At 42.5% G+C, this 144179-nt stretch overlaps 3 protein-coding genes and 1 long non-coding RNA gene across 11 annotated transcripts in view; 3 read left to right on the forward strand and 1 right to left on the reverse strand.

Annotated features, from left to right (window-relative positions):
- Positions 1–17816: 17816 nt before the first annotated feature.
- LOC127391537 (uncharacterized) lies at positions 17817–39558 on the reverse strand. Of its 6 annotated transcripts, none has more exons than XR_007891056.1 (4): positions 39023–39558; positions 31657–31758; positions 24680–26385; positions 17817–22657 (listed from the first exon to the last, which is right to left on the reverse strand). It is a non-coding gene; the product is annotated as an uncharacterized LOC127391537 (long non-coding RNA). The 6 variants fall into 6 exon arrangements; XR_007891073.1 differs by having other exon boundaries at positions 24680–26216; positions 26311–31758; XR_007891053.1 differs by having other exon boundaries at positions 24680–24912; positions 25408–31758.
- A 7041-nt stretch (positions 39559–46599) lies between these two features.
- NDUFA9 (NADH:ubiquinone oxidoreductase subunit A9) lies at positions 46600–69663 on the forward strand. 2 transcript variants are annotated; one of them, XM_051634398.1, is made up of 12 exons: positions 46600–46717; positions 49711–49881; positions 50670–50767; positions 50944–51035; positions 53977–54118; positions 54800–54902; positions 55584–55651; positions 55777–55853; positions 60583–60678; positions 63596–63662; positions 65576–65757; positions 66661–69663. In XM_051634398.1, the coding sequence occupies exons 1-11, from the start codon at positions 46660–46662 to the stop codon at positions 65744–65746; spliced, it is 1143 nt and encodes a 380-aa protein (XP_051490358.1). In that variant the 5' UTR covers positions 46600–46659; the 3' UTR covers positions 65747–65757; positions 66661–69663. The 2 variants fall into 2 exon arrangements, with proteins under 2 accessions (XP_051490358.1, XP_051490347.1); XM_051634387.1 differs by lacking the exon at positions 66661–69663 and having other exon boundaries at positions 65576–65853.
- Positions 65723–95426, forward strand: GALNT8 (polypeptide N-acetylgalactosaminyltransferase 8). Its single transcript, XM_051634351.1, has 11 exons — positions 65723–65757; positions 78335–78623; positions 80461–80627; positions 81680–81863; positions 83844–84041; positions 86777–86891; positions 89419–89604; positions 90597–90734; positions 91542–91637; positions 92206–92373; positions 94123–95426. The coding sequence occupies exons 2-11, from the start codon at positions 78385–78387 to the stop codon at positions 94291–94293; spliced, it is 1662 nt and encodes a 553-aa protein (XP_051490311.1). The 5' UTR covers positions 65723–65757; positions 78335–78384; the 3' UTR covers positions 94294–95426.
- A 47030-nt stretch (positions 95427–142456) lies between these two features.
- Positions 142457–144179, forward strand: part of KCNA6 (potassium voltage-gated channel subfamily A member 6) — a 24605-nt gene continuing 22882 nt past the window's right edge. For both annotated transcript variants that reach the window (XM_051634372.1, XM_051634365.1), the window contains exon 1: positions 142457–144179. This exon is cut by the window's right edge and continues 4364 nt beyond it. In XM_051634372.1, coding sequence (XP_051490332.1) covers positions 142457–144010 — 1554 coding nt within the window. In that variant the 3' untranslated portion in view covers positions 144011–144179.

Here is a 144179-nt window from a genome sequence, read left to right on the forward strand (position 1 = left end):
AGGTAGATAAATATTATACTTATTATACAGATGAGTAAACCTAGATAAAAATGTAGCAAGGGGCAAGGTCACAGGAGACAGTGCACAAGCTCTTATTAATCCAAAAATCCTTTACCCTCAACTCTCTGATACATTAACTTTGTGTCATGCTGATGCACTGTTGTTCTCCCAGGCCAGTGGCCAGAGTGGCTTCTTACCAGAGCAGCCATCCTAATATCCAGGCAGTCACATTTGTCCTGGATGTCTCCTGTCTCTACTCAGCTGAGTTAAACTTCAGTAGACTTTTGAGCTGCCTTGATTCTAAAAGACAAGTAGTTTTGCTGCTGACTACCATGTGGCTGAACGCAGCTTTGTTTCTGTGTAGTTACCCTTACTATTGTAAATAGTCTCAAAGAGCCGAGGGGGCTCACAGGGACATGCTCTAGAGGGTGTTTGAACAGCAAACAGGAATCTAGAGGGAATCCTGCAAACCCACAGGATTGTTGCCAACTGTACGTGTGGGCTGAGGTTTAATGTGAGCTACTCCCTGGGCAGCCTTGGCCAGAGGGAAAATGAAGGAAACAATTCCATTGACTGCCCCCCCTTTCCTGCCCCTCCATGCCCTCCCCTTCCCCTCTATCCAATCTTAGTTTCCTTTCCAAAAAGACCATTTGCAATTGAAATGGATAGTTTCAAAGGCCTTCATGATTATGTAGGTTGTGGAGCACTGAGGTGTGATCCTGGAGTCTCCCAAGTGTTCTTCCATGGGAAGAACCAAGGATGTTTCCCATCATTAAGAGCCTTCTAGGGACAGAGACAAATCATTGCAGTGGATTCAGGAATCTGATTCTCCTCAGAGTAAATTGCATAGGTACCTTTCAGAGAGTGAGAGAGGGGCATTAGGAAGATGTGATAATAGACATCTGTTCGAGAGGAAAGGATAAGAAACCACCAAAAGGCCATTGAAATCAGTGGGCAGATTTAATTGTTGACTTCAGGGAATATAAAGCTCAGATAAATAATGATGAGGATAGAAGCGAACAAGTATTTTTAGAGGGTAAATGACCCTTTAGAAACTATTTTGAGTGGTGAAGAGCAAGACTAGGTGTGGGCCAACAAATTAGTCAGTCAAATGTTAGATAAAGTATCAGGGAATGCTTCCTAGGAACCAGGTCTGAGCCTGGAGCAGATCACAAGCGAGAAATGAACACCACACCACTTGGGTGAGTTAGAAGTGCATGTTACTTTCCTGCCCTTTTCCCAAAGGAGTGGAGCGTTGGTCAATCTAAAGAAGTCTTTCCATCTCTAATTTCCTCTTACTTTGTTTGAGTAGGCTATCTGATCTAGCTACACAACATTCAAGTGCACAAACGCAGGAAGAAGTGATAAAATCAAGAACAGCTTTAATGAGGCCAGAAAAGGAAGAAAAATAGAGTTAGCTCAGGGGACCTCCTGTTGGTGCTGTTCAAGCAAAGAAATGGAAACACTGCAGAGACAGAAGAAGCTGGGTGGAGTCAGAAGGCTGATTTTGAACTAGTAGAGCATTCAGGATTTTCAGTCTTGAGAAATAAGTAGGTAGCCTTCTGATTAGATAATGCAAGGAAGTGCAGAGAGGAATTAAGACTGCAATCATTCAGGGAAGTGGTCCTGTGATGTAGACATGGACCTGTGCCTGCTGTAGATTGATGTATCTGTTGTAGAGGGCAACAACATACTTTGAAGGACACCACCACATGCACAGTTTGGGAATTTGGCCACAATTGTATGGCTGGAGGTGATGAATTAGAAGAGCAGCTAATGCATCTAAATGATGGAGACTGTCAGAGAAATGGAGTGAAGGTGGAGACCGAGAAATTACCTAAGCCTATGCATAAGGAAGAAAATAAAAAGAAATCGCAGTGGGTAACAGATGTACAAAAGCTGCCAAGACAGAAGGAGGAATCCTTAGATGGCTGCATTCAGTTTCTAGCAGAAGATAATACAATCAGGCCCAACAGAAACACCCCCATGCCTAATGGGAAAGCAGTGCAAACAATTATATTTTCCCCACAGCTTCTAGATTATTGGGGAGATAGTTCATATTCTCAGAAGCAGAGAACCGATTAATGGAGAAACTTCTTGGGATCCACTCTTCCCAACAATGTTACCATCAGTCTATCAGTGACCATGGGCCACCTGAATTCAACCAGCCATTACAGTGAGCAATGGGTGTCAAGTATCAGGAGATGCCACCATCTGGCAATTAAAAAATGGGAGGTTGGATTTGAATTTATAAGTACAACCATTAAGCAGAAGCAAGTGATGAGCTGAACTCATTTCTGCTTCTCTGAAGCTGGTCTGTGATGAGAATCAAGGTCCTATGGGCTGATTCAGGGACTGGTGCTCCCTCCTCTTCCATTCCAGTGCAGAAACCCAGAAAGGTCCAGGTTGTTCATATGGGCTGGGGAAAAACAGCGTGTCTGATACTGATGGATAAGGTTCTGCACATGAGGTATGGGATCAGGGCTCAGAAGGGCTCTCAATTCCTTTTTGTGAGTCACTGACTCATTTAAAAAGGAGGACTTGTCACTCAGTGCAGAGTAATTTCTGCGGCAGGCTTCATTAGCTGTGGAGACAAACAATGAGACTGAGTTTCCCTTGTGTTACCAAAATGAGAAACTTTCTTGGCTCAGGACTTGTTTTCCCACCACATCAGTGTGCAGACCTTCAAACAGGGGTGGCCTATGATGCACTCTCAGGAACAGGCAAAGCAGGCGGTTACAGAGGTTTAGAAGCAGGGATGTGCAAGGTGTGTGTGCAAAATAGCTGTAACCTTGCTGCCTGCTTTGCTGCTATGAAGAAGTCGGGATGGTCTCTGCTGCTGCTGCTACTGAGGGAAAAGGCAATGCAGCAGCTGCTGTTGGGGCACTAGTTTGGGCTTTCAGTAACTTGGATCTTCCTTTCTGCTTTCCCTCTCCCTCCACTGTCAGACGCAGCCTGGCTGTGGGCCAGTGACAGCCCTTCATCCTTACAGCAGTGAGATCAAGCTTGGTCTCTGCAGTTTAAAGGTTCTGGCGTCTCCTCCCCTGTTGCCATGTGCTCAGGGGGCATCCTGGCCGGCTTCTTTCAGCCCTGCCTACATTATTTGGGGGTACCACTGTGATGTGGTGAAGAAATTTCATTGTGTTTGAAAGTTCTTGCATTTTCTTTATTATATTACTGGTAGCATTTATGTTATAGATCCTATCTGTATATATTGCTAGATATTATTCTGACATGAATGTCTCTCTCAAGTCCAGATGCATTTCTCAGCCAGCTTTTTTGAGTGATGATAAAGAAGCCCAATCCTTTTGCTGCACAGAGAAATGCTGCATGTCAATTTTGGTTGTGCCCACAAGGCATTGCTGGACTCCAGCCTCATGCTTTGACCTACCCATAAACCAGGATAAAGCACCAGGTTAGGAGTCAGTGCCAACATCTGGACTTGGCTTCGGGCTCCATAACTCACTTCTGGAGGTCAATTCATTTCTTTGCTCTTTTTTCTCTCTGGCTAAAACAGGAGTAGTTTGGGTTTTTGTGGGGGTTTGAGGTTGAGGGTTTTTTTGGTGTTTTGTTGGGTTTTTTTGCAATGGGCTAGAGAGGTCATGGTTCTTCCCATATTTTTCTCAGCTATTTCTATTAATTTAATTTATTGTTACAGCTTAGAGCTCTCAAGCAAGATACTGTTATTTCCAGCCAGAAGAAACAAAAATAAGAAAAAAAGAAAATAAAGATGTCTAACTTTTACCTTTATAGAGTATCAGGGCAAGCATCTATTTCAAAAACAAGGGCAGTGTTTAATTAAGGGAAAACACATGGACATCAGAGTGCTGCCTAATCACTGTCAAAATAGGTGTTAAACAGGGTTTTTCCTCACCAATATTTTCCTTCTGGCTAGAAAATAAGTAAAGGATAATATCCGTGTAATAAACCCCCGTTATCACAATTGCACACTGTGCAAAAGATTTCCAGCTGGAAAATTAATTTAATTTTTCCTCTGTTCAACAACCAAATTATCCTTGCTCAGATTTTTTTCTGCCCCAGTCAAAAGTATTTCGAGCTCTTCTTCTATAAACCCGAGAAAGGTCTTGCCCAATGCTGTTCACTGCTGTCCTACATAACAGGCCAGGTGTAACAATTTTATTAGTGTTTTGGTTCTGAAACTGGCTTAATAAAAAAAGCAGCCCAAGTTCTTGGTGGTATTACCAATGCTTGGGGAAAAAGGAAAGCCTTTGGCTCACTTCATGGTTAGCGACAATCATCAATGCCCAGACAAGCAGGGCTTCAAAAAATGTGTCAAGAACCCACTTTATATTTTAAACAGACCATGAAAGATGTTCAAACTTTTCATCTGGATAAAAGAAAAAAAAAGGAGAGGGGAGACAAGGGAGAGAGAGGTTTGCTTCCAGCAGGCAGGGAGAGATCAGTTCATGCTTTCCTTTGGTAGGTTACAAGGGCAATTGTAAAGCCATCTCATGTGAACAGATGGAGCCAAAGGATCTCAGCTTTCACCAGGAGCGGGTTAAAGATCTGATGCCTGGGATGGTGGGCTACACGGGGCCCAGCAGCGGGAGCATTCTGTCCCGTGACAATCAGACGTCTCCCGGGCCTGCTGGGCTGGCAGCAACCCTTGGGGAGCAGCTCCGCAGGTTCTCAGCAGAGCAGCACCAGCTGAGCCTCAGGCTTGCATCGGCACTTCACATTTCAGAGCGTGTCTAATCCAATCAGCAGCAAATTGGAAGCTATATGTGTACCTCCCATATAGCATATTCTTGTTGGCTTGAAAGAGATCTCCTCCTCAGCCTTCCCCCTTGTCTCTCTATCAGCCGGGGCAAGCAGTGGCACTCCCCCCTTGGGCACACCGAGCTAATCCTGTTTACTCAGCCCATCAATTTAACAGCTTTAGATATTCACATCGGTTAGATGGATGCAGCTGAAACACTAGCAGCATCGCAGGGCAGGCAAGAGAGGGGTGAGAGCAGTGTGGTGAGCCGTGGGAGGCAGCATTCCCATGCTGGCAAAAGCAGAAAAGAAGTAATTCAAAATGCTGAGGGCTGAGGCACATCTCATGCACACAGACATGTACATGCACACACAAAGCAGACTATACATGTTGCAACTCATTACATACACATGCACACACTAGCAGAGTGTAGCTTTTGTACACCACAGTCCCTGTTTCTGCTTGTTAGCCTTTTCTCTCCAGCTGTAAATGCAGGTCCTGGCACACTCTTGCCTTTACATTACATGGGCCCACCACATGCTTTGTGTGGCAAGGCCAGTGATGTCTGATCTTGCTCACTGTGTAGCTGGTATAGGTTGAAGTGGCTTGGTTAGCACAGGCATATGGTCTCACACACTCCCATTTCCTTCTCTTGCTTAAACTGGAAGGTGTGAGTGGAAGGACTGAAGCAAGAACAAACACAGAGGGTGCCAACCACCCCCTAAAGAGTGTTGGTGATGTCTGCCTTCTGCTCAAGCAGAGACACACATACCACTGCAGAAGAGCTCAGTCTGACCTGAGATGGCTTTACACTTTACTCCATTCTCAGTTCTTTACAAATTTCTAAACTGAAATTCCTCCCTTTCTTTGGTTTATCTGTCCTGAGTTCCTTTAGCATCCTATAGCTATATCTCCTTTTACAAGGAGTCAAGAGGACAACCAGGAAGATATTAAGTGCTTCCAGCCTCTTGCCACTTCTCCAAATGATCCTGGACTTCAGAAAGAACCAGCATCCACTTCTGGAAACCAAGCAGAGATTGCGGGGTGGAGAGGACAGAGGGAATGGAGGTGGGCACTGGGCACTTGTGCCATCACTGATCACTTTACTCTGAGCACAGAACTGCCCTTGGCTTGTGGTTTACCTCACCTGCATGAGTGACACCTGAATTCCTCTCCTTACCCACTGGAGTTTAGATAGAATTGGGGTGGCTGTTTCCTTCCAAGGTATTGCAGTCTTTGATGTGCAAAGGACATTTATCTGTCTGACATTTCAATCTTGCATATTTTTTACATCTAATCTGATCTTTCCTGTCTGGTTCTCAAGCTCTTAGAATTTTTTTTATTTTTTTTTATTTTTTTCACTTGCTGCTTGTGCTAGCAGAGGTCATATATTCTAACAAAACTCTCATGAGGTTTCTAGTGTAAGCAGGCAGCAAACTTGGGGATTGTCTTTAATGGTCCATAATTGGGGTCTGCCTCTAAAACAGGCAAACATATTTCCATTGTTTTGAACTGAGACTTAAGGCTGAAAAGAGGATATGCAGTGGATGCCTCCTTCACTCACTCCCATTTTCAAGGCTTAAGGTACCTCTCTAAAGAGATCACAGTGGATAACACTGCTTTTTACCAGGCGGAGAGCACTTTGGACAAAAACCATGCAGTGACTTTACATTTCAAGGGGGGTATTCAAGGCTTGCACCAATAGCATTACAGAGCAAGTCAGATGAAGCAGAGGTCCTTTATTAATCCGATTAATGATCGGAGGTTCTGGCAAAGAGAGCACTCCAAGTGTGCACTTTCCAGCTGCCGGCATGCTGCAAGCCTGACACGCCTCCAGGAATCCAGAAAAAAATTCTTGAAGCATGAGAATAGTTTTTCCCCTAACAACTCTGATTCCCCTTCTCCTCCAGGGGCCAGGGCAGGCAAGCATTCAAGAGGCTCCAAAATCATTGGCATTCCTCCTGTTGTCTTTGCAGGGCTTTGGATCAGGCCCTGAGTGTTCAAAGAGAGCAAACTTGTAAAACTGCTTGGAGAATGAAAGAGCTGAAAGTTCCCACGTGCTGTTTAGGGCTACATCTTGGTTTTCCTGTTGTGCTAATCAGCAATATCAGTCATCAGTATGTATTGATGGAGACACAGACACTATCTTTTTGCAGCAGACCTATATTTAGCCCAATATCCTAGGGCTTAGTTGTTTGGGGTTTTTTTTAATCTTATCCTCCTGTTTCGTTTCCTGGCATTAATTGTTCATACTGTCCTCTGCTTTGGTACAGTAGGATTTTTCTCTTGTCCTAAAAGTCTGGGGATGTTTTTGATAGAGAAAATTTAGCTGGTCCATCTTCAATTAATTGTATTAGCCATGGTGATATTCAACTGTCAGGGAGTAATTCACTTGGAAAAGAAAGAGAAGAACTGTACATCAGAAGCCAAGGTCTAAGGTGAGGAGGCAGAAGATGTAAATCCAGGTGAGACTGAGCCATACAGAGAGATGGATGGGAAAGGAGAGACAGAACTCTTTGGAGAGTGGAAGCAGGATTCAGGACTCAGGGTGTTTAAAATGAAGGCAAAGCTGCAGGGTTTGCAGCCAAGGTAAAACAGCTTTTAGCTAGGAAGCCATTAATAGTAGTGGTACTCTCTCAGCTCTGCTTGCTTCTTCCCACTGCCTGTCTCATAGCTCTGCAAGATCACAGACTGCAACGGGGTCAGCTGAAAGAGGGAACTAACCTGGATGAAAACAAAACATTTACCACTCCCAGTTTATCTGGCACAGGGGAGGGGATGTCATTAGCCAGAGAGACAGGGACACCCACATTTCATACATTCCGTCCCCAAAAGCATCAGGCTACAACAGCTAGTGGATTAGTGAGAAGGGGCTGGACCCACCCTCGTGCTTGTGCTTAAAGACATTGTGTAAAGAAGAAAAAAAAATATTTGAAGTTTGAGCAGGCCTAGGCAAAACCAAGCACTCATTTAAGTACCACAAGCTACTGCTCTTCACAGGCTGTGGGCTGCACAAGTCATTGCAGGGCTCGCCAGGAGCCAAGGTGGACAGCCCAGTCAGAAGGAGCTGCAAAAAGAAGTCCACAGCTCCTAGCCTCCTAACTTCTGCTCTGGGCATCAACAGCCTGCATTCCCCCCTGCAGCTTCCCACCAGGGAGCAGCACCACCACAAGCACACGTATTTCTAACTGGGTACAATACGGTTGGTCAACAAGAGGGAAAAAAAAATAAAATAGAGGACAATAGTAGACCAGCTTTAGATGGTAGCAGTGATAGAGAGAGCTATATCCCAAGACACAATATTACCAAGACAGACAGATTAGATGCAACCTCCCCTTCAGATTAGATTCAACCCCCCCCCCTCCAAAAAGGGAGTTCAAAATAGAAGTTATGTGGCTTTACTGACTGGATACTGCAGCAGGTGAGCCAAATTCTCACCTGGTGTGAAATGGTAAAGCCCTTCTTCTGACTGGACTAAGAACTCATCCCAGATGATGGCAACATCCAGCCCTTCCATGTGTCTTCTGCACACTGCTGCTTCTCTCTGAGTCCGTGACCACCCCCTGAGGGTGCAGAGGTCAGGAAGCCACGCACCTTTGAGGCCATACTTCATAGGAGGCTCAACCCCAAGACATCCTCCCTCAGCTGCAATCAGTGACCCTTGCCGTGGTCACCTGCCCTTTGTTTAGCGGAGTTCCCTCTCCCTAGGAGAGGCACTGTGACACTGTTGAATTACCCTCCCTTATTCTCGAGGTGATGTGTTTTTTTATCTCAAGAGCTTTGATGTGGAGAGGTAAGGGCCAAATAACCCACACCCACTCATCAGCCTGGTTCAGCACCTTGCTGGGGCTTCAAGTGGAGTTCATGACCTCTTCACTCCCACTTCCTCCCACCCCCCATGGGGCTCTGCCGTGAGTTTAGCTGGATCTAGATCACACACACCCCACTGGAAGCAGAAATGGGAGTGACCCCGGCTGGCCGCGGGAGAGACAATCTGCGAGCCCCCGGCAGCTGCGGTGGTTCTGGCTGCCGCTGTGCGCCAGCACCAGCAAGCGAATTCCAAGAAGATGAAGTCATCAGCAGCTCTGCGAAGACAGGAAAGTGCTTACAAATGCTCTCTGCCTCAAAGAGAGAGAGAGAAGAAACCACAGTCTGGCTGTGACCTCACCTTGTGCTTTCTGAGAATCTGCTGTTTAGAAACATTTCCCTCTGGTACCCATGGCTAGGTAGAAGTGTAAACAAACACACCGATGGATGCAAAGGGACTGGTTTGCTTCTGGCTGACTCAAACACAGCCTACTTTCAGCATGCATAAAATAGCCCTAGTGCAAAAGGGAACAGAGACAGAGGTTTCTTCCTCAGAACTGTCTACATGGCTCATTCTGGAAGGGAAAAATTTGCTAGGGCACATGGGGTGATTGTCCACTTCCAGTCAAGGCAGGACTCTTTTGCCCCAGTGTGTGCTCTAGGGGTTTTTACATCTTGAAGTCCTTGATGATTCAAATGCAGGGTCTTCTTCATACGCTGACACTACTCAGCAGGCAAATACATCTCATAATCTGAAAGTTTTCCCCAGACTTTTGTCTAAATTTTCTCCATTGTGTAAATGTGCTGCATTTGCATCTATTTGCCTGAAAAGGAGTGAGCAAGAATTTCTTAATTATCACTATTCGTTACACTAAATGGCAGAATTAACAAAATTGAAAGTTTTCTGAAATATCAATTAGCAATTCAGGGGTTCATATGCTCTGTTATGCAGTTGGCAATTAATGGTTTGGGTGGGGTGGTGGTGCAAAGAGAAAATATTATTGATGCCTCTCTAGACAATTTGTACCGGTCCTTCATGAGCTGTTTTACCAGCTGAAGTTTATGTGTTCCCATCACATCTCCCTGCTTCCCTAGTGAGCCCCTTGTTTTGGGAACTGTAGGAGTGGGCACATCCCTGAACTTTTCTCCCACCACTCCACTGCTGCAAAGCTGCATGGGTCCTTTTCTGCCCCAGTCTGAAAAGGCCACAACAAAATGCAGAATCTGGCCTCCATTATAGATATCTGAGATTTTGTATTTTCGTTATCAAAAGGTTTTACTGAAGCCTGGATTTTGCCACAGTGGGTGTCCTTTCAAAATCTGCCAAGTTCGCCTTAGAAAAAACAGATAACATTACCTTGGTATTTGTGGTATTCCTTGTGCTGCTCTTCCCACTTCAGTGGAAGACTGCTGAAGATGTTTAGGGAAAGGCTAAGATAAATGTACTTCAATATCAAAATAAATAATAGAGGCTAGTGTGCATCTTGTATTACTCATGTTCATACTGGATTCCAGTTAGAATATAAAGAGAGCTGCCCCAAAGCTTTTAGGCTGTTGCTCACAAGTCCAGAAGGATAAAGGGAGCTCTGTTGTGAATAATGTCTGGTCTTGTCCATGGGGCACATGTGGTTTTGAGCACAGCACTCTAAAATTACAGCAGACATAACCTGAAGCCTGTGCTGGTAAGAACTCTTCCACTTCCCACTGTTTCTTGTTGCTCACACTGGTCTCCAATTGTCCTGAGACCATTGCACCTTCTCCGAGATGCGCATAACAGGATTGCTATTGTTCTTGGAGTGGGCCTAGAAATGGGCAGAGGGGCTACATATGGCCACAAAATGTGGCTCCTGTCTGGGGCTGCTCTGCACCATTGGAGGAGGTGGATCTGGAGGAGTTTCTCCCACCTGAGAGACTCACTCCAGAAGATAGACACGAACGTCCTTGATCAAGTCCACACATAACATCTTGGGCTGTCTCCCCATTCAGGCAACACTTCTGTAGGTGCACTTCATCCAGGAACTCACAGAGAAATGAGGACTCCCTGGAATTTGAGGTAGAAGAGTGTCCATAGTCATACGTATAATACGTATTCATAATACGTATTCATATGCATATGCAGATAAAGAAGTTTCACCATGTAAAGTCTCTTTCAAGATGAAAGCCAGGTGCCAACACTCAGCAGATAATAAATAATAATAACACTTCAAGAATTTTTCCACGGAAGAATCAGCCACAAAAATTACCATTACTATTCACCAGCCTCTTGTCTGGCAGGGCAAAAGCCAGGAGCTTAACATGCTGCATAAGAGGAAAAGAGACTCCAGGGCAGTCCTTTAGTGACCTGTAGGGATCATGGTTTTCCTGCTTTGAACCATGTGCAAAGCAGAGAATGAAGTTCAGAGCTAACCAACCAACTGATTATTCAGGCCTAATGTCTGAAAAGACCAGATACTGAATCCTTGATATTTAGTCTCTCACATCAGGTTGCTTTTGCTCCCACATATTTGCTGCATTGAAAGATGACGAGTATAATGTACCATCCTCACATAAACCACATGGGGAGTTACAGTCTAGGAGAACAAGATTAAGGCAAATTATTGCTGATTTAAGCCAAAGTTTGGTCAAATGGGTCACCATTTCATAGCTAAGTGAACAGACAAAACATAAAATTCTCTTGGTAATTTAGAACATATAAACTGCTCTATGGTCTAATATCCTAACTCACACATGACACATTTAATGCCTCAAATATTTTGCTCCTATTAAAAGAGCTTCTAAGAAGCACCTGACGTGAGACACTCATCATACAATCTGCACCAAACAAAGAAGAAAAAGCTGCAGAATTCTGGTGCAAAACAGGTTTGCATTTGTTCTTTTTCTAAGAAGACACTATCTAAGAAACATCTCAACATGTAAGAAACTAAGCTGATAGCTTACTGCTCATGCAGTGCCTGAAAGACTTCACCACAGGCATTATCTTTGCAACATGCTGTTTTTCTCTGCTGACAAATCTAAGTATCTGAGTTTTAGTTTCAGCATGGCTGCTGTTGCCACTGCCATGTTACCTGTGGTCCTGCAGAGAAAGCAGGAGACAGAAGTGTTTTCAGTGGTGCCTCAGCTCTACAGGACAAAATACCAGCCAGTTTCTCCTCTCACTTGCACAGGAATAACTCCGTTGACTTCAATGGAGTAACACTGTCAACTCCAAATAAGGTCTGTTGACCTTGCTGTTTGTCTTCAGAGCACAACATTGCTGCTATTGTTGTTAACTTTACAGCATCAAGCAATGATGAACTGTATTCATGTTTTCCTTTGTTACGGTAGATCTTTAAAATCTACTGCAGGCAAATATTGACCAAGGAAACCCTGTTATATCCTAAGGAATCCCACGTAGATGTAGCTGGCATTGAAATGGCTTTTTAAATCCTTTTATTCTTTCCCTGTGATTGCCAGCAAGATCCCACAATCTCCCATGATACCGCTGAACATGGAGCTTGTTGTCCTCCCGACCCACATGGAAATGCTCCTCAGAGCAGCGCTCCTTTGGGAATATCAGGTCATAACTTCTTACAAAGGCAGCTGGCCTTGATTTTTCATCCTAAGCCCACTGACACAGCATGCAGAAACCATTCCTGAGCTTCCAGGATTCAAGTGTAGTTGTGCTGAGGCTGAACACAGGTAGTCCTGAAGACAAGGCCCTAGAGATGCATGCTGCAGTTCTAGGTATTCTGAGTGCAAACCTCAGGTCAGGCTGATAAGTGGGATTCTGACATAGCAGATCTTGCAGGGTTTTACCTCTAAATAAACCCAGGGGAAACAGATACAAAACTAGGTTTACTGAAGTGGCGAAGCCATGTGTCTGAAAGTGAGGGAGTGACAGTTCTAAATTGTCCAAGCAGTGGAAAGGGGGGTAAAGGGAGTGCAGGGGATCTCATATTTTTCTATACGAGGCAAAGTCTTTCCCCTTTCTAGACTGGCAGATTAATCTCCCAGTTTTTATTTACTGTTGGACCACAGTGTTGCAGATAATCACAGTGTAAATTATGTTCTTTCAGTATATCTTTGTCTGTGTTTTATGTAGGATGTAGAGTCTCCTGGTGAAATCAAACTCTCTCAAGCTGGGCACTGAAGAAGATACATGTTAAGAGATAGTGCCTGTTCCCAGGCTTTTAGACTAAATAAAACCAGACCAAAGGTAGGGGGAAAGTGGTAGCCTGGGTGTGGGACTTGATGGAGTTCCCACAGCAAGTCCATGGCCGATGTGGAATTGAACCCAAACACCTCATGCCCTGCTCGTACGGATCAGCGTGGGGCTGCTTTCCAAACCCCCTCGCACTGATAAGGAGTTTCTGATTTTTCTGCCTGTTACTATAACACACAACATGGCTTGTAAGATACAGGAAAATTATTACTTCATTAATAATATGCTCTAATCTATATTTGCTGTTTATCTGGTCTCTGTTGCATATTCAGGATTACCAGCACAGATCCCTGATAACCTAAGGAGAACTGCACGTGCTCATTTTGCCTCACTTCTGAAATCCTGAATTTGTTTATCCTTAACCATGATTCTTTCCCCAGCCTTGATCCTGCCCCAGCCATGACCTTGTCCTAGGCAGTCAGAATAAAAGTTTAAAAACAAATAAGCAGCCAGTTTCCTTTTTTTTTTTTTTTTTTTTTTTTAAAATACAGCTTTATAGTCTTAAAACATGGAAGGCAGATCTTCCAATTACCACAAACTGCTGTGATTGCCTATCTACCTGCTTTGCGAGTTTTTATCCTAAAGTCTACACGGTCATTTTAATTTAAGAGGAAAGAGGGGGATATCTTCCATTTAAAGAGTAAACATGGTAAAAGCACAGGTAGGCTAATATTTATGCATAGCCTTCAGATGCAGAGTGACCAGAGTTGAGAGAATGAAAAAACATTAACAAGTTTGTTGTTGTAATCCTTTATTGTAATGCTGTATTGCAAGTTCACAGCTGATGGTACAATGCCTACAATAATTAGTACATGGTTAGGATTATACTAGGTGTTACATTGGAATTTCAGGGTGAGGAGGACAATAAACAAAGGGGTAAATGAGCTACACATTGTCTGTTCCGTAAGTTGCCAACAGCCACACAGTCTTAACTGAGGGACTGAAGACAGAAACTTTCAAAATGAACCACATTACCTTGAAGCTGAAGTAGCACTTTCTCGTGTGACTTTGGCTTTTAGATGCCTACATCCCACCTTTAAGAGGACTGAGCCTGCTCAAGAATGAAGACAAAAGCAGTTTTGCTCTTGGCTTCAAAGGGAGAGAACCTGGCCCTAAATGCAATCAGTTAAAAAATGCTTGGGGAGCAGAGGCTGAGAAGAAGCAGAGGCTGAGAAGGACTCAGAAGCAGGGCAGCCTACAAAGCTGAAGCAGTGCACAGGGTACACTGTGGTACTGAGAACCATGAGCTCTTTGGATGAAAGCAACAGTGCAGGCAAAGGTCCCTGCCTAGGCTTTCCCTATAGTGCTGGGGCTGTGTTCACTTTACTTTGGCTGTGCAACATGGTCCTGGTGTAAACCGTGCCTCTCTGGAGGTAAAAAACAACCTAACAACTGGTCTCCACAAAGTCTGGATGGAGACTTTGTGGGGAATAACTTGGAGAGCCTCAGCAGAGCAAAACGGGGGCTCTGCAGTGAGGCTGGAACCAGCTTAATCAGCAGATTGCAGCGCACAAGGGGGAAGATGCCAGCCGGCTGCATCCATGGCCACTGATGTCTGCAACAGAAGGGCTGGTACAAGATGTCGCAGCAAGCTGTGCTGGTGACAGGGGACTAGGGCTGACAGCTAGCATATCACTGTCTCATGCAGCTCCTTCCAGGTTGCTGTTTTACTTTCCCTGTCAGGTAGTTTTGTTTCATCCCTTTTATTTCTATTTGCAGTTGGAAGCACATTGGAACATGGTTGAGGTATGTGGGAGTTGATTTGTTGTTATTCTCAAGGTTGTGAATGGGGAGAGGGATAAAGAAGTGCAAAAGTGCCATTTCCTGCCATTTTCATAGAATCATAGAATGATTTGGGTTGGAAGGGACCTTAAAAATCATCTAGTCCCACCTCCCTACCATGGGTAGGGACACCTCCCACTAGACCAGGTTGCTCAAAGCCCCATCCAACCTGTCCTTAAACACTTCCACGGATGGGGCAGCCACAACTTCCCTGCGCAACTTGTTCCAGTGTCTCATCGCCCTCACAGGAAAGAATGTCTTCCTAATATCTAATATAAAATCTTCCCTCTTTCAGCTTGAAATCATTCCCCTTATCCTGTGCCAGTCACATGCTTCATTATTCTGCTGGCTGCTTGAGGACTAGGAACAAATCATCTTCACAGCTGCTATGATTTATCACCTGCACTGTAGAGTTTGATTTCACTTTTGAAGTACCAGTATTGCCCTGGCTGGAAAAAAGGAAGCTGGACAAGCATCCTTATGCTTGTAGTGGTATTGGAAAATTTATCAAGTACATGTGGGCAGCACAATTGCCAGATCTAGGGTCACATTGGCAGGGACTATTATGTTGTTTTTGCTTTCCTAGCTTTGCTGTGTGGGTTGTGGTTGTCTTCCTAGATTATCTGCTGCAGTCTTCAGAAGTGCTAATGACCCAGGCTTTGGGCCCACAAGTGGAAAAGTAGATCCAACCCTGCAGGTCTCAGGCCTGCCTCATTCAGTCATGCACCACTTCGAGACTGGTGTTGTGGTTTGGGCCCAACATGACGACAAAGTAGCAGCCCCATGGCTGCAGACTCAACTCCCCCCACACACACACTCTGGGATGAGAAGGACAAAGCTCATGGGTTGAGACAAAGGACAAGGAGGGTTCTTCACCGATCGAGGTCCTGGGCAAAACAGACTCACCTTGGGGAAAAAATAATAATGTAATTTCACACTCATCACACACACCCAGGACACAGACAACACACAGAGCAGGGCTTGCATATGTTACCCCAGCCCTCCCTTCTTCCCAGGCCCAAATCCCTTTGTTCCCGGTTTCTCTCCCTCCTTCCCCCCAGCGGCACAGGGGGACAGGGGATGGGGTTTAGAGTCACTTCACAGGCTGGTGGTTCCTGCTGCTCCTTCCTCCTCAGGAAGAAGGATTCCTCACAGTCCTGCCCTGCTTCCCCATGGGGTCCCTCCCATGGCAGAGAGTCCTCCACCAACCTCTCCTTCATGAGTCCTTCCCACGAGGTCCGGAGCTGCTCCAGCCTGGGCTTCCCACAGAGTCAGGGGCTGCTTCGGGAACAGCCACCTCCCCTGGTGATGGAGCATTTTGCGACACGTGCTGTGGGAGGACTGGATGTGAATATCCCCCAGAATTTGTCAGGATACTTGTTGCTGCGATGGCCTGGATTGTTGATGTGCGTGATCTTGCCTGAGAGCCTCAGAGCTGTCATTTGATTTCCCGTGTTGCTGCGGTGGGGCTGAGTTGGTACTGTTGACTTTTTTTAGCAGGATCTTGTAGAAATTATGAGGAGGTTTAAATTTAACAATTACTGATCCTCTTCCACTTACAAGGGATGACTGGAATCGCATTAGGAGCATTGTTAGCAGGAATAAGAGAGCATTACTTTGGAGAGACGGCAGTCTCATAAGCCGGCATTCTTCTCTGTTAATCAAAACACTCCAGGCATAACTGCACTGTTAATTCATTTCAAATTCATTTCATGTTGCTGCATCTGAATTTCCTAACTAACCAGTGATTAAAACAACATGCTTGTTAGAAGTCTCTTGGGGTGTGGCTTATGTGATGTTGGTATTAACAGGATGAAAACAATCAGAAAGTCAGGGGCATTTTTCTGAGACATTGAAAACCCTTAATTATACAATACTCCTAGTTATACAATAATTTATTTGCAAGCAAACACAGGCCTATTATCATTATTATTGTGCTGATTGTTGATATCCCACTGACATGAACAATTTAGAGAATTCCAAGTATTATGCAGCTCTCCTGCCAGCTCAGAATAGGCTGACACAGCTACAGCTACCTATTTAAGAAGATTAGCCTGATTTTATTTGCATGAGAATTTAAAGTGACAAAACCACTTACCACACCCAGGAAATTATCATTAAAAATGAATTACTGCACATTCTTTTATTAGCTCTGTGGTTAACTTCTGAATGCTACAGTAACTGCCACATCCAAAGAAAGATGCCCTGGAATATTTCCCCCTAGGTTTTTGAGGTTCTTGGACGTGCAGAAAAAAGTCTCATTAACCATTTTGGCAATAAGGGATGTTCTTGTGTACAACATACACAAGTATCCTTAAGAGGGCATTCCCTAGCTAGATGACAAGTGAACCTTTGCATGCCTTGTGCTACTCATACACAATTCTAGCAGCATGTCGGGTTTAGCCTGTATGTAATGCCGGCCAATACTCTAAATCAGTCATAAAACAGTGGGCTTCATTCTCTAAGTTCTGCCCGTCCCACAGCAAAAAAGGGCCCTTCAGGCAAGGTAAAGCCAAGGTAAAGGGGTTCTCCTCTGCCGAAGAGAGGCGTTGCAGAGGAGAGCCCCTCTCAGCAGCTCATGTTTCAGCAGGTAAGTGAAAGCAGAGAAGGAGCAAAAGCAGATGGAAAAGAGAACATAGAAAACCTTTCTCTCTAAGAAGTCTCAGCCATAGGCTGCTCTCCTCGCTGTTTTTGTTCTGGTTTGTTTTTTGGGTTGTTTGTTTGAGTTTTTTGTTTGTTTTGGTTTTGTTTGTTTTGTTTGTTTGTTTTGTACTACATACAGTAGCAGCCAGAGGCCCCTGCTGAGGCGAGTGCTCTGCTGTGATGGGCATGAGATTCAGCCGGACAACCTGGTTCTGCTTTTCAGCTGAGAGGTCGCCAAACACACCCAAGGGACCAAAGATCAGGCTGACCAGGTAGCTCAACCTCCCCCTCCCCCCAGATGCTCCCCCAAGCGATGCCAACGCTGAGCACTCACCCCAGCCTGCAGGCTGTTACATCTACATGGAACTCCGCGGTTTCGGCAGGAATAGGAAGCAGAGGTGCCGGGCTCCTGGCATCCCCACCAAGGCGAGAACCAAGCGGCCGGGGCTGCAGGGGCAGCTCCATCCCGCGGGGGCTGCTCCCACCCGCGTCGGCGACGAGCCGTGGCCGCCCTCTGCCGAGCTACCGGGGAAGCTGCTGGAGCCAGGTGGGTCCCGTTAGTCAGGGTTAAAAAATATATATGTATTTCAAAACGTCACGAACGGAATCATTGCTTTCTTATTTATTTTTTTCTGCCCCGCCCCCCCCCCCCCAATTAATTTGAGCCATTTTGTATCCGTTGACACGACGAGAAAAGGTGTCATTTTGAAACCTCTACAATTTTAAAAGCTTCTTCAGTAATAATTTGGAAAATATTTTTTGAAATAAGAAAATATGCGTGAAAGAGATTTCCTGTCGCCAGTCAAAGGGGTGACAGCAGCATCATTCCAGCCCAGCTCCTAGCAATGATAGAGAAGGGAATGAAGTGTACAATGTCCACTAAGAGACAGTAACAGTGGTGAGAACATCTTTTCTTTTCTTTTCTTTTCTTTTCTTTTCTTTTCTTTTCTTTTCTTTTCTTTTCTTTTCTTTTCTTTTCTTTTCTTTTCTTTTCTTTTCTTTTCTTTTCTTTTCCTTTCTTTTCTTTTCTCTTTTCTTTTTTCTTTTCTTTCCTTCTTTTCTTTTCTTTTCTTTTCTTTTCTTTTCTTTTCTTTTCTTTTCTTTCCTTTCCTTTCCTTTCCTTTCCTTTCCTTTCCTTTTCCTTTTCCTTTTCCTTTTCCTTTTCCTTTTCCTTTTCCTTTTCCTTTTCCTTTTCCTTTTCCTTTTCCTTTCTTTTCTTCCCAATGGACTGTGTGGCACTTCCATAGCTGTGTCAGACTGACAAGGCTGAAAGTGCCTAGAAAGGAAACTGCTGCACCTGATGCAGCCCCTGATCACAGTGACAGCACTATCTGGCCATACTTCTTAAACACATATTTTTGGTGAATTTTACCTTGGAAGTTCCCAGCCTTCCCCAGCCAGAGACTGCATACCAAGATCTGCACATGAATGAGAGGTGACAGCTAACCACACCTCAGAGAGCCACAGGTGTCCTGGGAAAACATCGGACACAAGGGCAGGTAGTGGATGCCTGAAGGTCCCTGTTCTGTGACCAGCTGAGGAAGGCCTGGGCCTGTGCCTCCCTCCCAAGGTGACCTAGGGATGGTTGCTCTCACCTCTCCTGCCTTGGTTTCTCCCAGAGCTAGGGATTCAGATTGCTCAGCCTTCCCTGCATAATCACTGCCTTGTTGCTGGCCACACAGTGAAGCCACACACTTGCAGAGCTTGTGAGCCAAACATTGCTTATGCTCTGTGATTGCCGACAGTGCCAGTGACTGGCAGGAGAGTTGCTGTGAAACCCACACAGTTTGGTTCCCAGGGTGCTAGCATGTTTATCATCAAACCACCAACGCATTCAGCATCTCTTCTTGCCACTCTCACGGCAGTTAAGGGACCTAAAAGCAATCAGATGTCCTGAAATGATTTCCAGGGGAGCAAAGCACCAGCGTCTGTCCGAATTCTTCAGAAACACATCTGAATGGCCACAGAGGGCAGAATCGGATCATTGGACAGGGACAGCTTCCATCCCAAGCCAGGACAGACATCTAGGAATTTAGGGCTTCATACTTGTCTTGCCAGAACATTTGGCAATTAATTTAGGGAAGTCACTTAACATGAAACAGTGTTCTCACAATAGCTGATGGGAATCTTGCCATGGAATTCAGTCCTTTAATAAACAAAAACGAAAAATGTCCCGTTTGACATCAGAGAGGAAGTGCTTTGGGGCTGAGACTATGCCTTGCTTTAGTGGTTGATGGCCCTTTATCCCACCAGTTACACATAGAACAAGAGCTATATAAATGAATGAGGTAACTGAAGTCTCTCATTAATGGAAAAGAAAAAAAAAAAACACACTTGCAAGGATAACTGAGATGCACCTTCAGCTCAGGGTTTTCATAGACCATAAGGCAGAAGAGACAAAAAAGTGCAGACCCCTGCAAACCAGGGGACCAGATTGGTGGCAGATAGGGCAGACTGATTTAATGTTGCAAGGAGGTCAAAACAGAAACTTTAGCATCAAAGAAAGAAGGATTGCTGCAAAACCCCAGTGCTCACAAGTAGCACTTACAAGAGGTATCATATAAACTTAACCCTGCTGTCATTATTCCTACTGTCATTATTCCTACTGGAAAGAAAGGAGGTGAAGGCCATGACCTGTGAAGCAGAGGTCAGATGTTACAGACCATCAGACAAAGGAAGTGACAATAAGGAAAGGTTCTTCTCTGAAGCATTACCAGATGGTAGCTTATCTCAGTCAAGAGAGAAGGCATGGCCACCAATCTACACAGCCTCCCTGAACCTGACACTCAGAAGTTATCAAGGGAAAAGACTGTTCTTCCAACTGTCACAAGACAGACTATGCAGTGCAACCCATGCAGTTAATCACAGCGCTGTGATTAACTTGCAGTCATCGCTTCTTTAGGAATAGTGGATTCACTAGGACTGCAAGTTAAGTTCTCTTACTGTCTACCTTTTTGAAACATTAATGGTGCTATTTGAGTCCCTCAGTTTGTCAGAGCACTCCAAAGTTTTAAAAGATAATCCAGTCCACAGAAAACAATGGCAATTAAACACCTTAATTAATGAAATTCAACGTGTGCTTAAGTGCTTAGTCAAGTCTTTAATTGCTGCCATGGTCAGATCTTCTCAGCATTATGAATGTGAGCAGTAACACATATATATTTTTTTTCCACAACCAGGAGAAGTGGTGAAGACATGATACCTTACATGCTTGCTACTCCTTGCCTTAAGACGTGGAACGGTTACAATCTGATTTAAGGTCCTCATTTCTACTGGTCCTCTTGGAAACAGGGTGCATAACAACACACACTTAAAATGATTCACTGTGCAATTTCTGTGTGTTTGTATCTGCCAGTAATACAATTTTGTATGCCTGTCACATGGGACATCCAGTTCTGAACCATGGAAGTGAGAGCTGCATCACAGACCACAGAAGGAGCAGGGATGGAGTCTAAAGCCATGAAGCAACAAAACCACCCTGAGCCCATTGCAGTATATCCCCAAGTGATCCTGCCATGTGCTGGGAGATGACTTCCCAGCCCGTTTTCTGAGTACCTCAGCTGCCCTGTAGTGAAGTAAGGTTATGAATACAACAGAAAAGTAGGTTTTACCTATTACAGAAGCTGTAAACACACTCCAAACTTGTGCTGCTTTTGCTGTTGTTAGCTCCTGAGAAGTTCTGGTTCATCTTCTGAGTGCTGTGAATGATGACATTTCAGAGTGTTTTTCTTGTGCTGAATGTGCATAGCTTACACAGGAAGCAGTGCACATTGCTTGCAAAGAGCTTTGCTCTGCATGTTCATGGAGTTTACTAGTCTTGAAATTCCCTTCAAAATTTGAATCTGTTGAACCTGAGGCATCTTTCTGGTTTCTCTTAGGCATCTTACTGTTGTTGTGTGAGATGGACTCTGTAGCGCAGACAATCCTTTCAGAGAATGGACTGTTTTCCCCCCAAACCAGCAGCTATTTATTAAGAAATGGCCACAAAGTGACATTATTTTAGAACTGCAGCAGTAGAGCAGAGCTCTCCAGCACTGGATAGCTTGCAGACATGGACAAGGCAAGGAGCACAAGGCAGTGAATCTGCACTCTGCCCCCAGTCACATCAGCATACACACAAAATAACCACGACAGTGCCCAAAATGCCAGTGCATGCTAAATGGAAGGGATTATGAGGCAAGGGAGACCGGTGATGAAGAAGTGAGATAATGCAAGGGAAGGTGCAGGAGTTGGGAAGGGGGAAAGGAGAGCTCACTGCAAACAACAGTTTGCAGGGGCCCCCCTGAGCAGGGGCAGGAGAGGAGAGGAGCCACCTACTCAGGTGGAGTTGTAAAGTTTGATCACACTGTGCAAACTGGTGGCGAGAGGCAGCTGAGCTGCCCTGGCTAGGAACTGAAGATAAGCATATGCTCTCCTTGAGGACATGGGGGACATGGTAGCAGCTCTTGTTGCACAGAAGCTGCTGCTCCAGAGGACTGGCCCTGCTCCAACCCTCAGGCAGATACCCTTCCCCAGGCTGAGGGAACTCCAGAGAGCTGCCAGACAGAGGTGGCTGGCAGCCACCGTGAAGTGCCTCGTGTCACGGCCAACCTCCTGCAGAAGTGTCTACTCGCCAGGCCCAAGTCCCTGGGAAGTGCTAACAGGATTAGCAGCCATAGATTGGAGAGGCAGGAGCTGTTCCAGGAGAGACCAAAGTCTCATTCCTGGGACCTACAAGCTCTGGGATCAGCTCCTGGCTCTGCCAGAGGCTTTCTGGGTGCCTTTGGTGCCACTACCCCTGACCACAAAATAGAAATAACAAATACCCTGTCCCTCTTGTTTATCTGCTCAACTGATTTGTGAGCAGCTCACAGTTCAGGCTGGGTTTTGCTCCCTGTCTCTCTGCTCCCCATGCAGGGGATCCTGGGGGCACCACTGTAGGACACAACAGCGGGAACAACAATGACTGCACGGTCCTAGCACAGGAGGGGGGAGAATTGTTTTCAGCCTTTGCAGCCCACAACTGTTGGTACAAATGACAGATACAGTTGGGCCTCAGGGTTTTTTTACATTTATATGTCTGGGTAAGGATGTCAGTGGCTGTTCTCAGCCACTCTGTCAAACTGAAGCTAAAGATTTGGGCAGGTGGGGGAGAGAGAGAGAGAAACGCATTGAATTGAGATAGAAAGAAACATGCATAATTCCTAGAAATGCTTTGTGTCAGCTTCAAAGATTTTACTGGGAATGCAGCTTATTCTCTGACCAACATGTTTCCTTTGCAAAAGCCAGCAACTGTTGTCTTTTTTTGTTTTGGTTTGGTTTTTTTGGTTGTTTTTTTTTTTTTAAGTCTTCAGCAGCAGTCAGTACCTGTTTTCTTCATCTGAAATGCCTGTAAGTTCAATCAGCTGAAATGGCTTAAATGCAGTAAGGGATGAGACAAGTTCACATGTTCCTCTAATAGGACCTTGAGACAAAATGTGGCCTCACTGATGTAGCTGGAGGTTTTGCTTCAGAACTCTGCTGATCTGTGAAGGATGAAGAAGGAAAGTAGGAAAAGCTTAACCTTTCTGGTAGAAAACACCATAGGAAGCAGAGAAACAAAGACAATATTCCTCTAAAGCCTCATCTGTGACTAAATCTGAAAAAAGTTCTTTCTTTTCCCATTGCCTTTACAAGAGTATAAAAAGGGCATTTATGAAATTTTGCTGGTGTTGGACTTGAGAAAAAGCGAGCAAACAAACAACAATCCTGCAATAGTCAAGCAACATTACTTATTAGAGCTTTAAATGCTAAACAGCATCTAGTATAAAGGTATCAACTTTAAAAACGTATTTTCTGACCATGGTTAAGTCAAAGATTTAATCTCGGTGATTTTTTTTTGCTGAAGCCTTTATGTGTTCATGGCATAATGCTTATGGTGACAACCCTATTTTCAGCAGCAGTATCTCTGCTTCAAAGCTGGATCTGTATTCTGCTTTTACTAAATTTGGCACCCTCCTGAAAAAAAAGCTGTGGATTTAAAAAAAAAAAAAAAGAAAGAAAAAAGGAAAAAGGAAAAAAGAAGTTGTTTTTAAAACAGCCAAAGACATATTTCTGAAATTATTTATTTTTTTAAAAAGGTGAATATACATTTTTTTTGTATTTATGCTGGTATTATACACACCAGTGTCATCACTTTGTGGCCTCTACTGAACTAGCCAGGCTGCAAAGCCTAAAGCCTTTATCCAGTTTCACTTTGATGAATACTCAGTGCCTGTTCTCTTGAATTATGTTTAATTTTTTCATTAAGGGAAGTGCTGGCACCATCTGGTGGGATTTTTGTCATTGCAACCACCTATAAACATGCAAAATATTCCCAGTTTGACCTGTATGGCTACTATTTATTTTTTTTTCCCAGACTCACCTTGGGTTTAGATTTAAATTCCCCAGGACTCCCTGCAGCTCTGGGCCCTGTCTGGGTTGGGGAGGACTCCTGGCTAGGGCTGGGCTGGGTGCTGATGCAGTGGCTTGGTATGCTGGCCCACCTCTCTGCAGCCTTCCTGCCACATGCAGGAGGGCTCCAACCACTCCCGCTGTTTTCCCCCTTGGTGATGGGACAAGGAGTAATGGTTTTAAACTAAAAGAGGGTAGATTCAGAGTAGATACAAGGAAGAAATTTTTTACAATGAGGGTGCCCAGGTTGCCCAGAGAGGTGGTAGATGCCTCAACCCTTGAAACACTCAAGGTCAGGCTGGAGAGGGCTTTGAGCAATCTGGTCTGGTTGAAGATGTCCCTGCTTATTGAAGGGTGGTTGGACTAGATGACTTTTAAAGGTCCCCTTCAACCCAAACTATTCTATAATTCTATTGATTAGCTTTACAGTAGCCACACAAGGAGCAAATATGACTTGATTCCTATGTCCAGGTCCTGTATAAACAGATTTTATCTGCTCAGGAGGCCACTGAATTTGAGTGGAGAATACAGAAAAAGGCTGGGACAATAAGCAGAAACTTTATACTGGAAATGATCACACTGCAAGTCTCTCTGATGCTCTGTACTGACCTGAACACTAGCGATAGCCAGTCCCTGCAGAGTACTGCCATTTTAAAGCACTTTCAGGAACTTCTAAAAGAAGGGCATAGTGATTATGTGGTTAAACAAGGTATATGAGGTCCTGCTTTTGGAGTTGAACCTCATCTGTGGTGTAAGTATGTACCCACACTTGGAAAACTTAAAATGTAAAACTGGGCAATTCACATTCAAGCTTTGCTTAAATTCTTAAATTCTTGAATGCTTAGCATGCTTGCTAATTTTTGTCATTTCAAATGTTGCTTTGGCAAATTTTAAAGCATAAAAAAACTTGGTAACAGTTGAAAAAAATTCAGCATTAATAGTGTGAAACAGATGCCAGACCTACCTGTATGCAGATTTATGTGCTATGAATAGATCTGTCAGAAAGAATGGTGATGGCATCTGCCAGTAATCAGGAAAATGGTCTTACATTCAATTTGTAGAGCTATTTCTTCAGTGCATTCTGAGACATTGCTCAGTGCTTCTTCCAGCCTCACCTTCAATGTACTTTAGAGCACATTGTACTGAGGAATCTGACAGCCCTGGGCAGATGGAGCGGTGATGTCATCAGGCTTTTCCATTCCTGCTTCCTTTGAACATTTGCCTTATTCTTACACTCCAGCTCTTTTTTGACATGTGTTAGACTAGAAACATTTTTCTTTTTTTGTGTGCAGAGAAGGAATCACTTCTTTTTGATTTCAGACAAGATCTGGCAAGTGAGCTCTTGTTGCTAGTCAAAGAAAAAGCATTAAAAAAATTAACACAGAATCTGTGTTTAGCAAAGTGATTTGCATAAGCTGTACACTTGGTTCTTAGAGCTGGAACGGTTCTAACCTATGACAAATTCCTCTGTCTGGGCTGTCTTCCAAAATCATTTTCATCTACCCTGGCAGAAGAACTGAAGTCTGCATTCTGCACTAATTAACAGCCTTCAGGAGAAGGGCCCCAGTTGAAATGCTGACACACTTTGTACACGCTTTATTTGTGAACAGGGACACTGAGCCCATTTGATGGCGCCTCTTGCTCTGTCATGCGGTGCAAAATTTTAAGTGGGGAAACAAAATGGGTACAGTTATGCCTTGTTATGATTCTGAGTTACTAAAACACTGCAGTTTTCCCGTTTAGAAAGCATGATACTGGGATTTTTTAAATCTTTGAATAACATTAATAAGCAGTAAGAAGACTGAAACCATGGCAGTTCCTTAGTGAATATGAACTGACTCACCATTTCTGTGAAGTGTTATTGCTTGACACAGCTGAGTCTCTGTCTCAGTCAATGTCTTCACTTTGGAAACAGTAGAATATACACCCACCATCCCTCTTGCATAAAATTGGAAATTGCTGTAAAGGGAAGGCAGGGAGAACAGCTGTCCCAATAACTCTGTGGAGTTCTTCTAGCATGTCTGCCCAGTGCTGTGAGGAAGGTTTTCATGCTAGATCCATGAAAGGATTCTTAGCTTTTATGTACCCAAACTGTTCAATGGAGTTCAAAGTCCTTGATCAAGCAAGGCACCCAGAAAATAACCTATGTGGAGAGTCAGTCATACCAAAACATGGCATCTCAAAAAACTAAGGGATGAACCTATGTAGTCACCAAGAAATGGGTGATAGAAAAACATTAATCTTGTATAGGAGAGCGTCCATCCCTCTTTGGCCTTCCCACCAATAAGCTGTCTTCTGGAGCTTTGTGTCTGAGCCAAGAAAACTCTTGCTTTTAAGGTACAGCCTTCTGCAAGAGGAATAGCCTATGCCAGGTTCAGTCCCTGGTCTCCGTGCTAAGTATGATTAACACCTTTGAGCTGAAAATCCACGCACAGAGCTACCTGTGGAAGGGAGGCTGTTATAGTCACTTCTTCTGAAGTTGTTGACCCGAATATTCACAATCTGCTTTGGAGATATGAGTACACACACTTTTGGGCTGAAGAGAGATCTGACCCTGGATGTTCACTATTTCATCCAAGTGCCCGTCATGAAGCAAGGAAATAAACTCCTTTTCTGGCTTCTGTGTGGGGAGCCTCACCTAGGAAGTGTTCTCTGAAAACAGAGATTAGACTGAACTCTGCAGCTGAACTACACAGAGAGCTCCTGTGCAAACTAATAAAGCTTAACTGGCGTTCAATGCACTCACCATGGTCATGGAAAGGAGTGAAGTACATCTATCCAGCAGCAGATGTTCAAATGCTTAGTGACCTGTGGGAAAATACTTGGTAGAGGGAAAGGCATTTAGGCAGCTGCATGGTGTTGAAGGAATTTAAGGAATCCCTGACCATGTCTTAGGCTTTTCTCCTTTCTCCTTTGCAATGAGTTCAGAAAAGAAAAATATTATAACACATATATTCTTGCAGCATTTCTCTCCAGTCTTCATCCTGCTTGCCTGCTGCAGCCCTCAGTAAAATATTTTATTGTGAAGCAGGAATGAACTGATTCTGTAGCCACTGGGACAGATTCAGGATTTTTAGTAGCAAATAAACCAGCAAACATAATCAACATTCTTTGTGAATCCTCATCGTTGCCTTAGTAGGATAAATTTCAAGTGTATTTTCTATGAACCTTAAAAGCAAAGTTTCCACAAGCACAAACGCTCCAATATTTTCCCTTCTTCTTGGGTACGGAGGACAATTCTGTCTTGTTTTTGTCCCTAAAAGTATCGACTGTGTTAAATACTAGGCACGTGCTTTCAAAAAGAAAAGCACCATGAATGCTTACATGTCCCTGTATTATCAGCCATGTGCTCCACCACTGGGAGACAAGCAGTCCACTGAAATGTGGCTGATCTGGAAGTCCCACATAAGAAGCAGATGCAAGCGGAATGCCATAGAGAAACAAGAAACACATGGTGATTTTAAAGGCTTACAGCTATGGAATATCCTTCTGAAAGCCTAATGAATTTCTCCAACACATAGCAATCAAAATACAAAATGCACCCTGCATCAGAATATAAAATCATCGAACTGGAGATAATCTGTGAAGAGACGCACAAAATAAATCTACTGACAGCAGCACCTATAATAATACAACCCTAGCTTTTGGCTTGTCAACATGTGTCCAAGCTCAGGGTTTTCTATGGAGAGGAAACTGTCCACTGAGATTCTTCCTTAATCTTCTGCCTTCTGTTAGCCACTCAATTAAGCTTGTGTGCTGGGTTTGGGTTTTTCCTTTGTTTTGCTTTCTTAGATGCTAATATGGCCCAGACTGACTTTGGAAAAGTTACTGATTATAAATTCACCTTTGTCTCCATGGGGCTGGAAAAGGACCATTTAAATAAGTATTTGTTCAGGTGACTGAAAACACAAGCATTTTTACCTGGTGACTGTTGAAGTAATAACACCCTATGTTTATATGCAATAAGGAGGATATTTAGGAAAAAGAAGAAGGGAGTGGAGAAAAGTCTCTCAGGATTAGTCTTGTAAAGGTGCTTTTCTTCATGGCCCTCCCTGGTTATTTCACATATGAGCTTCTGAAAGTATCCTTACAGAGTTTCCACAGAAGCTGAGGTGGCAAAGGAAAGGTGAAAGAAATTAAGAAGATAATTTCATCCCTCATTCTCCAAGGGAAACAGCTCCAAAGCAATTTTTTCCAGAAATGTGTTAAATTCCCAAGTTTTCCCAGTTGCTGTAGTAAGTGGACAAATGGCTGGTGCTATAGCTGCTCTGTGAGGTGAGGAGCAGGGTGAAGCAGGCCAGGCTCACTGACTTTCTATCCACAAGACCAGTTGCAACCAAGGCTCAGAGTGTCTACTCTGTGGTTAAGCAAACAGAACCCAAGGTATGTAAACAGTATAGGTTGTATTGTTTCTCCTTGTCCCTGTCTCATATGTCTTACATAAAGGAGCTATGACACACCTTAAGAAACAGAAAGCATTCAGACTCCTCCTCCTCCTCCAGGGAGTCCTAAAAGTTTAGGAGCATGCTTGAAAAGCAGTGGACAAGTTTGCCTTTGAGAACAGGCTCAGCCTTGCCAATACAGTGCATCAGGTGTATCAAGGCTTTGAAGCAAAAGCAGACACAGCATAGCACTTTTATACACAAATCCCTGGAGATGCCTTGGCTTTGGGGATGGAGTTCTTGGAAAAAGTGTGGGGAAACAACATCCACACCACAATCAGGAAAAAACTCTGCCTACCATTCCCAAGGTCAATCCAGCACAGGCAGATGATCAAGACTGCCAGGAACAAAATATGTAGAAAGAGAGGGAGAAAAGTAACAGATACAACAGACAGGGTCTAGGCTGAGACTCAGAAGACCAAGCTGAGAGACTTTAGTGCTAATTTCTGCTCTGCCACTGACCTGCTGTAGGACCTTGGGAAAGTAATTTTACTTCTCTTGTCTTGCCCACTCAGAGTGAGAAATCTTCAGGATGGGGACTGTCTCTTGCTATGCATTTAAATTGTACAACGGGAACTCAGTCTCAGTTCAGACCCATTGGTGCTCCTGCAACTGAAATAATAACTTGTAAATAAGTAGATTGTAACAACCAACCAAATAAATCAGTGGAAGAGCAGATGAGAGTCAAAAGGGAAATGGGTTGAAGAAAGTGAGTGGAAAAGGTAGGGAGAAAGAAGGGCCTGAATGGAATAAAGTAAGAAAAGGGAGTAAACAGTGGTAGAAGAGAAATTGAACACAGGCAGAGACTGGCCATTCTGAGATCAGCTGATGCATGCACTTTCCCACTGTCCTTTCCACCATCTTTACCAAAAGAGAGATTGGGAAGTGGCCAAAACAGAGAACAGGGTAAGCAGGCTAAGCAAAGCTTGACCTCCGTGAGAGAACTAGTGCTAAGACCATCCTGCCCTTCGCTGGCTCACTGCCAACCCTGGTTCCCTGTTCATGAACTCCTAAAAAGCATTTAGTAATCTGAACCTGTAAGACACTTGGTTTAAGGCAGTGGAATCTCTCTGTAAAGACCCAGCACAACTGTAACCCCAGCACACTGTCATGCGAGCATTTACTAGTCCTCCAGGGGTCAGCTTTGACCTGCGCTAACGTAATGTTGCTAAAAACTTCTGGCATGTCTGGAGCCTGACTGTCTTCAGCAACACACCAATGTGAAATATTTATGGATTAAGACAAAATTAAAATGTAATTTTCAGGCATTTTTTAGGGGTAGTCTTTCGCTTCACTTGTGGCTAAGTGATAGACTCTAAAAGGTAGCAAGTAACAGCTAAGTGGCTCAGAATATTGTGATAGAAGGTGAAGAATATGAGAAAAAGCCCAAGCTAATGCTTTTTAAAGTCAATAGAAAGATTTTTCTGTCTCTCTGAGTGCTGAATTGGTCTGTGAGAGACTGGATGATCCAATTGCAGCCCATAGTTACCAACCAATGGCTATTCAGTGAGCCACATGAAGTGAAAAGATGGTTGCAGTAACATGCTCAGTGACCAGTGGCTGCAGACACAAAAATATTTTTAATTCTTCATAGTGGTCTGGGGTCAAAAGACCAGGAAGGAAAGGGCATGAAGGCAATAATAATGAATTTATTAGCCTATGTGTGCCCCCACTGAGGGGTCTGGAGGAACAGTCAGATTAATGTAAACCCCACTGTTTTCTGAAAGGTATTTGGTCCTGAGGGCTGCAGGCTGCAGTCCCTGTGCCTGCCAGGCTGACTGCCTTCGCTGGCAGTGAACTGCTACTTGAAAATAGAAATGCAACAATTGATCTACAACAACTACACTGCCAAATGCAAGTGAGATTTCTTAGAATCTGCTCTCATCTTTTGTGTAAAATGTTTCCTAATATGTCTTTGTGTGGCTATTAGCTATTGTAGTTGCTGTGACTTTTTTTTTTTTTTTAATGGCAAGTCAAAGGGGTTCCTTGAGATCTCTTCTGTTATGGATCACTCAAGCTAAACTTAGAAAACAAACCAAATGTAATTATAAGACAGCTAAGGAAAGGGTACTATTCCTTTCTTTCACCCTCTCTGAAAATTAACCAAAAGCATATCTGTAAGGGGGCATGGATTTAAGGTCAATCTGGAATGAAAACTGGTTAAATGAAGGACCAACATGCGTATTATTCAGCCATTGCAAGTCTTTCAGGGGCAAGTTAGACTAAACACTGTGACGCTTTTTCTGTTGGTAAGATTGTTTAGTAGAACAGGACAGCATACATTGTCTAGAGAAATAATGGAATTTTGGAGACTTTTAAGCAGACACCAGGCAATGTTTGCTAGGAACAATTTAGTGCTGATGGTATGATGGAGCAGGAAAATAGACTAGGAGACCTCTTCAGGTTTCCTTTAAATTTATCTTCTTTGATTCTGTGCCTAGAAACAGAAAGGAGTGTTAGCCAAGAACATGCTAAACTTGGAAAGGTGTGCAGTAATGTTTTAAATCCGTTTATACACAAACTAAAGTTTAAGAAAATATACATACGAGATGAACAACTGCAAATGAAAGATGACAGAGAAATAACACACAGACATTTGAAATGTGGCCTGAAAATAAATCAGGATTCAGCTTGGAAAATGCATACTAACATACCTGAGGAAATATAATCTGAAATAATATCCTCAATGGGAAACCAAAAGCTGGAATTAATTTGTGTTACAAAGGAGTCTTCTGGCTGCTGATTGAGAACAGTGAATTAGACTGATGTGTTTAAAGCACCACTGCAATGGATGGAGCTCAGCCGGGATTTTCAAATTTAAGTTTGCTGCTGCTACAACTGAAGGCAGACAAATAAATCCCCTAGCACTCATGATAACAGTCTACCAGCTAATTTATACCTCCACTGAAAATTTGGCTGCAAGTGTTTAGAAATTCATGCCATTTTACAATGCAAAATTAAACTGACCACATGCCCTGGGAAATAACTTTGATGTTGAGTCCCAGAAGTTTAATTTGGAAACCAACAGCCAGCTCTAGAGATATAGCCTGATGGTGATCTAGCTGAACACAGTTTTCCAACAGTGTGAGTAAGGTAATAGGCACCCTCCTGCTTCTCCCAACATATGTGTAGTAAGGCAGTCTGAGCAACCAGAGCCTTGATTTACTGACATCAGTAGATAAATAAATTCCTCTCGCTGGCTTGTATTGCGGTATAATTGTACCAATAATGGATATTCAATATTTATGAGATTAGCTGGAAATAAAAAACTAGGCAACTAGATGGGGAAGTATTCAGGTGATGAGAAAGCAGCAAGAAGAAGTAGTAAAAAAGAAAAATCACAAATGCAGATATTGACAATCTCTTAGTTTTCCAATTGTTGCAAATTGTTAGACATAGTCTCTTCTATCTGCCTTGGCTACCGCTGTAGCTATGTTCCCTACCTGTCTGTTCACAGGAGAATCTAAAGCTATTGAGGAGAATTCCTTCTCCACCTGATAAGAGCAAACAATTCAAACTTTAGACCCTTGATGCAAGGGTCTTTATGCAAGGAACTTTAAAATATGTGCAGACAGAGTTGGCAGAAATACTACATCCCAACTGGTGTACAGCATCGTTTTCCTAGTTGCAGAGAAAAACAACATACTCACTTCAGAGACTTTTATTTCCTCAGAGTCCAGGAGCAAGAACTTTATTTTAACTTAACTTTAACACAGAGTTTTCCATTCTGTCAGTGGCACACTCAGCATCTCCTGAAACAAGCACAAGTTCAAGTACAGCATGACTTCATGAAAGACCTTACATCAGCTAATGGCATCAATGGGGAAGTCTGTACTTGCTCTGAGATCTCTGGATTCCCATAAAGAACTTATTTGTACTTACATGCAGGAGTTAGATGTCTGGTTACCAGATAAAAAGATTAGCTTGGTTCCCTTTGCCTCCAATAGTCACTTTGTGATTGTTGTGGTCTTTTATAACTACTCCAATTGGATGTTCCCACAGGCTCTTGATAGCTTTTACTTGTCCATTTGGAAGGAAATTGAAGGTATATTTCCAATGAAGTAACCTACAATCTGAGGAGTCTCTCTCCACATGACAGCCACAGAGTAAACCAATCCTTCCACTTCCCCCTGCTTTTGATACTATTTCTACATTTAAAGCAAGCTTTACTTAGACCTCCCTGTTTTAACTACATCGTGCACTGAAAAGAGATGATTGCTGTGCTATGCATTGCTATGCAATGAGGTAGATCTGTGTGGTCCTCCAGCTGTGCAGGGTGCTTCTCTCCATGAAAATTTTCCTCTTCACAGTGAAAGGAATTGTGCTATCTGATACATTTTTCTTTCTACCACTGCATCTTATGAACACAAGGAAAGGGTGGGCTTCACCAGATTAAGGACAGAGAAGCTGTGTTGGACAAGATAATTTCCCAAATTTATTGTGCAAGATCCTCTCTGAGGCCTTCACTGGTGAAAATGCAACTTGACTAGTGGCACAAACCATGACAGTTTCCTGCTGAAAAATACTGGATTGGCAAAATCTGCCCTGGTAGGGAGCTGAACCATTTGGGAAGACACAGCCCAGCTCATCCAAGACTCAGGCTGTCTCCTCACTATGGTCCTAGTACTGTCGCAGAAGCCCTTTAGGGTGCAAAGGGTCAATTTGTTAAATGAAATCAAAGGAGTGATTCCAGATTTAACACTAGTGCAAACATGATCAAACTTGGGCAAAAATGCAGTCAATAGGCTGCAAGGAAGAGAAACATGTGAGTTCTCAATTCATTGACATTCTTCATAAACTTAATGTGTATCTACTGACTACGTAAAGTGTTCTTACGAATGCAAATGAGTGGCCAGGATCAGCTATGAAGTACACAGTAATAAATCCTGATGCAAGGACAGTGGCTACTTACTGGATTTTACTTTATTTGTCTCTATTTTAGTTATGTCTTCTAGTACATTTCTAAATAAATTCACTTCTTGCTTCAATATTTACAGATCTCTTGCACAAGCAGACATCATTATATGTCAATTCACATGACATCTTATAACCCACATAAATATATTTAATTGTTTTTAAAAAAATCACATCTTGTAGTACTAGAAAACTGTCAATTTTCTGTCTTCTCAGTTTGCTCCGTTATTTCGATATTTTTCTGTTAAAGTATTTTTTTGGGCTAGATTTACTGCTCAAAGAGCAATCTTTTGGGGGTGTACAATGGAGGACTATGGTACTCTTGTACTTTGTTAAGTCAGGTCTAAACATATTTCCCTGTAGCCTCTCTGACTCTGTATAACAGTATATTGAAAACATATCTCACTTGATCTTTACTGTCTCTCCTTGGTCTCTTCCAGGCTCCTGTTTTCCACTGTGTATTTGTATTTCAGGTTTTTTTACAGCTGCTTTGCATTTCTTTACATTAAGTCTTTCCTGGTATTATAAACTATATTATAAATATTATGTTCTTCTGTCTCTTCTGATACTGTATGCAATTCCTCCCTCTGTTACAAATGATTTTTTTTCTGGGTCATGTTCTATGCCCTGGGTAGTAATTTTTGTCTTTTTCTTGTTGGCATTATCTGAAAATTCCAATAAGATACTATTTTTTCTATTTTCCACATCATATAAATAACTTGTAACCTTCAGTTCCTAAATTTATGTCACAACATGCTCTCCCTATATCTCTGTGATTTTTCTCATGTCACTACACAGATTTCTAAAAAACAGACTACACATTAAAGAACAAAAAAACCTCCAGAAACTCTGGAAATGTCCAGAAAAGATTTTACTAATAAAATCTTTCTTCCCCATAAGGCATTTGGGGAACCAACGAAGAAACTAAGTACAATCCGGTTCTAATTTCTGCCTTGGTCAACTTCGTCACTAACTACTCAATGCCATCCAAGCAGCAGAGCATAGGCATGTCTGCCCAAGAGGCAATCACCCCTGCAAAAGGGCTCAGTGCTGTTACAGATATTTTCCAAAGGATTTTGATTCACCACTACCACCCTGATTCCTGCTACAGTACCTTTATTGGATCTGGCCATGGAGTCAGTAGAATTTACTGATCCTGTGCCATCCTCCTTGCCCCCTGGCTCTGCCAGAAGTGACTTGGGGCTGCTGTATTTAACAATCCTAAGACACAACTTTAGCACTGTATCCATCAGACTGTCAATAAATTATATGCTACTGCTGCTGTCTCCTCTGCTCAGATCAAGTTGATGGGTAAGCATTTTAGTCAGTCCAGATACGGTTTCTTCACAGGATTGCTTTTTAGTGTCTGACTTCTGTGAATCTGGTTCTTCAGCTTCTTTTGATGGATCCTGACGTCTCTCTGAAAATGTGGGACCATGGGACTTCTGTAATAACAACCCCAAGGCAGTGGGAACTGCTTTGCTAACGTTACTACCTTGTGTTGCCTTCTTGTTGGCATTCTTCTGCTAGATTAGATTATAGCCTCTGGGCAACAATGCAATCACAATCAATCCCACGATTTTGGTAACATTTTGGCTACATCCCAAATTTATGAATGCCAGGGCATGTTCTTCAGTGATCTTGTTTAGCCTTCCCTTCCTGGTTGGGATATTTGAGCACTGGCTGCATTGCTTTTGGTTTTCATGCCAGAGGATAAACTCTTGCTTAATAATGTGGATACCCACTGCTTCTGCACAGGTCACTGCTTTTTCTTTTGGCAATGTTTCTTTCAGTTCTTGTTGCTTCAAACCTCAATTCTGAGCCTTTGCATGTGTTCCTGGACCTGTCTTCACAGAGGCATATGCTAGACATTATCGCCTCCAGGTTTTTTCGCTATCAAGGTAGAAAACAAATTATTCAATATTGCTTGTGCAATTTCTGCAGCTTTATGGCTTCCAAGGGTAAATAGAGTTGGCTTCACTGAAGAAGCAAAATCTGAATTAGTCAAGAGATGCCTATTATGTCATGTAAGTTTTTCATATAGGAATCCATAAATTCTTAAACCAAGGCATTAGAGTGTTTCAGTAACATGTGTTCAGCACAATACAAGCTATATTTGAGTCATTTGCTGGACTTCCCATGATCTTCACAACTGACACCACTATGACTGAAACTGCATTATTTGCTTAAATTATTTGCAAATTCATCTTGGCCAAAATGTTTTTGTGATAGCATTTTTCCTTCTCTTGTTGTCATACTATTCCCTACTAGAAAAGCTAATTTTTATTGGTTTACTTCTTTATGAAAAATGTCTTCTTGGAAGGTGGACTCTCTTAATATTTAGTTTCTTTCATGCTGACGTAACATTTGCTGATGGAGTCTTTTTATCTTTAGTTGTATCCAGTCCAACAGATTTATGAGTAAGCTTTCCAAGAACAGCTGAGCATGGGTCAGGGCTATCTGACTTTTCATTAATCTCTTTATGTGCCATTGCAAAGACAAGGCTAGAGAGTCTGTCAGCATAAATGACTCTCACTTGCCTTCTAATAGTGGTCTCATCCTCTGCCCCTTTTGATTTCTTTGGACATGCTGTGGTTTTCATCATCAAGTGAATATCTGGTGGCCCAGCACTGGATCTGACAACGAGACTAGTATGTTCCCCAAATGCACTGAGTCGTCCTGGTGATACACTGTACTGTTTGAAGCTCTGCACCTCAGCAAACGGTTATCTTGAATTTCCATCGCTCTTACGCTTTCCATGCCAATGCTGAGTTTTTTTGAAACCAGCTCAAGATTTGGATCTGAATCAGTCTCAGGAATAAAACTAAATGGAAGTGCATAATGATTTTTTATCAACACCTTTGTCGTTTCGCACAAAGGTGTCTTTGTTTCCATGTCAAGAAGCTGTGCGTGGGTACCAGGTGAAATTCTGAATAGTCTTGGCAACTACAGAAGAATCAATATGTATACTGATCTCAGCAGTATATTCTCAATGGCAGCAAATATCTCCATACTAATGGAGTGAATACTAACATGAATAAAGGTTAAGTGGTTTTGCAGTTATGCCACTAAAGCATGGGTTTTTGTGGGGTTTTTTCATGTTTTTTTCTTTTTTTTCCTGTTGAGGGCTACCATTGTTATTCCATAAGTGATGGTTACTGTTATTTGAGATGCTCTATTGCAGCCTCATTACTGAGGACACTTCTAATTTTAGGTTAAAATAGACTCTTCTGGGTTTTTGTGCCTTACAATCAGTGTACAGTCAGCCAGCTACTCCAACTGTGTATCTTCCCACAGAATGGAGGAGACACACATTTATAAAAGAAAGAGTGATGGGAGAATCCCAGAACAGCGAGGGGGATTCATGGACAGGTAACTCAGAATGTTTTGCACTTTCTGAACCTGTATGGGGACTTGAAACAACTAGTCCTTTTGCCTAGCATTGCTCCCAAGTCATGATCTGCAGAAAGATTATATGGAAAGTTCTATAGATGTCAGTATTAACAGCGCAACAAATACTGGGAAAAAATGTGGGGATGCAGGTTGTCAGTACGACATGTGACCAGTCCTTATTCCATTTTAGTAGGCAGCACTAATTTAAGTGGCAGAATTTTCTGGGCTCTTCCCCCCAAATTGCCTAAAAATGGCTTGGGCATAAAAAGTTTGCACCTGGAGAGTATCTTTTATATTTAGTATTGATGCATAGGTTTGTGGTAGGCTTCAGAATTGTAGGCATAGCTAATGATATGCTCACCAAGACAGGCATGAACTTAATTATGTATTCCTAGGTCAGTTAGGAAACAACAGAATGGCAGGGACTTGATTTAGCCTGCCAGAATTCAGGAAAAGCCATTTTACCCATGGCACTCCCATCTAGACAGTATTTTCACAGGCAGAGTTGAAATGAGACAGCTTACTTACAGCTGTGCCCTATTGTCCAAAAGCTTCAAATTTTTCTAACTGGCATTCAGTGGCCAGCTGTGTCTTCTCAGCTAGATACCTTCCATGCTGTGGCTGTGCCAGAAATTATCACCTTCCTCCTTATGTTTCTGTCATAGAATATGGATTTGTATGTCTGCCTGGCTGTTTGAACATTGCTGATTTTTTATTTACCCTGCATGCACCAGTGGACATAGGAAAAAGAATTGCAGTCCTTCACTATGTTCCAATTTATTTTCTCACCTCTCCTCTTTCATGACTCCTTTGAACAGAACGGTCTCTTTCTTCCTGTCTTCCAGACTAGCTCCTTCCAAACTTCACCCTTTTTTCTGTCATTTGTGTAAGGTATATATATTGCAAGCTGAAATACCAGAGGTTATAAGTGATTCAGTAGAAAAACCCCATTTGTCCATAAATTCTTTCTTCCTCTTTTCATCTCACCTGTTCCTTTTGAATTTGATTTTACTTGGAAATGGGACTTTCCACTATTTAGTTCTCTCTAAAGCCATTGAAAACAATTCACAATACAGAGTTTTGCAATTTTTTCCGATCAATCTTTGTATCAGTGTTTGGAACTCAAACAAAATCCAAGCCTTTTGTTAAACTCAGCGTTATGTGTTTGCATGAATTTGAAGACAGAGAAAATGAGTATTGTGACAAACCAAAACAAAAAAGAATGTTCAGTCAAAATTTTGAATATGTGGTTGCTACACAGAGAATGCAGACTAAACTATACATGCTTCTAGAACTACTCCCCTGTGACATCCAAGCCCTCACATATAGGAAATGAACCTTTACAGTTCCCCTGGTAAGAAACCAGAGCTCCTTTGCTGAGTGGTCTGAAAGAGCTAGGCTAGACTTACCCGGGTCACCAACCTACCCAACTCAAAATTACTTGGTTTGGATTTCCACAGTAAATCTTAATTCAAATACTCCTGGCTTGTGCCAAGGATAATGTTATTAAGCATTGAGGAACATGGTCTGGAAAAGTATGCAATGGTTTACTTTGGCTGCTAAGAAAACATGTATACATCAGATGAGGAATCTTAAATCCCAGTTCTCTGCATGTGCTTACCCAATCTAGAGTAAAAGAAACTAATTTTGCTTTCCCTTATTTAGACAACAAATTCCTTACTGCAAAGCAGCAGTAACTACTGTACATAAGCAACAATAACATTCTTACATTTAAGGGATGGCAGTCCTAGAAATAAGCAGTGAGAAGAATCCAAAGTTGTGTTGCACATGTACAAACATTTGGCATTTGGTAGCAGAGAGTGTTCCTTTTATTAGCAAATTTAACAAGGAAAAGACATAACTTTCCTAAAAATATTTAACCAGACACAATCCTCTTTCTTGATTTCTTGGGTGCTTTTTCTATATGCAGATGCATATATAAAATAAATAAAATAAACATTCTGTTCTGTATTATGTCCAAGAATATAACGATCCCCTTCATAGCACCCTCTAGCTTTGCAGCCAGCCAATATTATCAGGTATCAATGAGTAAAAAAAAATAATGCAAGAAAGGCATGGATAGCAAAAGAAAATAAGTGTTTGCAGAATGCAGTGAATTATGGAAATATGAGGTTTTCAGTATTTCAGCAAAGTCAGAATTTAATTTGGTAGCTTTATACTTTATTTGCATTTATGGACAGACCCTTACACTGAAACTGCAACTTTTTCAAAGAAAACAAAGGTCTTTCAAGAATCTTTGAATGAAAACAAAAGTATCAAAACCAAAATATGCTTTTGTAGGTTGAACTTGCAATTTTCTAAATTCATGCAAGTATGTATATTACACAGATTTCTAAAGGAGTAGAAAGTCATAATTTAAAGTTTTAACTCCAGAAAATGCCTCCTGACCCTTCTGGAGATGAGCTGTATTTAAATTTGTGCCTGCAAAAGTCTGAAAGACTGTGATTTTCCTCCAAGAAAAACTCCTGTAGGCAGACATACATAATTAGTGTCTGAAATGGACAGAAATTGTTATCTCAGTGAATGGCAACACTACCACCCTGTTTTTGCCAGTTTTTATATTTCCTAGGGGTATCACAATGCATTTGAGACCAACATAAATCAAATATTATTTGGAAAATCTTATTAGATGCTGAAATAGTAACTGAGGAGTGTGAAAAAGGGGGAGGCAGCAAAACAAGAACTTACCAAATTGTCTCTTGTTCTCACGTAGTAAAAAGTGACAGCTTGGATGTAGATAGTCTGTTGGCTTTCAATGGTATCTCCTGTCCATGGTCATGAATTTGCTGAAGCAATGTACTCCAGAAGTCTAGTGTTGTGCACATCTACCTTTTGCCCTAATACCCTGTCTTCATCTTCTTTCAGTGATATTTTTTTCAATTTTCTACGTAAACTACTCTGTGACAATTGCAATTATGACAAAGTATAAACCAAAATATAATTAACCAGGCAGACAATGTTTAACTAGTGTTACTCAATAGCATTGAGAAAGAGTTGAGAAACATCTTATGCAGATGATTGATTTTACAATGTGGAAGATTTTCTGTTGAGCCTGAAGGGTACTTTGGCAAAGGTTCACGTCAGAAAGAAAAGCTACAGCATTCACATAACACATGCTGTCTTATTCTCCCTTACTTATGAAGTCTGATTTAAAAAAAAAAAAAAAATTCAAAAATTCCATTGAAATTCTAGTCTGCAGCAATACTGCTGCAGAATTTGGATTAATTTTATTGCAAAAGCTTGTTTATTGATACAGTGAAATAGAGGAAGGTTGCCAACTGCACAGTTGTTCTCTTTTCCATGGATGTTTTCCATTTACCTAATATGACAAAACCCACCCAGTATTACTAACATAGCCATGAGGAGAATTTTAATTATCTATTAAGTATTCTTTGCATTTGACATACATTTTCATTGCTTTTTCAATCATAAAATCTTCTCATCCAATTTGAGTGTTCTGTATCTTGGATTACAAAATCCTGATCAGGAAGTATCAGGAACAGATATATTACTTTTTTATTAATTTTACTTTGGAAATGACTGATTTTCAAGTTGACGGTGTCCCTTTAAACTGGAAAAATCCTCCAGCTCCATTCATTCCACCATTTATGGTGGCATGAAGCATAGCTTGCTGGAGAGCAAAGGGGATTAAGAAAAACAGTTCTGACAGTCCAGTTCAGCAAGAGGATACATGGGAATGGGAATACTCAGAGCTCAACCCAACCAAAAGGTGAATCACTTACCAGGTAGGGCAATTATGAGGAAAAGTTGATGGAAATTAAGATGTATGGATTACAGACAACATAAATAGAGGCATTCTGATAATTGTTCAAAGCAGTGTTTTACACAGATCCTGAGTGTAACTGATCACTGAACACCAACAGCTGAAAAAGTCTTTGAAGAGACAGGCAAGGGCAGTGTGCTCATGAAGCTCATGGGAGAACGCATGGAGTGACTGACCACAGCTGTCCCACAGAAAGCTGAACTTCCCTTGCCACAAAGGGGATTGGAGGGTGGCCTTTGTTCTAGATAAATGGCTACATCAGCTGCATGAATCGACTGCTTTAGAACTGCTCATCCCTGACTTAGTCAAGAGTGCAAGTATCTTCCTGCCTCAGCCAGAGCAGGATAAGGAATGAATGCATGAGAAACCTCTTTGAAATAGTTCTAGACTATTTAGTTCTCAGACTTCTCCTCACAATAGTCTTCCCTGTGGCTCACATGAGATAGCTTCAAACCATGTATTACTTCCAAGCAGCAGAGGATGCCCACTATCATGAAGGTGAGCTTATTATAGAGACCCATGATCAGAAACATGTTTGTATTGTGAGTCAGCTGTCTACTGAAATTGCTATAGTCTGCTAAGCATAATTTGCATTTGTATTGTGACTTACACACATTGCTGTGCCACTCTGCTTAATCAAAATGCCATGTAACATCAAACAATTTCAGGTAAGTAAATCTGGTACTAAAAATCAACATCCCCTCAAGTGTGGAATACCTAAAAGAGTACAAGAGTTGGCCTCTGACACTGGATCAGATGTGCTGAGTGTGAATCAGGTCAGTGCAAGCATCAGCTACCCCTCACCTTACATCCAAGATCTCCTGGAAGGACAAAGGATGTAAGGTGCTCACTGTTTTCCCTGGGATCACCACTGGAGCAAAAAATTCACAGAAATTCACCCTGGTGACATAACAATGCTGTGGGCACACTCTGTTCCATCTGCACCTTGCTCTGGGTTCTGCTCTCACCTTCCTCTTCCTCTGACACTTGTGTCCCAGAGGTCCCATACGTAGGTGTAACATCAGTTTCAACCGAGGGTGAATTTTATCCACTGTAGCTTTTATTTTTTCTAAGAACAAGCTTTTATTGTCAGCACTAAAATATTTTGTTTATGTAGGTCTTAATGTGAAGTGGTCATATTTGTTTTTCTCAGCTATTTATTGTATATTATGAGAAAGACAATTTGTGAGGAAGCTGGGATAACCTGGAATAGTACTCTTACAAGGAGAAAGAAAACAGTAACACTCTTGCACTACTATTAAACAATTAAAAAACAAAACAGGTATTATAAAAGTTATTATTCTATATAAACAGAGAAAGCTGAAGGATTAGGATATTAACCCAAGATACGCTACTTAGAGGAAGCAAAGTTAACCAGCAACAATAATATACTTTATTCTAATACACCTTTCATTTCTAAGTGTTTCACAAAATAGGCATCATTATTCCATTCTATGGAATGGGGAAGCTGAGATATGAAAATGTGACATGACTTGGGGCAGACCAGCAGCAAAACTGGGAACGCACCCTTGGTGTCCTGAGTGCCAGCCCTGTGCTGGACCCACTGGCAATGCTGTGACCCCTTTTGCCATCTACAGCACAGAGGCTAGCTTTGCCTAAGTCAAATTCATAAGTAGCATCACAGAAAACGACCTGTTATGCAGAGATCTCTGCAGCATGTCTGTTTTCTTGCACTCAGAAATGGCTTTCATTCTGACTCATGGGGTGTGTTAACTGCAGCACAAGAAGTTGATATTTTGGGGAAATTACATCCTAAAAATCAAACACTTGTCAGGGAGTTAGCAAATGCAACAGATGCAAGACAGCACAAAGCAGGTGCAACACAGCATACACAGAACAGCTGCAATTCCTGCAGCCCTCCTGACTGTAGGCCTAAGGCACCCAAACACCTTGCCAGAGAAACCCAGCAGCAAAGGAAGGAGGAGTTTTCAGATGAAAGAGAATACTTGCCCATTGTCTTTACACACCTCTTGAAAAAAGCCAGATTAAGCACAAAGGAGACTATCGTGAGGGGAAGTCTCAGAAGCAAACAATCCAGAGAGGTCTCCTAGACCAACGAGATGTCCAGATAAATTAAAAGGATGGTGAAATCAGAAAGCAAAGGGGGTCTCCAGGCCTTAACTCATGTTCTTATTTATCCCCTATATGCACTGAATAATCTGAAGAATCAATTGGACTGTCCTACCTCAGTAGCACTGGTGTGTTTGTTGGACCCAGGGAGCTTTCAAAGGATGGTTTTACAACTAAGCTGTTCAGTTGTTCTCACCAGACAGGCTCTTTGGTCTCCTGCTTATCTTGCTCCAGCCAGAAAGCAGAGTGACATCAGCATTTCCATAACAACATTAACGTCACAAGGAGACCAAGGGTGCAGGGTTCTGTGGAAACTGAGGCATGCCATTCATACCTGCCAGTGCTTAAAAGTCAGTGTTTGCAACTAGCCTGCTGTTCCTCGACGTGGGAGAGCTGAGGAGATGCCAGAAACACTCAGCATGGGACTCTTAATAAATCCTCATACATTTTAGGTGATCAATAGCCCTGAGGCTGCTTTTAGATGTTTGGTGCTTACTTCTCTGGGATTGAAATACAGTGAAATAGTCCTTAATCAGCAATATGATGTTCTGAATGTTTTTTTAAATCAAATTCAGCTCCCTGGAAATTGCACGTTTAACGTTGTTAACTTGTAATTAGAGCTGTAACAAGTTGGATGTGCCCATTACCTTACTGCTTTCTTAAATGATTACATCACTGTAAGACATAAGCATCTCTAGCCAACTAGTCCATCTTATCCTTTTAACAGCACTGCTGAAAGTATTCAGGGAAGTATTTAAAAAATGGAAAGTGAAAACCAAAGAGCTCTGGTTCATCTCTCCTAAAATCAGGGAGGACGCAACACTCCAGGTGTGGCCTCACCAGTGCTGAGTACAAGGGGACACTCAGCTCTCTACTTCTGCTGGTCACACCATTTCTAATACAAGCCAGGATGCCACTGGCTTTCTTGGCCACCTGGGCACACTGCTGGCTCATATTCAGCCGCTTGTCAATGAGAACCCCCAGACCCTTTTCTGCCAGACACTTTCCAGCCACACTTCCCCAAGCCTGGAGCGTTGCCTGGGGTTGTTGTGGCCCAAATGCAGGACCCAGAACTTGGCCTTGTTGAAGCCCAGACCATTAACATTAGCCCAACAATCCAATCTATCCAAGTCTCTCTGTAGACCCTCCCTATCCTCATGCAGATCAACACTCCTGCCTAGCTTCGTGTCATCTGTGAACTTACTGATAATACACTCTATGTCCTTAGCAAGATCATCAATAAAGATGTTAAACAGAAATGGTCCCATCACTGAGCCCTGAGGAACACCACTTGTGACTGGCCCCGGCTGGACTTGACTCCATTGACCACCACTCTTTGGGCCCAACTGTCCAGCCAGTGCTTGATCCAACAGATCATGTGCTCATCCAGGCCATGAGCAGCCAAGTTTTTTATGAGAGTTCTATGGGGAACCGTGTCAAATGCTTTTTGGAGGTCCAGATAGACAATGTCCACAGCCTTTCCCTCATCCAATAGCTGGGTCATCATGTCATGAAGGAGATCAGGTTTGTCAGGCAGGACCTGCCTTTCATAAACCCATGCTGACTGGGCCTGATCCCCTGGTTATCCCGTATATGTCTTCTAATGACACTCAAGATGATCTGCTCCATGACCTTCCCTTGTATCGAGGTCAGACTGACAGGTCTATAGCTTCCCTGATCCTCCTTTCTGCCTTTCTTATAGATGGGTGTTACATTTGCTGTCCTCCAGTCCATTGGGACCTCCCCAGTTAGCCAGGACTTCAGGTAAATAATGGGAAGTGGCCTGGCGATCACGTCTGCCAACTCTTTCAGCACCCTTGGATGTAGCCCATCCGGTCCCACAGACTTGTGTGTGCATAAATGGTGTAGCAGGTCTCTGACCACTTCCTCTTTAATTGTGACGACCTCATGCTGCATTTCCTCCCTGTCTCCTAGCTCATGTGGCTGGGTATCCATGGAACAGCTAGTTCCACTGCTAAAGACTGAGGCAAAGTAGGTGTTGAGCACCTCAGCCTTTTCCTCATCCTTTGTTACTAAGATTCCCTTTGCATCCAATAAAGGATGGAGATTTTCCCTAATCTTCCTTTTGCTGTTAATGTACTTACAGAAACATTTTTTATTATCCCTAACAGCTTTAGCCAGTTTGAGCTCTAGCTGTGCTTTGGCTCTCCTAATTTTCACCCTGCATAGGTTCACTTCATCTTTATAGACTTCATGAGTGACCTGTTCCTCTTCCAAAGGACACAGGCTCTCCTTTTGTTCCTAAGGTCCAGCCAAAGGTCCCTATTTAGCCAGGCTGATCTCCTACCCCACTTACTGGTTTTTCAGCACACGGGGACAGCCTGCTCCTGTGCCTCTAAAACTTCCTTCTTGAAGGACGTCCAGCCTTCCTGGACTCCTTTATCCTTCAAGGCAGCCTCCCAAGGGACTTTGTCAATCAGGCTTCTGAGCAGGTCAAACTTCACCCTCGGAAGTCTAAGGTGGCAGTTTTACTAAACCCTCTCCTTGTTTCTCCAAGGATCAAAAACTCAATCATCTCATGATCACTGTGCTCTAGATGGCTTCCAACTTTTACTTCTCCCACAAGATCTTCCCTGTTCACCAGAAGCAGGAGGGCACCCTCCCTGGTTGGCTCACTTATCAGCTGTGTGAGGAAGTTATCTTCCACACATCTCAAGAACCTCTTGGAATGTTCCCTCTCTGCTGTGTTGTACTCCCAGCAGATGTCTGGGAGGTTAAAGTCCCCCACAAGAACAGAGGCAAGTGACTGGGAGATTTCTCCCAACTGCTGATAGAAAGCTTCATCCACCTCACTGCTTTGGTTGGGAGGTCTATAGCAGACTCCCACAGCCATATCAGCTTTATTGGCCCTTAACCTAATCCAAACACTCTCAACCTCATCAGGCCTATACTTGATTTCCAAGCTCTCGTAGAATTCTCTAACATTTAGGGCCACTCCACCCCCTCTCCTTCCCTTTCTATCCCTCCTGAAGAGCTTGTAGCCATCGATTGTGGCACTCCAGACGTGTGATGCATCCCACCATGTTTCTGTGATAGCCACAATGTCATTGCTTTCCTGGTGTGTCATGGCTTCAGGCTCCCCTGTCTGTTGCTCATACTGTGTGCATTGGTATAGATGCACTTCAGACGAGCTAATGATTCCAAAACCTTTTTTCCACTGTAGGCTCCATTTCCTACCAGACTCTTCTCAGGTGCTTCCATGATTTCTAAACATCTGTCCTTTTCCTCAAATGAAATGACAGAGTGAGAATCCTCCCTAGTCCACCATCCTTCAAGCCCTGGCATGTTTCTCTTGGGCTTGTCCCTAACAGGCCCAGTTACCTCCCCATCCCTCTTCATATCTAGCTTAAAGCCCTGTCAGTGAGCCCTGCTAACTCCTGCCCCAAAAGCCTTTTGCCCCTCTGGGACCGGTGCATCCCACCTGCCACCAGCAGGCCAGGTGTCTCGTATAGAGGCCAGTGATTGAAAAGTCCAAAGCCCTGCCTTTGGCATCAGTCACGTAGCCATGCATAGATCTGCAGACTCCTCCTGTTTATCTCTTCATCCTTTCTTGCAACAGATGTGGAGGCAAACACTACTTGTGCTCCAGACCCCCCTAACCAGCCATCCCAGGGCCCTGAAGTTTCTCTTCATTGTCCTTGGACTCCTTGTAACAATTTCATCACCGCCAAGCTGAAACACCAGCAGTGGGTAGTAGTCAGAGGGCTGCACCAGACTCACTCCGCTCCTCCCTGTCCCGCGGGTCCCCTCCTTCTGTCTGCTGACAGGAGTGGAAGGGATCCGCCGCTTCCTCCAGAGCCTCTTCCTTCTGCCCGCGCCTCCAGCGGGGCACCTCAGTAGCGACCAAAGTGACTGTCACTTAGTTGCTGGAACTGGCTCGTTTCCCGCTAGCCAAGCACTCGGAAGCAGGCACAAGGACAAGTTAAAGTGCAGTTCTCCTGGAGAGATTCGTAAACATTTAAGCTGGGGGGTTCAGATCCACCTGGAAACGCGGGGGGGGGGGGGGGGGGGGAGGGAGCTCATCCTCCCTCTGGAATCGCCCCCGGTCGCCTCTACCCGTCCCTCTCACCAGAGGGACGCCCGGAGACGTGACCCCACGACCCCCTCACACACCGCCGGGCCCAGGCTGCGAAACACACCCTCCCAGGGAGCTCCCGGCCCGGCCCCTCCGCGCCCGGGGGGCTGCCTGAGGCCCCCGCCTACCAGCTCGGCCGCGGCGGGGAGGGGACGAGGTGGGAACGGGGGGAGGAGAGCTCGCCGGAGCCTCCAGCATCCAGCATCCAGCCTCTGGGGCGGCTTGGGCGGGTCCCGGCCAGCGGGGCGGAGGAACCGCAGGTCCCGGGGCTCTTCCCGGGGCTCTTCCCGCCCCGTCCCAGAGGTTTGGCCCCGCCCGGGCGCCGTCCGCGCTGGGGTAGGTGGGTAGGGCAAGATGGCGGCCGTGTCTCGCTGGCGCCGGGCTCCCCGCGGCCTCCTGCCGCCAAGGGCAGGTGAGTGTCACCCCCCCGCCCCGCAGCCCCCCCCGGGCTCCGCTTCTAGCCGCGGGGAGCCCTTGAGCTTCTCCGTCCCAGCCTGCGGCAGCTGCCCGCCCGCCTGCCGGCGACCTCGGAGGCAGGGCTGGCTGAGGCAGCGCGCAGGGCCGCGTTTGGAAAGCGGCTGGCAAAAAAAAAGAACTGTTTGCGGCAGAAGTGGTTGGGATTCTGCCGTCCTTCTCTGCAGGGAGCGGGGGCTTGGAGCCCAGAGGGCTGCGTGGTGTTGGCTCGGGCTACCCGGGCCTGTCGAAATCTCAGCCAATGAAAGCTGCGCAGTAGGCTAAAAGTTTGCGTTGTTTTTGCCTTTTTCTTAGGTGACCTTGACATCTTGGCTAGTCTGTAAGCGTGCTCAAGTACCAAAACTATATTCAAAGCTTATAGCTTGGCCTTTGCTGCCAAAACATAACTGTTTTTTAGTTAAATTGATTCAGTGTGTGCTCCTGTGCTGAGTGAAGTGGGAGATGACAAATGGGTTGTGTTGGTTAATCAAGGTGAGGAGAGAATTGTACATACTTTTAATTGGATCAATGTGCTGCTTCAACAAAAAGATGGTTCTAGTTTATTGTGTGTATTTGAGGTTTGCTTCTCTACCGGTGTTCATAAACTGCTTCAAGTAAAGATTGTTAAAGTGAACTTCTGGTGACAAATAGATTCTGGTTAGTGAAGAAAATTAAATCATGCTGTTCTGGGAAGAAGAAATCCCTGTGCAAGTTTGTTCTAGGCAGGAGCACAGAGCTTTAAGCAGTCTGGAGATATTAACATGGACTATGAAAACTGTGTGGCTCAATATGTGATGTGGTCCTGAGTTACTAAATGTTTCATTTTTATAGGGCTCCGCACGATGTAGAGGGTCCTTTATTGGTTGTGAATCAATGTGAGGATCCCTAGCCTGCTTTCTTTGAGTCTTATGAAACCTCAACTGTTTTTTTAAAAAATGTAGTGGTGATTGGGCATGTAGCTGTGGATTGTGACAGATCTTATACAGTGATGGAGCAAAAAAAGATGTACACTACTAAAAACCTTACAATGTAAGGCAGGTGACACCAGGTGTATACACAAAGGTGGGAGAATACAAAAGAATAGTTGGGTGCTGTTTCTTAGTATGACAATTATAGCATCATGAAGAGTCTGTCGCCAATATGTTTTGCAGAAATAACAGCAAAAAAGCCACAAAATAGGTGAATGATGTGTGTAAATTATTTACTGTTAACTTTATTGTTATTCTTACATGGGTCGATCAGTGTTATATTTTTTCAAAAGGCGGTCACAGTGGATTGAAATCTTGTTTTTAGGTTTTACTCCTATCTAAAAGTAACAGAGATAGTGTTTTTTTCTGTAAATATTGATATTATGTTTTGGTTTCTTTTTTTTAACAAACCTTTAGAAAGGGAAGTGTATGATAGCAAAGCACCGAGGAGCATGGGTCATCATGCTTTCTCTTACACCATCTCAGCATGCTATGTAGCTTTTTTATATACCTGAAGGAATCCTGCTGGTTATAAAGAGTCCAGTCATTTTTCTGTGAGTCTGCTTTTCCGAAAAAATGTTACATAAAAGCCCCTGGTTATTAAAACACTACAAGAATGAAGGTAAGAAGATCTGCCCAGGGAGGTGGTGGAGGCACCGTCCCTGGAGGTGTTCAAAAAACAGGTAGATGCGGTGTTTCAGGAAATGGTTTAGTGGTTAGGGATTTTAGGGCAGACAGTTGGACTTCATGATCTTGAAGGTCTTTTCCAACTTTGATGATTCTATGATTTTGTGATCATCAGACTTGGTCCCTTGGTGATATCCTTTATGCTTGCAGTTGTACTGCCATTCCCAGGTAATCCCTGCAAAAATACAGGTTGGATGGAGAACGGATTGAAAATAGTCCAGAGAAGAAGGACTTAGGGGTGATAGTGGACGAGAAGCTCCACATGAGCAGACACTGTGCCTTTGAAACCCAGAAAGCCAGCCGTGTCCTGGGCTGCATCACAAGAAGCATGGCCAGCAGGTCAAGGGAGGTGATTCTGCCTCTTTACTCAGCTCTCGTGAGACACCACCTGTGGAGTGGGGTCCTGCATCCAGTTCTGGAACCCCCCAACATAAGAAGGACATGGAGCTCTTGGAGAAAGTCCAGAGGAGGGCCACAAAATGATCAGAGGGCTGGAGCACCTCTCCTATGAAGACAGGCTGAAAGAGTTGGGGTTTTTCAGCCTGGAGAAGAAAAGCTTCTGGGGAGACCTCATAGAAGCCTTCCAGTATCTGCAGGGGCCTACAGGAAAGCTGGGGAGGGACTTTTTACAAGGGGATGTAGCCAGAGGACAAGGGGTAATGGATTAGAACTGGAAGAGTGGAGATTTAGGTTAGACAGGAAGAAAGTTAGGAAGAAATCTTTAATGGGAAGGTGGTGAGACACTAGAATAGGCTGCCCAGGGAAGTTGTGGATGTCCCCATCCCTGGAAGTGTTCAAGACCAGGCTGGATGGAGCTTTGAGCAATCTGGTCTAGAGGGAGGTGCCCCTGCCCATGCAGGGGGGTTGGATCTAGATAATCTTTAAGGTCCCTTCCGACCCAAACCTTTTTGTGATTCTTTGATTCTGTGATGTGGGGGTACTTGGGTGGGAACTTCCTGTAACAAGTACTCTTTTATTTGCTTAACCTTGGTGCATCACCTTATATGGTCAAGTACTAAAGCTAGTCTGCTAAGCTTTAATTGCTGTTTAGGAACTAATACCATTAGTTTGCTCCTTTTTTGTGTTAGTTTGGTGTTTGACTTCTGTCAAAAGCTCCTTCAATCCTCTGCCCTATCCAAATGTCACTGAAATAGTCTGTCAGGAGTCTCCACACGGGAAATTTTGCTGGGAGAGATTGGAAAAAATGGATCTACAATAAGAAAAATAACAAGGCCTATGATTTGACGCTGCTGTCTCTTAGCTTGTATCACATGCTGTCTCCTGCTTTGTGTTGTAGGTCCTGGCATTTCTGTGCTAGCTGCAGCACCATCTGCGTTGCAGCAGCACCGCCAAGTTCATCATGCCGTGATCCCTCATGGAAGGAGTGGACGGTCCTCTGTTAGTGGCATTGTGGCTACTGTCTTTGGGGCTACAGGTTTCCTAGGACGATACGTTGTCAACCGTTTAGGTAATGTTCCCCAGGAGTACTAATTAAAAAAAATAAAGGTTATTTGGAAATTGATTTTTTTTTTTTCTGCAGGTTGCAGGATAATCTAGAAATCTCTGGCATTTTGGGTTGTAAAAGTATTTTGTGAGATGCTTTAGTAGTGTTTAGTCTGCTAAAGTGCCAGGATGTGACAGTTAGTGAAAACTGTTTTAATCTAGGAAATTCAGAAGCTTCCAAACATGGTTAAATTATAATAATATAAGTCATTCTCCTTCAAGTACTTTTTTTCCAGTGCATATCTTAGGAGAGGTACAGCATGTATTTGTTTCTTCTGGTTTTGGCATTATTAGGACATTTTACTAAAATGTTTGAAGGAAATTTTAATTCTTTAAAAATTGCCCTTTTGACTTAGAGTTTTAGAAAATAGCTTGTATTTTTTATTTCTTCTCCTTTCCGTATGACTTTAAAAAAATGCAGATACCCTTAGATGTGATTGATTTATAGGTATTGTATTATGTTTATAGCATACAGTGAAATTTTTTTTGGATGTTGTTTGTTAACAAGCTTTCATACTTTGTCTTACAAGCCCAAACATTCACGTGTGTCTCTGTGTAAGAATTCCAATTACGTATGTTTAAAAACTTACTTCTGTGCTACTTTTAGCTTTGCAGACAACTATTCAAGATACCTGTGTGTTGTTGTTGGGCTTTAACGCCAGGGAAGAAAGGAAGTTCAGGTGGTTCAGAAGTTCATCTACTTAAAGTTATGTAGTAGCTTGAGAAAAAGCACCCTTCTCTTTGCACTCTCAGGTCGCATTGGATCTCAAGTAATCATACCCTACCGCTGTGATCAGTATGACCTCATGTATCTGCGGCCGATGGGTGACCTGGGGCAGCTTCTCTTCTTGGTGAGTCTTTTGCTTTGGCTTTAGATCAAATACAGTACCATTGCTATACAAGGAAGTCTGTTAATCATTCTCAAAGTCAGAACTTCAGCTATTGTTTAGCCTCTAAATGGAAATTGTGTAAAAGAGCCTGTTTACACATTATCTCATCTTTTTCCCATTTGATGCTCTGTTTACAGGAGTGGGACTGTAAGGACAAAGACTCTATCCGAAGAGCCGTGGAGCACAGCAATGTGGTCATTAATCTGGTTGGAAAGGAATGGGAAACAAAGTAATTTTCCTTTCTTTTCTTTGGTATATAGATAGATTTGTGCCAGGTGTTGGACATTGTAGCCACATTTTACACCATGTGTACAGTACACAGTGAAGATGACATACTTTTTGGTTCTCATGAAAAAGCAGAACTGAAATTTTGCATATAAAATTTCTTCTGTTTCTTTAAACATTTAACTAGACGCCTGGATATGATCTCTTGAGAAAATGCATTATTTCAATTTCTGTAATATTTCTATCATAGTTTTCTAGTGTACAGCTTTTTTTCTCTCAGAGGGTTCAATGTGCTACTTTCATATGCCTTACAGATGTTTCATGGGTGTCTTCCTAAAGCTGACAGAGGCTCACCAGTTTCTATGAGCTCGTATTTACATTACTACAGAAGTGGGCCTTCATCCTACTGGAATAAGCTATCATCAGGCTTTTCCTGTTCTCTGGTAAATCTTAATAAACAGGAATAGCTAATGGAGAGTCCCTAAGCTTATGATTTAATAACATCATTCTGTAATAGAATTTTGGCACAGGCACTATTAGCTACATACACATTTTCTGCAATAATTTAAAAAAAGTTCCATTTTGAAATTATTTTTTTTTAAAAATCCCATATTTATTTTGGGTTAAAAATGCCTGTTATAGCCTCTTTTTTTTTTTTTTTTTTGCATGTGTGCAGTTATGTCCATTTTATCTAAAACCTTGTGCAGAACTGCCATACAAAAATTCATCAGTTGTGCCATTTGCCTTTATACAGTACATAATTTTGCTATCATAGTAGGCAGAAACAAATGTAGATACCAGTTTAATTTATGTTTACTAGCCTAATGCCTTTGTTGCTCTTTTTTTTTTTTGTGAACAGCCATTTGATGTTCAAATTACAGAATTTAGTCACATTACTAATTCAATTCTATTAATACAGTCTCCAATTTTACAGTTATTTTTCCTAGAATAGATGCTTGCCAACAGACATACTATTTCAACTGTTTCTTGTCTAGTCACGTATCATGCATAACTTCTGGGGGACATTTGGATTTTGCATTCAAATTCAAATCCTTCCTTTTTCTGATAGTCATTTAGCTTCTTATTTGAGTCTTGGTGTCTATAACATAGTTTATTTGAGGGAAAAGCCCACCAAACCTAAAATAACTTTGGTCTTGTGCATCTGACAAGGTTTTGGTTCTTTATATTTCTTCTTCAGACTTTGGGATATAGGTAGAAATGTACAAACTGACCTGTCAGGGTTGTTTTGTGCTGTTAGTAAATTACTAATGTAAGAATTCAAGTGGTTATTGATGTCAAAACTGAAAAAAAATCATTCTAATGTGGGAATGAGGGAAGAAAAGAAGGTCTGTACAGTTGGCCCAAGGAGAAAATAATCTCTCTTTTTTTTAAATGTATTTCTTGTGTACTTCACCTTTAAACTTTCTGGAGTTGTCTAGAAAGTATGATTCATATAAGGGAGGGTTTCTTTGTTGTCACACTTTTTTAAAGTAAAAATAACACCAAGTGTAATTCTAGTTTGAAACAAAACCCCAAACCTTGTTTCTTGGTCAGTTTTAACAGATTAAAAAGCAGAGGAGTTAAAGCGTTAACTTTTTAATGTAACTATAGTGTTTTAAGAGTCTTAAACACTTTTAGACTATCCCAAACTTAGCACTGTATGACACAAATGTTTTTGTGTATATTATACATGTTGGTATCAGTGGTGGTGCTGGAACCCTGAGATAAAATTCTATGGTCTGTAAAGCACCAGGTCCAACTAACAATTGTAACAATCTCAAAGTCTATGAAAAACTTAAGCAGGGGAAAAGTAAAAAGTAAGATGAGAAGTAAAGATCAGTCAAAAAAAAAAAAAAGGTCTGCCACTAATTGCTTTCCTCCTTGCCTAGTTTTAGCATACAGTGTCATCTGTGTATGCTGTGTTGTTTCAAAACTCCATAGTTACAGGAGGGATGTTGTTCATTCTTGTGTGTTTCTAACATCTATTTTTGTGAGTAGAGCAGGAGTGATGGTTCCCAGGATCAGATTAGTTGTTGAAGGGTCAAAAATAACTTTTTTATTTTTAAGGTTTTCTTCAGACTCCAGTGGGATCCAAAGAGCTGTGGGAGTAGATAAGGACAGAGAGGCATTTGAACAAGATGTTTTTTACCCAAAGCAAATGGAAAAGATGGAGAAGGGTGCTTACAAGGACAGTATAAAGACATGGAGAAGCCAGTTCTTTTTCTTGCAGTCTTGGGGATAGTTGGGATTTTGGTATTGTTGCCAGCCTATAGTGTCAGTTCTGCTTGGAGACAGAGCTTCTGTATTATTCTTGATCAGATACCAAAATGGCTTACAGTTGAACCCCCTAATTTAGGCCCCTTGAGTGCCATGAAGTGAGCGGAGTTGTTCTTTTTGTATGCTTCTCCTAAAGTCCCTTTCAGCTGCTATGAAATGGTTCTAACTGCTCTGTCTACGTAAAATTTTCTGTTTCCTTAAGCACCTGTTTTTTAATCTGTTTTTGTCCACCTCCCCAATGCCTAGCATCTGCCCTAATGTAGGCTGTTCAGAATTATTGATCTCCTTTGTATTATAGTTAACTGAAATAAAATCAAGTAAAATTTTGGACAAGTGTTGTAAAAAGACAGCTTTGCTCAGTTTTCAAGATGCAGCACTTAAAAAAAAAAAAAAAAAAAGAATAAATCTGTGTTTTCTGTTTGTCATAGGCAAGTGGGCAAGAGGATTTTTCATACTGATACGGTGATATAGTGAGAAACCAGTACTAAAGATGTAGTTGCATTTCACTTGCCTCTTGTTCTTATTATATGAAGAGTCTCTCACAAAAGGAAATTTTGTTTCTAACAAACAGCATGTAATCAAGTAATAAGTAATGGTTGCTATTTGGTTGGTAGGCAGCCAGTGTTAATTGCTCTTAAAGTAAAATTTGTTTTTTTGCCTTGTTTTAGAAACTTCAAATTTGAAGATGAATTTGTAAATATTCCTAAAACTATTGCACAGATCACTAGGGAAGCTGGTGTGGAAACACTCATTCACATCTCTCACCTGAATGCTAGCATGAAGAGTCCTTCCAAATACCTCAGGAATAAAGTAAGTCTGAAATCCTTTTGAGTATATTTTCTGAGAGCCTGAGTTTTAATTTTTTGTAGGTTTTTTTTGGTTGTTATGTTTTCTTCTGGGTCTGTTTGAAGGAAATCAGTGCATGAATTTACTATGGAATGTTTTCTGCAGCTGAAGAACTTTTGAGTTACTGTGGTTATTTGAGCTAGAAATAGTCCTTAGTACTTCATGTGCTTTGAAGGGGAATTGATCTTTTATTCCTTAAAGGTTTCCTTCTTCCTTGAATATCTTTCTGTCTAAAATCACTGTAATTAAGAAGGAGGAACTGGTTTAATGGTTTGGGGTCTAGTAACAGGCCTAACATCTAAGCCTAGATTGACCTAGCAAAGAAGAAGGTGATGCCAAAATGAGTTCTGCAAAGACACATGAGTATCGCTGTTAGAGGTGCTTGGAGTGGGATTGTTACCTGCTCATATACCAAAAAGTAAAATCTTTGTTATCCTATTATTTTTTTCCTTATTAGAAGGTATAATTTTGTATTACTGATTTTCTCTTTTTAATATAGCTATTGTCCTAGTTTCAGCTATTTTTGTTTCTTTGAGCTCACTATACTGTCTTTTCTGTAGTATACATTTTTTTTTTTAAAAAGGGTTAAAATTTGGTAGCTCTCAATGTGTAACAATTATTTTGTTCATTTTGGTTGAATGATAGGCTGTTGGAGAGAAAGCAGTGAGGGAAGAATTCCCAGATGCTATAATTTTGAAGCCCTCTGAGATGTTTGGGAGAGAGGACCGATTTCTCAATCATTATGCGAGTATGTACTCATGAAATAATAAAACCACGTATGATATGTATACCTCTCTGTAGAGAACAGAGAGAAAATGTGATTTACTCTTGAAAAGCAGAGAGCTGTGCTTTAATCAGAAATTTATTACCTTTTGTCAGCTCAAGATATGTAATGGGAAATGAGAAGTTTTCATCACATGACTGAATTATTTCTGAATCTAGTTAGACTTTGTTGTTTGTTTCTGAGAGGGGGATGTGTACTATTGGTTTTTCATTTAGATTGTTCTGAGGTAAGATTTGGTCTTCTTAGCCTTCAAAGTAGTTTACCCTGGAAGTAGTTTTTCAAGTTGGTAATGCTCAAATGTAAAAGTAGACCTGAATTGTTCTGGGCTCATAAACAGTAGTAATGACTGATGTATCACCAACAAAAATGTTTCTGTCTTGCAAAGTTGAGATATCTCTGAACCACTCTAAGTAAACTGTAAGTACAGTCTTCCTATCCTTGTTCGTAAGAAAAACAAATGTTCATTGAAAACAGTGTTGCTGGAGTTGAATGGTAATTCTTCCCAATTTTTTTTTTTTTTATGTAAAGTTAAGTCAGTTTTTAGACAAGATCTACATTCAATGTCGTGCAAAATGTATTGGTTACTTGCTTACTGAAAGGATTAGTAGATTGTATTCTCAAGTTACATATATGTCTTTCTGTCAGACATGCGCTGGTTTGGTGGTGTGCCTCTTATTTCTCTGGGAAAAAAAACAGTGAAGCAACCAGTATATGTAAGTTTTCACTAAACCAATACAATCCCAAATCCTCTGTGTTTTGAGCAAATCACTTCTGAAAGAGGAGTGTGTGCATATATTCCTGTTTTCTTTTGGTCATTGTCTGCATTTGTTTCTCACAGGTGGTTGATGTAGCAAAGGCAATTATTAATGCAATTAAGGATCCTGATGCTAAAGGAAAAACATATGCCTTGGCTGGGTAGGTTACTTTTCTGATTCTAATTAACTGCAGTGCTTCTTTTTGGTGTCATTTTTTGGCATGCTGCGCAGTACATTTAATTTCCCATCCATGCACACAGTTTGAGCTGCAATAAATTCCACCTCCTTTTTGGGAGGAAAAATGACTCAAGCTGTTCTTGTAAATACTCTGAAAATCATAGTTTGGGCCTCATTGCATTTAATGTTATGTATGTGCATACAAAGAAATAAGTGTTCTTGGAAAATACACTAGACAACCTAGATTTGGAAAAAAATCTGCTGAAGCTGTGTGGAAGCCACCTAGAATTAGAATGGATAGAGACAGTGGATCCATTGGAATATTTTGTGTATAAAAGCTCCAAGGCAGAATAGGTCATTAGCATTAAGCAGAAAGAACGTGGCACATGTCAAGGTAGTGGGTCCATGGTTTGATACTGGTCTTCATCCAGTATAGGTGGTAAAAGGAGCATTAGATTAACTTATAAAGAAAAGAGTTACTGATTAGTCAAGATACAAATTAGGCTGAACAGCTCTCTGTCTTGCAAGCATATCTCAGTTTTCTGCCCCTTGTACACTGGATTTTGTAAAAGGCTTATCTTTTTCCATGTTAGTTTTGTGATGCTTTGCAGTGACAGCTCTTTATTTCCATAGTGCAGAGATTGTTGCTGGTTCATCTTTTACTCATGTGGAGACACTTTCTTCTGTGCTGTAACTGAGCTGTTGAGGAAGATGTTATCCTGGAGCTAGGCTGGGTGTCCTGTTTGCTGATGTTCTGGAAAAGGCAGCAAGCAGGTCTTCAGCTTTTTTTGAATCATGCTGAGGAACTTGTGCTCAAAACCTAGCAAATAAGAGAAAGAAGCTAACAATGTTCTGAAAGGACTACTAGCAGCAACAAATTTTATTCAGCAAGTTATTTTCAAATCACCAGGATATCATCCCACTAAAGAACAAGCAGAAACAGATACCAGACAGCCATTCAAACCCACTTTTTTATCAAAGAGAATAGATACTTGGGTTTCAGATGGACATAACTAATGCAAAATCACAAAATGTAAAGCTGCTTGCCACAAAAGGAGTGATGTCTGTCTTTAGGTTCATCACTATCTCAGCAGAAAGAGCTGCTCCAACTACAGGGGAAACTGAGAATTGCACACTAAGTAGAAGTGTGTACAGCCAAATCGAAGGGCCATGGGCAAAACTTTGAATGTATTACAATTTCAAAGTCCCATTTTTTGTGATTTACGGAAGGCGAGGAGTTCAGTGCCTAGGTTTCAGAGGCAGGAATTTAAGCAAGGATGCCAGGCTCTGACTGCAAGGAATAGAGTTTCAGGCACATAACAACTGAAAAGACCTTTGAATAAATGACAATCTAAACCAAAGGTTCAAATTAGTGTTGGAAAACCAAAGGAGCTCTGTAGCATCAGTTTTGACTAAAGCTGTATGCTCTTTTTTTTAAGAAGGAGTTACTGGTTTGAGTTTAAAAGACTGATTTTGTAAAAGAGTGTTCTGTGGGGTTTTTTGTTGTTGTTCTTTTGTCCTTCCTACTGTATGGTAGAATAGAGTTTTAACTGTGACAGCTAGTGGTATCACTGCTGTTTATGTATTATTGAAGATTTAGTGTATTATTTTCATCTATTTTTTTATCTCTTTCCCCAGTAGCATTGGTTTTGCTTTGTCAACTTGTTAAATCTTGTCTTGAATGCTAATGCTCTCTGCAGCATGCAGTCTGCTTGTATTGTGGTTAATGTAATGACACTTCAATGTGATTCTGTTCTTGGTGAAGTTGTATTGTTAGTGTTTGATAATTTGAAAAGGAACAAATTGTTTATTTTCAGGTTTTTATGTTTGGTTATCTTGCACATCCTTACATGTTTCTTACATATCAGAATAAAACTGAAATTAGTTTATACTACCTTTGGATAAGCATGAGGATTTTAAAGTGTAAGGGCAAAAAATTTGGTAAAAAACCTGCTAATAATTAATGAAAACAAAATGTTTTTCTCAGCTGAGTTGCTGTATTTTCTCTTGTAAGTTCTATTAACAGGAGAAAACTTATTATCTTGTATTTGATGGTAGTCCTTTAGTGTAACTTCATAACTGCAGATCTCTCTGATTCTATAATCCACCCACCTGGATGAAGTTGATAAGGGGTTTTGAGTGTTGAATTCTTTGAAATTCTCCCAAATATGCTGACAGATGTAAGAATATTTTGCCCTAATTGTGCAATTTTTAGGACGCCCCTATGTGGGAAGCAGTCAGTCTCAAGATGAGGGTCATGACACTGAAGGTCTCTGCCTTACCTGAAAAGTATAGCAAATTGTTACGAGATGCATGTTTTTGGTGTGTTCATTTATGCTTCGGTCATGATCGGCAGGATGTAATTTTGAAGGGTGACACACCAATGCTCATCAGTGTGTTCTTTTGTGTTGTCATGAAGAATTTTCAGAATATTTTGGAATACCAGTGAGTTGCCTTAAAAGCCAAGGGATGTAACTGTTTCAATCTGAGCCATTTATGGAGTATTAAAATGCTAAGGCAAAGACTGATCAAGAAAGTAATGGGAACTCCCAATGATATGTTTCTCTTAAACTACTGCAGGTGTATAGGAGACTGTCTGCTTCCTTCACTCCATCTTGAAAGGGGGAATGCATTCTTTTGGGGAAATTTATCTAAGAAGAAACTAAGAATCATAGAATGGTCTGGGCTGGGAGAGACCTTAAAGATCATCTAGTTCCAACCCCCCCCATGGGCAGGGATGTCTCCCACTAGATCAGGTTGCTCAGGGCCCTATCCAGCCTGGTCTTGAACATTTCCAGGGATGGGGCTTCCACAGCTGCCTGGGCAATGTGTTCCAGTGTCTCACCACCCTCACACTAAAGAATTTCCCCCTAATGTCCAACTTAAATCTACCCTTCTCTAGCTTGGAGCCATTGCCCCTTGTTCTATCATTACATGCCCTAATTAAAAGGTCTTCCCCAGCCTTCTTATAGGCCCCTTTCAGGTATTGAAAGGTCACTATAAGGTCCCCCCAGAGTCTTCTCTTCTTCAGGCTCAACAACCCCGACTGCCTCAGTCTGTCTTCATAAAGAGAGGTGCTCTCTGATTATTTTTGTGGCTCCACTCTGGACACACTCCAGCAGGCCCATGACCTTATTGTGTTGGGGGCTTGAGAGCTGTATGCAGTACTCCAGGTGAGGTCTCTTACCAGGGCAGAGTAGAGGGGTAGAATCGCCTCTCTTGATCTGCTGGCCACGCTTCTCTTGATGCAGCCCAGGATGCAGTTGGCTCTCTGAGCTGCAGTTGCACACTGGTGGCACATGTCCAGCTTTTCATCCACTACTATCCCCAGGTCTTTTTCCACAGGGCTTCCCTCTAGCATATTTTCCACCAGCCTGTATTGGTATCTCTGGCTGCCCCAGCCCAATTGGAGGGCCCTGCACCTGGCCGTGTTGAACCTCATGAGGTTCACCTGGGCTCACTTCTCCAGCTTGTCCAGGTCCCTCTGGATGGCATCCTGCCCCTTCTGGCATATCGACTGTACCATCCAGCTTGATGTCATAGGCAAACTTACTTAGGATGCTCTCAGTGCCTCTGTCAGTATCATTAATGAAGGTATTAAACAGCACTGGTCCCAGTACGGACCCTTTAGGGGTGCCACTTGTCGCCGTTTTCCATCTGGAGCCATTGACCACTAGTTTCTGGATGTGACCATCCAGCCTGTTTCTTATCCATGGAACAGTCCACCCATCAAACCAGTATCTTCCCAACTTAGAAGGATGTTGTGGGGGACTGTGTCAAAGGCCTTGCAGAAGTCCAGATAGGTGACATCCGTAGGTCTTTCCTTGTTCACTGTGCAGTTGCTCCGTTGGAGAAAGCCACTAGGTTGGTCAGGCAGGATTTGCCCCTAGTAAAGCCATGCTGGCTGTCCTGAATCATGTCCCTGTCCTCAATGTGTCTTAGCATGTCTTCTAGGAAGATCTGTTCCATGATCTTCCCATGCACAGAGATGAAGCTGACAGGTTGATAGTTCCTAAAGTCTGCCTTTCTACCCTTTTAGAAAATGGGTGTAATGTTTCCTTTCTTCCAGTCATCAGAGAATTCACCTGACTGCCACGAGTTTTCAAGTTATCATGGAGAGTGACTTGGCAACTATATCAGCCAATCCCTTCTCCTCCACACTGTTTTTGATCCATTCTTCACCCGGCCTGTATTTGTGCTTGGGATTGCCCTGACCCAGGTGCAGGACCTTACACTTGGCCTGGTTGAACTTCATGCAGTTTGCATGAGACCATGTCTCAAGCCTGTCAGGATCCCTCTGAGTTGTATCCCTTCCTTCCAGTGTGTTGACCTCACCACACATGTTCTTAGTTGAGCAACGGAAGGTGAATCAGTTTCCTTGCAGCTATTTGCTACCAAAGATGTGATGTCTTGTTAACAAACCTTTCTTAAGCTTTAAAATTTTCTTTCTGGCTTCTTTCTATGACAAACTACCAAGTGGACTTGTCCAAATTCAGTCCTGTCCCAGCGCTGAAAATCTTGCATTTAGGATTTGAGTCAGTAGTTACATATGGAGGAGGGACGTTAAAGGTATGCTCTAAAAGTGCACAGAATACACTTTATTCAGTTTGACAGTGGTGGGTTGGGTTGGAGGGCTTTAAAATGTTTGTCTCTAGCTGCAAATATTTAAGTATACCCAACTTACTTTTAATGTTTGTTGCTTTTTCTTTCAGACCTAAACGATACCTCCTTTATGATATGGTAGAATACATCTATGCAGTTTGCTTTCGAGCCTTTGTTCCCTATCCGCTTCCTCGCCCTCTCTACCAGTAAGTGGCACCCTTCCTTCCCTAAGAACTTGGCACCTACCAGGCAACACAGAAGCATAAATAGCGGTTGCACTGGTTATTTGTTATTGCCAGTTGTTGCTTAACATGGTAGGAATGTAGAAACTGGCTTTCCCTAAGTACTTGTTAGCTAGCTTGAGCCTTCTGCTTAGGCACAGGCCTACTAGTGTATGAAAAGTGTATTTGTAATAAACTTAACATAATAACAAACATAATTGACAACGTTGACCACAGAAGAAGTCAGGAGTGAGGAAGACTTCACCTTGATTGAAGAAGATTGGGTTAAAGGTCAATTAAGGAAACAGCACATCTACAAATCCATGGGCTGTGATGGGATGCACCCATGTGTGCGGAGGGAGCTGGCAGAAGTCATTGCTAAACTGCTCTCCATCATCTCCGAAAAGTCCTGTAAAAGGGGAGAGGTGCCTGAGGACTGGAGGAAAGCTAATGTTACTCCAGTCTTCAAGAAAGACAAGAAATAGGACCAGGTAACTACAGACCCTTCAGCCTCAGCTCCATCCCTGAAAAGATGATGGAGCAGCTCATTCTGGAGGTCATCTCTAAGCACATGGAAGAAAAGAAGGTTATCAGGAGTAGCCAGCATGGATTCACCATGGGGAAGTCATGTCTGACTAATCTGATAGCGTTCTATGATGGTGTGGCAGAATGGATAGATGCAGGGAGAACAGTGGATGTTGTCTTCCTTGACTTCAGCAAAGCTTTTGACACTGTCTCCCATAAGATCCTTGTGGATAAGCTCAGGAAGTGTGAGTTAGAAGAGCGGACAGTGAGATGGATCAAGAACTGGCCAAACAACAGAGCCCAGAGGGTTGTGATCAGCGGTGCAGAGCCCAGTTGGAGACCTGCGACTAGTGGTGTTCCCCAGTGGTCAGTACTGGGCCTAGTCTTATTCAACATCTTCATCAGTGACCTAGATGAGAGGATGGAGTGTATCCTCATCAAGTTTGCTGAGGACACAAAGCTGGGAACATTGGCTGATACACCTGACGGCTGTGCAGCCATTCAGAGAGATCTAGACAGACTGGAGAGCTGGTCAAAGATGAACCTATTGAGGTTCAACAAGAATAAGCGTAGAGTCCTGCACCTGGGGAGAAAAAACACTACATACTGATACAGATTAGGGGTTGACCTCCTAGAAAGCAGCCCCATGGGGAAGGACCTTGGGGTCCTGGTGGGCAACAAGTTATCCATGGGGCAGCAATGTGCCCTTGTGGCCAAGAGAACCAATCTTGTGATGTATTATGAACGGTGGGGCCAGCGGGTCAAGGGAGGTTCTCCTCCCCCTCTACTCTGTCCCAGTAAGACCACATCTGGAGTATTTGTGTCCATTTCTGGGCCACTCAGTTCAAGAGGGATAGGGATATACTGGAAAGAGTCTAGCGGAGAGCTATGAGCATGATTAAGAGACTGGAACATCTGTCATACGAGGAAAGTCTAAGAGTCCTGGGGCTGTTTAGTCTTGAGAAGAGAATACTGAGAGGGGACCTTATTAGTGTCTATAAATATCTGAAGGATGTATGTGAAGAATGGGCCAGTCTCTTTGCAGTGGTGCCCTGTGATAGGACAAGGGGAAACGGCACCAAGTTGGAACACAGGAAGTTCCACCTCAACATGAGGAAAATCTTTACTGTGAGGGTGATGGAGCACTGGTACAGGCTGCCCAGAGAGGTTGTGGAGTCTTCTTCTCTGGAGACTTTCAAGACCCGTCTGGATGTGTTCCTTTGTGACCTGCCCTAGGCGTTCCTGCTGCAGCAGGGGGTTGGACTCGATGATCTTCAGAGATTCTATGATAACAATGAAGATCTAGACTAATTGAATGACTTTGCTGAGTCAAGAAGTAGCAAAAGATTCTAAGCAGAGAGAATCAGTGGCAAACTAAAAAAAAACTTCTAAATACTACCACAGAGAAAATTTCTGTGTATGACTGTAGGCCTTGAAAGATTTTTCTACAGCAGGTTAAAGTATTGGTATTGAATAATGCTAGAACAGCATCTTAAACTGCTGCACCTGTTTACAAACTGGCTGTCCAGGCATCAGGTTAAGACAGCTCAACTGACACAGCAGCTTGTTAAAAAGTAATTGTGTGAGTGCTGATTAGTTTTATTCATGTTTGCTGTATCCATGTTATGCTTTTTTCTTTATGGGCTAAACTAAGTGGTATTTTGTATTTTTTATAAGAGTGCATCTGAAAGATGGGTAAGCATAGTTCTGTTTATGTGCAGTAACCTTGTCTGCCAGGTGAGTCCTTCAGTAAGAAATTGTACCATGAGTAGTGTTGGTCCTGAGACACTGAGCAAGAGCTGTAGTGTTATTTTCTTCTCTGTCAAATTTTCTTTCCAAGGAAATTTCATTTCTGGAAACTGCAGATACACTAATTGTTACCCTTTTTATAGATGCAGGTTGCTCCAGATTCCAACATCTTGTTTGTGTGGCTGTTAAATCATTTAGTTGTCAGCAAGCATGTTTTCTTGTGGAGGCATTGAATCAAACTTTGTGACTAATTGGATTACTGCCTCCACTACTAGGGAGCAGAGTTTGGAGGAAAGGCATGGGCAAGACTGAACCCTCTGGTGTGTGGGAAATTGGATGGGGAGGCTTATGTTCCCCAGCCAGTGACCACTCACTTTTACTTCTAGATGTCTGCTCTTCCTTTCCCTTCTGAAGTAAAAGAATAGACAATCAAATAATTCGGTGGCAAACAGTTAAAGTTATCAGAAACATAGCTAAGAACTTGCTGGCTGGGATGTTCACTGCTTTAATGAATTCATAGCTAGCAAGAATAACTACAAGCTCTTGCTCACTGTCTACTAAGTGTGAAATATTTTTCCAGTTCTGATTTTCTTCTGTGCATCTTTTGCAATACTTTTTCTGATTACAGTTTAGTTGCAAGATTCTTTGAGATGAATCCATTTGAACCATGGTTAACACGAGACAAAGTGGACCGGGTAAGTGTAGGACAACTCTCAAATTCTTCTTGGAAAATGTTTTATTGTGTATTTGTAACTTCTACTGGGAAATCCACATTCAAGGAGTGCTAAAATATGTTTACCTCTTGATCTTACAAAGACTTAGTAAGAGAGAGGGGCTAAGAAATTGTTTTTAAAAGGCATCATTGTGGTGTAGTCTTTCCACTAGCTCTGGTGGAGGAAGAATAGTTAACTTTTCTCTAAATATGGTTGATTGAAACAATTAGTGAGAGGCTTATATAGCAAGAAGTATCATGATGGGGGTAGGGAAAGGGCCCAGCCTTCTTTGGTATTAAAAAGAGGTCAATGCTGCAGGCCTCACTGTGCCTGTGCCCTTCTCCTCCACAATGCCTGCTACTGAAAATAGCAAAGCCAAAGAAGAGACTGGATGTACAATGTGCAGCTAAGGTATGTCAGGGGTGCTCTCCATTTTTAGGCAGTTAGTAAGTTTGTGTACCTCTATATGCATTAAAATCACTTACACCATCCAGATAATGGTGGTTTTTTACAATTCAGGTTCTGAATACAGACCAAATTCTTGCTTAACTTTAGAGTACATTTCTGGTGAATGTGTTGCAACTTCATGTTTGTTCCTAACTTCTTCGGGTGTCTGAGTGGAGGTGGAGAAATAACTTACAAAAAAACCCAACTGCAAGTGAGGAAGAAGTAGGATTTAGCAAGTATTAGTGTCAAAACTGTTGACATATGTGTAGGTTAGCAAAGATAGTCAGAATACATTCTGGCAGTCTCAAAGCTTGCTGCTTGCCTGAAGTATCAGGTACTCTCCCAACTATATGGTAGAGTTGGAATTTAATACTTTTTGTTATGATACTGTATCAATAGCTTATTACGACCTGATTGTCCCAAAATTAATTTGAGATAGGATGCTACCATGAGTTGGGGAGAACTGGCTCCTATACTTAAAGCTGCTTACTGGATAGCTGTATGGTTGCATTTCTATGGTTACATTTCTCCATCTGTGAAATACCAGTTTCCTATTCTGATTGGAAATAATTGTGTAAAACTGTGGACATCATGTGTAATAAAGGAGGGAAGCTTATTCATGGTCTAATATAAAATTTTCTTACCCCTTCCCGCCAAACCACTGACTCATCCCCATTAGTGGAGTGAGTTCACATTGTAGTTCTATTGGCTGTATTGACCCAGGATGTAAATATAACACTCCTGAAAACCTGACTTCTAGCTGCCTTTGTAGTTTATAGAATGAAATTTTACAAAATAAACCTGCATCAAATCACTAAAACTACTGCAATTCAGCTATAGTGTGGGTAGTGTGAGAGGGGAGTTTCTTCATGTCACTTCTGTGTCTCATTGTTCCTTTTTCCCAGGTTTTCATTCTCAAGTAATCTACACAAAATTAGATGTGGTTGACTTAAAAGAGAAATCCCCATTTCCTAAGATGCAGAACTTACGTATCTCCCATTGAAGTGCCATAGTTCTGTAGGGCCACATTGAATTTCCTCCCAAGGAAAAATACTGTGCCAAAATCAGTCAAGGAACTGGGACTTACACACAGCTGGTTGAGTGCACATTGGTGTTTGAATAGGTTTTCAGATGTAGTACAAGGTGCAACCATATATAGTACTGCAAGGTTTTTTCTTGGGGGAAACAGTCTTAGCAACATCAGCCTTGAAATTGTAGTATAATCTCCCAAGAGCTGCCATTTGTAGAAAATTTATTTGGGACACACTATGTTTCTAGTACTCTGGATTTATGCTTTTTATCTGCAATTTGAAAAAAACTGTAAAATAAGGCGACCTCAGGAATAAGTACATAATAATTCTTTATAGTATGTGAATGATCACGTTTGGTGTAATACTGTTCATTCTATCAAGTGAATTACCTTTCTTTTCCCCCCCTTATTTTTAAAGTTTCACACAACAGACATGACATTTCCTGACCTTCCTGGTTTGGAAGACCTGGGTATTCAGCCAGCATCTCTAGAACAAAAAGCAATTGAAGTTCTACGTCGTCACCGTGGATACCGCTGGTTGGATGCAGAGCTGGAGGAAGCAAAACCAGCTAAGACATATCCCATGTAACAGCTGATAAGGTGGTTACTTAATGCTTCTTAAACTGCCTTTGTATGACCCTGTTTGTTTGGAAAACTGTATATACTGAGTAAAATATACTAATAATGTAAGCTATATTTCACCAGTGTTGTCTTTTTATTTATGGAAGACTGTAATTGAAATGCAGTTTTTCTCTTTAAAAGATAATAAAAGTAAGTTACATATTGTTGCTTAGCTTATGAGCATTTAAATATTTTGAAGGCTGGGGGGCTAGTGGAATGTGTCTTGACACTAGTCAGTTTCTCCCTTGGTTCTTAAAGCATCCCTGTCTTTATTTAGTAAGTGCTGAAGTGATTTGAAGAATGTTGGGGTTCAGGACTAAGTTGCGTAGAACATGTCCTTTCCAGCAGGCATTGCTGGTACTGCCACCTATTCAGATTATGAAGTATCAGCAAAACCCCGTTTTTAAGTTATTGAGTCTTCTGAGCTTTGTTTTCTGCCCTCAGTGCAACTGTTACAGAAAACATCAACTAAAATGGCATGAACTGTATCTAAGGTCAGGGAGCATCGATCAGACATGTAAACAAGGTACTACAAGTCATCTGATCCCTTGTGATGTAATTTCTTCCATTTTTAAATGAGAAAAGTAGTTATTTTTAGATGCGCAAAGCTTTTATGTGCTTTTATGGGACTCGGTGTTTTGGGAAGAGAGACGAGCTTTACTTCAGGATTAAGTATTTTCAATTGTATTAAGATCAAAGAAAGTTCCCTGCCTCAATTTGATCAATAACTGGAGACATTCCTTGAATTAAGGAGTGAGCTGCTAGTTCTGGGAGTCAGATCACATTAACTAGGATGAGTTGAAATTGGTGGGGAAACTAGTTTTAAACTGGGGCTGAGGGGGGAAAAATGAGTGACAGAACATTCTGTGTTTTCATCTCCAGGCTTCCTACTACTTGACTTTGTTGGATGTGAACTTGGACAAGTTGAACACATGGGTATCAAAAGTCTAATGGAGGAGAAATCCAAAGTGGAAAATGGGATGGAATAGGTGATAAAACAGGAGAGTAGAAAAGAGAGAATAGAAGGATTGAAAAAAACAAAGAGATTAAGGTTAGGGAAGGCACAGAAGTTTCTTTGATTAAATCAAAACAGATTGCTAGAGCCAAAGATGCAAGATGCTGCTGCAAGTTTCACTTTCCGTATACTTTGCCTTCCATAGCACTTCTGCTTCTCACCTTATAGAAACCACAGTGTGGTTTCTCATTATTTATCCTTCCAAAGCAATTTCTTTAGTCTTTAGTGGTCTTGAATGTAAAAAAAAAAAAAAAAAAAAAAAAAGTCACTTATTTTGTAATGTAGTGCAGAGTACAAAATTACTATAATTCAGTTTCATCAGTGATTTTTATCCCTACTCATTTATCAGTGAGAAGATCTCACAATTAACTGGTGATAGAACAAGAGGGAATGGCCTCAAGCTGTGCCAGGGAAGGTTTAAACTAGACATTAGGGAGAACTTTTTCACTGAAAGAGTTGTTAGATGTTAGAACATGCTGCCCATCAGATTGAGGTGATTGAGTCACCATCCCTGGATGTGTTTAAAAATCATACAGATGTGGTGCTTGGGAAGTAGGGTTAATGGTTGGACTCGATGATCTTAAAGGTTTTTTCCAACCTAAGTGATTCTATGATCTTTCTTTTTATCCTAACCCTAGTTTCTCAGCTTGCAATGTTTTTTCAGCTAATTTGCAAAGTACTGAAGGTCCTTTAAACGTGTGACTGATGTTCCGTGCCTTTGTGCAGGACGTCACTTAAAGCGGTATGGTTTTCCACCCTCCCCACAAGAGGTCACTGGTGGAGCAGAAGGTGGCAAGTCTTTTAAGAGCATGGGGCCCCTTTATGTTTTGCAGCCGGTTCTATCCCCAGGCTTTGCCATTTCTTCTCTCTATTCCTTGCCTGCATGCAGCCAGAGGGTTGTCCAGAATGGAGTTTTCAAGTCAGGCCCAAAACTGTACCTCAGAAAGTTTAGGTACAGTGATATAATAATACACGGTGCTGGTACCATCTCGCTGAAAGGGAGCCTGCTTTGGTCCTTTCCCAGTACATAATCAAATAATCTACTTTATGGCCTACCTTCAGCCTGTTCTAGAGGGTCTGTCTTGAGAGAAGGTAGACCCTTGGCAGCATCTGTTCATGAACCAGATTAAGTATCTGCATGGCTGTGCGAGTGTGTGGGCACACTTAGAAGACAGATGGTTAAAGACCAATAAGGGCTGAAGAGTTGGTGAAGGCAATCATGCCTGCAGTTGTATGTGTATATAGCTCTGTGTGTGTGTGTGTTCATAACTTGTATGTGTATACATGTCCCACCCAACCTTGGACAGTCTGATGGAAAATATATGCATTTTTATGGGACTGAGAAGAAAACATTAAAACATCACTTGTCACTTTTGTCACTCAGCTACCCTTAAAGGAAAAAGTGACACTTCTGGTCAGTGTAGTTAACTTGGTTCATGTGCTGCCTTGGAGCACTAGTTTATCTTGCTTGATGTGAAAAGAAGTTAAAAGGAGTAGGAGAATATTGTGAGATTGTTCTAATGGTAATGTCTTCCTCATATAAATTGGAGCACCTCTGTATTTTGAGTTTGTGTGTGAAGTATTGATAGCTTTTACATTTTCAGTATGAAAGGCAGTAGGTATGGAGAAAGGAGGAGACAGCAAAAGCAGAAAATTTAACCCACTTTGATTTTTGAGATTCCCTTGCAAGTAGGACTGGAAGATACTTGCATTTTAGGAACAGCTTGTATCGGTGGAAATAGTATGTGCATCTAAGGGTGGAGAGAAAGATTTGGACCTTGTATTTCTTCAAAAACTGTATTTTGAGCAGTTAGGACTCTGATTTGGGCTTACTGCTAATTCTGTGCATGTTTATGCTGAACGTATGGTTAACACTTAAATTGCACTGTTCATAGTATATTGTTTCAAGTTGGAACAGGACTTGCATAGAACTAACTAAGACTTCTTGTTGGTCTGCTGCTTTATTCTTACCTCTTCAGTTTTCTCCCTTGACTTGTAAAGCCTTAAAACTTTCTTGTGTTGCTTAGAGGGCAGATGGTTAATGACCAGCAAAATTGTTCTGTAGTTACCTCTCTGCTGTTTTTTGTTCTTTTGTTTCCCCTGCACTAATTGATACTTGGATACACATTATATGAAATTAGGATATCAGAGGACTGCTATATTTAAAGTAATTTGAAGTAGTGAGTGATTCATGATAGTGTTACTGCAGCCTCTGTGAGCTGTGGAGGCAGAAGGTGAAGAACACTGATGAAACGGCAAAGGAAAACCTGGTGGCAGAGCTGAGAATAGAGTGACAGTGTGCTGCTGTGGCTTCTTTCTATCCTCTTGATGGCTAGTTGTAGCCTGAGACTCACCCTAAGCACCATCCTATCTTGAAAAAGCTTGCAAAGGTGTTAACATGAAAATTTTTGTAAGAAACAAATAAATTTTGGTTTGTATATAAAGCAGCAACACTAAGTCATATCTGAACCACTTCCAAGATTTTGGAGAGTGGTTTCATGTTAATGGGCAAAGCTTGTTTGATTGTGTTTGGTTTTTTTGGGGGGATGGTAAAAACTAGAAAATGGAAATTGCATTTTTCATTGCCATTGAGGAATCTCATCCATATCCCAGGGGTTTTGTTCTCGGGATTCTGATTTGGAGCAGGGCACAGAGTACCCAGTTTGCAAAACATGTATGGCAGTGTGTGTGCCTTGGTTTACCATCTGTATTTCCACGGTCTTGGTTAGAATTAAAGCAGCCAGTAGTCAGAGCTACTGCTTAGCAAATACTTTTGTAGTTCTTCCACTTTTTCTGTAACTTTCTTCATCAACATTTATCCTCTCAGCTGATACAATGGATTAAAAAGTCATTAAATGCTTTCAAAGTTTTTTGCTTTGTGTATATATATATGATAGGATTTTTTTAATATTTCAACTTTTCTGGTGCAGTAGGAGGAAGTATAAACCAATAAAGAAGGAAGGAGTTGACTTATGCAGAACAGTTACAAAACCGGGAAAATTATTTTTTTGGAATAAGATTTATTATGGCTGTGTTTCTACTCTGTTGTTCATCTTCCTATGCCATTACTTTTCCCTCTACATGGAGGCGAAAAAATAGCCCCATGAGAAATCACAGAATGGCTTGGGTTGGAAGGGACCTTTAAAGATCATCTAGTCCAATTGATCTGCCATTGGCAGAGACACCTTCCACTAGACCAGATTGCTCAAATCACCGAGGCCTTGAATGCTTCCAGTGATGGGGTACCCAGAACTTCCCTGAGCAGCCTGTTCCAGTGTCTCATCACCTTTCTTCATAGGAGAGTTGTTACAGATCTCTGATTATTTTTGTGGCCCTCCTCTGGACTTGATCCAATAGGTGCATGTAATTTTTGTGTTGGGGCCACCAAAATGGGAACCAGTACTCCAGCTGGGCTTTCACGACAGTAACAGGTCACATTTTTTAATGCAGCCCAGGACACAAAATAGGGAGGTTAATAAAATCATGAACACCAAAATGTTTCTATTCCAGTTGGAAAGTTTTCTTTCATAAAAACAGTTAAGTAAAATTTTGAATCAGCTCTGGTGAAACCTTTGTGGTTGGGAATAAGCTGGAAAATTCTTCAGCTATGGAGATCAACTCTACTAATTTTGAGCAATTTTCAGTTTGTGTTACTTTAAAATCTAGATGGATCAATACATGTGATTGTGAAAAGTAAAATGAAAACCTCAATGAATGTGGAGCATTTGGGGAATACATATGTCAGTATCCTCGACTTTAGTTACAAAATAAGTGGATCCAGGCAGTGTTTCTGTATCTTCAGAACATCCATATGTATTCTTGCCAACAGGAAAAAGTGGTTCAGTTTGATGTGGGTTAAATACTAATGTGGATTTAAATGCAGCTGCAGAACCTTCTGGGCTACAAACTAAATGCAGTGATGGCAACAGTGTGCACATCTATACTGTGGTGATTTAAAGAGAAGGAAGCCTTGGCAGAGTTTTGTCTTAATGCAGTTTTTTCCTATGATTTGCAAGAGGTAGTGTATTAAAGACACTTGTATGTGTTTCTGTATTGGAAAGTTTGGCAAAGGCCCATGAGGATAACGGCAAGTGAATGGACATTGAAGATGTTAAAAATATGAACAGGAAAGAATAAAAATATATCAGTCAGGAAAATATACAGGCCATTGTATTTTTGGGAGGAAAACCATCAGACATCAAGTGAGAGGGAGCTTGGAAAGAAATACAGCTCTGAAGGTTGTAGCACATGGTGCACAGAGGCCAGCTTCACAGAATAAAAGTTGGAAGCACGTTTTGGGATAGTGATGAGAGGCACAAGTCTGGTTATGGTAGTGACTGTTGATGTCAATTCCTGATCTTTCCTCTAGAGTTACCATTCCTGAAACCTAGAAGTTCAAATAATTTCAAACCCAATATGAATGTGAAGAGTGATTCACAACATCCCTTCTTGACTAAAGAAGTATTTTTCCTTGGTGTGGACCATCTCTTTATACTCCAGTTACAATACACTGTACTTCCTTTTACTGGCAGGCAACTGGAGTCCCTAGGAGCAGCTCAGTTTCTAGGCAGTGCTCAGTTTCTACCACATAAGGTAAAAATCTGGAGTTTGGAAAAATAGGACTTTTGCTTAGTGTTTCCTTGTTAGCTGTGGAGTGGGCTTAGTGCACTTACCAGCAAGCCCAGAAATTATGAATCTTAGAAACTATTTCCCCTACCTCCTTTCTTCTGGGTATCACAGACGTATCTGCTGTAACACAAGACCAGTGAAGGATCATTCTTTGATCCTGAAAGTGAGTGGAGTGGTGCAGATCCTGTAGATACGCTGATCTCCTCTCTCTGGTTCACCCCAGAATACCCAAACCATGTACAAAATGTTCCTGTTACCAAAGTCGTATTTTGTTGGTACTTGTAACCAAACATAAAGTATTTAAAAAACTAATATTTTAAAATACTCAGTTTTAAATGCTACTGTACTACACTTGTACTGTTAAGCTGTGCCTATGTATTTACAGTGCATACTTGTAGTTTAGCCATGATGAACAGTGCAAGGTGCTCTTTGCTCCCCTCTTCTTTATTTATTTTTAATGGCTTTAAAATGAGCTGTGCAAAAATATCATCATAATATCTTGGCTGTGGTCTGAGCAGTGTTTACAGCCAATGGACTGAAAGTGCTGAGTGTGATGGCATGCAAATCCTGAACTGCCCTACCTTTTTTTCCTGGCATTTCATACTGTAAGTAATTTGATGGCAGTTGTTCATTTGCTGTTACACTGTTTACTGGATTTCAGAATACAATCTGCTATGTTCTTGACAGCTTATTTTTTTCTTTCCCAAGATGAATCTCATTCTGTCAATTTTCTATCCCTGTTTCTATCCAGAGGTTCTTTATTTTTCTTTTCGCCAGTTTTTCCTAAAATTTCAACAGAAGCATAATCTTTATGTCTTGGAAAAATGCTTTTGTCTTCACTTTGTTAGTGTTTATGAAAAAAGTAAATTTTTTTTTTTTCCCTCAAAACAACTAACCTGATGTGTTGCTGGGTTTCATCTTTTTAGTTTTGCTTCCCTGTTCTCCCCTCTGTCCCCCCGAGGAAACCCCCTCAAAAAAGGTTCTGAAAGTCTGAAAGAAGCAGGAGTATCTTAGCACAGGTGAGCACAGTTTTTTTTATATGTCAAGAGAAAAAGAGATTACTCTTTTCCATTTGAAGGTCAGCTTTTTGACATGTATGAAACAAGTAACCTATTGACACATTTAAGTTGCGTATTCTTGGAGCTGTCAAAAAGCTTACCAAAACAAACTATTCCTTTGCATATTTTTTTTTTTTATTATATCTTTGTATCTTTAATGAAATATAAGGCATCTTATTTTCTGGCTTGGCCTACATAATTGATAAGGAGGTGCAGTGTTTTGCATACTGAGTTATCTCTACGTTATCATGAAAGAATAGTTGAGGGATTGTTCTTAGGCCTTGGAAGTTAATGAAAGGACAAAGCTGTTTGTGGCATGCTATTAGACAAGGTTTTGGTAGCAAGGGGCTTCTGCGAGAAGCTGCTAGAAGCTTCCCTCATGTCCAACAGAGCCAATGGCAGCTGGGTCCAAGACAGACCTGCTGCTGGCCAAGGCTGGGCCCATCAGCAAGGGTGGTAGCACCTCTGCAGCAACGTACTTAGAAAGGAGGAAAAAGCCTGCTGATCAAGAGCAGCTGGAGAGAGGAGTAAGAATATGTGAGAGCAGCAACTTTGTAGGCAGCTAGGTCAGTAAAGAGGGAGGGGGACTGGGTGCTCCAGGTGCTAGAGCAGAGATTCCCCTGCAGCCCATGGAGGCCCAAGGTGGAGCAGATATCCACCTGCAGCCTGTGGAGGACCTCATGCCAAAGAAGCAGGTGAACATGCCTAAAGGAGCCTGTGACCCTGTGGAAAGCCCCAGACCAGAGCAGGCTCGTGGCAGGACCTGTGACCCGTGGAGAGAGGAGTCCATGCTGGAGCAGGTTTGCTGACTGGACTTCTGACCCCCCCACACTGCAGCAGTCTGTTCCTGAAGGACTGCACCCTGTGGGAGGGACCCGTGCTGGAGCAGTTCTTGAAGAATTGCAGGCCAAGGGAAGGACTCATGTTGGCGAAGTTTGTGGGGGACTGTCTCCTGTGGGAGGGATCTCCAGTGGAGCAGGAGTTGTCCTCCTGAGCAGGAAGGAGCGGCAGAGACAGCACATGATGAACTGACCATAACTCCCATTCCCACCCACCCGTGCCACTCATGGGGAGAAGGTCGAGGAAATCCTGGAGTGAGCCTGAGCCCAGGAAGAAGGGAGGGCTGGGGGAAGCTGTTGTAAGGTTTCTGTGTGATTTCTCATCACCCTACTCGGATTTGCTTGGTAATGAAGTGAATGGGTTTCCCCGAGTCGAGTCTGTTTTGCCTGTGACGGCACCAGGTGTGTGATCTCCCCCCGCAGCCTCTCCCTGTGCTTTCTCTCTCGGGCCCCTGAGCAGGGCGCTTTGGCAGGCACTGGGTGTCCAGCTGGGGTCAATGCACCACACACACCTAGCCCCTCTTTCCCTCGTGCTGACCAGAACACACCGAGTGTCAGTTATTCCCCTAGGGAAATGTCTCTGGTAAGTCTTACTCTCCAAGTTGTGGCAGGTATTCTATGGGAAAGTTCTAGATGATGCAGGCAGGAATGTAAACAACTACAGCTTTGGCAGTGATTGGGACATGAATGACCCTGTGCCTTGACAAAGCTTTGTTTACAGGTGTGGTTGAATCCCATGATTTTTCTCTACAATGAGCTTACTGGTCTTGGCCAGCATCAAGTTTTGACAAGGGATTTAGCTATCAATTTGTGATAAACTGTTGCCAAAACTTGACTTCATTCACTATGGTCTCTCCAGTTGCTGGCATTTAGACCTCCAAGCACACAAATGCACACAGGATAGAGAGGTTTTGGTAGTGGTGAGCTGCAGGAGTGACCTGTGTGGGAGAAGGCTGTGAAGGACAGTACACCAGTCACAATTGCTTCCAGCCAGCTCAAAATCTGATGGAAAATCCATTTTAGTGTATTTTTGTATTTTTGTTTCATTAGATTCACAGTTCCCTAGTTGCTAATGACCATATGTCCTGGTTTCTCTGGGGTCAAAACACCGGCCAGCCATGGATGGCAGACCATTGGTAGCCCAGAGTCAGCTGGCAGCTTCAGTCAGGGAAGCCAGCCCAAGCTGACCAACAGATGTATTGCACACCACCTACCTCATGGTCTTTATACAAGAGGCAGAGTGCTAAGGGTGGGGAGGTTGGTTTCCTGGGGCTTTCTCCCTTCTGGCCTTTTACTCCTGAGGTCTAGACTGAGCATAAGCTTACCTACCATATGTTGGTGTTCGTATTAGTTTTGATATTTAATTAAATCTGCTTATATTTCAACCCACAGGTCTTCCCAATTCTCCTTGGCTGGGGAGGGACCACTGGGTGAGAGAGCAAACTGCTTCAGTTTAGCCCTAGATGCAGGTTGAAAAAAGACACCAGGAAATGAGGAACTAGCTTGCAGTTTATTCTAATTGTCATTGTGTGTACATGTGCTTTGGTGCATGGCAGACTTTCTGACATCTACTCAACTTCCTACAGTGCCATCCCAGGTGCTCACTCAGTTCACATGATTCATTACACAAGCCAATGAGAGCTGCCTGCCTTCTCTAACACTGGTAACTGGTACAGATACATATAAGCATGCAAATAGAAACACGGATAAGCTGCACCCTATCATCATCAGTTCTATGACTCATTGAAGTCTATTAGTTACTTCATCTGAGCAGTCTTAGCTTAGTCAGTTTGAAGCAGTGCTTCTGGAAAGGAAGACTTAGTGCAGACCCAAAACCACAGGCAAACTCCAGCTAGCAGCAGAACACTGACTTTCTTGAAGCTTACAATGGCACGCTGGAAGAAGCCGGGTACAGTTGCACTTTTAATCATGAATACAGGTTTTGTGTGTTATATTGTGCACTTACTGCAAAATCAAAGACAGGGAAGACTTGATTCCTTGGAAGTTAATTCTCGATCTCTGAACCAAGAAAATAACATCCTTCAGAGATTGGACCATTTGGACTGGAACATTAATAACCTTTGTAAGTAAAATGCCATACTGCATAGCTTTTTGAGGACTGGGTATCTAGATTTCCTGAAGGACAGAATAATAGGTAACAGTGATAATGGTTGCCTTTATTGTAATCTTAAAAAAGATTTTATAGCTTCTGTACTTGCATACAAAACAATAAAGTCTTTCATAGTCACTATGGGGTTTTTTTAATGCATATTAGACAGCTCCTGACCCTGAACTCTTTTAGAAGTATTAAGCAATTTTCAGGTGATTATAGCAGCATACTACTATCTGGCAGCTATTATTCCTGTCATTATTTTCTTTGCCATAAAAAGCTGGTTTTGAGAGAAACATTTCCTCAGTCTCTGCTGTATAGGTGAGCAACAAGGGGAAATGTGACTTACTCTGTTTCTTTCCTCTGTGTATCTTGAGTATAGACACAATGGAGTTGCTGTGGGGAAAAAATATTGATGAACTCTGCATCATTTGCTTGATTGGACTGTGTTCTCAAGCAACATTAGCTGAAATCTGCTGGCAGCTCTCTTTCTTCTTTTCTTTTGACTATGTTTTTGGGTATCTGTTGTAGATTGGGTTGTTGGGAAATGGGAACAATAAAGCCATCTGAATAAGGGCTGAAGAATCCACCTCTTATTTCTTTTAGAACCCTTGAATTCCCACTTTTTTGATGTCTTTTGAATTTCATCACTTTGTAGCAGTGGCAGAAGGGCCCTGCTGCCTGGTATTGCTTTGACTGTGGTGGTGTCCACACCTCCTCACATTAGAGCTAGATATGTGCTAGGGGGAACAAAAAGATAAACTTAGAATGCCTTGACTATCCAAGCCTGAAACCAGCTGTTTGAAATCCAATTTGGGGCAATCCTGCCCTTGGTGAGGAATTTTCTATGTACAGTTTGGTCAGGTTTTATATCCCTTATGCCGTAACATCACTGTTCTTGCTGAGGGAGTCTTCATTAGTGCCTATTCTCATGGACATCAATAGTTGTGCATAGTTTTTGTTGATTATTTTTAGAGCTATTTGAAAGAAAACTGAAGTCTTCATGTCAACACTTTGTCATGGAATCACATAAAAGTTGATGTTGGAGCTCTGGACCTGTGGAGGTGGTCTATTCTAATTTCCCTGCTCAAAGCATCATCAGCTACAGCAGGTGGCCCAGGACATTGCCCAGTCAGGATTTTAATATCTCCAAGGATGGAGACTTAACAGCCTCTCTGGTCTATGTGTTACAGTTTTTTGTTATTCCAGCAGTTAAAAAACAAATTAAGAAAAAAATTAAATTCTTATGTTTCAATGGAATTCCCCGTATTTCAATTTGTGCCCACTGGTCTTTGTTACTCCCTCTCATAAGGTATTTACATGCATCAGTAAATCCTTCGCTGTGCCCAGGTCTTCTCAGGCTTTCTCAGCCTCCTTGTAGAACAGATAACTCTAGTCTCGTAATCACCTTAGTGGCTCCTTGTAGGATTTGCTCTCTCATGCTGAGGAGGCTAGAAATGGACAGAGTACTCCAGGTAGGGGAGGGATCACCTCCCTCGACCTGCTGTTCCTAAAGCAGCCCAGGATACTTTTGACCTTTGCCACAAGGGCACACTATTGGCTTGTGTTCAACTTAGTGTCCACCAGGACCCTCAGGTCCTTTTCTGCAAAGGTGCTTTTCAGCTGGTGCTGGTCTCTGGAATTGTTCCTCCACAGGGGCAGGACTTTCCACCTGCCTATGATGACCTTTATGAGATTCCTCTTGGCCTATTTCTCCAGTCTCTTCAGGTCCCTTTGAATGGTAGCAGGACACTCTGGTGTATCAGCCACTCCTCATGGCTTGGTATCATACACAGAATTGATGAGGGTGCACTCTGCCTCATTTTCAAGGTTATTACAATATCAGAACCATTATCAAGCCCTCGACTTTGTGCTGTTGCTCACAACCTTCTGATCCTGGCAGTTGAATCCCCCTTGCTATCCACTTACCTAGCACATACTTCCTCAGCTTGTGCGTGAAGATGTTGGGAGAGGCAGGGTCGGAAGCCTTACTGAAGTTTAAACAACATACACTTGTCCCCTTCACCAAAACAGTAATTTAATTGTAGAACACTTTAACTCACACAGTTTTTCTGTGCCTTTTTAATATGGCACAGTCCGATAATGTAAACTTAACAAGGCCTTGAGAGATTTGGACTCACCCTGTTCAAAGTTTTCTGATAGAGCAGAAGTCACACAGTTTTTCTGTGCCTTTTTATATGGCACAGTCCAATAATGTAAACTTAACAAGGCCTTGAGAGATTTGGACTCACCCTGTTCAAAGTTTTCTGATAGAGCAGAAGTCAAAACTGATTACAAGCTTTTCAGGATGTGCTGCAAAAGGCTTGTTTATTGTGTTTATCTTCAAGAGCAATATGCCCTAAAAAACACTCATATAGGCTATCTGTGTCTTTTCTTTATGGCACAATATTTTGTACCTAACAAAAACCTGAGGGCTCACCCTCTTCAAGTCTTTCTGAGCAGAAGTCAAAAGATTCCAGTAACCTTGTTAAAGTAGATGACAAAGGGCTTATTTAATGTCTTACCTTCAAGATAAATACAGTTTCAACAACCTTACCTAGGTAAGAATTCTACTATGGATCCTTAATACATTTATGTAACTTAAGCATAACATAATGGAAATTATTTAGGCCTGATTTAACAATTTGTTTGTTGCCTCTACTCCCAGATTTCTCTAATGATGCCAGTGCAGTGTCCCTTGCTGTGCACTTGTGTGATTGAGAGCAGAATCTGAAGCAGAGTATTGTGAAATGTGGTATTTAAAAACTGTTCTTTTGTAGGAGGGATGGCCAGATGCTACTCTTACATGAATACCTGCAGTATCATAAGGAGAACTTGCTCAGTTAGTATGATGGAGAGTGTTCTCACTTGCTGTTATAATCAATCCTTTTTTATTTTCAATCAGCAAAATCAGTGGAAGGATTCCACGAAAATATAAAACACATAGAGCATGGTATGAAGCTGCAAGATACCTCCAAGACTGCAGAATGCAAAACTGATGATTCAAAGGTGGAAAAGAAGATTGTACACCATTTGTTGTACCCAGACTCAGCTTTGTTCAAACGCTGGGGTGCAGATTTAAGTGAAGAGGAGCAAACTGCTGCACAGAATCTGTTCTTAAATTATGGGTATAATGTTTATCTCAGTGATCATCTGCCTCTGGATCGACCAATCAAAGACACCAGATCTCCCAGGTGCAGTACATGTCGTCTCTACATTCACAAGGAGAGCTGAAACTGAAAGGAAAGGGATTCACATTGCTTTGGACTAAGTTAAAATAATCCATTAACAGATCCCAGTTTGTGTTCTGTTTCAGTGGGTTTTTTGCTATAACTTTCTTCAAATCTTGCTCAGACTTGTAATACTACACAGACTCTGAAAAGAAGCCGTAGTGTAGAGAAGACACTTAGGAAAAAGAATATAACGTTATCATTATAATTGATATAGGACTTCTAATAACCACTTAAAACCTTATTAGGAACAAATATCTATTTAAAAAGTAAGCAAGATTTTTCTGTATAATATGATAAGGTTCACAATTTATTGCAAATAGTAGGCTTTACAGGAATTAGTTGGTGTGAATGTAGAAGAACGTCACAAATATACTGCACACCTACACATTTGTACCTATTGTCTACTTGTACTAAATCTGCTGGAGCATTTCATAAAAGGGTGTGGGGTCAGAGTGGATTGCAAACTGAGTGTGAATTAGCAATGTTGCACTTGGGAAAAGTGCAATTGTCTTCCTGGCAGCACTTCGAAAGAACCAAAGAGCAGGTTAGGCAACTGGCTCCTCCTCATACTGTTTGGATGGAGCTGGTTGCATCTAGGGGAGACAGTAATATGCTCCCCTTTACAGGGGGTGTCCTCTGGGTCTTGGATCAAGGTTTATGTCTGGCACAAAATGGCAGTTTCCATACATTTTTCAGTTCATAGTGTCTGAAGTAGTGTGAGGGCTGTGCCGTAGCTTCCAGAGTGAGTTTCAGGGGGCTTTCTGTGCCGCGTGTCTTGTGCTGCCCTGGTGTGGAGTTGTGTGAGGGTATAACATGGTGAGCCAGCCACAGATCCTTCTGAAGGAGAAATTCCAACAAAAATCCATTCCATTCTTGCACTGTTGCCACTGTAGTGGCCTACTTGGAGCACGAGCCCACGAGCCTGGCTGTCCGAGAGCTTTGTTGTGCAGCTGCAGAGCTCATGCCGTCTGAGCACTGCTTTAACCGGCACGTTTCCCGGGGAGGGAACGATCAGGCTGGGAATCCAGCTATGCACTCTTCTCTGCTCTAGGGGGAGTTAGTGCTTAGCGCTGTGAGGTGCTCACTATCAGCCCCGTGGCCAGGGTGTTAATTAGCAGAGCTGACAAGTATCCCAAATACATACTTAAAAAAAATAAAATAAAAAAAATACAGTAAGCAGGTAGTCTAAAGGTATTCAAGCTAGCACAAAACAAGTTTGTTTCAATGATGGAAGCAATTTATTCTGGGATAGCATGAAGTTCCACAAATCTTACTCTGTAAGATTTTTTTTTAAGCTTTCAAGAATTCCTAAAGAGCACCCTTGTCCAGGTGAATCCTTCTCCCGTGTCAGTTAAGTATAGCTAGACCTATTTTGTTGTTTCTTCACGGCGCATTCAAAGGGATTATTGTCTAATTTGCTTTTGTCTTCTGTCAAGTTTGGCTATTGTCATCTCCTTCTGTAAGTGCAAAAAGCCAAATTGCACTCACAAGTCCCACTTTCTGGCTGAGTCAACTGTATTCTATAGTTTCAGTATTTTATGAGCATTTTGGATTGACCATCAGTAATTTTTTGTTTTTATTGTCTTAACGGAAATTTTAACTTTAGCCAAATGTTTTATGCACATCCATAATGCAACTCAAATGAATAATGAACCTAGATTTGATAATTCCTTTGTTTCTCTCTTATGTTGATTTTCACAGTATGTTCTAAGCCCAACATCCTAGTCCTACCTTCTTGCATCTGCCTTGCTCTCTGACTTTCTTTAGAAACTGCTCTAAAGTTGTTCTTCTATTACAGCTGCAAAATGAAAACATATCCAAAAGACCTTCCAACACTCAGTGTTGTACTTATATTTATGAATGAAGCACTGTCAATCATCTTACGTGCAATAACTAGTATAATAAACCGAACACCTGCTCATTTACTGAAAGAAATCATCCTGGTTGATGATTACAGTTCAAATGGTAAGTGACTGAGGGAAGGCAGGAGTCTTGCTAATTTATGCTGCTATTGTGATAAATGTTGGTGGCCTTTTGGGTACACAGAGAGTACACCACTCAAAATTTAGAATTAAATTTAGTACAGGAAAAAAAAACCCACAAAACAAAAAGCCCCTTAATAGCCTGAAAGAATGACAGCTAATGAGGAATGGGATGATGCTCTGTAAGTATTTTAAAAGGTTAAGAATTGATGCAGGAGAGTATTTATCATCCCTGGCTCATCAGACACAGTGCCAAATTAAGACTATGCTAAGCAAACTACCTCTGCATGTATCTGAAATAACTTCTTGAAGAGTGATGTCTTGGGTTGTGGAAAAATCTCCTAAGGGGAGCAGTGGGTGTATCATTACTCTTAAAATGGAGCTGAACAAAGCATTGTAAAATCATGTCAGAAAGTCATGCCCCTGATCTTAAGGGTGTTTTTTTCCCCCCCTTGCTTGACAAGATGTGTTGCATTTCTCATTTTTTCAAGGCTTTGTAGCTACTAGAAAAGCATTTTGGTTTGGGTGGAGCCGGAGTTTAAGTGAAATGAAGCTAAGAGGTCCCAACTTTCTACTCCTCTTGGTGAGGGAGTTGGCACGCCTACAGATTCTGTAGGAACATTTCATGTTTTCAGGGCTTGTTTATTTCCTTTTTCCTTTGCATATGGTAGAAAACACACAGAGAAATTACTGCAGTAAGACAGATAATTGGTTGCTGTTAGGGTACACATTTAATACATACTTGTGTACTTAGCACAATTTAGAAGCCATACAATAGCACTATATGTAAATGGAATTTAGATAGTAAATTGAGCTCCTGGAATGGAATTTAATTTTAAAAATAAGCCTCTTGAATTAATGAATGCCTGAACACTTCTATCTGTTCTATTGTGAAGAATAAATCTGGTTTTCATCTGGAACTGGGAGAATCTAGAAAGCCATTACCTGCATGATCTTTTTAATTTCTTAATATTGATTAACTCTTTTTTTTTTTTTTTTTTTTTTTTAACATTACAATGTGGGCACTGGTTTTAGATGATCTGAAAGGACCTTTGGAAACACACATGAAAAATTTTAATGCAAAGCATCCTGCACTGCTGAAGATCGTCAGACATCAGAAAAGACAAGGCTTAACACAAGCCCGGATTTCTGGCTGGGAGGCATCAACTGCAGATGTTGTTGCAATTTTGGATGCCCATATTGAAGTGAACACAGCATGGTAGGACTATGAAGGTTGGGTGGTTTCTGAAGTGGATAGAGGGAGGTGGACAAGGAGTATAACTATGTAGCTGTACCCGATATCCCATACGTAGTTCTCCTGTCTGGCCCTCCTTGTGTTAATTACCAGCTGCCAAGTCATTTATTTCTGAGACAAAAAGGGAAACAATTTTTTGAAATAAATAGCAAAGCAGATGGGTAACACTGGGTAAGCTGTGAGGAAGAGAGAAATGCCCATCTTGTCTGTACTTTTATTACGTTTATAGGAAAAGAAGACTTCACACAGAGAAAAAATGTAAGAATTATGCAGATTATTTAGTTGCATGCCAGCAGCTTTGGCCCTTTATAAGTATATTAGACAGCCATAATACCCAAAGACTTTTAATGGGTTTGATTCTTTCAGCTTTGGCTAATATTTGTTTACTGTTACTTGTTAGTTTGATAGTGCATTGTAGTTCTGTAGGACCATTTTTGCAAAGACAGACGAAACAAATGGCTGATGATGGATTACCTAGGGTTATCATTACCTAACATTCTGTTAGGTAATTTTGTCTATGGTGCTGTTTTTTGTGAAATCTCTATGTTCTCTCCCCTCTGGGTTGCTGAATTCAATGGCTGAGTTTTGACTATGTTGTCTCACTTTCTGGGAGCAGGGTTCTTCTCCAAACCCTTCTCAGGCCAAAATAGTTCTTTGTGATCCAGATCTCTCCTCTCTTGATAATGCACTAACACACTCTAGCTCTTACAGTCTTAAAAGTAGTACTGAAGTCCTTTAGTCAAGGCTTTCCAGACTTACAGAAATAAGCTGGGTTGTCAAGAGTATGTATGGAGAGATAAGGACAGTTCCTCCAGGCCTAACCCAGGGGTCCAGCAAAAAGACTGTCTCCATAGGAGTCAGATACTCTCTGACCAGGTTCTTTTAGATACTTCACATGAGGTGGGTTTAATGTATTAATATTAAATGTAACTTTTTGAAATTTTTTGACCTTACACATGGTTTTTGGTTTAGAAAAGTGACACAACAATATACTGAAATCACAGCACAAGCACCACAGAGCATTTGCAGTATACCATTGAGTCACAATACACATGTGATTCACATTACCACTATCTATATGCTCACCATCAAGTTGCTGGGCATCCCTGGTTGCTGGGAAGGAATACATAGGTTGAAGCCATCTCAAGTACATTGCTCTCTTTGAAATTCATTTTGCTGGGTGTTCAGTTTTTATACTCTGTCTCGGGCTGTGCCACATATACATTTCCCCCATGTTGGTCCAGCTGGCTTGGGAAAATAATACTTTCTGTTGATGATTTTAGGAAGGCCACGTACATAACCAGTTGCCCCACTCAACTGATAACACTGTTTAGTTTCCCACAGAGGCCATCCTCCAGTCTCCTTAGTGCTGGGTCAAATTCAGCTTCCTTTACTGTCATTTACTACATTCTTCTCTGACCTTTTTAAGCACATCATCCTTTCCTACCTTCTCTGAGCCTTCTTCCATTGTAGGGATGACACTGATCTGACACAACCCTTCCCTCATGCAACAGCCATGCCATCAAAGCACAGGGAAAAGAGCAGGAATTATCAATCTCAGGGCTTACAGCACCTTTCAGGGTGTTCTTCCCTTCCTTTTCCTTCCTTCTAGTCTCTTAGTGTAGATAGTGAAGACTCCCTAAAGCCTGCAGGAAGCAGACCCAGATAGCAATAAACCCAGCAAGTTACATGTGAAACATCTGGCTAATACGATTAGTGGCAGTCAAAATGCAGAAGCTGTCTAATAGATTCGAGAACTGAGCAATGGCATTAGTAATTTGGGCTACTAGTACTCCAAGACTGGCATATAACTTTTGGTAGGGACCAAAATCAATGACTTAAAAAACCTTGGGTAACCCAGTTTTAGAAACAGGTGGTAAAATTTAGTATTATTCATTAGATTTCCACTTTTTCAAGCTGAATAGACTCTGTTAATTTTGTCAGGGCTGAACCTATTTTGTCTCGAATAAAAGAGGACCGCACAGTTATAATATCGCCAGTATTTGACAACATTCGTTTTGATGACTTTGAACTTCTTCAGTATTCAGTGGCTGCAGATGGATTTGACTGGGCGCTCTGGTGCCTCTATGAACCTTTACCAGCTGAATGGTATGCTCTTAAAGATGAAACAGCTCCTGTCAAGTAAGTAAGAATAACATTTGAGAGTGAGTCAAGATGCATGATATGCAACATAGAGCTAGCAGAGGAAAGATGATGTTTCATAAGTGGTGGCATAGATACCTAGGAAGCACATTATATCTAGACAGCTGGTTTGAAAGTGTGAGTTCTTCAGCAGATTGAAAAATCTCTACACCGGTTGCAGAGTTGTATTACAGAATCTGCCCTATGCTGATACTTCTGTCAGATTTTCAGGCAATTTCTGAGTCATTGATTCCTTAGCTAGGAGTGTAGTAGTGATATTTATTGGCTGTACAAGCTGAACTGTGGTCCCTCTCCACGCTTGTCCAACAACATGGAGTGAATCTCACAACTTTGCTGGACAATTGTGTGTCTGAGCTGTGAGGGCTCACATGGATTTAAATTGTCCGGTTCTTTCTTTGGAGTTGTTGGAGTGACATATGATTACAGTGATCCTGAGCAGCCTTTTACAACCCTTATCACTTGTGTATCACACAAGCAAGAGAAAGGCATGAACATAGTACACACAGGTGTTATAGCTGAAGTGACACCTTACTGCTAGGCTTAGGATCCAATTTATCTGCTTCTGTTCTTGCTGCCTTTATTTAACTGCTGAGATTAGTTTATGTACTATGTTACCAGCAGCCATCTGTGCCAAATATATAAACGGATTTTTCCTTGTTCTACAAGGATGTCAGATGTTGACTGTCCCTTAGCACTTAACAGCCATCTGTCAAAAACCTAACAAGATATATGATCTACTGATTATAATTTTCTAGTCCTACCTTTGTATTGGATTTACGTGGCAAGCTTTTGGTGGTGGGGGAAGCTGCAGGAGTGACTTCTGTGAGAAGAAGTGAGGGCCTACCCCTATGTTGAACACAGCCTGTTCCAGCTGACTCCAAATGGACATGGTGCTGTCCAAAGCTGAGCAAATCAACAATGTTGGTGATGCTACTGCAACAAGACAGGGTGAAAAACACTGTGCAGCAGTTGTGAGTGAGTGGAGTGAGAAAGAAATACAAGAAAACCAGCTTTGCAGACACTGAGATCAGTCAAGAAGGAGGAGATGCTCCAGGTGGCAGAGCAGAGATTCCGTTATGGCCCATGAAGATCATAGTGAAGAAGATCGCCCCTCTGCAGCATGTGGAGGACCACACTGGAGAGATATTCACACAGCAGCCCATGAAGGACCCCACAGCAGAGCAGGTAGATATGCACTGGAGGAAGATGCCACCTGTAGAGAGCCCAAGCTGGTGCAGACTCCTGGCAGGAACTTCAGCCTGTGGAGAAATGCTCAGGCAGGAGCAGCTTTTCTGGCAAGAACCACAGCCTGTGTGGGACTCACACTGGAGCAGTCTTCTGAAGAGCTGTACACTGTGGAAAAGGACCTATTCTGCAGCAGTTCTTGAAGAACTGCTGTCCATGGCAAGGACCCATGTTGGAGTAGCTCATGAAGGACTGTATCCCATGGGAAAACCCTATGCTGCAGCAGGGAAACTGTGCGAGGAGGAAAGAGCAGCAGAGATGAAATGTTATGAACTGACTAGAACCCTCATTTTTCAACCCTGTGTTCTGCTCAGGGCAAGGGGCAGAGGTAGAAGAGTCAGGAGTGAAGTTGAATCTGGAAAGAAGGGGTGATTGCAGGAAGGTGGTTTAGTTTTGGTTTTGTCTCTCTCACTATCCTACTTTATTTTTAATAGCAATAAGTTAAACTAGTATTTCCTGATGTTGAACCCATTTTTCTGGAGATGGTAACTGGTGAACAACCTCCCTGTCCTTATCTTGACCCATGAATTTTTCAACCTATTTTCCCCTGTCTTGCTCGGAAACAGGATGAGAGCAGCTTTATGGGCACCTGGTGGCAGCCAGCCCAGACTAACCCACCTTACTTATTTATATAAAGGTCTTTAACATTTACTGTGTAGATCCTGAGAAGTAAAAGCACTGTGAAAATATTAGAAAATAAAGTACTGTGTTTGTCAGGTGGGATGGCAGATTTCATCATTAGTATACTGCTACACCTGGTAGACGAGCGCTGGAGATAAGGCTGCACAGATAGCTAGAAGGAAGTGGGGGTGAAATTGACACCTGTATTATATATAGATTATATAGTGAGTGTTAATGATTTGGGAAGAGAATGGAATGAGGGCAAGCCACATGTAGGTTAAAGAATGTTTCATGGAGCAGTATCCACAATTCTTGGGCCACAGAGAATATCAAAACAGCACCAAATCCCCTTTAAGTCCCACTTTCCCTTCCTGTAGGGTGGATCCATCTACAGTGGTATTGGTCTTGCCAAACAATTACCTCTCTTTCAAAACCTCAATTGACAGCGATTCCACAATCCCCGCTGACAATGGACTTTAGTGTTTAAGTTTCCTTAATATTGGGTAAAATTTAATAATGTCCTACCTAATGCTTTCTTGCTGCAGTATAAGCTGATTTCTTCTTATTTTAAGTACATGAAAATTGTTGTTACATCTCCTTTCAAAATGGATCTAATTCTTTATAGAAACTAGATCATGCTTTTTAGCCCATTGATCACGATTATTTGCTGTTTTCTGGATTCTTTAATGTTTATCTATATGTTGTCCTGAATTAAAACTGTTAATCTGCATATAACTGCATATAACCAGAACCCTTCTGGCAGTTCAAGATGTGATTTGTGGGTAGCTGACATGACTTTATTTCCATCATTATTGCTTCTTCCTAATTTTACTTGTTTGGTTCTCCAGGAGCCCATCTATAATGGGGATTCTTGCTGCAGATAGGAAATTTCTGGGTGAGATTGGTGTATTGGATGGTGGAATGCACATATATGGAGGAGAAAATGTGGAACTTGGCCTAAGAGTAAGCCTATTTTTACCTCTTTTCAGAAAGACAGTGAAAATTAGTATGTGTTGGTTTGTTTTTTTTTTTTAAAGCACCCAGGTGACTGATTATTGCCAAAAGCATGGATTAATATTTCAAAACAGTTCTGTTTTTTTTTGGGTACTAAAGGCAGGTGATAGATTTCCAAAAGTGTTTAAGGCTCATCACCAGGCTTTTACTGATATTTCTTAATGATTTTGAATCCTGACACAGAACCAGCTTCCGTGCAGAAATACTGAATCTCACATGATGTGTTTCTCTGCAGAAGTTGAAGGTATAAGTCTCTTAGCTCTGCAGAAGAGTACAATAAAATTGATTCAAATGAAGTTATGTGTTAGGAAAAAAAACCCCAAGCAAACCAAAACCAGAAAGAGTTCTGTCTGGCCTGGAAAGTAATGTGTTCTTCAACTTTGGCTGCTTTAAAATCAAGAATGGAGGGCTTTTTTGTAGGTGGATTTTGTGGTTTTTTGTTTGTGTTGGATTTTTTTGCTTGTTGTTTGGTTGGTTGGTTTGGGGTTTTTTTGTTTGTTTTAGGTTTTTTTGTTCGTTTATTTTTTTGTTTGTTGTTGGTTGGTTTTGTTGTTTATGGGTTTTTTTCTTTTGTTCTATTTTTTTCCAGAATAATAACATAGTGCTTATCTGTACAGAGAAAAGATGGTAGGACACAAAACTTATAAACCTGTTAGCAAGACTTAAATATCTAGGAAAAATGGGTTTGATTGTTCTTCTCTGTAAATATGAAAGCTAAGGGGCTTTCAAAAAAGTCAATAACCCATTGCAACACAAACATGAGGAGGAGGTACTTCATTCTGCCAGTCGCAGACCAGACCAACAGACCAGGAGCAGAGCTCCTTCTAAAGGGTATTGTGGATGTTAGAAAACTTGTAGTAATTTGTGGAGACACTGAAGAGTTATGGAAGAAAAACCTACTCAGAGTTAGCAAACAAAAGTGAATCGCAGGAATTTGCAAAGTCTACTGACCTGAAAATAATTGGGGGCTAAGAGAGGTAACATATGTATTTGTCTTGTTCTTAACCTTCTCCAGAAATAAGTTTGCAGTCACTGTGGTCTACAGAGTACTAGGGTAAATCAACCATTGGTTCCATTTTGTCCTGTTCTTACAGCTTTTTTTTTGTTGTTGTTGTTCTGTTATCCGTTTGTAAGGACATAAAAGATAACATGGACAATATACACTGATCTGAACAAATAATGTAAAAAAGTCTAGGTTGGTTGTGGCTTTTTTTTTCTATAACAGAATAGCATACTTTGTGCAAAGAAGAAAAGCAGCAGTAATTAAGAGAAACATGAGGAATAAACAGCTACAGAGATGTAAGTTAGGGAATATCCAGCCAGAAAAGAACTGGTAGTAACAGACTTTGTATGAATCAAAAGTACTATGCAGCTGGATGGGAAAGGGTGGAACTGATGATCCTTCTCTTCTACTGCTAAGTTCTCATCTGGAGATGTGTTTTTAATTTTGGGACCATACAACAGGAAATATGTGAAGAAGTTGAATAATCTGAAGGAAAGGAAAGATAACAAATACTGTTCCTGAAATATGTGACATTATAGCAGGCATAGGCCCAAATTAAGTCTTTTTTTGATTTATAGAGGAGATGATTGAGAGGAAATATATAAAATCTTCCAAACATTCTAAATGCTATGTTAAGCAAAGTGCCTGTATGTGAGGCACCACACTGAGTCATGTGGATGTATTAACTCGGATGTATGCTGTACTGGAGATGCTGACACATTTTTCTATTACTCGTGGTAATCATGGCCAAAGACTCCATGCTTCAGATTCTGCCTGTAAGACTGAAATGTCACATCATCACCTCATGACTTTGGAGGCAGTTTGTGAATTAATGTTTCAGTTTCATTGCTTAAAAAACTTTTACACTTTCTTCTGTGTCAAATTGGGTGTATTTGTTCTGGACCTTCAGTACTTTTGAAGCATTGGTTGTAGCCTGCTTAGATATCTCTTTGAATTCCATGCAGATATTTTCCATGAATTTGTTGCATTGTTTCTTTCTCTTGAGTACTCTCTAGTGTGTAAGAATTTGCAGGATCAGTTTTGCTCTTGTCCCAGGCAATGTCACTGTTTCTGAAGGGTTCAGACCCATAAGAACCCCAGTATTTAGCAGTCCAGCTCATAGAAAGATCAGTTGGAAGCACGTGCCAGTTTGCCTCACTGCATTTATGCCAACTGAGTCCCTTGCACAGGAAACTGGTGGGTAGTTTTGTTACTGGTGATGTTAAAGGAAAAGAAGAAAGAACACATCCTTCCTCTCCTGGAGCTGTGTTAGGGCTACACATGGTACAAATGAAAGGTATTGAAAACTTATTTTCATTCACTTAAGCAGGAAATGGAGATTTGGATGTTGAGGGACTTGCAGTTCATCTGGCAAAGGAGTGGGAGGATCAGAAAGAGAGCACGTTACTAAAAAGTGCAAAGTGTTTGAATAATTAGGCAACTTCACCTCTTAATTCTTTCTTCTTGCCCTAGGCCTGGCAGTGTGGTGGTAAAGTAGAAGTGCTGCCCTGTTCAAGAATTGCTCATTTGGAAAGAGCTCACAAGCCTTACTTACTGGACTTGAGCATTGCGGTAAAACGCAATGCCTTGCGGGTAGCTGAAGTGTGGATGGATGAGTACAAGTACATGGTCTACTTTGCATGGAACCTTCCCATTGAGGTGGGAATCCAAAGCCTAAAGGTGGTCAAATAAGAGCACAAAAAGAGTGTGTGGTCACACAAAAAGAGTCTGTGGTCGCACAAAAAGCGGCAGATCTTCAGTATTTCTGAATATGTTTTTAACTTTTCTCTAGCACAAACTGTTGAAGATTTCAGAATTGTAAAGACCAGGTCTTTTGAGTATTGATAACTTCAGTGAATAAAAAACCCCTGCATTCATTTTCCCAGCCTGCACTTAACTGGATTTATGAATATTTAACAAAAGAAGAATACCCTCCCACCTCCTTGTATTTCCTTGAGTAGATATTGAATGGAATTTTTCATCTGAAAATGCTAGTCATTAAAAACCAAGCCCTTGGTAGAAATACAAGGACCAGTTTTAGCACTGAATGAAACTTGAGTAAAACCTGTTCATCTTTAATGACTCCTTTTCTCTGGGGGTGTATTTGAAACTCCTAATCTATCTTATTCAGGTTAGAGACTACATTTTACAAAACTGCTGAAGGACAAGTTGTACACTCCTGATGGGATGATTTCTGTCCAACTTTCTTGCTAAAGCTCTTCCACTTTGCATAAGAAGTTACACAGTATTGGAAACAATAGTTTGAATCTTGATTGTTCCCGTATGACATGAGTGTCACAGTCAACAGATTATTGACCAAACAAAGGTTGTTATAGGGCTCTGTTGTATTTTTCACTTTGAGCTAGATTTTTTTTTGCCAGTATGAAGCTTGCTCTTAGCCGTGGCTACTTTTGATATTCTTTATATTTCTGAAGTCATAACATGTTAGTTTTTCAGTAATTTATTGGTGCCTGCAGGCAAACACTGTCTGAAATTCTGAAGCTTAAAAAAATGTAAATTTTAAAAAACCAAACAACTTTTAAATATGTTTTTAATGTTATGAATAAACAATATGGATAAATAAATTTGTATTTCTTCCTGGTTTCTCAGATCACCTTAAACTCCTAAAATTATATATGTTGTTCTTGCAGAATCCTGGAGTAGACTTTGGAGATGTTTCTTCCAGAAAAGAGCTAAGAAAAAAACTGAACTGTAAGGGCTTTGACTGGTACATAAAAAACATTTATCCTAATTTAATATATCTTCCCAACATTGTTGGCTATGGAACAGTAAGTATTGAGCTGTTTTTTTTAGAATATGAAAGAACTAACACTACTGTTCTGAAGAGCTGTTGTGAACACTGTTTTGCTGATTTTGCTGATGTCTTTCTTAGAAACTTCAAAAAGATTGTTACACATCTTTTTAGACACTGAAGCTTTCTAAAGTATTTTTCATATTAATTGTCAATATAAAATTTCTAAACTGTGGTTATTGTGTGTGTACTGCTGGGAGCACAACAGTAGTTTGAGAAAGTGCTTAACATGCATTTTTTATTCATCTATTGATCAACAGGAATGGATCAATATCTTTTTGTAAGGCCCTGAAATTTTCAGTGGATATTTTTCTGCAGAGATTAGCAGGATAATTTGGAAAGCATACAGACATGAGTCAAGGTAGCATATAATACACTGGAAGTCAGGCTACTGATTGTGAAAGGCAGAACTAATCATTCAGGATGCAGTGGCTTCTTAATATAGGTAGGCATTTTCTAGACTCAAGCTTGCATACCTTGTTGGAGCTGTGCAGTGATGTTCACCTGGTCAGAGTTGCCTGGTGACTGCTGACATTATGCTACATGGCATAATGGCAGTGAGTCCCTGAAAGACCTTAGATTTGCTTTTACTTTTTGCTATGATGAATAATTTCTACCAAGGTAATATGAGATTCTAAAACCATACTGTATCTTTTCATTCCAGATTTGTTACAGGGCTCTAAATAAACTGACTTTGCTCTCAGGACAGTTTCTAAAATTTGCAGTGAGGTGTTGAAAACAGGATTGCTGTTCTTCATAGTGAATTTCCTGTTTTATTCTACAGATGAAAAACACACTGAAAGAAGACATCTGTATTGATCAAGGCCCTGTCCCTGGAAACACACCAATTATGTATCCCTGTCATGCATACTCACCACAGGTAATGCGAGCAACGGGTCAGATCTTCACATATGAGCTGTTGCTAACTGTTCCTTTCAGGCCTCCACAGGACCATGACATATGCACTTCAAAACTATTATCTCTGTGCTATCTAAAGTGGTATATTAACCTTTATTTTGTTAAATTCTGCTCCCCAGTGCAACTGCCATCAGAGCAGGTTCCTCTGGAGATCTAAGTACATTAAACTAAGCCTTGCAAAAAAATTGTGAGACCTCATGTTGATACTCATTGAGCTTGTTTATTGATGAATCTTGTTGATTGGGATGAATAGGAGAGAGACTGAGCTCTTCCTCACACCTCACTGCCCGTGCTATCTGTAGGAGGGAAGCAAAATGTTACTATTCCATTGTAAGCATCTTGCTTTTCTTTTTCATTGGAGAGCAGAAAGATGTTGCATTGATCCTGGTTTCATTACTGAGAGATCAGTGAATGCTGGTGCTGTACATCTGATACCTCTAAATGTCAGTTTTGGAACTGTGTGCTATCATCTGCTGATGAAATTTCACTGGTGTCTTAATTCACTGACAGTGGTGTCACCTTGCTTTCAGCACATCTTTTATCATAGCACTGGAGAAATGTATGTAGGAGGATTACGTGCCCGACATAATACAGTTGATAGATGCCTAACAGACCCTGGGAATGGGGACCTGCCAGTTTTAGAGCAATGTGATACAGCTCTGAATAAAGGCCTGAACTTGTACTGGGATTTTAAGCAGGTAGGTAGATTTCTATATTCCCACATTCCAATAAGTTTTCCCATTATAATGAATTGGTAGATGCTTCCCTTGAAAAGCAGTTTGCTTCTGAATAACATTGCCCCAGTTTCAAGACTTGCAGGTGCAACTTCAAGAAGCTGGTGGAGTCTTCAGGGATGTGTGATATTAAAAACAAGGAGTGGTCACACAATTAAAGCTGACTGAGTTACCAGAATTTAACCAGTTGTCACTTATTGTCTGAACTGTAACCACTTATTTTTTTCTCTGTCTTTCAGCCTTGCTGGAACCCGATGGTTTAAGCCTTTTGCTGAAGGGTTTAAGTATTTTAATTTTTAGCTGGGCTGACAAAGAACAATCACTTGCTCAGTTATCACAATTCAGCTAATGGGCAGGGAATGTGCAAGCCCAGTTGGCTCTGTTGCTTTTGATGGTCTGACTATACATTACGAGCTCTCTGCACTGTATACCTTCTGTCTTCCCTGACTCCTCGTGGGACCTACTGATCATAGGGAAAAAGCAGGCTGATGTCTTGTCCTGCTCACTCTCTAGTACCGTCTTCTGCACCAGAGTCTCAGGATGGAAATCCTTATTAGGAGATCAGGCTCGATTCATCCTTTCAGACCTTAGGTTAAAGCTGTTGACCAGAGCTTCCGTGCCCTGTGCACATTTCTCTATTTGTGCAGGATCTATGCCAGCCAATGCTGACATGCTTAAGATCCCAGATCCCAAGGGATATTTTCATAATCTGTATTCAGTGTTTCTGAATACAGAATATAATGCTAGCTTGGGCAGGATGAACAGACAGCAGCAATAATGATGGAGGGAGAGGAAGGAAAGGAAGCCATGCAGCTTCTCCCCTCTCAGACAACTCAAACCTTATTAGTTTTATGTAATTGAAAATTAATTCATTTTACATGCAATGTATGGGCCTACTTATTGTATATCTCTCTCAGTGAAAAACTAAGCAGGAGGCAAATCTTGTGAGAGCGTGGTAAAGAACAGAGGAATTGAATTGGTGAACCACAAAGGTTTCAGTGATATGCACCAAATAATACAGACCTACATGGCCTCCAGGGATTTCTCTATGTGGGGTTTCCTTTATCTTTAGTCTGGTCTGTAACCACAGAGCATAGAAACTAAGTGCCAGGAATGTTTCTGGAAGATTTAGACCCACCTTAAGAGTAAACCTTCAGCTCCTTCTGCACATCAAGCATTATCATAGTGAAACAACTACCTGCCTGAAGCAGTTAGTTAAGATCCTATTTGTTCTGGAGCCCAACCCTCTACAAAAAAATCTCATCTTCCTTTCCAGCATGATGAGTTGACTTGACCACACCCCATTTGCAGTAATTGGTACTGAAATATTGACTTAGAGATAAGAGATGAATATTCTCTTACCTGTTATTAGTTCTCTTCTTTCAAAACAGGATGCAGTATTAAAATTTCCTTATTTTTTGAACTATAAAAAAAGACCCCAACATCCCCCAAAAAACAAACACCACCATCCATCTCCCCCAAGTCCAATGAAAGAGCCACAAAAGAAACCTCCAAATATATTTTAATATGCCCTGGAGAATTCCATAAGCTGTCATGCATCATCAGCCTGAGGAACATGCAACATTTTTATTTCAGGTCTATGACCTACTAGTGTTTCTCAGACACATTTATAGAGGCCAAGAAAATGGCTTCCTGACTAAGTACTAAATTTATCAGCCCTCAGCTTCTCTCGTATATCCTTTCCTTTTGTAGGGGTCAGCTGTAATCAACAGGAGAACTAAAAGATGCCTCGAAATCACATCAGACAATGCAGCTTCATACAGACTTGTAGTGCAGAACTGCACAGGACAAAGGTGGAATATCCAACACACCGTTAAGGACTGGGGAAAGACAAAGGACCTGGAACAGAAGACACAGCACTGAAACCATTGACTAGATGTTTTTGCTTGAAAATTGCTACGTACACACTGTGGCACTGAAAGCAATGATTTCAAGAATTTGTTTACACAGGACTTTAAAATGCAGTAGTTACTAAAGGAGCTATGAGCTCATGCAAAGGTAGACGTTCATTTCATCACATTCTTGGGGCATCACCCCCCTGAGTTTCCTCAGTTAGGAGAAAGATTATCTTTACTCCTTTTTGTTAAATCTAAGAGTATTGCAACCCACTGGAGTTCCTTACGTTGCACATTGGAAGTGCCTGTCTTTGCTCATTAATGAAAGACCAGTGCAAGGTCTCTCACATTGGCATGTTGGTTAGACACGAAAATTCAGAAGAAACAAAACTGGATCTGACTTGCTCTTGTATACAGATCTTATCTCAAGCTTAACTGGACCATTTTTCTGGTCTTGTGTCGTACAGAAAAATCAAAATTTCTTGTCAAGACGTGCTAATGCTAGTGGATGAAATTAAGTACAACAACATCCTTGTCCTTCTGTTCCTGTAATTTGCCTAGACAATTCAGTTTCTCTGTGAAGTTTATTAGACTGAGCAGTGTGAAACACTAAGGCTTTTTTATGTTTACCTGTATGACATTGACTTGTGCTAGCCAGCTAAAGGCATGGCTGAAGTCCCCTTGCAAACAAGAGGATTCAGCTCAGTGTTTTCTACAAACTAACACAAGGCTGATGTAACAGCATATGTCTATGGAAGAAACTGAGTAAAATGTGGCATGAGTTGCTAATGGAAGGCAACTTGCAGTTAGACATGATATGAGCTCTTGTAGAAGTAGGGTTAGGCAGAACTGGCTGTCCTACTTCTTCAAGTAGCCACTGATATGACCTATGCTTATTTGTTAAAGGGAACTCCTGTAAAATAAACTCTTGTAAACTGTACAGAGATAGAGCTTCAAGTGAATGTGTTACCAAAAGCGTGCCAAGCATTTTATCTGAATAGCAAGTGTATTCAAGGTTTGTTTGAGTATTTGTTTGAATGTCACCCAATATGATTTGTTGGGGTTTTCTTTCCTTTTATTTTTCTTTCTTTTTCTTTCTTTTTCTTTCTTTTTCTTTCTTTTTCTTTCTTTTTCTTTCTTTTTCTTTCTTTTTCTTTCTTTTTCTTTTTCCTTTCCTTTCCTTTCCTTTCCTTTCCTTTCCTTTCCTTTCCTTTCCTTTCCTTTCCTTTCCTTTCCTTTCCTTTCCTTTCCTTTCCTTTCCTTTCCTTTCCTTTCCTTTCCTTTCCTTTCCTTTCCTTTCCTTTCCTTTCCTTTCCTTTCCTTTCCTTTCCTTTCCTTTCCTTTCCTTTCCTTCCCACTTCTAATTTCTCTGTAAACTTGATGTGAACAATCTGGTGGCCTTGAAATCCAGAACTGGAATTGAGTAAGCTCTTCTTATAGGACAGCTTTTGGTCCTTAGGTTCTGTATTTTTCTGTTATGAAAACTGATCCTGAAAAATGCCACATTTAAATTAAATTGAATTTAAACTTCTGAAATCAACTTTTATCCCCATGTCCCAGGTCAAAGCCAAAAATACCAAATAAGAGGAGTGTATGCTCTGGTTGTTTTCTGCATCTTCAGCAGTGTGTCTAACCAAATTCAAAGGATTAGTATTTTGGCAAGCACAAAGACAATGTGCCCTCACCACCAAGAAGGCTAGTGGAATCCTGGGGTGCATGAGGAAGAGTGTGGCCAATGGGTAGAGAGAGGTCATTCTCCCCCTCTACTCTGCCCTGCCTGGTGAGGCCACATCTGGAATATTGCATCCAGTTCTGGGCTCCCTGGTTCAAGAGAGACAGGAAACTACTAGAGAGAGTCCAGCAGAGAGGAACAAAGATGACAGGGGGATCGGAGCATCTCCCTTACGAGGAAAGGCTGAGAGAGCTGGGACTCTAGACCAGGGAAGAGAAGGCTGAGGGGAGACCTTATGAATGCCTCTAAGTATCTACAGGTGGGTGCAAGGAGGATGGAGCCAGACTTTTCAGTAGTTCCCAGGGACAGGACAAGGGTCAAAGAGCACCAGCTGGAACACAGGAAGTTCCATTTAAAGATGAGGAAAAACTTCTTTACAGTGAGGGTGACAGAGCCCTGGAACAGGCTGCCCAGGGAGGTTGTGGAGGCCCCTTCTCTGGAGATACTCAAGACCTGCCTGGATGCAGCCCTGGGTAATGTGCTCCAGGTGATCCTGCTTTAGCGGGTGAGTTGGACTGGATGATCTCTAGAGGTTCCCTTCCAACTCTCGACAATTCCATGATTCTGTGACACGGTAACATTGGAATTTTGCCAGTACAATTAAAATAATAATCTGGCCTGCTAATGATGATGAACAAAAAGTGTTCAGGCAATCATTTTTCCATTGACTCAAAATGTAGTGGACATTTAGACAATTTTGTTTTGAACTTATTGTTTGGGAAAACATCAATATATTCCAGAAAGTCTAAATTTTCTGGTTCTTAATGTATTGCCTCTGGTTATTTACAGGAGTCAACACTGAAGCAAGATGCTTCAAATTGTTTTCAAAAATGCTTCAAATTTTTTTATTTATCTCAAGTACAAATTGTTTAAATTTCCTGAAATCTCTCCACAAATGTTACTTTGTAGCTAATTTCATAATGAAGCAAGATAGTGGCCATAAGAGAAAACTCAGTTTTCAGACTAGTGCTTTCTGATGCTTGGTGAGACATAAATAACAATTCAATATTTTTGGTGCTATAGGAGAAATATGTTCCTCTCACTGGTGATACTTTTGAACTTGGACATTCACAGCATGCTGAAGCAACTGATGCATGATTTCTCAGCAAGTCTGTAGTAGAGGCAGGACTTTACAGACATGGTGTATCACGAGAAGGCAGCTATGACTTATGCTCAGCATAGAGTGGAATCTCTTCTTGACCTGAAAACCAGTCGTTAGCCAAACTTTCAGAAATGCAGAAAATCACCTCAGCTTCTGCAAAATGCCACAAGAGTACTGCAGTGCTGTGTGCAGAAAACAGGTAATAAATAGTAACATAATAGGCAGCATTTTTTAATAGGTGTGAAGCTGCAAACGAATGGGACAGCTTAATTCAGAGAAAATAGAAACAAAATGACCAAGGCCCATACTGCTGTGAAGGCAAACCATACTGCCTGCTGCAGAAGGGTAAAGCTTACCTCCTTGGTTTTGTGATCAAGTAAGCTTGACTTTTACTGCAGGTGCAACAAGAATCCACCTTGGGAGGAAGACATAGAAGGGGGAAAAAAGGTTTTTTTAATTTAGTGTCTGCTGGAATGGGGAGAAGAGCCATTCTGGCAACAGGAAATGTTTAAGGGAGTATTAGCTACCAGTCTCTGTAAACTAAATCAGAGAATTAATTAAAAAACCCATTGCTTAATTTTTTTTTTTTTTTGGCCTGAGTTTTCCCACATAAATTTACCTCCTCATTCCCCCCACCCCCCTTGTGAAATTAACCCTTTTGAAATACTAAGGGTATGTGCTATCAGTGAGGTATAGCCCTTTGCTTGCATTGAGAGCAATCCAGTCAGGATCAGTGGGCGACCTTTCACTAAATTATTATTTAAATTTTATCTGTCTTACATAAAAAAGCAGAAGTAGATTAATAGAGAAAAGTTTGGCAGAAAAATAACAGTCTTAAGAAAGATGATTTACTACTGGTTTCATCTTTTTGCCAGTATGCATGTCCCTGTCATAGCACAGTTTTTCTATTCCCACACAAGACATAAATAACTAACTTTGTTCTGTGGCTTGAATTTATATTCCTGGGCTTCATTTCCCCTGTTCAAACTTCTATATGCCAGTTTTCCTGCACACATCTTCTAACACAGCATGTTTTTAATTTTTGTCCCCCTGCTACATAACCCATGAATACATGTTTTTTAAAATCTTCAGCAGACTGGGAGCCTGAGTATTCCTTCCTGCTGGGAGATCCGGGTGAGGTGAGGACATCAGCTGGTTTGACAATTAATTGCCAGCACTGAGAGCACTAAAGGGTAAAGCTGCTCCTGGTCAGTCACCCAGAAACCCTCAGCAAACATCCCGAGCCCAAAGACAGTAAATGAGACAGAGACTCCATCAATCACACAGGGTAGATAAGAGTGATGTCCAGTTCCTCATGCCTGGAAATTTATCAGTCAAAATTGTAATCTGAGATTAGATTTCAGGCTTCTTCTGCTGGTTTCTGAGAGACTCCTTGTTACTTCAGAGCATGTTTTTCCATCTGTTCACTGTGAATTTATTTGCAGTTTTCCCAATGTCCCTTTGCAGACAAGGCAAAATGGTACCTTACAGAGTGTGTGGTTGCCCCCAGAAATGTGCCATCTGTTGCTAAGTGTCCAAAGCAACAATGGTAACAGCAGTAGCTTTGAAGCAAAACCAAGTTTACTTGAACCCCACTGTGGTAAATGCACAGAGCTCTGAATTCAGAATCATCATAGCTGTTTGCTTTTAATGCCATATGTATTTCTGTTACAGTGGTTCAAAGATTTGCAGATGTAGGTCAGTTTTGTTCAGGGTATTTAGCAGAAATTCTCACTGTAAATGTTATTTATGCACGTGTCAGTATTCAAATCATGGAACTGCGTGGTATAATGGCATATATCCTGAAACTACTGCTTTTTGGGGAATAGTAGTTGGGTAAAAGGGAAATACTTGTCATACCCAGTCAATTTTGAAAAGGTATTGTCAATTTACCATATTTCATAGAAAGGAGAGGCAGCATTAGAGCTCTATGCTGACAGCCACATCCAAATAGGACACCTGAAGGTGTGAGTTCCTTTTAGAAGAAACTGCAGAAAAAAAAAACCACCTCAAGTAATTTCTGTTTGTTAAATGTCTGTGGTTAACACCCCCAATTAAAAGGCATGCCTTTTGGCTTGCAAGGAAAAAACCCTAAGAACAAGATGATGGTGGCACACACACTTAACTGCTGTGGGATAAGCTGATAGGAAGTTTCAGTATGTGAGTTACGGGGTAGCTGCCTGGCTGCCAGATCTTGCACTTCACTGAGATAGCTTATATCTCTGCCCTTTAGAGATGAATTGTCTCCTATTGCACAAGTATGCCATGACTTGCTCTTTTATAGTATACCTCACTTCAAATTATGTACCTTATGTACCTTAAATATGCCTTAAAACTGTGTGTGATGTGTGCTTCTTGTGTGTGTAGGTGAACATGTAGTAGTCTTGATGTAACATCATTCTTCTAAAACAATAATAGGTTTTAGAATGAAAGTATTGGTTCCTAAAATGTTAAAATTGCTTTCATTGCTGCTTGTTGGATAGTTTTCAAAGCCTATCAAGTGAGTGCAGAAGACAGTAAAGCTCTCCAGAACAAGGAAATAAGAGTTGTCCTAGTTAATTTGCCTTATGCTGGCAGCTACAGATGAAAGTTTAAGGAAGTAAGGGCAAAATAAATGTTTGTTGCCACTATTTGTCTTGTAATGTTGGGCAAAAGATAAACTATTAGATTTGTAATTTGACAGTTCCCTAGTGCTTGAAAATGAAGTAAGTTTATGTTCATGTACAGTAATGAAGTTGGTTATCATGTGATAAATATGAAAATATATTATCTAGAGAAAAATGAGTCATCAAATGAAGCTATTTGCTTTGAATAGCAATCCACCTAGATAAAAAAGCAGAGTAGCATTTTTGGATAAGCAGTACAGTAGTTTGCAGCCATGATTCAGAGACTGCAAATTGGCAGATTTTCTGAAGGAGACCTGGCTTGGCCCGGCTTTGCCGTGACTAACTCAAGCCATTATGGTCAGACAAGTGTGTTGCAATGGAATGGTAAAATTATTAATTTTATCTGCTCTCATGAAGGACTGCAAACACCCAAGGGAACTGGGTGGTAACTGAAGTGCAAGTTTCTTCCTTCCCCCTTGGTGATAGGGAAGATACTGAATTGAAATTATTCTGAAATTTGAACACCTTTTTCTGGTATGGTGGACTTGAAGAACCTTCTTAGTTTGCTATGCTTTCCACCCCACAGCCTTGTAGCATTCTGCAAGTCCCAAGAGCTCAGTACATTACCAAAAGGATGCATAAGGTGAGCAGAAGGGAGTCAAGATTCACATTTCTTAAAGAGAGAGGTGTTGTGCAGGGGCAAAGTAGTGGTTTCAGGTGGCTCTTTGACTACCCAGCAGCATGTGTAAGCCATGAAAGAAAATAAGCCAGTCCACATTCATAGCTTACCTTTGTCTTCCTTTGTCTCCAGCATCCCACCTACCAGTCCTTAGCAGACAGTGTCCTACCAGTTCCACCACTATTTTACTTATTACTGCAACCAGGGCAGCTTACAGTGCTCTGAAATGTAGGGCACAACCCAACATCTACCTTTGCTTCTTTAGTAATTTGTTTGTCCTTAGAGAAATCCTTCTATCCTTCTTTTTGAAACAAGTAGAACATAAAAATTCTCTTTCTCCTATTGTTCTTCTGCTTCCTTCCCATATAGAAACTGTAACAGTGGCTGACTGCTTGAAGCCTCCACAGATGGGGTGTTTCCCAAAGCATGATGCTGTAATGGGCAGTATTTCAAGGACTTTTTCACATTGTCCAGAGTTTTAAACATATCAGAAACACAAGCCAATATTTCTCACTGTAAAGGAAGAATCTGTCACAGCATCTTGCTGGTGCAAACATGGCAGATTGCATTTGTGCAGGCCCTCCTATGAGACTGCAAATATAAACACTGCATGTTTCACTGAGAAATGTCATTTTCTAAAAGTGTATGTTTTTAGCTGTGCTGCTGCTCAATGTATGTCAGGAGAGGATGATCAACAACTTTATGCTAAGTCTCACTGGAGGAATGGGCAAAACTCAAGGGAATGGAGGGGAGGGAAGACAGCTGATAGAGAAGAATCTGTGGCAAAGCATTTCTACAATGAAACTCAGCAGTGGGTGCAACTGGGTGTGCAGAATGACCCTATCTGGTTACAGTCTTGTGTTATGAGACTTTACTAAGCACAAGATGAGGCAACGTGGAGCTGAAAGCAGAAATACAAAAGGGCTGCCATAGAAAAGGCAGAATCTGTTAGCTGGATCTGTTTAACTGATGCTGACCCTGGATTGTGCAATAACTCTTTAGTTCGACAGGCTAGGTAAACCAGGACTTGGTTGCTGCTGGTGCTGCTTGCCTAAATGGACAGCAATTATTTACTGTGGCAGGCAGATCATGCTCTGCCCTGGCCATATGTTTGCCCTGCTGGTCCCACAGGGGGTTGGCTCTAGCACAGAACGAGGCCATGTTACTGAGAAAGTGCTATACACATTGCTTTCAGACCAGTGCAATTTGTTCTCTCCATACCAAGCATGGGGAGGAAGAAGATACCCAAGAAAGAAACCTCTTGTTATGGACTTTTTCTTATGCCATGTCATCCCAGCAGTCGGGTTGAGGGATCCTATGCAGAGCAGAGTTCATTCTTAAAATAACATGACAGACTTTGTATTTGGAAAGAATACATTTAAAGCATAAATCTCATAAAGAAAGGACAGCTGTAGCAGAAACACATCTGAAGGAAAATATATAAGGTGGTAATTTCATGCTGTAGTAGGCATTTGTTTCATGCGTTTACCTTTGGTTTAAGGGTGCTGATTTGGGACAGCCCATCACAAAAACATCTGCTCCCAAATTCAAACACCTTCCATCCCTGCCTCCAAAAGAAAACAGCAGTGAAAAATTTCACAGAAATCTTTATCTGTGCTTATGAAAGCAGGGAATGGTATCCATTCCTCATGGGTTGTTTTGTGGTTTTTCTTTTCCTCTTTGAGGAAACAAATTCTTTTTAAAGAAATAAAATAATTGGTTACTGACAATGTAAATATACTTGCAGGAGAAAAAAAAAAAATAATAATTCAGCCAGTCCATGCAATTTTCCTTGATTCCTGTGAAAAGACAGCTCACAAAGTCAGACTTTCATGAGCTTTTGCAGCAGATCTAGTGTAGAGGAACAGAGGTCTCACAGTGAAGAGCCTTTAAGTTTTGCCTGAACAGACAGTCAGGTGGAGATCAGGGAGAGATGTGTCTCAAATGAAGGTTTTACCTACAAGAAGCAACAAAAGGGAGGGATTATGTGAGTTAACCTTGGCAAGAGGAAACTTTGGTCTATTTTACCCCTCTGATGTTCTTAAAAAATCAAACTACTGTTAAATTTAAATCCATACGAAACTAGTGCTTCTGTGTTAAAGGACATAACTTTGGTTATTTTTATTTTGACAGTCTCCTGTATTTTAAACTCAGACCACTCTTCATTTATATATCAGTATGTTGGAATAGACTGAAATCCCTGCTAAATTTTCTCAGGCCTTTTATGCTTTAATTGTGGGACTTTATGACTCGATGAAAGGCCACTTTCAGTTGAAGGTCCCCTCCCTTTGTATGCTTTTAATTAAATCCTGTGTAACATAAATTTTTTGAAAACTACTAGGAAGTATATTGAGGGATAATAATAGAAAATAAAATCCAACAACAGTGAGAACAAGAAATTCTGTCAGATACTTGTAGTGGACAAACTGGAGGAGTGAAATATTTAGTCTGCTTCTAATTAATTACAGCTGCCTTAGACACAACTGATGATGGGCAGAAAATGGTTATTCCTGACTTTAAGAAATTTTAGGGGAGCCTTCCAAGGTAAAAATGACACAAAAAATAATTGTAAGCTTGAAATCTAAAGATTTTCTGTGAAAAAAAAAAAGAAGATTGTTATTACTTAAAAATACTTCACTCTAAATTTAGCAGAAACCAAAATAGAACTTAAAAATTTAGTTCAAAATAAAACTAAACCATTTTGCTCTAATCTGTCGAATCTCACACTTTTAATTTATTAAAATTCTCTTCTCTTTTTCTCCCAGAAAAAGAAGACAAAAAATGACTGACTGCAAGGAGTTTTCTTATTTCAACTTAATTTCAGATGAGAAGGGTTTTGTTGTTGTTTTTTTTTTAAGACAAACAAACAGCAAACACAAGATTAACTCCTTTGGCAAAGATTTCCAACCACCACTAGTGCAAACCAGAATATTACCTTGGTGAATATAACTGAAGTTTGCTTGAGTGTGGTACAATAAATGGCAGTCTACAATTTCTGACACCTTTTTTTCCTAGGTATTTCTAATCATTCATCCCCCTTGAACTCTTGCTAGTATTCCAGTTCTGCTCCCTTGAGTAAGATTAATCTAACAAATTATAATATGTTCTGTGATAAGATTACTAGTCCGTTCAGTACTATGTATGATTTCATATCCTATCCTACTATACAGACAAAAGTACAACATTTGAGTTTTTAACAAACATCTGTTCCTAATGAGGATTTTTAAAACATTAGGCACACCAGCTTCCATGTCAGCATTGAGATAATTGTTATGTTTAAGCTACTAGCTTCAGCAACCAGTATCTAGAGAAATACTTTTAAGATTAATTTTATCAAATGGACTGCTTATCTATGTCTTAATCCCTTAGTTCTTTACTCCATATTATTTTCCAGGTAAGTATTCCTAGAGCTCTTAGATGTGTTGAAAATGAAGTCATTCTGTGAGAATGCAAAAAGCTGTTTCTAGCTGCTGAAGATGATGTAAGCTTAAGACTCCTGTTGCTATTATATAAAAATGGGAAAAATATATTAAAAATGCGAAATAGATATTTAAATGGGAAAATATATGTAGAAAAATGTAGCTACATAGAAATGAGAAAATAAGGCTTGGAGAGCTGTGATGAGTTTTATTTAGATTGAAAACTGACAATTTTTACTATACTAGGATGGGACAGCATGAAATGCCAATGACATATGAAGTGTGTTTTTTTTTCTGGCTACTTATGTGAATTGCTGGAAAGGATGTATTCTCCTGTGGCAACAGCTAAATTGCCCTTCCTCATTTCTGCTTTGCTCTCCTGCTCTCTCCTCTCTTTCCTACTGTCCCTTTTACTTGCTGTACCATCCTGCTACTTCTCTGTTTACTCTCCAACTTTCCCTTTCTCTAGGTCAGTCATTTCTGCCCACCGTTTCTTTCCCCAACCTCTGTGTGCATTTTGTGCTTTGTCCCAGCCCCTCCTCACCCCCCACCCCCCTTTGCTTCTCCGTATTGCTCTGCTTTGACTCTCCTGATTATTGATCCATCAGTGGAGCCTGAGATGGTTCCACATAGGTTACTATCTTCATGCTATCTTGTCTCCTCTCTTGACAGGGAGTTTACAGGAGGCTTAATTCTCATTGAAATGATTCTCCTTCTCATCTGTCATATTAACTGGGTACAACTATGATCCACCCCTATTTACTCTGTTCTTTTTACCAAGGTTGGGGGTAACTGTGTGTCCTGTTTTGAGCCAGGATGAAGCCAATTTTCCTTTTACTGTTTTTTTTTTTTCCTTCAGTGAGCTTTCTTTTAACTAGCAACACTCTGTTCTAGCTAGGCTGATAAGACATTGGAATGTTTTTCTAACTGCTGGGGCTTCAAGGTCGCACCTTCACTCTGCCGGCTCAGACACTACGGGGAGATCTATGACCCCCCCGTAGGAGGCTGAGTGAGACAGACAGCAAAACTGGCCAGAGAGATTCCATTCCATATATCTATGTAAGCTCAGAGGAAGGTCAGAGATCACAGAAGACAACTTCCTTCCTGCTTCTTCTTCCCTTCTCTTCCATCCATGGCCAGTGTCCAGAGAGGACTCCGTCCATCCATCACTGTCGACCCCAGGCTCGAGCTCTCCTGACCCTCATCACTCTCTACTTTCTCCAGCAGCAACTCTGGGATTTCTCGGGACTGTTCCAGCTCAGGAGATGCTGTGGGAGTTGCTGGGGTGGGGGAGGCGAGAGGTTTTTGCACACATCCAAACACATTTGTATGTAATTGTATATATTTTTTTATATCATTAGTGTTTAATTAAAGCTGTGTAGCTTAGTTTTCAATCCAGCCAAGTCTCTCTTTTTCTCTCTCTCCTTCCCTACCTGGGTGGGAGGGGGAGGGGATCGAGAGCATTGTTGTTGGATCCCAGTCAAACGGTGACACTGAGGTAGCCATGGCCTCTGACTAACATTCAGGTTCAAACCTGTGACGAGGAAAGGGGCTGCTTTGTCACATTGTGAATTTGACGATAGCTTCAGCCAGGGCTTTGACCAATGCAAAAATCTCAAAGGATCTCTGGCAGTGATGTAGTGCTACAACCCTTATCAGTATGCCAACTATGGCTAGTTTGCAGGTCACAAAAGGTACTGATTGATTGTCTTTCATGGGGTGGGAAAGAGGTAGTGACACCTCTCCACTGTGCATGAAGTATGGGTGTAGCTCTGGAGAGGAAGAAGTAGGAGGTATTTCTGTGACTTTACACACCTTCAGCTTGCAAAACTTGCTGGTTTGTTAGACCTTTGGGCAGTTACTTTCATGACTCATTCAATTATTCCTGATGCAGTTAAACCATTCAGTTCAGTCAGTTGAAGAAAATGAGGGCTATATAGTTAGGCCTGCTAAAACTGTTCCAGGAAACCAAGATAAAACACTGTAATTGCCAGTTAAAATTCAACTCTTAATGACTGGAATCCAGGTCATGTTTCACCTTGCCAGGAGGTTAAGTACAGTGTTTGATATTTTCCATGTTCTACAGCAATGCTGCTAGTATAAATGAGATTTACGCACTTTCATTAAAAGTACAGCCACTAAATTTTTAAATCCTTCCAGATCTTTAAATACCTGCTTGTAAATAATTGTTTTATCAGTTTATTTCAGTAACTGCTCCTTTAACCTCTCAGTCTTTGACTTGTCTACCCAGACAAACTGACATAAATTATCTTTTGTGCTACTCTAGGATGCCTGCCGATACAGAAAACCACATTCTTTCTTTTGTTGTTCTTGAACTCTGTAAATTCTTTGATGTTGCTCTCATCATGGACTGTGGCCTGTTCCTGCACTGTTCTGTGACTGTACTCCCAACAGCTTTGTAAAGGCCTCAGTTCCGTGACTGTTCAAAGTGCAGTTCCCTGACTGTTGAGACTGCTTGGCCTTTCTGTTCTCTTCTGGGTTGTATCCTCAGAGTGACACGAGTAAACTGGCCAACATTTCACAGGACAGTGTTGCTGAGACCAGCTCCGTATCTTACCAGAACCTCTGTAGCCTTGACAGAAACCTACCTTTTTCTGTCTTGCACTGCCTTGTGCTGCCACATCGCCAGCAACGAGTTCACAGAATCACAGAATGGTTGAGGTTGAAAGTGACCTTCAGAGATTGTCTGGTCCAATTCTCCTTCTCAAAGCTCTCCTTCAGCTAGAGCACGTTGCCCAGAACCCTGTCCAGTTGGGTTTTCAGTATTTCCAAGGATGAGTACTCCACAAATTCTCCAGGCAACCTGTTTCAGTGCTTGTCCACCCTCATAGTAAAAAAGTTTTTTCTCACCTTCAGATAGAGTTATATTTCAATTTGATCCCATTTGCTCTTGTCCAGTCACATGCCATTACTAGAAAGAGTCTGGCTCCCTCTTCTTTACACCCTCCCATCAGATATTTGCACACAGTGATGAGACACCACAGTCTGAGTCTTGACTTCTCCAGGCTGGGCTGTTCCTAACAATCTTTTGGGCCCTGCACTCTACTTGCTACAGTAACTCTCTTCCTCTCTTGTACTGGGAAACCCAGATAACAGCACTGCATATACATCTTCACCAGGAGGTTAAGACACCTCTTCTGCAAAGGAGGTGCTGTGATGCAAGTAAGAAAGGCACTCAGACTCCATAAAGTATAATTTAAAACACTATTTATTGGAGATAATGTTTTTTAAAAAGTATAGGTAATCTTAGGTCCCTCCAGTAAGTTTCACAGCATTAAATGGGATTCCAATCAGCGTGCCATGCAGACTCCATCCATTGGTAGAGTTAACCCATTTTAGTCATTTGAGATAGTACAGGACTTAAAAGAAGACAAGTCTATTCAGCATTTCTACTATCAAACAAAAGGGATGTTTGCACAATAACTTCTTGTTGCACCTTTAGATAAAGGCAAGGCTAGACAGACGGTTAATTGCTAGTGCCAAGTGGGAGCTGCCTGCAAGCTCCTCTGTTGCCATAAACTGGCCGAGCTCCTCCTGTGGCCAAGGGGTTTGTGCAGCATGACATGGCCTGAAGGCCACCCTGCACGTGCAGTACAGCACAGACCTGCAACTTTTCAGGTTAACCAATATGTGGATCAGTAACTCTTCCATGTACAGGGCCCTCCTGGTCAGGATCACTACACCAGTTGTGAGCGGAGAGGAAGGAGGACCAACCTCAAACTGTTGGCAACAGTATTCCTAAAGTAGTGCAGGATGCTGTTAGCCTTTTCTACTTCAAGGGCACATCACTGGTTCATGGTCAATCAGCTGTCTACCATGAAACCCAGAATGCTCTCTTCAAATCTGCTTTCCAGCTAGTCCACCCACTGTGTGTTGGTGCATGGAGTTATCCTTCCCAGAAGGAGAACTTTTTATTTCCCGTTTTTCAGTCTGTCTATGTCCCTCTGAATGGCAGCACAGACATCTGATATCCTCTCCTCTAAGTTCTGTATTATCTGCAAAGTTGGTAAGGATGTGCTCTTTCTCATCACCAAGGTCATTAACGGAGATGTTAAATAGTATTGGACCCAGTATTGACCCCTAGGATAAACCAGTAGCAATTAGCTTCCAGCTGGATTTTGCTGTCTTTGCTTGATTTTCTGCTTACTAGGATGGACCATTCCTGAGCATGGAGTAGGTGAAACCTGAATATCAACAAGATCTCTTGGACCTTTCTTCTCTCTAAGGCTGCATCCCAGGGGATTCTTTCCAGTAGACACCTGAAGAGTCCCAAGTCTGCTCTCTGAAAGTCCAGAGTTGTTTTTCTGCTTTTTGCCCTCCTCTCTCCTCTCAGAATCCTGCACTCTATCTTATCTTGGTCACAGCAGCCAAGACTGCTCCTAACCTCCACACTCCTGATCAGTGCTTCCTCTTTTGTACATATGGTCTAGTAGAGTGGCTCTACTTGTTTTCTCCTCAATCACCTATATTAGGAAATTGTCATTCATGAATTCCTGCTCTGTTGTCCCCCCAGAAGCAATCAATCAGGATGGTAAAATGGAACTGTAGCCCAGTAACTGTACAGAGACTTCTAATTCCTCCTTGTTAAAAGCAGAAATGGATTGACTATAGGAATATTTGGATTAATAGATTGCTTAAAGTAATATTAGAATTAATTGTGTAAATGTTTAAGATTTGAGCAAACTGAAAACTGCTTGACATAAGTGACTTGACTTCACATGAGTAGCTGGAGCCTTAGGCCACAATTCTAACTAAACTTTATCTGAATTCCTGTGAGTGAATTTTAGACAATGAGATAATTCTTCAAAATGTTCATATAAAATAGTAAAATGGATTAACCAAAACTTAATTTGGGGAAATTGGACTGTTGGAAGATTATCCTCTCAAGAAGTAACTGGAGGAGAATGCAAGGGGAATTGTCCTGACAAGACTGATGGTGAACGGGGACCCTTGGAAAAAGGACAACAGAACCAATCAGAAAGGGAAGATGTAATCATTGCAGAAGATAATGGGATGAACAATTGCATGCACATCATGTCTACAAGCACATGGTCAGATTGTGAGGCCTTAAAAGGCAGTGATAAAATAGGAGCAGGGTCTCTCTCCAGAGGCACCCAGATCAAACTGCAATAAACAGACTCTGTGACAGAAGCTAGGGTCCAAACTCTTCTTTATGGTCAGAGGCTAAGATCAGATCCAGTGACACCTTATTCCTCTGTCAGAAGGAATTTAGAAAGCAAGGGGGCCTGGTCAAAACCTCACAACTCGGCAGCAGGATCATCCCAGACTCTCCTTCAACACTTCTGCTGTACCCTGTGGTGCGTGCACTGGTGTTCTGACACATCAGAGAGGCATCCTGGCATGGTGGTTTCTCAGAAAAGTAATGAGAGCTTTCCACATAATGCTGTTCTAGACACTCACTTATTTATGTGCATATGCTTGAGGTGACCACATTTTACTTCTGTTTTGTTGGTTACAAGGTCCCTTCTGTTCACATCATCCAAGACTCTATGCTTGCTAATCCATCCACCACTTCTTCACTTGGTTGTTGGTCACTCTTCCCTTCCTTCACCTTTCTTACTTTAAAACTCTTACCACGTTGGGCAGTCTGTTGGCAAAGACACTTTCCCCACTTGGTCACATGGATCTTGTCCCTTCCAAGTTATTGTTGGTCTTCCTATGGTCATAGAAGCCAAAACCTTATTGTTTGTACAGCTGGTAACTACTAAAGAGCAGAGCTGGGAAACACTAGCACAGCTACACTATGCTGACCTGGGATCTGTTTGTCTGTGGGCACTACTATATGTGTACACAATCTGTACATGGAACATGTCAACTGAGACTGGTGGTACTGTACAAAATGTCTTGCTTTTCATGTTCAAAATGCTGTACTATGTGGAATGCTAACTGAATGTCATACACATAAGATATACTTGCACTTCAGGCAGAACCGTGGTAATCTATGCTGTAGATTGAATAAAGACTTTACTTGCTTCCTACTGTGTCTTTAGTCAAAATGCAGCAGTTCTGGCAAAGAACCGGGCTTACCTTTGTTTAGCTCCAGTGTTTGTGTCACCTCAAGAAGCTTGGTAGCAACAGGAAAAATTCAGTTAACCTTCCTGATAAACATAATGAGGAAAAAGCTGTGTTTCCCGGCTCTGCTCTTTAGTAGTTACCAGTAACATTGTTTACACTAATTTCTCAAACACACCCAGTCCACACAGACTCTATGCCTACAATCATCTGCTCTCATCTTGTCATCCTCTTTTTCTCCATATCAGTTTGGACATCTTTCCCTGTTCCAAATTACTTTACAGCAAGGGAAGACTAAAAGAAGAAAACTTCAAAGAGCCAAACCCCATAAAGAAAATATGTGTAAGAGATAAAAAGAAGCAGATGGAAGCAGCTGAGAGACCAAGTGGAAAGAGACAGATGACATCAACTGTACTAGAGCCCCACTGAAGGCTGTCTGCCACTTTTGCCATTTTCTGTCCTCTGCTAGGTAGCAGAGTGATGTTTGCAGTCTTAGTAATGCACAGAAAAAGCACACCAGAATGTGCTTGAGATTTGTCACTGCAGGTTATCTTAAATTTCTGCATTATTGAGGGTTTGCTTGAGATTGGTTTATCTGCTCTTTACAAGCCTGAATTTTTCTCAGCTACAGTCTTATGAAAAGACACACGGCCCATATTCTTAACAATAATAAAAAGCCTGTTCTATGCTTTCTGACTCATTTTACCTTAGTGAGAAAATTATTTACACAAGGATCTGCCACTGAAAAACATTGGTGGTATTCAGAGCATTCACTATTGTATCTCCCCCTCTCTTCTTGCCTGTCCTTGTCCCCTGTCTCCTTCTCTTTTTAAAACTACAGTGAAGTGTTGAGGACCAGGAGTCTGAGCATGAATATAAGGTACCGATGAATTCTTTAAACCCCACCTTTCTGCTTCCAATATTGCAAGTGGTCTCATAAAGGCTGCAATTTAAGAACGGGTCAAACTCTGTGTCAAAAATAGCTCTTCTGCCACTGTAAGGCTGTTTCAGAACTTCACAGCTCTGATCATTAGAAACTTCTCCCAAATTTTCTGCCCACATCCTTCCTTGAGGAGTATAAATAAACAGACCATATGTTCTTCTGACAATATTGTCTTTTAGCTTAGAAGATCCTCCTCCTTTGTATTTTGTCTCCTGGGAAAGTAAAGAAGCAGTCATACCCCTTTTTGACTTCATTTAACTAGGCTAAATAAAGTAGACTTTTTTTTTTTTTAGTTTATTTTCATATTATCTCATTCCTGGATCATCGTAATTGTATTTGTTCTGCATCTGTTGGATTTATAATTAATCCTCGTCAAACACTGGGATTAGATTAATATCATAGAATCATAGAATCATAGAATCCTAGGGGTTGGAAGGGACCTCGAAAGATCATCTAGTCCAACCCCCCCTGCCAGAGCAGGGTCACCTAGAGTACATCACATAGGAACGTGTCCAGGCGGGTTTTGAATGTCTCCAGAGAAGGAGACTCCACAACCTCTCTGGGCAGCCTGTTCCAGTGCTCTGTCACTCTCACAGTAAAAAAAAAAATTTCTGATATTCATCTTAAAACTCCTATGCTCCAATTTGTATCCATTATTCCTTGTCCTATCACTGGTCATCACTGAAAAAAGCTTAACTCCATCTTCTTGACACTCACCCTTTAAGTATTTGTAAACATTGATGAGGTCACCCCTCAGTCTCCTTTTCTCCAAACTAAAGAGACCCAGCTCCCTCAACCTTTCCTCATAAGGGAGATGTTCCACTCTCTTCATCATCTTTGTAGCTCTACGCTGGACTCTTTCCAGCAGTTGCCTGTCCTTCTTGAACTGAGGGGCCCAGAACTGGACACAATACTCCAGATGTGGCCTCACCAAGGCAGAATAGAGGGGGAGGAGAACCTCTCTTGACCTACTAACCACACCCTTTCTAATGCACCCCAGGATGCCATTGGCCTTCTTGGCCACAAGGGCACATTGCTGGCTCATGGTCATCCTCCTGTCCACCAGGACCCCCAGGTCCCTTTCACCTACACTGCTCTCCAGCAGGTCAGCCCCCAACCTGTACTGGTACATGGTGTTTTTCTTCCCCAAATGCAAAACTCTACACTTGCCCTTGTTGAACTTCATCAGGTTTTTCCCCGCCCAAGTCTCCAGCCTGTCTAGGTCTCTCTGAATGGCAGCACAGCCTTCTGGTGTGTCAGCCACTCCTCCCAGCTTGGTGTCATCAGCAAACTTGCTGAAGATACATTCTGTACCCTCATCCAGGTCGTTGATGAAGATGTTGAACAACACCGGTCCCAGTACCGACCCCTGAGGGACTCCACTAGTCACAGGCCTCCAACTAGATTCTGCCCCATTGACTACAACTCTCTGACTTCTTCCTTTCAACCAGTTCTTGATCCACCTCACTGCCTGATCATCAAACCCATACTTGATCAACTTATCTACAAGGATGCTGTGGGAGACCGTGTCAAATGCTTTACTGAAATCAAGATAGACCACATCTACTGCTCTACCATCATCTATCCACCTAGTAATTTCCTCATAGAAGGCTATGAGGTTAGACAAACATGACTTACCCTTGGTAAAACCATGTTGACTGCTCTTGATGACCCCCATCTCCTTGATATGTCTAGAGAAAGTGCCAAGGACAAGTTGTTCCATCACCTTTCCAGGGATGGAGGTGAGGCTGACCGGTCTATAGTTACCCGGGTCCTCCTTCTTGCCCTTCTTGTAGACTGGAGTGACATTTGCTATCCTCCAGTCCTCAGGCATCTCTCCTGTTACCCATGACTTACCAAAGATGATGGAGAGTGGACTAGCAATGTCCTCCGCCAGCTCCCTCAGCACCCTTGGATGCATTTCATCCGGACCCATCAATTTATGGATGTCCAGATGACTCAACTGATCCCTAACCCAATCCTCATCTACCTTAGCAAACTCCTTCTTTATCTTGACTTCTTCTGGGGCTATATGAAACGGGCTCATGGGGAAAGCCTGCAGGAGTAAAGACAGAGGCAAAGAAGGCATTCAGCACCTCTGCCTTCTTTAAATCCTCTGTCACCAGGGCACCCGCCTCATTCAGCAGTGGGCCTATATTGCCTCTAATGTTAGTTTTGTTGGCTATGTATTTGAAAAAGCCCTTTTTATTGTCCTTAACCCAACTTGCAAGGTTAAGTTCCAAGGAGGCCTTAGCTTTCCTAGTTGCCTCCCTACATCTTCTGACAACAGTTCTATATTCCTTCCAAGTGACCAGCCCCTCCTTCCATGATCTATAGATTTCCCTTTTCCACTTGAGTTTGCCCAGCAGTTCCTTGTTTAACCACGCTGGTCTCCTAGCTCCCTTACTAGATTTCCTACCCATTGGGACACACTGATCCTGTGCTTGCAAGAAGTGGTCCTTGAATGTTGACCAGCTATCTTGAGCCCCTTTACCTTCTAGCACCCTGTCCCATGGGAATTCCCTTAACAATTGATTGAGGATTGGAAAGGAAGTATTGGAAAGGAAGAACTAGTGCAAATTAATTTATATTTTACTGTTTGCTGGAAATACATTCCTTTGTGCATTCTAGGATTTTCGTAACTGCTTTCATAGTCTCATTCTATTGATGTCTCATGATCATCCTGTAATCAAACAGGATATGGAGGTCCCCCTTCCCTTTTTTTTTTTTCTTTTTTTTTTCCAGCCCAGTTTTTAGTGAGGAAAAATTTACACTTCATTTAATCTCTTTTCTATAATTCGAGTCCTCCAGTTCACATGATTTTTTATTGATTTCCCAGTCTTTCTGGACAAGCCTTAATGAGACAATGGTGTAGCTCTTCATTAGCATAGATTAGTAAGCAGTCCTTCTAGAAGTGACAGCTTATGGTTTGAACTTCAGATATTTCTGGCAATGAGAAAAAAACAAACCACAAAGCAACCAGATCCCCTTGCCCTTTTCACCTAAAGAAACAGTATCTTACACAAGTCACTGTCTAAAAAAAGAAAAGGGTACTTAACTACTTAAAGAAGAAAAAGGGCAAGAAAAAGTTTGGCTTCATTTGAAGTGGGAATACTGGGTGGTCTTCAGCTTCGAAAATAAAGTTGTGGGGGGCAAGGAGATTGGGGAATGTACAAATTAGCATCTACCTGAGCCTGTTCTGGAGTATAAAAAGAGTTTGTTTGTGCTAGGTTGACTGAAATGCCTATTAAGTCCACAGGCAAGGACATTACAATTGATAGGGCTGAGAAACCTTAGAAGGAAATATTGATTTTTGCAAAATCAGTTTTTATCCATGTAAACACTTGAGCCTGCAGCATTCTTGTCAGGCAGTCCTGTGCCAGTGTAGCTAGAGTTTCTTGAGGGGTGGAAGGTTGACCTTTATATGTAGGAGAAAAAGCAAGAGGAAAGCTATCTTAGTATTTTCCAAGGAACCAGTCCTTCACAGAAGAATATTGGCTTTGAAATTACAGAGCCCCATGGCAGAAAACTTCTGCAAAAACATAAGCAGAAGCTGGCCTTGCTTGCACCCCATCCCAAGGCTAGGAGCTCTTGCTGGCTCTTGCAAGGCTCTGGCTCCTGAAGTCTATGACTCTATGGCAAATTTTGTGGCCTATCTCAAGGAGAAAGACAGAAGCTTTCCTGGTTACTTACCAGCAGCTCTCCACAGCACGAGCCCTGGATCAGGGCTTCATGGTGCAGAAAATCTGTGCTATGCTTGAGCACATGAGGCACTTCAGGCTCAGGATTCACTGTGTCACTGAAATGCTTAATTTGAAAACAAAAAATTCTGCACAAAACAGCAACATTTTCCAGCTGAGGAATTTTGGGTTGCGAGTAACTTCACTGAAGAAGTCTGTTCCCCAGGGATTTCACTCAGCATATCCTTTAAAAAAGCTCTCCTTTTTTTTTTTCATTATTAACAGAACCACCCCGCCTATGACTGCCACCAGCTCCTGCTGTGGGGTAGCTGCCACTGAGGGCGATGGTGAAGAGCTGTGTGTTCTCAGATGGAAGCCACACAGCTGAATCCGCAGCCTCCAGCAGGCTCTCAGTGGTGAAGGATCCCGTGGGAAAGGAAGGTAATTCCATTCTTTAGCACCAACAAGTGCCATAAGTAAGTATAGAGCGAGTTGTCTCATCCAAGTGGGAGTCCACCAGTTGCCAAAAGGGATAGAAATGTTTGTTGGTCACTGTAACTTCAGGTGAATGCAAGGCAACTTTTCCAATAGGTTTGCCCAGTGCAGGCAGAGTAAACAGAAAACAAAACACTTGAATATTTGCAAGACTTAAGGAAACATTCAGAAAACACAGGCTTTGCTGCTTGGCATCTATGGCATTTTGGCATTGCCTGAATTCTGGTAACCCAGACATTTGTCTTTTATTCCCTGAATGGTTTCCTTGTGTTCTTGACAGCTTTAAATTGGGTATTATCAGGCATATGAAACAATATAGATTAAAAAAGCTCAGAAGGCAGTTCTCAGGTTGTATGCTTTATCCAATGGTTCACAATATCTTTGGCTGATGATGTGTGTTAGCAGTAGAATTTTCCAGCAAAAAATACACATTTTATTGCATGAAAGGATTCTTCAGGCACATAATCATGACCTGTTTTGTAAGAAGTTCCAGTAAGCTTGGTCAGCTGCCCTTGACTCAAGGCTGCCTGAAACTTTGTTGTAACTGCCACCTAATTAGGGAGGGTCAAGCACTCTTTCAGAAGGTGCCAGGGAGAGACTTACCTGAGAGCCAGGTCTGGAGCTCAGCCAACAGACAGAAGCTTGCTCAGAAAGATGAAAAGAAGAGCTCATCATCTGAGTCCATATCAGCTTAAACACTTTCAGTTATGGTGGTGATGTGCCACAGGGCACTTTGCCCAGCAGGTGGTGGAGCAGCTGTGCCTGTCAGGTAGAGGTTGATGCTGAATGCAGCCCTGAAAGTCCTAAGGTGCAGGGAGTGCCTGTGGCTTCTCTGAGGCTGGAGAAAAGTTGTTGTTGAAGAGCTGTGTCACCGAGTGGAGGAGTGATGGGAGGCAATCAGCTGGCTATGCAGTTATCAGAGAGAATGAGAGAGAGATGGTTAGAGGTATGGGGACCCAAGTCTTGCTGGTAAGGGGAAGATGGGGCGACTGTGTCAACAACCAGTTGCAGAGCTGGTGTCAGCAGCAGGGTTTTGGTTTGGATCATGGCATGCTGTTTGTGGATCAACAGCTACTTGGGAGAGATGGGTTCCACCTCACTAAGTGGGACAAAGGCATCTTTGTCAGCAGGTCTTAGAAGGCAAGAAGGTCTTAAATTAGGAATTATGTGGGAGGGAGAGTTAATAGCAGCCCTGTGAGAGAGTGACGACAGGGCTAGTGAGCAAAGGGGCTGGGGTGGTATGTACCAAATGGAAGACAAAATCAACAAATCAATAAGCTCAGGTGGGCTCACCTCCAGCATTTTCATGTAAGCAAGGAATTTCCCACAAGGAACTACTGAGGTGGGGGGAAGGGAAATAGACCCTTTTTGGGGAAATAGGGTGCCTCTCTGAAGTGCTTGTGCACCCACATATGTGCTATGGGGAATAAAGATGGTGAGTTAATGATGTCTGTGTAGTTCCAGGCCTTTGACCCCAGTAGGATCACGGAGATGTGGTGGAATGGCCCCCATGACTGGAGTGTTGCAATGGAGGGATACAAATTCCTTCAGGGAAGATCAGGAGTTGCTCATTATGTGAGAGAGGACCTAGAGTACCTGAGGTTCTGCCCAGAGATGGATGAGGGGATAACTGAGACCTTATGGGTGAGGATTAAAGAGAGAATAGGTAAGGCTGACATTGTAGTGAGCATCTGCTATAAACAACCTGACCAGGAAGAACGTATGGATAGGTCCTCTATAGACAGATAGGAGCAGTCTCACATCCCCAGGTCCTGGTCCTCATGGGGGATTTCAACCACCCCAGTATTTACTGAAGGGATAACACAGCAGAACATAAGTAATCTGGAAAGTTCCTAGAGAGCACTGATGACAACTGTCTGACCTAAATGGTAAATGATGAGAAGTGCTCTGCTTGACCTCATCCTCACAAATAAGGAAGGGCTTGTTTGGGATGTGAGGATTGAAGGCAGCGTTGGCAGCAGGTGAATTAATGAAGTCTCATCTGGAAGGAATTAGGTTCACCTTCCATCAGACCTGCCCCATGACATGACTCAAAGTACAGTAAGTATGTGTGATCAGGAGATTAGCTTCAAAAGCACAGTTCCAATCCAAACCAAGGAAGACCAGTGACTTTCCCAAGGCTATGAGTAAAGCCATAATTTCTCACCACAGTCACCATCACTGCAATACTGCACCAAGTGTCTTTGTGAAGGAGCCTTTGCAAGCTCTGCAGTGAGGATGCAGTGTGCAGGGAGTTTTTCAGCGTGAAAGTAAGCCATGGCTTAGCAGAGTGGAAAAGCATCTTTGAAAATCAAGTTTAGAATTAGTAAGGCAGCTACTCTGCAGGTTTATGGGGCTAAGACAGGTAAGACAGATATATCTTCTGACAGTAACAACAAACAGAAATGGCTGGTGGACATGCTTAGGCTGGAGCTGTGGTAGAGTAGCATACCTCAGTGTTACTGGGCCTACTAGCAGGCAGACCTGACTTGGGGAACTTTGTTTCTGTCTTAAAACTCAGCTGAAACTAGATATGCATTTCCCTCTCCTTTCTAGAGGAACCTCTGTCTTGGTTGTGAAGGCTCAACAGGGAAACTGCCAGTTTCTTGCCATTTAATTCTACAATGTAAATACTTGTATCCCTTGTTTACAAATGTGCAAAACTTTTTCTCCTGGAAGTTTCATCAGCATTATACAGTGCTAAAAAAAATAATTAAAAAAAGAAAAATAGTATCAATTTTGATAACTTTCACTGGTGACTTCAAAATTACAGGAAACTAGAAATAATGCAGCACATTTGTCCTAAGGGCCAAGGACAGCTAATGAGATTTTATTTGGTATGAATGGGATGTTATATATGTGAGTCTTCACTTTCTCACTTATGGATTGTGATCAGGAAGTTTTGATGATTTTGTTTTTTAAATTTTTTATCTGCAAATCCTAGCATGCTGTCTTCAGGCAGAAACCTGTGTGTTTTAGACATCTGCAGCAGGAGAGGGCCTTAAAACTACAGAAGATACTATTAATTTTAGATTTCTGCCCAGCTGTGCTGTTGTGTAGAGCTCTAGTCTAAATCTTTTGTGGGAAGTAAAAAGTTCTAAGTCTGCAAATTCAAGGTTGTAATGTTGACTTCCATATCTTCTCTGACATGATGTAAGAAAAAACAATTTCACCAGGAGTGATTCAGTGTTTGCAAAGCTCCAAGAGGCAGTGCAATCTGCCCTCTGTGAGAGTTTCAAAACTAGGTAAGTTTTGAGCCACCTAATCTAAATTCAAAGTTCTGGCCTAGGCAATTGACCTAGATGACCTCAAGAAGTTCTTGAGGACTTTCTACCTTAATTCCCATGGAAGTACTAAGTGATTTGTTGTGTAAGTGCTGCTTCTTTGCTCAGGTGTCTAACTTGATGGCGTTGTGATCTGTCCCATAGTGTGTGCTCTTCTGGGAAGGCAAGGTACCACCCTGCTTACTTCCTTATTTTGAAAAAGCTTAATTTAAATCAAACCGCTGTGATGTGTTGAGTAATTGGGTGGTCACTGTTGTTGCTGGGAAAGCAAGGACTCAGGTACCAAACAATGACATCTCCATCTGTGTTTGCAGTAGATGGTAGTCACCCAGAGCCATTAACAGGCTAAACAGAGCCTGAAGATATTTCTAGATCACGATTTTGACTGGTTTTGCATGTTTCCCACATGCAGTTGAGAGACAGCCTGATGCCTGAACAAGTGAGGGCAGGAGCTTGTGTAGGCTTCAAATCTGAGGCTGCTCTAATACAACTCTTGACTGGTGCAACCTGAGAGAGGAAGCTGGGCTCTGTGAACCCACTGTTTGTCTGAGGCTCCCAAGGTGGAGGCTCCTACTGGATGCCAAAGCACCCCTGCCATAAGCAATGCCCTTCTTTATGAGAGGGAGTGCAAGGGAACAAAAACAAGTGTCCTAAAGGACTGAAATGGGGGGAGGGGGGGAAAGCCTGGCCCCTCTGGGTGAATTTCCCTTCCTCAGCCAGTTCTGAGCTCCTACCCAGCCTCACACACACACATTCCCACCCCCCTGCCACGGCTGCAGGGCAGCGCTGGGGCAGGCAGCTGCAGGGCAGAGGCAGCGAGGCCAGCTACCCCCTTTGCGGCTGACGCTCTGGCTCCCAGACGAGGCACCTGGCTTTTAGAGGCACGGGGAGCTGGACTTCACCCAGGAGATGGGGTTTCCGTACCTGCTGTGCCATCCCGAGGCCGGGACGTGCATCGCGCCCTGCCCGGGTAACACACCGGGTGAGGAGCAGAGAGAGCTCACCACCCATCCTTTTCGTTCAAGAGAGTTCCTTTTCTTCCTAGCTGTTTGTGCTCCTGCTTAACCACTTCAAAGCACCCTGGAAACTGCTCTGCCTCGGCTACTGCTCATCTCCAGATTTCTGAGGGATCAGCCAGGTGTTAGAAGTGCTCAGTGTTGAAGCCACTTTTTTACCCTTGCCTTTGAGTGCCCCTGGCTGAACCTGCTGACAAACCTCATTAGATACACTTGCTCCAGGTATTCTAGATGAGCTTCAGAATGTATTAAAGGCCAGATTCCTTTTGTTGTTTGCTTTTTTCATGCAGAAGTGCCTATTGCTATTACTATTGTTATGACTACTACTACTACTACTATTATTATTATATGAAGTTTTGTGTGCTTTTTCTTTTTTTATTAAAGATTTTTATCTCTCACTTGAACAACTTTAAAAGAAAGTGGTTTACTGGTTTGTGGGCTTTTTTGTTTTGGTTTGATTTTTTTTTCCTCCTCCTCTTAAACAACAGTTTACATGAGACAACAATAATAATAATAAGCCTACTACCATATAAAAATTAAACTGCCCCTGTGTACAAAGAATCATTCCTACAGCCTTGAACTCCATGTCTATTTGTGCATGTGGAAGGGGGATTTCACCTTGTCTTTTTCTTTGAGCCGATGTCTTAGGTCTTTTCAGGTTGAGAAATGCACCTGCTTCTCATTCCTTGTAAGTACTTTTTGAAAACTATACGGGAAAGCTGCATCATTGATCTGAAAAATATTTCTGTTTTCCTAACAGTTCAGTTGTACCTTCCCATCCCCCCCCAGTTATGTCTCTAGTCATGGGATTAAAACCAGGAACATGCAGTGAAATAGGCAGCCAGGGATTTAGCCTCAACTGTGTCTCCCTAGCTTTCAAAAATATTAACAAAGCACTTTCACAAGCTCACAGCAGGCTTAAAATGTGGCCATCCAGCAGGAGAATTCATTGCTGAACTTCTTAAACACAGATGGAAATGCAGGCTGTGTGTGCTGCTTTGCATGCTGACTAAGCCACTTCTCTAACCACTACAACGTCATGTTTTTCTAAGGAACACATACACCCTGCTCCACACACCAGGACCAACCTGAGCACTGGAACTGACCAAATCCTCTTTCCTACACATGCATTCAAGGATTAATTTGGTAAGGATTCTTCTATGTTAATAAGGGTTTTCCTTCAGAAAGCAAATTTCTATATTTTGTCTCCTCTCTGGAAAATGTGGAAACTTGTTTTATCAGAGATCTATGCATCTCTGTTACATTTTGTTGAAATTGGCCAGTGGTGGCAGCGATGGCAGCTAGAGACACAAGAGCAGGCATCTGATCAGCGAGAAATCAGGTGGCACTTGAGAAAAAAGCAATTCTTGGACATTTTTAGCCTGTGTCCTGCTTTTATGACCTGTTTGTAGACATGCTGGCATGAGAGCTGCAGGAAGTGAGCCAATGAGGATTTCTAAGGCTGATTTTGTTCAGATGCACCTCGGAGGAAATTATAATTCATCTCTACTCAATACTCAGTCACCTCTGGAGTGCTATGCATAGTTTTGGCAGGACTTCCAGGTTTTTTTTCAAAGCCAGTCAGACGCAAAGGCCTGAAAGAAACATGGTGGGGAAGAGCAAGACTGCATCTCAGCAGCTGTGAAGCCTGAGGTGGAGGGACCAGGCATTATGAAAATGAGGCTAGGCAGAGCAAAGAAGAGCCACTTTCTGGAGAGGGTAGTAATTTCATTCCATGCAGCTGGACTGAAGCAAATAATATTCCCAATCTGGACATAGGCAGTGAAAAGTACTAATCAAAAAAGAGCCAAAGAGTAAGAGTCTGTTAATGGATATTATCTATACATATAAATATATATATACACACTATGGATCCCTTCAGTAGCTGGTCTTAGACACCCAGTCTATCCAGGAGCTGGACCCTAGGACCTCCCAAGTCTGCTGCTACATGGACATGTTAATCCTGAGGCTTGCAGCTCTATTCCAATCCTGAAGAATTCCAAAATACTCCTCCAAGCACCCTGTAATGAGTCCCATACTCACACAGGCAGTAATTCCCCTTCATCTATAAGGTAATTCAGACAGTCTCTTCATCTGACTCACCTGGTGGGTGGGTCTCACTCCCCAAATCGATCTGCATGGTTGAAGTTTCCTTCCACACCTTGCCCATCATCCCTGTGAAAGCCTTTGAGATACTATTCACATTGGAGATCCGCAGAAGTTGCAGCTAGGGACAATCCAACCACTGAGACAATAACCAGTATAGTGGAGATCTCAGAAGGCTCCTGTTGGAACATAAGTGAAGAGTTGTGAAGCTTCTGGTTAGAAACAAAGCAAAAAAAAGTGTACATGCAGTGTGCATTTTCATTCACCATGGGAAGTTGATCTCATGTGAAATGGCTGGGTGCAACATCACCCTACGCTGATACAGTAAGTGTACTCACCTGTGTAAGCCTGTAAGGTGGCACACTGCACACAAAGACTACTGTGGTGGACTCGGGCATGGCATTGAAGTAGGAAGTTATCTCCAAATACTCAAAAGCTCTCCATGGGTCTAGTCAAAGGATTCTGGAAAGGGTAGCTCCTCATGGAGATGTCAGACCAGTCCCATTTCCAGTTCTGAAGAACAACCCCACCTGGGGAGTTTCAGATTGATTACTGTTGTGGTTTGGGCCCAACACAACAACAAAGGAGCAGCCTCAAGGCAGCTCACTCAACTCCCCCCCCTCTCTGGGATGAGGAGAACAAAGCTCCTGGGTCGAGACAAAGGACAAGGAGGGGGTTCTTCACCGATTAAGGTCCAGGGCAAAACAGACTCAAATTGGGGAAAAATAACAGTTTAATCTCACACTCATCACACCCACCCAGGACACAGACACACCCAGAGCAGGGCTTGCAGATGTTACCCCACCCCTCCCTTCTGCCCGGGCCCAAATCCCTTTGTTCCCGGTTTCTCTCCCTCCTTCCCCCCAGCGGCACAGGGGGACAGGGGATGGGGTTTAGAGTCACTTCACAGGCTGGTGGTTCCTGCTGCTCCTTCCTCCTCAGGAAGAAGGATTCCTCGCAGTCCTGCCCTGCTTCCCCACGGGGTCCCTCCCATGGGAGAGAGTCCTCCACCAACCTCTCCTTCATGAGTCCTTCCCACCAGGTCCGGAGCTGCTCCAGCCTGGGCTTCCCACAGAGTCAGGGGCTGCTTCGGTCCCGGGGTCTTCCACAGCTGCATCATCAGAGTCCACTGGCAGCAAATGCTCTGGCCACAACATCCTAGTCCCCTGGCCAAGTTCACCCCTCCTGGCACATTCAGGGAATGTTCCACCACGTTCCTCCATGAATCATGGGTTCTCACCATGGGTTGCAGGGAAACTTCTGCTTGGGCACCTTCTTCCCCTTCTTCCTCACCAACCACCAGCATCACTCTCCTCTCCCAGCACACCTCTTCTCCAGCACAGCTCTTCTCCTCTCAACTCCTCTGCTCAGGTGTTACCTCAGTTCTTCTGTATGCTGATTGCTGAGGTCCATCTATTGTCCCTCTAATGGCTCCTTGGCTGGGTTTGGAGCAGGGGGAGCTTCTCAGCTTCTTACCTGAGCCACTCCTGGGGCCCTTTTCCCACTACCAAAAAAACCAACAAGCCAGAACAATTACACAAGAGAAATTCTTGTGAACTTAAATCTCTTGCTCCTGTGAGTCTCATGTAATACCTGTTAGCAAAACTACAGTCAGTGTAGTAGGATGACCCAGTGTGCAGTGCAGAAGAGCAACACACTTTCTGGCCGACAGTTAAAAAAAAAAAGTCATGTTTGCAGGTATTGATTCATGAGGAATATTTATCTATTTTTAAAAGTCTCCCTGAAATAACTATTTATCCTTTAGATGTTTTTTATGCTTAATCTAAAAAGATGGATAATCATGGCTAAAACATTTCAGTTTTGTTTCCTGTAAATCAATGTTCAGATACATGAGTATGGCCTTTGTTTCACATTTCCCTGACATGGTGTCTGGGTAATCTTTTTATTTTTGTGTCTTCCCCATGACACCCAGGAGTCCTGTTTCCAGGGAGAAAACACAAAGGTTTTGCTTTGGACTTAAATAAAGGGAAAAAAAATGGGTTCTTTTAACTTTTTATCCTACTCCTTCTGCTTGGTTTATTAATAAGGCAAAACAGTAAGGAACTGCTGCTTAGAAATGTACATCTGTGTTTTGTCAGGTGGAAAAAAATTGGGATATCTCTGTACATGTCTTATTGTCACGGTAAGTGTTAAACAGTGCAAGTAACTGTAATTTATATTAATAATGCAATTGAGTCAGGTGTCCTTGTCAATGCAGCAGAGCACATTATGTGTAAAGCCTGGATTCCCTCACCCCACATCAGGACGAAAATATGTTCCTTCACTTCTCAGACTTGGCCAAGAAAATTACTTTGAGAATAGAAATGAATTATATAAGACTGTACCCTGGCCATCTAACAGTTGTACATCTTCCCAGTAGGCACACTACTAACTTTATCCCAGCATAACACTCGGGCTAATATGAGTCATCTGATAACCTCCTCATTGTGCATTGACCTCAACCTTGGACCAAAATAAACATAAATTAAATTACAAACCTGTACTTGGTACTCTCAGGCTCTCTTTAGTGTCTCTGCAGCTCTGAGAAGTGTGGCAGACTTGGAGGCTTAGCTTTCTTTCCATCCGGCTGTTGTGAAACGGGAGCCGAATCTCAGAATCTAGTGTTGCCTTTGTCCTTTAAAGAGCCCGTGGGCCTGATCCTGTTTGCATTGGGTTCAGCTCTTAGGCTGCTCTGCTCATTTCAAGTGATTTTTTTCTCTGAGTGATGTTGGTGTCCCCTGTCACATGGGAAAAAATCAGCATCTTTCTCTGAAGGCAAGACCTTGCTTCTATTATCTAATTTCTTGACCTTCCCTCTAATTACATTAATGGGTGGGAAAGATACCTGTAGTTTGATAGTCCTTTACCATTCTCTCTGCCTGAAAGACACTTGCAAGTTGGGAATCTCCAGGAGGAGAATGAGGCATTGGGGAGGGTAAGGATAATAGGCTTTTTGAGAGGCTCTTCTCTGAAACAAATACGTTTTGAACGTGCAAATCTCTAGCTGCCCCTCCAGCTAAAGGTCCCTTGGCTGAATCCTGCATCCCAGAATGGCCAACTAAGATGTCTATGATGAGCACGATGGCAGGTTGCTGCACATGGATATGGGTTTATTAGAGCACTGGACTGAGACAACGATAATCTCAGCTCTGGGGTTTCCTCTGCCACTGATGTGCTTTATGTCCTAGGGCCCTGAGCTTCCTGGGTCTTTTCCCTATCTAGAAAAAAGGAACCATCACTAAGGCTGGCAAGTTCCAAAGCCATATGCTTTTTAGGGAAACATCTGGGTTTTGGTAGTTCATCTGGAGAAGATAGTAATGGGTCTAATTTACAGATAGTGCTGAATATTCCTACACCAAGCCATCCAGTCCTGATTTAGCTTGAAATAAATATTTGAACCTTCACAGTGAAAAGCAGATGTGAAATCACATTGTTCTACAGACTGCCTCTGAACTGCTTGTTCTGAGATAAGCCTTCCTCCTCTCACAGGGTCATTTGCCCTCCAGCGTCTGAAACCATTAAAGCAGGAAAGTAATCCATAACAAGAGAAGAGTGAATGCAACACTTTTTAACATGTCTTTTCAGGTATGTTATGCAAAAACTCTCTAAATAATTCAAAACTCTGTTATTCCATAAATATACAAGGATATGTATTTCTATGACCAGGAAACAATTCTGTAAGTAAGCACAGCTCTGCAATCAAACGTGCACATAAACATACACCTGAAGTTTTGTACAAATCCTACTTCACTTCACCTCAGTCCTGCATATCTGGATTGAATAGAGGTGAATTTGACAGCCATTCTAAAGGGGAGTCAAGAAGATTGGGTGGAAGACATTACTGAAACATGGAATGATTCTTTCAAAAAAGGCCCTTCATAAATAGGGACCTGCAGACAACTCCAACAAACTTTCAATACGAATCTGGCCTGACTGAATGCAACAGAGAGAGAAAAGATGTTTATATTCAGAGAAAGAGTGAGCTCACTTAATTTGTTCCCAAACTACTCCAAAATGAAAGGATTCTTTCATCTGAAGCATTCAGGCTCAATGCACCTTTTGTTTTCCATGAAGCCTGAGGTATTCACCTTCTGTCACTTCACTGTAAAGTGTTTTACTTCCTTTATAACTTGATGAGAAGATCTTTGTAAGCAGCAGAATGTTCCCTTTAACACCAGTCAGGTTGGGATAATTTGTGCACCTCCATTTTTAAAAAGAAGGACTGATGATTCAGAAGTGCATTCATTTTGAATGTCTGAAGTCAGGCCCTTTGAAGACTGTCATCCTGACAAGTGGTAAGAACCTGTTCTGAAAAAGCAGATTTCTTTTTTTCAGCACGTACCAAGAACACACAAACTCAGCAGTTCATTCCCTGTGGAACTGTACTAATGAGCTCATGCATAAATTCAGTCTTCTCTGGAAGCAACAGTTTTTGTGTCTGGAGTAAGAATTTGAACTTAGGACCTACTGTAGTGCCTCTGTTTTAAGCATAGAAGGAAATAAAGTAAGTCTCTGGTGTTTTTTTTTGTTTGTTTGTTTGTTGGTTGGTTTTGTTTGGTTGGTTGGTTTTGGTTTTTTTCTCACCCCCTGCTGTGGAGGCATCAGTAAGCTTCCTAAGAAATCAATGAGTTACTTTGGCAACGTGGAATTCCTTTGGCTGCTTGGAATGCTTTGTGGAATTCTGGTTCGGTTCTGCTTTTGGGATTAATTGCTACTGCTTGGCAATAGCAGAGAAAGGAAAGCATATCATGAGGATCCCTACTTTTTCTTCCTCAGTCATTTATCTGAATTGCAATTGTGCCTTTGCTTTGATGTGGAGTACACCCATTGCTAAGATTTTGGAGCATATAAAAATAAGTGGTGTTTAAGTTTTCAGTAACCTCACAAGGAATTTTACCTGTTACAACACCCTTGAAAAGAACAGCTGCTGTGGCTGGGCTCTGCAGAAAGCCCACTGCCAGGCTTTAAATAACTATCTAGTTTATATTTTAAAATTATATCTGAGTCTGCTAAAAGATTACAGTCCATTCATATGTGCTTCTGATCTAGGATCAAATTCTGCACCTGGGTATTATCTGGGGACTGAGCTTCTTTGGGGGTCTCTTAGACCTCAGTTACCCTAATGTTGACTTGCAGTAATCCTGGTGGCTGCAGTGAAATTTCTGCACTTTTATCCAGGGTTAATCAATAACATTCTGAGTTCAGAAACTGAGTAATTCTTTATTGGAGTCTCCTTCACTTGTCTTCCTGTGAGTTAAAAAGTGGGGATCAGACATCATAGACTCATAGAATCATAGAATGGCTAAGTTTGGAAGGGACCTTAAAGATCATCAGGTTCCAACTTCCCTGCTATAAGCTGAGACACCTCACACTGGTAGTACTTCTTTCTTTATGAAGATTTGGAAACTACTTTTTTACCAGGGCTGACTGAGATTATTCTGTGTGAAAAGTTTTCTGATGGAAAATGCATGTATCAGACACCAAGATTTTAAGGGGAGAGAGCTTTTTATTTCCCCCTTTTCCCCTTGGGATAACAGGTGGGATCCTTGGTTGTCTGCTCACAAAGTTCCAGCTTCAGAGGAACAATGAAACTCAGAAGCACTTTTCAAGTGGGGATGCACAGCAACCACCTCCCTGCCTGCCCCACTCAGCAGCATCTCTGGCAGCCAGGCACTGGGAAAAGGGGGAAATAGAAAGACACAGGGCTTGGTTGTTCAGCCTTTGGTTCCTATAAGGAGCTGCAGTCAAATTCTCTTTCTTCTTAGAAGCAACCAAAGAAAAGGAAGGAAGAAAAAAATGCACAGATAAGGCAGCAAACCCCTTAAGGCTGTGCATCTACTAAGTCAGAATTTCCACCCTTGTATTTCTGATGCAGAGAACTAAGAAAAAGTGGAAGACAGGCACATGGTGTTGCTGCAGGTTAGCATTTGGTTGGGTGCAATAGGTCAGGTGAATTCATCTGACATGCGGCAGGAGTCGTCTGTGCAGCTTGATACTGCTTTGCTGCTACAGTGTTCTGCCTCAGCTAGATCCAGCTGCAATTTTATGCATAACTCAGAAACAAACAGCAGATGAGACATCTCATAGTGATATATAGCATGGCCATAGATAACTCTGAATCTATCAGTATAAGCTGGATAGGCTTACTTGTAACTCAAGGAATGCTGGAAGCAAATCCATGTAATGGGCTTTCAGGAGCAGTAACGTCCTAATAATGCAGGCAGAGGAATGAATCTCAGGTCAGCGTTGCCCATAGAAGATGTCAAGAAGATCGGAGAAGGAGGACTCCTGTTTCAGAACATGTACTTGCATTACCTTGCAGAACCATCTGCCAAGGAGGCCCCAGTGGAGTGGAAAGCAGTCTGACCCTCACAGTGTTCACTTGGAATGCAGGAACTCCAGCTTGGTAGAGGGCACTGGTTGGCTACAGAAAAATAAACCTGTGCAAGAGCCCTTCTCAGAAGGCCTGGGAAATCTTTCCCTCGTTTAACCTTCCTTGTACATGGTTTAGGGAGCATACACCAGGCATTTTACTGGGCTACAGTGGTCCCTACAGCCTTTGCAGAGTCATTGGTCACTTTGGGCTCACAAAAATAGATTGGATCCTTAAGGCTCTGTTCCAATAGCTGCCTCTGATGACAGCTCAAAATGCCTTATAAATGAAATACAGTTAAGGCTATTTCTGTCCTGAGCTAATCTACGGGGGATTTTTTTAATATTCTTAAATATTAATAGCAACATTTCCAGAAAAGATCTAAAGTCAAGAATTCTTCATTTACCAATTATTTAGTCAAACCATTCCTCACATTAGGTGCTATTTCTGTGAAAAAGGCTAAAGGGAGAGCTTCTCAACTGGGTAAAAAATTGCAGAATTAGGATTACTAATGTTATGTGAAATTGTTCTCTTGGGAAAAATCCTAAAGTATCTGCTCCCAAGAAACTACTGGAAATGAGAATGGTTTTGTTTGTTTTTAAAACTTGGAATACTTCCTTTATTTTTAGATGTCTGTCAATTAATCTAGCTGCTTCAGGGATGCTGAAGCTCTTCATATAATCAAGTGAGGTTGTTATTTTTCATCCAATGCCAAGATGTCAACAACAGCTTTGATTACATAGACCTGTCAGCTCGGTTGTGTTGGCTTCATTGACGGTGTTAGTCTGATGGAGTCTTGCTCACAAATACTTAGTTCTCAGGGTTTGGCTGGCCTATTGCACAGGCACCATATAACAGAGAAGGGTTAAGAGATTATTTTTTTTTGTAATTAAAGCCTCCTTCATAAAAATCAGGGGCTACTAAATCCAGCATTCTAGAAAGGGTACATACATGATGATGTGTACAAGCAGAAACATAATCGTCTGTTTTTTCAAGGCTGTGAAACTAAAACATGACAGCAGCTTAATCGTGCAAGTTCAAAACCAGCTTCCGTGGCAAATTTAAGGCTCCTCTTAATTTTCTAACAAATAATTTAAGGATTTTCCCACAGAGCCTAATTGAGTCCAGTGAGAGTAAAATCAAAAAGTTTCCATTCTGAATTGCAGTGACTAGAGTTTGAAAACTTGCTGAAAAGCTATGGGAGAGGCATTATGCATTTTTCATAGAAAACAATAAAATATTAATTTCTTCTAGTGATTTAGATGAGCACTATTAAAAAGTATCAGAACTGGAGCAAAAGAACTGCATTATTTAACCACGGACTCTTCATTACATGTTATTAAAAATTGTTCAATATTTTGGGAGGAAAAAGACTTTCATGGTTCTGGTTATTACAGTAAAAAATAAAAATCTGTTCAGTCTTGGGAGTAGGACAGAGGCTATTAGAAGACATTCTCCCTCCTTTCTTTCCCTTGTCTTCCAAAGAAGCAAGCCATCAACCTTATAATTAAGGAATTTTATTTGACACCTCTATGTGCACAACCCCTGTGCTAGAACTGCATTTTACTAGACAAAAATCCTCAGCAGAGTTAGAGCCTAGTTCCATGAACACTGACATGCTGGGCTCTCTGTGAGCAATCCCAAAGAGGTTAGTGGGATTCCACCAGCCAAGGAAAGTTGCTGCCATGCCTGCCCCTACAACAGTACCTAGGTTACTATATAAGGCTTCTCATGAGTACAAGATTGCATAATATTTGTTCATTACAATCATAATGCATTGAGTGTTGACATCTCCACAGCAAGCTGTGACCCAGCAAGGAGAGACAAGGACAACTGTATGTATATCTCATTAAACTTAGAAGGGTGATCCAGAAAGGCCCCTGATTAATTTTGCAGGCAGCTTTTGTCTGTTCAGGGTGTTTTAAAAGAAGCGTGGTGATGCTTTTATTCTTCCTCACAAGAGCTGAAGCTTGGCTTGGCAGTCATTAGGAAACTTTTGGGTATAAGTGGATAAGACAGCTCTAATAGGAGACATGTCACGGAAAGAGCGTGATTCATCGCTTTGAGCTGTGCACAGAGCTTAAATACTTAGTTTAATTTGGTGTTAGGTGCCAAAGTACATATCTGTGCACCAGGACTAGGAAAGATCATTTTTTCCCTTTGCTCTTGCTGATTCTGAAACTCTTCCTCCTCTTTTCAAGAGTCTTTCCTTAATGTCTCAGGTAGACCACATACCAGTTGGATAATTAGGTATCATCAGTGCTGTAGACACAATCTGCAAAGAGCAGCTGGAGAATTGGAAAATATAGTCTTTCTTTAGAAATTCTTACCCACTGTCTAGGAAATGTTATAAAATGTTATCCTAGATCTGCTTCCAAGATTAACACACAAGCCTTTAAATTACAACTAATGCTTAGAGTTTTGATTCTGCCAAGCTCCAAATTGTTAAAAATCCTAAAAGTAGAGGACTCATAGAAAGATGTGCAGTATAGCTATTTCTTTCCATTGCTGTTTTACACATTTTTCAGGATGCATTAAGTTGAAGCATAGTAGTCATATATATAGCAAGGAGAGCGTATTGGTGGTGTTTCCTATATGATGTATATTTAAGCACGAGGGAACACTATATTGCTAATAAAACAACTTAGGCAACATCCACTGCTCTCCCCTCCTCCAGTGGATGAGTCTTTTAATAATAAAAGGGAATCTAGTTGGTCACACATGATCTACCTTTGATAAATTCATGCTGGCCTCTCTGAATCACCATCCTTTATGTGGCTGGAAATGGCTTACAGCAGGATTTAGGGCATGTAGCAGTAGGGCAAGGGGTAATGGCTTTAAACTGGATAGGACTAGATTTAGGTTAGACATCAGGAAGAAATTCTTTCCTGTGAGTGTGGTGAGACAGCAGAACAGGTTGCCCAAGGAAGCTGTCTGTGGAAGCCCCCTCCCTGGAAGTGTCCAAGACCAAGTTGGGTGGGGCTTTGAGCAACTCGGTCTAGGGGGAGGGGTGTTGGAACTAGATGATTTTTAAGGTCCCTTCCAACCCAAAACATTCTATGATTCTGTGATTCTGTGATTTCCTTTACAACTTTCCCAGGGATGGCAGCAAGGCTCAGTGGCTTGCAGCTAACTGCATCCCCTTTCTTAAGAGTGAGGTTTGTATTTGCCTTTCAGACAACAGGAACCTCTCCTTGGTCACTGTGACCTTTGAAGATGATAGAAACTGGTCTTTAAATTACATTGGCAGGCTCCACCAGCACCACCAAAAGCAGCCTGACTGACCCCATAAACTGCCCAGTTGGCTTAAATCCTCCTTAACTCCATCTTTCTCTCTTGTGGATAATACTTTACTTCCACAGACTCTGCTATTAGGTTCACTGTCCTCAGAGGCCTGAGGTCCAGCTTCCCTGGTAAAAAATAATGCCAAAAAAAGCGATGAATACACCAGTCTTTTTCTTGTTCTTTGCCCCAACAAACCCTGCCTCATTGAGCAATGGGATAACTTCTCTATTAGCCTTCTTTTTCCACCTGTTTGCTTATGGATCCCATTCCTGTTACTCTGAAATCTGATTCAGACCAAAATCTTGTGGTCCTCCTGTGCTTTCCAGAAAGCCCAGGAATGACTGGAAATCATTTTGCACAGGTAATTCCAATCAGATATTTCAGGCTCACCTTACCAGTGGCTCTTAGGTTTTTGCCCTGCTTCTCTGCAATGCTTCACTCATCTTGAGCAGTTTTCAGCCAGCAGAAGAGGGCATCATGTTACAAGGCTGATGTTTGCATCTGTTTTTATTGCTTCATGTTCAAGTATCATGTTATTGTTCCAGTGGTGAACAGGAGGTGAAGTTATTTCTGTTCTTTATGGCAATTAATATTGGAGGACTGTGTGAATAGAATTGGTCTGTTACTGTTTGTTTTTTTTCCTCAGATTCCTTTGTTGGGCACTGGGCTTGGTGTCTTTTAGGTCTGTATTAAATGAAAATAGTCCTAAAACTTTGTCTCCAAGCATCATGAGCATGCTGCTGTTATCTTAGAAGGGACTGATAAAGCCCTCTTCACTCCAACTACAGGGTTTCTTGTTCTTTCATGTTGGTTGTCTGCCTCAGGGCTAATCTGCTTGTTTGTTTTTGTTTTGAAAGCTTCTGCCAAAACAAACAAAGGACAAAAAAATAGTTGGCTGCCTCTGAAACAAAGTTGATGGAAAATGTTTGCTTTGCTTGTCAAAAATTATTATGCTCCTTTTGAGGCAAAGCTCTACTACTTTTTGAGTACAGATGGAAAATTTGGCAGAGAGGTTGTTCTGATGTCATTATGTGCTTTGTACCATTCTTGAGGAAATTTGCTCAAATATATTCCTTGAACATGGATTGCCTTAGAGACTTGTCAGAGATTAACTACCAAAATCCCTGAGGATTTCTTTGCACTGAGAAGACCAGATGTTTCCATGTCTGTGGGAGGAGCTGCATTGGCTTAACCAAGACCTTGCTGCTCCTGTCTGTGCAGAATGGGTGTAATAACAGGCAGCAGAGCTGAGAGCTGCTTCTCCAGAGCTCTCATTGCCTACAGGCAGAACACTGGGAAAGTGGGAAGGTGTGTGTGAACGGAGTAGGATGAAGGGACAGGCAGTCTGAGATGAGAGAAGGAACACAGTGTTGCCAGCTTGGCCTCACAGGTTGTGACATGACTCCTTTTGGCCGGATGAGCTCTAGAGATCTCCCCATTTCCATTCCAGGGGTGAGCAGAAATCCCTGCGAAGGACAGATAGAAGTTACAGATAGGCCAATTTTTTTCCCTCTGCTTCACAGGTGGGATTGGGATGGACAGGGAGAGCAAGCAGAAAGAGCTTTGTGACTCCAAGGAGCAGTATTGCCTTCTGCTGTTCCTCTTGTGTGCAACTGGTCACTCTACTGCCTACACTCACCCTAGCAAGGTCAAGTGAGGAAAATGGAAATACAGCCTTTATAGAGACCTTCTGCTCGAAGGGAGGATATTGGAGGTGCCTTACAGATAAGGGCAGGTGGGGACCTGAGAGACACAGTATTTACACATACAGAGGCATTATCAGGCAATAAGATGAGGACAGACAGGCTTAGTGTTTGGGGAACAAATTAATTTTAAGGAATCATAATGTGGGGAAGATACTTGTGCAGATGAGATATTCCTTACAGCATTGAGTATGCATCTGTGTGTGTGGACACAGGATGGGGCCTTGCCTTGGGGATAGTGATTTCCCTTCACATCAGAACTATACAAACCTCATTAAAATTTTACTTTATCGTTCTCTCTCAATAGTGACAGGCAGTGGTGGCATAGAATGGAGGAGGTGACATGTTACAACACAGGCAACATCTAGCAACTTGTTATAACTTGTAGAAAGTAACAAACATAAATATAACAAGTTTTCAAAATTGATGGGTTGTGGTTTTTTCCTTTTTAAAATAATGTTTAAACAGGCTGTATGTCCATGTGTCTGTAGAGATGCCCTCAGCAGAAATTCCACTGTCTGACCCCAAGCCCTGAGCTGGGTGCTGGGGGATGCTCTAAGTGGCCATCTCATCCAGTGGCTCCAGGACCCTTGGTGATGAAGCCCAGCCCTGTGTGTCCAGAGACCAAGGGTTCTCCATCCCAGGCCAACAGACGTGGCTGTTGTGTTTCCATTTGCAGGGTGAACGAGTAGCAAGGCTGAGTGTGTATGCCAGAGACACACAGGTGTCTACAGAGGCTGCCACAGACAAGGTCCTGCCTTCAACAACACCCACATGTAAATCTAACAGGACTCACAGGAAATATAACTATAGGCAAGTAAATCCTCTTTCTCCACTCTGGTGGCTCAAGATTTAAGTTCATTAGTGAATGGCACACATGATGCTAGGTTTAAAAACACATGCAGTGCACACTCATGGATCCTCTGAGTAATGGCCCTGTGGGTCCAGTACTCACCCACTAGTCCAGCTTTGTGGAAGACACGAGCCCACTCACCCCAGCACCAGGCACATGGGTTGTGTGACCCACAGTCCTGCTCCAGCCACTAGTGCTGAGCTCAAGTTTTGCACAATCCCACAGGCCCGCTTCAAATATCCCAAATCTTTCTGTTCCTCTTTCTGTTGCCTTCTAATACCTTACAAAGCCCAGGCTGGCCTCTCCAAAGCTGTTTGTGGAGTTTCTTGATGGCCCACCAAGCAATGGCTGAAGTCTTTTGGTCTTTGTCATTGCCTCCATTAACCTTTATCCATCAGTTTTGTGTCTGTGTGCTTTTCTTTCTCTTCCCCTTTAATCACCTTTGCAATGAAAGGATTCTTGATTGGATTACCTTAATGAAGCAGATGTTTTATCCTTCATCATACCCTTCATCATACCCTTCAACATACCCTTCAACATACCTCACTGGAGGACTTGGGAGAAAGCTGCAGCATCCTTAACATAGTAATGTCACTTATTTCTCCTTTCCAACATACAGCTACATATTCACACTTTCTTAATATTAGCTCAATAGTGAATAACTGATAGTGTTGTTTTGTATGACACTGCTCTCTCAAACCTCCACTGCACTATATGCATGCCAACATGTCAACTATTACATTTTATGTTGCAAACACCACCAACATTAGAGGTGCCACCTGCAGCATGTACAATTTGATCCTAACCATGACAACTAGCCAGGGCATCTTGCTAAACCGCTAAAATCAGGCTAAAATCGCTTCCCTCATTGTGCATTTGGAAGAACTAGGAGGGCATCTGCACACAAATGCAGATGTCCTGAATGCCTCAGCAGGATTTTAAAGAATTGCCTGTAATTTTGGAAATAATGCCCTGCTCTTGCATGGAAGGAGGGCTCTGTTGAAATCTTTGGAATTTGGGGAACTGAGCCAAATTTAGATAGAAGGATTGGCAGCAGAGGGGACTAGGAAATTAAGAAGGATAAGAACAGTGAACTGAAAGGGCTTGGAAAGAATAGAAGATGGGAACAGGAGTGGACATGGGCAGGAACCAAGGCACATGATGGCAGGATTTGGGCACAGCTCAGGGACTGCAAGATATAAGTAAATGAAGGGATGGAAATTGAATGACGGAGTGCAGGAGCAAAAGGAGTTGAATGGAACCAAAAGAGGACAAAGTTCAGCTGAAGGATGGACAGACGTGTCAAAGGAGTTGTATCTGATACTGCAGAACCTGAAGCTGGACATGATGTTTGTACACCTCAGTAGATCTAAGCTGCCTAGCAAATAGTTGTGAAACCCTTCATCTTTTTCTGGTGATGGGTCTGCATACTGTTTTTATCTTCTGTCCTACTCATTCATTTGCTCACACAGTATAGGGTTGTGTTGTGAGCCTAGAAATTGTAACCATCTGGGAGGCTAGCATGTTTTTCATCCTGTGATAAACAGAGCCCTGGAGTCCCGGAATACTTCTAGGGGGTGTCTCTAAGAAAGGGACCTAAGAAAAAAACAGGTTTACGTGGAAAATATTTCAGGGATTTGGAAACAGAGAAAGATTGAAAGAAATTTAAAATGACTCACCTGTAAGATAAAAGTTTGGGGATTTTATTTGCAATTTTAGTTTTTTTTTGAAAGCCCAATACAAACACACTATGAAAGGCACTTTAGATTTACAAACCTCAGTACTTCAAAGGTGGGAAATGCTCACATGGAAGTTTCTGGTACAACCTGCTTTGCCTTACACTTCTCCCTTTTTTCCAGTATTGTGACACAATTTTTGGTTACATAGTGGCATATTTTTGCCACTAGTAGAACCTGTCCTCTTTCAATGCAAAGAAAAGATAGTGCTTCAGGAATAGTCCTGCGTGGTGTCGTGAATGAGACTGTCATATTCAGCTTATCATACAACCATAATTCCTCCTCTGCCAGCTAACAGTGGCACAAACACCCTAGTAAAAACATTGTGTATGAAGATCCTGTGCAGTATTTTGTAACTATGAAAGCATTTGAAAACTATACACTGTTTTGTTACAGAAGTACCACTGCAATCCTAACAGTGCAGGGAAACAGTTCATACAAGTGCACATGTGTGACCACGTGTGTGTGTGTGTGTGCTTGTCTGTGCTTGTGTCGTGGTTTGGGCCCAACATGACAACAAAGGAGCAGCCCCATGGCCGCTCACTTAACTCCTTCCCCCTCTCCCACACACACACTCTGGGATGAGGAGGACAAAGCTCCTGGGTCGAGACAAAGGACAAGGAGGGCTCTTCACCCATTAAGGTCCAGGGCAAAACAGACTCAAATTGGGGAAAAAATAGTAACTTCACACTCATCACACACACCCAGGACACAGACACACAGAGCAGGGCTTGCATATGTTACCCCACCCCTCCCTTCTTCCCGGGCCCAAATCCCTTTGTTCCCGGTTTCTCTCCCTCCTTCCCCTCAGCGGCACAGGGGGACAGGGGATGGGGTTTAGAGACAGTTCACCGGCTGAGTGGTTCTTGCCACTCCTTCTTCCTTACAGTCCTCCTCTGCTTCCCCATGGGGACTCTCCCATGGCAGAGAGTCCTCCACCAGCCTCCCCTTCATGAGTCCTTCCCACGAGGTCCGGAGCTGCTCCAGCCTGGGCTTCCCACAGAGTCAGGGGCTGCTTCGGGAACAGCCACCTCCCCTGGCCCCGGGCTCTTCCACAGCTGCATCATCAGAGTCCACTGGCAGCAAATGCTCTGGCCACAAAATCCAAGTCCAGTGGCCAAGTTCACCCCTCCTGGCACCTTCAGGGAATATTCCACCACGTTCCTCCACGAGTGCAGGGGGACAGCTGCCATCTCACCATGGACTGCAGGGAAACTTCTCCTTGGGCACCTTCTTTCTCTTCTTCCTCATCACCCACGAGCACTGCTCTCTCTCTCCAGCATAGCTTTTTCTTTTTTTTTTTTCTTTTTTTTTTTTTTCCCTTTAAGAGCTGGCTCTGCTCAGCTCTTATCTCAGCTATTTCTTATGTTAATGGCAGAGGTGCATCTATTGTCCCTCTAATGGCTCCTTGGCTGGGTTTGGAGCAGGTGAAGCTTCTCAGCTTCTTACCGGAGCCACCTCTGGGGCCCTTCTCCTGCTGCCAAAAAACCCACCAAACCAAACCAGAACACCATGCATATGAATTCATTGTGCTGATGTTTTGTATCTCTCATAACTTCTCCACTGAGTTTGCTGGTTTTACTTCAAGTATGTAACTAATGAAGAATGGAGGGAACTTCATATGGAAGAATGAAATGAAAAGGCAGCTCAGGGAATTTGGATGGATTCTATCCTATCAGAGAATAGTCAGGGTTGTTTCTATCTTGGGATAACTGGGAAGTCTTATCACTACCCATTGTGCAATGGTAGAAACTCCAGTGTAATGGATACATGGATATTGTTAGATGCCCAGACCCTACTCACTCTAGTGCCATCTGATGTTTTGGGATCTGAAGTTACAAAAATCGGTAATTCCTTGTATCTTTTCTTCCTTCTTTCAGTGTAATGTGGATACAAAACCTAATGTTTCATTTCTCATACTCCCTGAAGTCACTTCTCTTTCCTAGCATTACGTGTGGCTAGCATTCTGCCAGATGAAGAGAGTAACATTTCAGAACTAAACATACCCTTGGGCCAGGATACAAAGGCTGAAGACACTTAAGAATTTGGCCATTAACATTTGATACCATTTCAGCTGGCTACTCTAATGCCTGGAAGGCTGTCAATAAACAGGTTTCTTCCTGGTTTCTGGTTAGAAGGTAAAACACAGACATTTCTCAGTGGTATGGCTAACAACTTCAGGGCATAAGCTAATTCTGCTTCCCTCTTCTGTTTAGCACTTAGCATTTATAGATTTATGACTAAGTAGAGAGGTATGAGGTTGGCTGTAATTGGTATGGTGCATAAATGAAATTATCATTTCAAATGTGGATCCTCTGCCAGCTTTTTTTTTTTCTTTTTTTTTTTTTTCTTTTTTTTTATTTCCCTGGCTATTGCTCCTTTTAGACACTAAGGATTTATTTTACATGGGGAATATTTTGGCTTCTGGGTGATGAATTGTACCTCAGGATCTCAAGCCTGTGGCTGTACCTCCTAGGCTGCATTTTAAGGTGTTGATGCATAATTTCAAAGGTCTACAGCTCACTAAAGTTACTTCAGCTGTGAAGCATTGTTTATTTTTCTTCTGGTCTCTTTCATTTGATATGGATATTACAAGAGGTCACATGAATAAAGCACCTCTAGCTGTTCTGGTAGCTCAGTGTCTCATCCAGCGAGTCAGGAAGTCAGCCCCCACCTTCAGTGCTTACTGGGCAGGGTCTAGTCCTAGTTGGATTTTTGCAAAAGGGATATGAAAAGTATACTGACCTAGATACTGGGAGCCACTGACTTGCAAGTAAGTGAACAAGCTACTAGGGTCAGAGCGAGGAGATGCTCAGTAACTGGGAAAAGTACCTGAATGTGGGAAGCAGGAAATATGGGTAGCACAGGAACCATGGAGGAGAGAATTGGGAAGTTCAGGAGAAGATGGTGTGACCAGGAAACCCAGAAAGGCAGGAAGAGCATAGGAAGATCTGCATGTACTATACACAAATCTAGACACCCACTTGGGGTATCTCAGTTTTGGAGTGCTTACCTGGAGTTTGGCTTTTGTGAGAAAATACCACATACACATAATTTTGTGGCTGCTGCGATGCTAAGCACATCCTATCCAGCAAAGGAAGCCAGAGGGAATCCAAAGGGTGGCAAATGCTGACCCACAGCAAGGGGTGCATAAGACACCTGAGGAACTGTTTCACTTGTTGAAGCTGCATTTCTGTGCTGCAGATTGACAGGTGCCTGACAGGAGCCTCCCAGGCTCTGGGAGATGATGTCCCTCCAGCTTCTGCAGTAGGATGAGAGCCCAGAATTAGGTGTCTTGCTGTGCTAGAGTCAGCAACAATTTTTCCCATGGATCTGTGAGGATTTTTTTGTGCAACTTGGAATTAGTGACCAGTACAGTCTGGAAGAGGATCACGGAATCACAGAATACTCATGATTGGAAAGGACCACTGAGATCACCAAGTCCAACCATTAAAAAACCAAACCAAACCAGACAAACAAATAAACAAAAACCAACCAACCAACCAAAAAAACCCCAAACAAAACAAACAACAAAACAAACAAAAGATCCCCCACTCTCCAAAAAACCCCACAACACACAACCTTCAGTCTTGCCACTAGAGCAAGCCCTGAAGTTCCTCATCTACACGCTTCTTGAATACCTCCAAGGATGGTGGCTCCACCACTTTCCTGGGCAGGCCATTCAGTAAAGAAATTCTTCGTAATATCCAACCTAAACCTCCCCTGCTGCAATTTCAGACCGTTTCCTGTGGTCCTGTCACTATTCACTTGGGAGTCCAACAGTAGTTGTAGAGGGCGACGAGGTCTCCCCTCAGCCTCCTCTTCTTCAGGCTGAACATCCCTAGTTCCCTCAGCTGCTCCTTGTATGATTTGATCTCTAGACTCTTCACCACTTGGTCGCTCTCCTCTGGACACGCTCCAGCACCTCAATGCTCTTCCTACAGTGAGGGGCCCAGAACTGCACACAGTACTTGAGGTGAGTGCCAAGTACAGGGGCATGATCACCTCTCTACTCCTGCTGGCCACACTATTCCTGATGCAGGCCAGGATGCCATGGGCCTTCTTGCCCACCTGGACACACTGCTGGCTCATGTTAAGCCAGCTGTCCACCAGCATCCTCAGGTCCTTCTCTGCCGGGCAGCTCTCCAGCTCCTCCTCCCCAGGCCTGCAGCATTGCTTGGGGTTGTTGTGACCAAAATGCAGGACCTGGCACTTGGCCTTGTTGAATTTTATACAATTGGCCTTGGCCCATTGATCCAGCCTGTCCAGGTCCCTCTGTAGAGCCATCCTACCTTCTAGCAGATTGACACTCCCAACCAGTTTGCTGTTGTTTGTAGGATGTGGTTATCTTGAACCATGGCACCTTGCCATATCTGAGCTTGGAGATGTGAACATAGCCACTACCTCAAAGAAAAGCTTAGTGGCACCTTTTGGTGGCACTGATCTTGTGGTGTTGGCTTCAGACCTAACAGGCAAATTGCTCTGCGGGGTGTGTTATGGTATTGCTGTGTGGCCTTCTGGAGTGCTGCTTTGGGGTTCACTTCTTGCCCCTTCCTGATACGTCTGGATCCTCCTTGCCATTTCTCTCCCGTTCTGCAAGTTGTGTACCAAGGCAAGATGCTGCCCCAGCAAGATCCGCAGGGAGGCTGAAGGGTGGCAGCTGGCATTGCCTCTTAATATAGAAATGAGGGGTGTGGCTGCACGAGGCAGCGTGGTGCAGATCAGCTTGGGAACAGGCTGTGTGCTAAAAAGAGTTCAGTTGCAGATTGCAAAGGCTTATGGGGTTGATGCTGAGCCTGAGGAGCAGCCTAAGTACACGGAGAGAAACAGAGTGACTTCCTCAGGGCTTTCAGGAGCACGCACAGGCAGTCTATAGCAGCCTGGGCACCTACACAGATGGACTCTGGCAGGAGGTGAGCCGAGCAAGTAGACATGGACTGATGGGACTGCAGCTCACATGGAGGTACCTCAGCTATCTGTCAACACTGTTAGCTCAGGTAATGTGAAGACCAGAGCTGTGGCAGCATGAAATGTCTGTGTGGGCTGGAAAACCATTCTGCAACCCATTGTGGAGCTCCACACTGTCTCTGCTGTGCTGCTTGAAGCTTGCTCATTTAAACCCAGTAAAGGATGAGCTCAATCACAGCAGTGATTGCAAAGCAAACATGTCCTGTATCCTGTTAAAAACCTCAGGACCTTTTCCATCCCTCCCAAATGCTGTTTTTAAAGGACTTCTCAATAGTTAACCGTGTGAATGAATAAATCATAATTATGATGCAAATAAACATGTGAATGAATAATTAATTTTAATCATTGGATAAGGAATCTCAGCAAGAAGCATTTTACTATTACAAGGTAAACATTGATTCATTTTTTTCAATAAAAGGTATATTCTCCTGTGAAGTATTTTTCATCTGGTTGCCATATCTTAATTATGTATAAAATGAAAGAAAAACAGGCTTCTTTGTGTGACAGCCATCTTCATATAAATGAAAAAAAAAAAAAGTGCTTCCTTTTGCAACAGCCATCTTCAATGCAAATGAGAAAAAGAAAAGGTTTAAGTGACATTTAAATCATATTCAGCCCCTTCATGAGGACAGAGCCAAATAATGCAGCTGTAGTCAGATGGTCAAAATGTCCAGGGCTTGAAGGATCTGAATATTGCCAGCTAGCTAGAGAGTAATTGGGAGGAATGGTAAAGAGGGGAATATTTTCTTCTAGAGCTATGCTACTAAGAGGTACCGTAGGCTAAAGCATGTGGCTTGCAGCCAGCAGAAGCATCAGATACTACGATGATAAAGCCTGCTTAATAATATTTAGCTCCGACAAAGGGCTTTCAAGGGAAAGACAGGCTTTTGTCCTGGAAAGGCTGGAAGCAGCTTCACCTGTTAGCCTAATTTGCGGAGGGAGAAAGTGCACTGGCAGGAGTTTCTTTAAGCTTGCAGATGCCAAGCATGACATGGATGGAGCAAGCCACAGGTTTCTTAAGGCAAAGGAGCTGGAAGTCTGACTGCCTGTAAAATGTATTGTTGGATTCCAGGCAGGCTAAGTGCTGACTGCGTGGTGGTAAACAAAGAAATGAGCAAGCTCATCTGTTTGGTACCTGGGAGAGGGGACAAACTCCATCCGGATGAGAGGAGAGAAACCGTATTTACCTTTGCCTCTCCCCATTACCTGTCTCTTTCCCCAGTTGCACTGTTAACTGTGTGACAGGTCATCTCCATCTGTGGATGGTTCGATGCCACTGTCGCGCTTGCATCATGGCGATGACATTTATAGATGGAGGTCTGCGAACCACAGGCACGGAGTGACTGGCTCAAGGTCAACTACAGCCTGCGGCAGGGACAGGAACAACGCCGAGGTCTCCCGGGTCCCGCGGCCGAGTTCTGCGGACTGACCCGAGCTGCTGGTGCTCGGAAGTGCCCGTCACGGTTTCTACTGAAGGGCCAGGGGCAGGTTTTCACGGTGCAGAGGTGGGGAAAGGACGGCGTGGGGCGGTGCCAGCCCTTGGGTACGCTGTGGCGAAGCGCCTGGCCGGAGAGCTGAAGCCCGCAGCGGGGTGCTCCGGAGGGTCCCCCCCGAAAACCTTGGACTGGGGCTGCTGGGGGGGAGGGCGGGGGGCTGCGGGGTGGGGGTGGGGGGGCGCGGTGAGCACCAGCCTCCGCGCACGGGTGCGGATGCGTGTGCCTCGCTGTGTGGGTGCGGAGCTCTGTCCGTGCCGGTGCTGCCTGTCTCTGCCTCTGTCTGTCTTTCTGTATCAACGCGTGTCTCTGCTCAAGGGTGCGTGTCTCCGCGCGCGTCTGTGTGTGCCTGCGAGTACCTCCCTCTGTGCCTGTGTGCTCCTGCACCTCCCTCTCCTCCTTGCCCGCTTCCCGTGTCTGTGCGTCTGCCTGTCTGTGTGTGCGAGCGCGGCGAGAAGGGCAGAGCTGGGCGCTCGGTGCAGGAGCAGGCTGCCCCGCCGTGGGGCAGAGCAGCCCGGAGCCGGGGCCGGGGCCGGAGCCGCCGGGCGAGCGTGGCCGCCCCGAGGCGCAACAGGCGGGGCGCGGGGCTGGCGGGTGCCGGGGCGCTGAGGGCGAGGGGGCGAGGCGGTGCGGGCGGCGGCAGCGGCGGGGCAGAGCGGGCAGGATGCGGGCGGAGGAGCCGCTGGCGCTGGCTGCCCCGCGGGCGGGCGGCGGGGGCGAGGCGGAGGCGGCTGGCGAGGAGCGGAGCGGCGGCAGCTGCTGCAGCAGCGAGCGGCTGGTGATCAACATCTCCGGGCTGCGGTTCGAGACGCAGCTGCGGACCCTCTCCATCTTCCCCGACACGCTTCTCGGGGATCCCAGCCGCCGGGTGCGCTACTTCGACCCGCTCCGCAACGAGTACTTCTTCGACCGGAACCGGCCCAGCTTCGACGCCATCCTCTACTACTACCAGTCCGGGGGGAGGCTCCGCCGGCCGGTCCATGTGCCCCTCGACATCTTCCTGGAGGAGATCCGCTTCTACCAGCTGGGCCAGGAGGCCATCGAGACCTTCCGAGAGGACGAGGGCTTCATTCAAGAGGAGGAGAAGCCCCTGCCCCAGCACCACTTCCAGCGCCAGGTCTGGCTGCTCTTTGAGTACCCTGAGAGCTCCGGGCCAGCCCGGGCCATCGCCATCGTCTCTGTGCTGGTCATCCTCATCTCCATCGTCATCTTCTGCCTGGAGACCCTGCCTGAGTTTCGCCAGGAGCCCAAGGGTGCCCAGCCCAGCTTCGGGGAGGCAGTGCCGCACGGTGACGAGACGCTGCTGCTGCCACCACCGCTGCCGAGCGGGACCCCACCACCTCTGCATCCTGCCACCAGTGCTGGTCCCTTCTTCACTGACCCCTTCTTCCTTATTGAGACCCTGTGCATCATCTGGTTCTCCTTTGAGCTCCTTGTCCGCTTCTTCGCCTGCCCCAGCAAGCCTGAGTTCTCCCGCAACATCATGAACATCATCGATATCGTGGCCATCATCCCTTACTTCATCACCCTGGGCACCGAGCTGGCCCAGCAGCAGCAGCAGAAGCAGCAGCCTGGGAGCAGCAGCAACAACGGGGGCCAGCAGCAAGCCATGTCCCTGGCCATCCTCAGAGTCATCCGCCTGGTCAGGGTCTTCAGGATCTTCAAGCTCTCCAGGCACTCCAAGGGGCTACAGATCTTAGGGAAGACTCTCCAGGCCAGCATGAGGGAGCTGGGCCTCCTCATATTCTTCCTCTTCATCGGGGTGATCCTGTTCTCCAGTGCTGTCTACTTTGCAGAGACTGATGACCCCGACTCCCTGTTCACTAGCATCCCTGATGCTTTCTGGTGGGCAGTGGTGTCCATGACCACTGTGGGCTATGGGGACATGTACCCCATGACAATTGGTGGCAAGATTGTGGGGTCCTTGTGTGCCATCGCAGGAGTTCTCACCATTGCTCTTCCTGTCCCTGTCATCGTGTCCAACTTCAACTACTTCTACCACCGAGAGACTGACCATGAAGAGCAGTGCCAATACACCCACGTCACCTGCGGCCAGCAGCAATCACCCTTCTCGGAGCCCAAGAAGGGGGACAGTAATCAGTCTCTCAGCAAATCTGAATTCCTGGAAGCAGAAGACCTGGAGTCCATGAAATATTCCAACTTCATTCCTCCCAACAGCCAGGGTTATAAGGAGAAGAAAATGCTGACAGAGGTGTGACCAGTCCTGGTTCCAAACACAGAGCTGCAGGCTGCTGCACAGCCCTCTTCCTACTAGCAGCTGGATCTGTTCAGCATTTATGTGCCACACTGTGAATCGTGATACCGTAAACAGAATTGTGGTGATAATGGGCTCTTCTGTCCAGATTTGCTGTTTCTCATTACCATAT

This window comes from Apus apus, chromosome 1 (assembly GCF_020740795.1).
Source record: "Apus apus isolate bApuApu2 chromosome 1, bApuApu2.pri.cur, whole genome shotgun sequence".
Classification (NCBI taxonomy): Eukaryota; Metazoa; Chordata; class Aves; order Apodiformes; family Apodidae; genus Apus; species Apus apus.

Coding starts and splice junctions, on each gene's coding strand:
- GALNT8 (XM_051634351.1), top strand. CDS start 78,385: ATGAAGCTGCAAGATACCTCCAAGACTGCAGAATGCAAAACTGATGAT. Junction 78,624..80,460: donor AAAGACACCAGATCTCCCAG/GTGCAGTACATG, acceptor CTTCTATTACAG/CTGCAAAATGAAAACATATC. Junction 86,892..89,418: donor ATGTGGAACTTGGCCTAAGA/GTAAGCCTATTT, acceptor TTCTTGCCCTAG/GCCTGGCAGTGTGGTGGTAA.
- NDUFA9 (XM_051634398.1), top strand. CDS start 46,660: ATGGCGGCCGTGTCTCGCTGGCGCCGGGCTCCCCGCGGCCTCCTGCCG. Junction 51,036..53,976: donor GGAAAGGAATGGGAAACAAA/GTAATTTTCCTT, acceptor GCCTTGTTTTAG/AAACTTCAAATTTGAAGATG. Junction 63,663..65,575: donor CACGAGACAAAGTGGACCGG/GTAAGTGTAGGA, acceptor TTATTTTTAAAG/TTTCACACAACAGACATGAC.